This window comes from Moschus berezovskii, chromosome 1 (assembly GCF_049115385.1).
Source record: "Moschus berezovskii isolate FMDL1 chromosome 1, NW_MosBer_1.0, whole genome shotgun sequence".
NCBI classification, from domain to species: Eukaryota; Metazoa; Chordata; class Mammalia; order Artiodactyla; family Moschidae; genus Moschus; species Moschus berezovskii.
The window spans coordinates 50,300,501-50,444,679 of record NC_142460.1 but is presented as its reverse complement, the minus strand read 5'-3'; positions in this window follow the sequence as shown (position 1 = coordinate 50,444,679).

Genomic DNA, 144,179 nt, shown 5'->3' with positions numbered 1-144,179 from the left:
TTTTGAGTATGTGTGTAAGATTATAACCCTTCTTTTCACATGAGCTTTTATAATATTAATCTAGTGTCACTGACTATACATTTAGCACTCAAAATTTGTTTGAGTGAAGTGGGTTTAGGAGCAATCATAAAATGTTTGTTAAATGATTTATGCAATCTGAAATTTGTATTTATGTTATTGAATATGCATTGCAACTGATATCCATAATTATTGATAAAACCCAAGAAGAAAACATGAATGCAAACTGTGTAAAAAACAGTTTGTTTTTGCAAACAAAATCTCCAGAAAGGAAAAAAATCCATGAAAAAATTAAGTATATATTTTTATAGTATATATAAAATCATGGTGCAAAAATATGAAAATCTGTTTGTACTGGTGCCACATTAATTTGATCATCAATATAGTAAAAATGTAGAAAAACAATTGCAATAAACACTGTAAATGAATAGAAAAACTTCAAGTAATTTTGAGTGTTTTTTACACATTTTATAGCATTTATTATGATGATCAGATATTACTTTTAAAAATATCAAAGTTTTCTAAGCATACATAAGTAGAGGGAGAATAGCATCATTAATTTATTTGAACCCATCATGCAACTTCAGCAATATCTATTTTAAAATACTGTATTGTGTTGCTTGAAATGTACTGCTACGCTGCTACGTCACATCAGTCGTGTCCGACTGTGCGACCCCGGAGACGGCAGCCCACCAGGCTCCCGCGTCCCTGGGATTCTCCAGGCAAGAACACTGGGGTGGGTTGCCATTTCCTTCTCCCATGCATGAAAGTGAAAGTGAAGTCGCTCAGTCGTATCCGACTCCTAGCGATCCCATGGACGGCAGCCTACCAGGCTCTTCTGTCCATGGGATTTTCCAGGCAAGAGTACTGGAGTGGGTTGCCATTTCCTTCTCACTTGAAATGTACATCTACATATTATTTAAAGGTAATTAGACACCACTGTGGAGAAGGCAATGGCAAGCCACTCCAGTATTCTTGCCTAGAAAATCCCATGGATGGAGGAGCCTGGTAGGCTGCAGTCCATGGGGTCACTCAGTCGGAGACGACTGAGCGACCTCACTTTCGCTTTTCACTTTCATGCATTGGAGAAGGAAATGGCAACCCACTCCAGTGTTCTTGCCTGGAGAATCCCAGGGACGGGGGAGCCTGGTGGGCTGCCGTCTATGGGGTCGAACAGAGTTGGACACGACTGAAGCGACTTAGTAGCAGCAGCAGCAGCAGCAGCAGCAGACACCACTGAATTGGAGAAGGAAATGGCAACCCACTCCAGTGTTCTTGCCTGGAGAATCCCAGGGACGGGGGAGCCTGGTGGGCTGCCGTCTATGGGGTCACACAGATTCGGACACGACTGAAGCGACTTAGCAGCAGCAGCAGCAGACACCACTGATGAAAAACATTTTTTTTCCATAAAGGTCCCACTATGTAACATGAACACATACAGATCTTTAAATATAATCAATTCTCAAAATAATATCCAATATCTGGTTTCTGTTCAAATTTCTCTGCTTATCTGAAAATATGTTTTAAGTTAATTCATTCAAATTTAATACAAATGGATCTCACCTATTACTATTGGTATATACACACTAATAGTATTGGTTTTGTGTTCCTTAACTTTCTATCTATAATTTGTCTATCATTCCCACCTTGTAACATTTTAATGCTAGATTTTTAAATAAAAAAATGTCAAATATATATATATAACATCTTAACAAATCTGTACTATTACAGATAACCTAGAGGAGTGATCCAAGGGAGGTGGTAGGGAGGCTCAAGAGGGAGGGGATGTATGTATACTTCTAGCTGATGCACATAGTTGTACACTAGAAATCAACAAAATGTTGTAAAGCAGTTATCCTCCAATTAAAAAAAAAAGATAAAAGGTAATACTTCTGCCTAATATGTGCTACTCAAAAGGAATATCATTCTGTATTTTAGTGAGCTTTTTACTCAAATCACCTTCTGGGTTTTTTGTTTGTTTGTTTGTTTTAAGATTTTTCAAGTTGTAATTATACAGTGAAGCAACTAAGAACAAGCTGAAAGAATATTCTTGACCAGTAAGTACATTACATTTTCCATAGGAGAGTAAGTACATATTTATGAGAGTTTGAAGTAGACATGCAAAATTTCACACTATTTTTAGAGTTGACTATATTTAAAATTGTTATACTATTTTTAAAAAGTATAAATAATTTAGAATTTCCCATATGTTCACTTATAAATTAATCTCATATGTTCAAAGACATTTCTAATTTTTCAAAGGCCTGTATGAATAAGAGTAACTGGAGTTTATTTTTGTTTTATAAGCTAGATATTTCAATATAAATTTTATCAGCATAATTCATAGGTTCACAACACTGAACACAAAACAGAGTACAAATTTCAGTACCTTGTTTTTAGAGGACCACATTAGGTTGCATGAATATGAAAGGTTCAGTTCAGCAGATACTTGCATTAGTAATATATTAACATAATCCATTTGTAAATTTCAGGGTGCTCTTCTGCAGTGTTACTGCCTATACACCACAACTTGACATTTCTGTACACAACTGTAAAACTATACAAATAATTTAATGCTGTCTAAAACTACTTCAGAATTTAATATACTTTTGCTACGTACAGAATCATAAGATATTAGAAACTAGAGAAGGAAAGGAATTCTAGGTCATCTCGTCTCTCTCTGTTCCAATATGAGATTATTCCAGACAATATATGCTTAAATATCTGTCTAAGAAAGATTTAAAATGATTCCAGTAAAAGAACGTATGCTATTTCCCGTGATACCATTCTGCAATCTAACATACTTCAATAGAAAACTAATTCACTTTCTCCTTAGGTTTTTATCTCTTCCCTTTTGCTGGACTTTGTTGAGTCTGATGTAGGAATGCTGCTTTGTCATGTGGTCCTTCGGATATCATGAGCATTGCTGCCACCACACACTTTTTAAATGCATGGGAAGGAAAGACATATAGGATGATAAGAAAGCTTACTGCATTATAATGTGTATGATAATACTGTAGAAAAATGTTAAATCACGATTACAATTGTACTTCAGTAGAGAAGTTGAGTGCTTTAGTGACATAGTTCTAATATGCATATCATAATCTATTGTAATATGCTTGATTTAGAAAAGGGACATGAAAAACATGCTGAACCATCTGATTTCTTAAAACAATGGTATTTTGTCCAAAACCAGTTGGAACAAATATTCAATTGCTTTCATACTTCAGCATTCTTAAACCTCTGAAAAGTGATAACATTTGTAGAAATAAACAGGCATTAGTATACTGTCGTGGTGTTTTTAATGAAAGAGGGCTCATTGAACATGAATCCCTTTGTTGAGAAACATCTGGACTAGTCCCCACTGTAGACTAGAAGCACCAAGTTAAATGTTTCATGCACATACACAAACATACCAAATATTAAATTATTCTTTCAATAAAGCCTAAGTAAATATTTTATCCTAAGAGAGCCCATTTTATTCTAGTTTAGCATAGCCAGCATATATACTAGAGCTAATCAGAAGAAAAATGTACTTCCATTATTTTTAAATACTGTGGGCATAATCACATTAGATATATTTTCATTAGAGTTTAGACTTATTGGAGTTTCTCTTTTAAAGATTATCAATTCATTTCAAAAATTTAAATATTCTGATCTTAGATGTCTTGAGAGAAAAATAAATTTTCTCCCAATTTCTTGTTTTTCCTCCATTCCTTTTTTGATGAAAATATTTAAAATCAGCATTCCAAATGTTCTCCCCCACCCCACTCCCGTGGTGCTCAGCTCTATCTAATAAAAATCTGGTAGAGAGAGAGAGAGAGATGTCACAAGAACTTTTCATTACACTACGGTTTTTTTAAAGAAAAAAGTTGCAGTACATTTTCATAATATTGGGTTTCCCTGGTGGCTCAGTAGGTAAAAAATTTGCGTGTAATGAATGAGATCTGGGTTTGGAAGACCTTGGAGAAAAGAATGGCTACCTACTCCAGTATTCTTGCCTGGAGAATTCCATGGACAGAGAATTCGCAATGAGTAGGTCATGGCTGAGTGACTAACACTTTCAAAATATCATTGATATTCTGAAAACACAGAGTGTATAAACTCGAACCCAAAACAATAAAGTAAATGGCAATGGGATCATGCTTATCAATAATTGCGTTAAATGTAAATGGGTTGAATGCCCCAACCAAAAGACAAAGACCGGCTGAATGGTTACACAAACAAGACCCCTATGTATGTTGTATACAAGAGACCCACCTGAAAACAAGGGACACATGCAGACTGAAAGTGGAGGGCTGGGAAAATATATTCCATGCAAAGTGAGACTAAAAGAAAGCAGGAGTAGCAATACTCATATCAGATAAAATAGACTTTAAAACAAAGGCTGTGAAAACAGACAAAGAAGGACACTACATAATGATCAAAGGATCAATCCAAGAAGAAGATATAACAATTATAAATACATATCCACCCAACATAGGAGCACCGCAATATGTAAGGCAAATGCTAACAAGTATGAAAGGGGAAATTAACAATAACACGATAATAGTGGGAGACTTTAATACCCCAATCACACCTATGGATAGATCAACTAAACAGATAATTAACAAGGAAACACAAACGTTAAATGATACGATAGACCAGTTAGACCTAATTGATATCTATAGGACAATTCATCCCGAAACAATGAATTTCACCTTCTTCTCAAGTGCACACGGAACCTTATCCAGGATAGGTCACATCCTGGGCCATAAATCTAGCCTTGGTAAGTTCAAAAAAAATGAAATCATTCCAAGCATCTTTTCTGACCACAATGCAGTAAGACTAGCTCTCAATTACAGGAGAAAAACTATTGAAAATCCCAACATATGGAGGCTGAACAACACACTGCTGAATAAACAACAAATCATAGAAGAAATCAAAAAAGAAAATGTGCATGCAAATGAATGAAAATGAAAACACAACAACCTGTGGGACACTGTAAAAGCAGTCCTAAGGGGAAGGTTCATAGCAACACAGGCATACCTCAAGAAACAAGAAAATAGTCAACTAAATAACCTAACTCTACACTTAAAGCAACTAGAAAAGGAAGAAATGAAGAATCCCAGGGTTAGTAGAAGGAAAGAAATCTTAAAAATTAGTGCAGAAATAAATGCAAAAGAAACAAGAGAGACCATAGCAAAAATCAACAAAGCCAAAAGCTGGTTCTTTGAGAGGGTAAATAAAATTAACAAACCACTAGCCAGGCTCATCAAGACACAAAGGGAGAAAAACCAAATCAATAAAATCAGAAATGAAAATGGAGAGATCACAACAGACAACACAGAAATACAAAGGATCATAGAGACTACTATCAGCAATTATATGCCAATAAAATGGACAACTTGGAAGAAAAGGAAAAATTCTTAGAAAAGTACAACTTTTCAAAACCGAAACAGGAAGAAATAGAAAATCTTAACAGAGCCATCACAAACATGGAAATTGAAACTATAATCAGAATTCTTCCAGCAAACAAAAGCCCAAGTCCAGAAGTCTTCACAGCTGAATTCTACCAAAAATTTAGAGAAGAGCTAACACCTATACTACTCAAACACTTACAGAAAATTGTAGAAAAAGGTAAACTTCCAAACTCATTCTATGAGGCCACAGTCACCCTAATACCGAAACCTGACAAAGATGCCACGAAAAAAGACTGCAGGCCAGAATCACTGATGAACATAGATGCAAAAATCCTTAACAAGATTCTAGCAATCAGAATCCAACAAAACATTAAAAATATCATACATCATGACCAAGTGGGCTTTATCCCAGGAATGCAAGGATTCTTCAATATCCACAAATCAATCAATGTAATACACCACATTAATAAAATGAAAAATAAAAATCATATGATTATATCAATAGATGCAGAGAAAGCCTTTGACAAAATTCAACATCCATTTATGATAAAAACCCTCCAGAAGGCAGGAATAGAAGGAACATTCCTCAACATAATAAAAGCTATATATGACAAACCCACAGCAAACATTATCCTCAATGGTAAAAATTGAAAGCATTTCCTTCCACAAGACAAGGGTGCCCACTCTCACCACTACTATTCAACATAGTTTTGGAAGTTTTAGCCACAGCAAACAGAGCAGAAAAAGACTTAAAAGGAATCCAAATTTGAAAAGAAGAATTAAAACTCTCACTGTTTGCAGATGACATGATCCTCTATACAGAAAACCCTAAAGACTCTACCAGAAAATTACTAGAGCTAATCAATGAAAATAGTAAAGTTGCAGGATATAAAATCAACACACAGAAATCCCTTTCATTCCTATACACTAATAATGAGAAGATAGAGAAATTAAGGAAACAATTCCGTTCACCGTTACAAAGAAAAGAATAAAATACTTAGGAATGTATCTACCTAAAGGAACAAAAGACCTATATATAGAAAACTATAAAACACTGATGAAAGAAATCAGGACACCATTAGATGCAGAAATATACCGTGTTAATGAATTGGAAGAATAAATATTGTGAAAATGAATATATTACCCAAAGTAATTTATAGGTTCAATGCAATCCCTATCAAGCTACCAACAGTATTTTTCACAGAGCTAGATCAAATAATTTCACAATTTGTATGGAAATACAAAAAACCTCGAATAGCCAAAGCAATCTTGAGAAAGAAGAATGGAACTGGGGGAATCAACCTGCCAGACTTCAGGCTCTACTACAAAGTCACAGTCATCAAGACAGTACGGTACTGGCATAAAGACAGAAATATAGATCAATGGAACAAAATAGAAAGCCCAGAGAAAATCCATGCATCTATGGACACCTTATTTTTGACAAAGGAAGCAAGAATATTCAATTGAGAAAAGAAAATCTCTTTAACAAGTGGTGCTGAGGAAACTGGTCAACCACTTGTAAAAGAATGAAACTAGAACACTCCCTAATGCCATACACAAAAATAAACTCGAAATGAATTAAAGATCTAAATGTAAGACCAGAAACTATAAAACTCCTAGAGGGGAAATAGGCAAAACACTCTCCGACATAAATCATAGCAGGATCTGCCATGGCCCACCTCCCAGAATATTGGAAATAAAAGCAAAAATAAACAAATGGGACCTAATTAAAATCAAAACCTTCTGCACAGCAAAGGAAACTATAAGCAAGGTGAAAAGACAGCCTTCAGAATGGGAGAAAATAATAGCAAATGAAGAAACTGATGAAGGGTTAATCTCAAAAATATACAAGCAACTCCTGCAGCTCAATTCCAGAAAAATAAACAACCCAATCAAAAAATGGGCCAAAGAACTAAACAGACATTTCTCCAAAGAAGACATACAGATGGCTAACAAACACATGAAAAGATGCTCCACATCACTCATAAGCAGAGAAATGCAAATCAAAACCGCAATGAGGTACCATTTTACGCGAGTCAGAATGGCTGCTCTCCAAAAGTGTACAAGCAATAAATGCTGGAGAGGGTGTGGAGAAAAGGGAACCCTCTTACACTGTTGGTGGGAATGCAAACTAGTACAACCACTATGGAGAACAGTGTGGAGATTCCTTAAAAAACTTGAAATAGAGCTGCCATACAACCCATCAATCACACTCCTGGGCATACACACCGAGGAAACCGGAATTGAAAGAGACACGTGTACCCCAGTGTTCATTGCAGCACTGTTTATGATAGCCAGGACATGGAAGCAACCTAGATGTCCATCTGCAGATGAATGGATAAGAAAACTGTGGTATATATATACAATGGAGTATTATTCAGCCAATAAAATAATATATTTGAAACATCTAATGAAGTGGATGAAACTGGAGCCTATTATACAGAGTGAAGTAAGCCAGAAAGAAAAACACCAATACAGTATACGAACGCATATATATGGAATTTACAAAGATGATAACGATAAGCCTGTATTCAGTTCAGTTCAGTTCAGTCTCTCAGTTGTGTCCGACTCTTTGTGACCCCATGAATCAAAGCACGCCAGGTCTCCCTGTCCATCACCAACTCCCAGAGTTCACTCAAACTCATGTCCCTCAAGTTGGTGTTGCCATCCAGCCATCTCATTCTCTGTCATCCCCTTCTCCTCCTGCCCCCAACCCCTCCTAGCATCAGAGTCTTTTCCAGTGAGTCAACTCGTCGCATGAGGTGGCCAAAGTATTGGAGTTTCAGCTTTAGCATCAGTCCTTCCAATGAACACCCAGGACTGATTTCCTTTAGAATGGACTGGTTGGATCTCCTTGCAGTCCAAGGACTCTCAAGAGTCTTCCCCAGCACCACAGTTCAAAAGCATCAATTCTTTGGTGATCAGCTTTCCTCACAGTCCAACTCTCACATCCATACATGACCACTGGAAAAACCAAAACCTTGACTAGACGGACCTTTGATGCAAAGTAATGTCTCTGCTTTTTAATATACTATATAAGTTGGTCATAACTTTCCTTCCAAGGAGTAAGCGTCTTTCAATTTCATGGCCTCAATCAGCCCTTTATGCTGCTATTGCTGCTAAGTCACTTCAGTCGTGTTCGACTCGGTGCGACCCCATAGACGGCAGCCCACCAGGCTCTCCCATCCCTGGGATTCTCCAGGCAAGAACACTGGAGTGGGTTGCCATTTCCTTCTCCCATGCATGAAAGTGAAAGTGAAGTCACTCAGTCGTATCCGACTCCTAGCGACCCCATGGACTGCAGCCTACCAGGCTCCTTCGTCCATGGGATTTTCCAGGCAAGAGTACTGGAGTGGGGTGAATGCATATTTAAATGGTTTTAATTTTTTAGTACTTCTGCTATGAACAGAATATATGATAAATTATATAAAAATTTTTTATGATCTTAGAGTAGTTCTGTAACTACAGTAAGCTATCTTTGACCAGACATTTAGAAAATAGTAATGGTTACTTAAATCTATTTCAATTACCATTTTATATTGATATTAATTTTCAAAACATATTGGTAGATTTTTTTTTTCAGTACAGCACAAAAATTCCAGACTTATTACTGTATCGTCCTATATTTTAGGCACGTTTCCATTTTGGGGGTTCAAAAAATACAGCCCAGAATTTATCAGAAGTATTGTGTTGTCCAAAAAGTTCCTTAACTTCTTGTGGAAAAACATGAATAAAATTTTTGTCAGCCCAATATTTTACCTTAAATAAATGGAACACAATAGGAAAAATGAACCTTTGATTACTCAAAGCTTTTTTGTAAGTCTTTAGTAATTATTGCTCTAAGAAAATTTTCACCATTCTCCTTTTACTCTATTTTATTTTACATTTTCCAAGCAAATAATTTGTTTTATAAAAAAAAGTATTATAGGGTTGTATAAATATCATCTAGTTTAAAAATGATTGCAGACAGAAATAACACAAACAAAACCCTTTATATCTTTTTCTTAGATTTCATTTTTCCTTCTCAAAAAAACCTCTCATTTTTATCAAACTTTCCAGATTTTTGTTACTTTTTATTTTTAATGCCTCCTAAAAATGAGAAACTTTGAATGATGATGCTGTGAAAGTGCTGCACTTAATATGCCAGCAAATTTGGAAAACTCAGCAGTGGCCACAGAACTGGAAAAGGTCAGTCTTCATCCCAATCCCAAAGAAAGGCAATGCCAAACAATGCTCAAACTACCGCACAATTGCACTCATCTCACACGCTAGCAAAGTTATGCTCAAAATTCTCCAAGCCAGGCTTCTGCAATATGTGAACCGTGAACTCCCATATGTTCAAGCAGGTTTTAGAAAAGGCAGAGGCACCAGAGATGAAATTGCCAACATCTGCTAGATCATGGAGAAAGCAAGAGAGTTCCAGAAAAATATCTATTTATGCTTCATTGACTATGCCAAATCCTTTGACTGTGTGGATCACAATAAACTGTGGAAAATTCTGAAAGAGATGGGCATACCAGACCACCTGACCTGCCTCTTGAGAAACCTGTATGCAGGTCAGGAAGCAACAGTCAGAACTGTACATGGAACAACAGACTGGTTCCAAATAGGAAAAAGAGTACGTCAAGGCTGTATATTGTCAACTTGCTTATTTAACTTGTATGCAGAGTACATCATGAGGAACGCTGGGCTGGAAGAAGCACAAGCTGGCATCAGGATTGCCGGGAGAAATATCAATAACCTCAGATATGCAGATGACACCACCCTTATGGCAGAAAGTGAAGAGGAACTCAAAGGCCTCTTGATGAAAGTGAAAGAGAAGATGAAAAGGTTGGCTTGAAGCTCAACATTCAGAAAACAAAGATCATGGCATCTGGTCCCATCACTTCATGGGAAATAGACGGGGAAACAGTGGAAATAGTGTCAGACTTTGTTTTTTTGGGCTCCAAAATCACTGCGGATGCTGATTGCAGCCATGAAATTAAAAGACACTTACTCCTTGGAAGGAAAGTTATGACCAGCCTAGATAGTATATTAAAAAGCAGAGACATTACTTTGCCAACAAAGGTCTGTCTAGTCAAGGCTATGGTTTTTCCCGTGGTCATGTATGGATGTGAGAGTTGGACTGTGAAGAAAACTGATTGACGAAGAATTGATGCTTTTGAACTGTGGTGCTGGGGAAGATTCTTGAGAGTCCCTTGGACTGCAAGGAGATCCAACCAGTCCATTCTAAAGGAGATCAATCCTGGGTGTTCATTGGAACGACTGATGCTAAAGCTGAAACTGCAATACTTTGGCCACCTCATGCGACGAGGTGACTCACTGGAAAAGACTCTGATGCTGGGAAAGGTTGCGGGTGGGAGGAGAAGTGGACGACAGAGAATGAGATGGCTGGATGGCATCACCGACTCTATGGACATGAGTTTGAGTGAACTCCGGGAGTTGGTGATGGACAGGGAGGCCTGGCGTGCTGTGATTCATGGGGTCGCAGAGAGTCAGAAACGACTGAGCGACTGAACTGAAAAATGAGAATTTAGATTTCTTAAATAAGAAAGAGATGCTGATTGATTCCCTAATTTCTTATTTTTATTTTAATCTTGTTACCCATAATTTCTTTCTTAGCTGTATGCTATTTTCTTTCTGCTTTATTATTTTACAGAAATTTTTTCATTAATTCTTATAGTTTACAATCAAGAGTTTTCTGACTATAGTTTTGGTTCTAATTGTAACTTTGACTTCAATTGATTTGATTTGATGCATATATTTTCATAATCAGTTTTACATTTGACTGCTATTATGAGTACCACTTTAACTTCATAAATGATAAAGATTTTCTTCCTTCAGAATTTCAGTTTGTTTACTTATTTTCGTCACCACTTTTAATACATTTGCTTTGATTATTTTATTAAAGAGAACATTTTTAATTTTTGGAAACAAATGTGCTTTTTGGGGGCCTACTTGTAATGAAATTTTTGCATAGTATTTGATATGTATTGTCAAAAACTGTAAATATTTATGTAAGTAGGAAATCATTTTGCTCATTTCTTATTTGAGCTGTCTAAGCAATGTGCATTAAAATTTGCAGTTCAAACTGTAAATATAAATTTTCCCTCATATTTCAATTTAAAAAAATATATGTGTTTGCAGTTCAGGAACCAACAGTTAGAACTGGACATGGAACAACAGAGTGATTCCAAATTGAGAAAGGAGTATGTTAAGGCTGTATATTGTCACCCTGTTTGTTTAACTTATATGCAGAGTGCATCATGCAAAATGCCAGGCTAGATGAAACACAAGCTGTAATCAAGATTGCTGGGAGAAATATCAATAACCTCAGATATGTAGATTACACCACCCTTATGGCAGAAAATGAATTAAATAGCCTCTTGACGAAAGTGAAAGAGGAGAGTGAAAAAACCGGCTTAAAACTCAACATTAAAAAAACTAAGATCATGGCATCTGGTCCCATCACTTCATGGCAAATAGATGGGGAAACAATGGAAACAGTGAACGACTTTATTTTGGGGGGCTCCAAAATCACTGCAGATGGTTACTGCAGCCATGAAATTAAAAGATGCTTGCTTCTTGGAAGAAAAGCTATGACCAACCTAGACAGCATATTAAAAAGCAGAGGCATTTCTTTGCCAAAAAGTTCAAAAAACTATGGTTTTTCCAGTACGCACGTGTTTATGTGAGACTTGGACGCTAAAGAAAGCTGAGTGCCAAGGAATTGATGCTTTTGAAATGTGGTGTTGAAGAAGACTCTTGAGAATCCCTTGGATTCCTGTCTAAAGGAAATGAGTCCTGAATAATCATTGGAAGGACTGATGCTGAAACTGATACTCCAATACTTTGGCCACCTGATGTGAAGAACTGACTCAATTGAAAAGACCCTTATGCTAGTAAATATTAAGGTGGGAGGAAAAGAAAATTGACAAAGGAGGAGTTGGTTGGATGGCATCACTTTCTTGATGGACATGAGTTTGAGTAAGCTCTGGGAGTTGGTGATGGGCAGGGAGGACTGGCATGCTTCAGTCCATGGGGTTGCAAAGGGTTGGACACAATTGAGTGACTGAACTGAACTGATTTACAATATGTGAATTCTGTCCATAGAAAGACTTGATCCTTATATTCTGAAATTCTTACTAGTATGAAATCGTCTTTACAATTGTTTAGGTCTTTTTTTGTGTGTTATTAAATTTTCTTTATATTGCCTTTAAAAAAACCTTGTATGTTATCTTCTGATTTGTTGCACTGGGTATTTTGTTAGTAGAAGGAAGTCTATTTATAAAGTTTCTTGTGAAGAAACTCTCTGAATTATGTAGTTTGGATGAGGAGTGTTTTGTAACTAAAAATATATACCTATGTTATATTAAGGAATGATAGACTACTTCTAGAGAGTGAGAAATAAGTTTCCATTACTGTGCGCATTTCTATCCTATTGCTCAAGGATCAAAATAGGACACACATTTTTGAGGTCATAAAAACTTTTATCTGCAGAATTCTTTACTGGAAATGGAAGGAATTTTTTATATCTGAGGAAAAACACAAAACATACTTTTCTACCAGAAGGAATGTCTAAGTGATTGTTTGCTTTCTTAGACTTCAAGTGGCATTTCAAATGGAAAGAGAGAGCTGTCTGAGACACATAAGGAAGAATTTAATAGACTTCACAATTTATGGGCAAAAGAGAAACTAAGAAGGGAAAAGAAAGATGATAATTCATCCAGTGTTTCAAGCTGAAATCCAGAGATGAAGTCCAGGTCAGTTTTCTAAAACTTGAGATATCTTTAAAATAACCTGATTTGATTGGTTAAGGAATGAAGGGTTGTAGGGGCAAATATTTTCTTTCAAATATTATTCAATTAAGACAGATGTCTGAATAGATGCTGAAAGTTACTTTAATCATCAGCTGTTGAATAAACAGAATATAACAAATCCATACAATGGAATACCATTTTGCAATATAGAGAAACAAACTCTTAAAACACTCCTTGTCATGGTAAACCTCAAAAAAAAAAAAAAAAAAACCCTGTCTTCCAGGTATAAAAGCTAGCTGAAAAATATTAAGTATTCTATGACCTTATTTTGTTGAAACGTCTAGAAAAGATACATAGAGAGATACTAATCGGATCATTGTTTGCCTAGGACTAGGAGGGTGTATTTGGGCATTGATTAAAAATGAATTTAAATTATATTTTAGGAAAAATAAAAATGTTCTTAAACTGGATTTCATTTGCACACATCTATAAATTTACTTTATTTTTTTTATAATTTTTTTTCTTTACAGTTAAAAGTATTTTTATTAAAAAAGCACAAATGCAAAGAAATGAACAGAGGAAAATTTATGTGTCGAACCTGGACTGGTCACTTATGATAATATACATGCTACAATTCCATTCTCCCCAATCATTCCACCTTCACCCTCTCCCACAGAGTCCCAAATGCCTATGTTCTAAATGCCTATGTCTCTTTTGCAGTCTCTTATACAGGGTTCAGGTTACCATTTTTCTAAATTCCATATATATGCGTTAATATACAGTATTGATGTTCTTCTTTCTGGCTTACTTCACTCTGTATAATTGGCTCCAATTTCATCCACCTCATTAAAACTGATTCAAATGCATTCTTTTTGATGGCTGAGAAATACTCCATTGTGTATATGTACCAAAGCTTTCTTATCCATTCGTCTGCAGATGGACATCTAGGTTGCTTCCATGTCCTGGCTATTATAAACAGTGCTGCAATGAACATTGGAGTACATGTGTCTCTTTCAATTCTGGTTTCCTCGGTGTGTATGCCCAGGAGTGCGATCGCTGGATCATATGGCAGTTCTATTTCCAGTTTTCTGAGGAATCTCCACACTGTTCTCCATAGTGGCTGTACTAGTTTGCATTCCCACCAACAGTGTAAGAGGGTTCCCTTCTCTCCACACCCTCTCCAGCATTTATTGCATGTAGACTTTTGGATAGCAGCCATTCTGACTGGTGTGAAATGGTATCTCATTGTGGTTTTGATTTGCATTTCTCTGATGATGAGGGATGTTGAGCATTTTTTCATGTGTTTGTTAGCCATCTTTATGTCTTCTTTGGAGAAATGTCTGTTTAGTTCTTTGGCCCATTTTTTGATTGGGTCACTTAGTTTTCTGGAATTAAGCTGCAGGAGCTGCTTGTATAATTTGGAGATTAATCCTTTATCAGTTGCTTCATTTGCTATTATTTTCTCCCATTCTGAAGGCTGTCTTTTCACCTTGCTTAGAGTTTCCTTTGCTGTGCAGAAGCTTTTGATTTTAATTAGGTCCCATTTGTTTATTTTTGCTTTTATTTCCAATATTCTGGGAGGTGGGTCTTGGAGGATCCTGCTGTGATTTATGTCGGAGAGTGTTTTGCCTACGTTCTCCTCTAGGAGTTTTATAGTTTCTGGTCTTACATTTAGATCTTTAATCCATTTTGAGTTTATTTTGGTGTATGGTGTTAGGAAGTGTTCTAGTTTCATTCTTTTACAAGTGGCTGACCAGTTTTCCCAGCACCACTTGTTAAAGAGACTGTCTTTTCTCCATTTTATATTCTTGCCTCCTTTGTCGAAGATAAGGTGTCCATAGGAGCGTGGGTTTATCTCTGGGCTTTCTATTTTGTTCCATTGATCTATATTTCTGTCTTTATGCCAGTACCATACTGTCTTGATGACTGTGGCTTTGTAATAGAGCCTGAAGTCCGGCAGGTTAATTCCCCCAGTTCCATTCTTCTTCCTCAAGATTGCTTTGGCTATTCGAGGTTTTTTGTATTTCCATACAAATTGTGAGATTATTTGTTCTAGTTCTGTGAAAAATATTGTTGGTAGCTTGATAGGGATTGCATTGAATGAATAAATTACTTTGGGTAGTATACTCATTTTTACAATATTTATTCTTCCAATCCACGAACACGGTATATTTCTCCATCTATTAGTGTCCTCTTTGATTACTTTCACTAGTGTTTTATAGTTTTCTATGTACAAGTCTTTTGTTTCCTTAGGTAGATATATTCCTAAGTATTTAATTGTTTTCGTTGCAACAGTGAATGGAATAGTTTCCTTAATTTCTCTTTCTGTTTTCTCATTATTAGTGTATAGGAATGCAAGGGATTTCTGTGTGTTGATTTTATATCCTGCAACTTTACTGTAATCATTGATTAGCTCTAGTAGTTTTCTGGTAGAGTCTTTAGGGTTTTCTGTGTAGAGGATCATGTCATCAGCGAACAGTGAAAGCTTTACTTCTTCTTTTCCAATTTGTATTCCTTTTATGTCTTTTTCTGCTCTGATTGCTGTAGCCAAAACTTCCAGAACTATGTTGAATAGTAGTGGTGAGAGTGGGCACCCTTGTCTTGTTCCTGACTTTAGGGGAAATGCTTTCAGTTTTTCACCATTGAGGATAATGTTTGCTGTGGGTTTGTCATATATAGCTTTTATTATGTTGAGGTATGTCCCTTCAATTCCCACTTTCTGGAGGGTTTTTATCAAAAATGGATGTTGAATTTTGTCGAAGGCTTTCTCTGCATCTATTGAGATAATCATATGATTTTTATTTTTCAGTTTGTTAATGTGGTGTATTACGTTGATTGATTTGCGGATATTGAAGAATCCTTGCATTCCTGGGATAAAGCCCATTTGGTCATGATGTATAATCTTCTTAATGTGTTGTTAGATTCTGATTGCTAGAATTTTGTTAAGGATTTTTGCATCTATGTTCATCAGTGATATTGGCCTATAGTTTTCTTTTTTTGTGGGGTCTTTACCAGGTTTTGGGATTAGGGTGATGGTGGCCTCATAGAATGAGTTTGGAAGTTTCCCTTCCTCAGCTATTTTCTGGAAGAGTTTGAGTAGAATAGGTGTTAGCTCTTCTCTAAATTTTTGGTAGAATTCAGCTGTGAAGCCGTCTGGACCTGGGCTTTTGTTTGCTGGGAGATTTTTGATTACAGTTTCAATTTCCGTGCTTGTGATGGGTCTGTTCAGATTTTCTATTTCTTCCTGGTTCAGTTTTGGAAAGTTGTACTTTTCTAGGAATTTGTCCATTTCTTCCAGGTTATTCATTTTATTGCCATATAATTGCTGATAGTATTCTCTAATAATCCTTTCTATTTCTGTGTTGTCAGTGGTGATCTCTCCATTTTCATTTCTAATTTTATTGATTTGGTTCTTCTCCCTTTGTTTCTTGATGAGTCTGGCTAGTGGTTTGTCAATTTTATTCACCTTCTCAAAGAACCAGCTTTTGGCTTTGTTGATTTTTGCTATAGTCTCTTTTGTTTCTTTTGCATTTATCTCTGCCCTAATTTTTATGATTTCTTTCCTTCTACTGACCCTGGGGTTCTTCATTTCTTCCTTTTCTAGTTGCTTTAGATGTAGAGTTAGGTTATTTAGTTGACTTTTTTCTTGTTTCTTGAGGTGTGCCTGTATTGCTATGAACTTCCCCCTTAGCACTGCTTTTACAGTGTCCCAGAGGTTTTGGGTTGTTGTGTTTTCATTTTCATTCATTTCTATGCATATTTTGAGGTCTCTTTTGATTTCTTCTATGATTTGTTCATTATTCTGCAGCGTGTTGTTCAGTCTCCATATGTTGGCACTTTTAATAGTTATTCTCCTGTAATTGAGATCTAATCTTACTGCATTGTGGTCAGAAAAGATGCTTGGAATGATTTCAATGTTTTTGAATTTACCTAGGCTAGATTTATGTCCCAGGATGTGATCTATCCTGGAAAAGGTTCCGGGTGCGCTTGAGAAAAAGGTGAAATTCATTGTTTTGGGGTGAAATGTCCTATAGATATCTATTAGGTCTAACTGTTCTATTATATCATTTAAAGATTGTGTTTCCTTGTTAATTTTCTGTTTAGTTGATCTATCCATAGATGTAAGTGGGGTGTTAAAATCTCCCACTATTATTGTGTTATTGTTAATTTCCCCTTTCATACTTGTTAGTAATTGTCTTACATATTGCGGTGCTCCTATGTTAGGTGCATAAATATTTATAATTGTTATATCTTCTTCTTGGATTGATCCTTTGATCATTATGTAGTTTCCTTCTTTGTCTCGTTTCACAGCCTTTGTTTTAAAGTCTATTTTATCTGATATGAGTATTGCTACTCCTGCTTTCTTTTGGTCTCTATTTGCATGGACTATCTTTTTCCAGCCCTTCACTTTCAGTCTGTATGCATCCCTCGTTTTGAGGTGGGTCTCTTGCAGACAACATATATGGGGGTCTTGTTTTTGTATCCATTCAGCCAGCCTTTGTCTTTTGGTTGGGGCATTCAACCCATTTACGTTTAAGGTAATTATTGAAAAGTACGATCCCGTAGCCATTTTCTTTATTGCTTTGGGTTCAAGTTTATACACTCTTTCTGTGATTCCTGTCTATAGAAGATCCTTTAGCATTTGTTGGAGAGCTGGTTTGGTGATGCTGAATTCCCTCCGCTTTTGCTTGTCTGTAAAGCTTTTGATTTCTCCTTCATATTTGAATGAGATCCTTGCTGGGTATAGTAATCTGGGCTGTAGGTTATTTTCTTTTATCACTTTAAGTATATCTTGCCACTCCCTTCTGGCCTGAAGAGTTTCTGTTGAAAGATCAGCTGTTATCCTTATGGGAATCCCCTTGAGTGTTATTTGCTGCTTTTCCCTTGCTGCTTTTAATATTTGTTCTTTGTGTTTGATCTTTGTTAATTTGATTAATATGTGTCTTGGAGTATTTCGCCTTGGGTTTATCCTGTTGGGGACTCTCTGGATTTCTTGGACTTGGGTGATTATTTCTTTCCCTATTTTAGGGAAGTTTTCAACTATTATCTCCTCAAGTATTCTCTCATGGTCTTTCTTTTTGTCTTCTTCCTCTGGGACTCCTATGATTCGAATGTTGGAGCGTTTAACATTGTCCCAGAGGTCTCTAATATTGTCCTCATTTCTTTTAATTCGTTTTTCTTTTTTCCTCTCTGTTTCATTTATTTCTACAATTCTATCTTCTAGTTCGCTTATCCTGTCTTCTGCCTCTGTTATTCTACTGTTTGTTCCCTCCAGAGTGTTTCTGATCTCATCTATTGCATTATTCATTGTATATTGACTCTTTTTTATTTCTTCTAAGTCCTTATTAAATCTTTCTTCCATCTTCTCAATCCTTTTCTCCAGGTTATTTATCTGTAACTCCATTTTACTTTCAAGATTTTGAATCATTTTCACCATCAAAATTCGAAATTCTTTATCAGGTAGATTCCCTATATCTTCTTCTTTTGTTTGTGTTGGTGGGCAATTATCTTGTTCCTTTACTTGCTGGGTATTTCTCTGCCTCTCCATCTTGCTTATATTGCTTTGCTTGGGGTGTCCTTTCCCTCTTCTTGCAGTTTGTGGAGTTCTCTTTATTATGTAGTTTCTTCGCTGTGTGTGGGGTTGGACAGGTGACTTGTCCGGGTTCCCTGGTTAGGGAAGCATGTGTCAGTGTTCTGGTAGGTGGAGCTGGATTTCTTCTCTTTCCTTTAGAAGACAATGGGCTGCTTTTCTGGGAGCCTGATGTCCTCTGCCAGTATTCAGAAGTGGTTTTGTGGACTTACTCCACGTTCAAATGTTCTTTTGATGAATTTGTGGGGAAGAAAGTGGTCTCGCCGTCTTGTTCCTTCCTCCCCAGAACACTGGATTCCTATATTCCACCTGGTCATGGAGTATCCCTTCCCAGCCGCTCCAGCAAGGCGCAGCTGCTGTACCCTACCTTGGATGAGGGGTATCTCCTCAAGGCCGCCCCTCCTGCTTTGAATGTGGATCAGCTCCTCTCGGCCCTCCGGTGCCCAAGCAGCCACCACCTCCTGGACGTGGTACAGCTCCTCTCGGCCACCGCCCCAACCCTGGGCGCGGGGCAGCTCCTTTCAGCCACGATTCTGCACGTGGTCGGTTGCGCCGGGAGCCGGGCGTCTCTCGCGTCTGCGCCGCCGGGAGCCGGGCGTCTCTCGCGTCTGCGCCGCCGGGAGCCGGGCGTCTCTCCTATAAATTTACTTTAAAAAACTAAATTGTATACTGCTGCTGCTGCTAAGCCGCTTCAGTTGTGTCTGGCTCTATGTTACCCCATTGACAGCAACCCACCAGGCTCCTCCATACACAGGATTCTCTAGGCAAGAATTTCATACTCACATAGGTAAATAGATTGATCTGTAAATTATAAATTAATGAAGGGATAAAATCTTTTTACATTTTACATTTTTTTTCTCTGACTTATTGGCTAAGTGGTATTGGATTGTCATTCTTTCTTTTAAAAGACAAGGAATATCAATTTGGTATCAATTATCATCCTTTCTCTATATAAGACGTTTACATAGTCTTTTATTTTACTCTTTGAAATGAGAATATTGTAAAAAGAAACCCTTATTTATATCTACTTGACTAGAAGCAGTTGATTTTTGATATATTTAATGGGAGTTTCTTATGGTTTCTGTATAATTATATGCTGATAATTTCAAAAATTATTACTCCTGGTTATTTCTTCTTCTCAAATTCCATGTGCTTTTACGTTCCTCATAGTCAGGAACATTTAGGTAAGTTATAAGTGTTAATTCATCACGTCCAAGACTGAGCTAAGAATCTTTCACCCTAAATGTCTTGATGTTTTGTCCTCCCATTTCTTATTTACTAGCATTATTCACTAAGAACTTAAGGTAGAAGGTTAGATGTTAGGATTCATTCCATCTACTGAATTGCACTGATATCTGATTGATAATTAATGTCAACTAAACTAGCCAATAGATGGAGAGCCCACATCACAACTTCCAGTGATAGGCTTTTTAAACAGCCCAACTAACTGACTTTGTGAATATGAAAATTTTACCAATTTTAGATAAAATTAAAGATCTTTATTCTCAGTACTTGGAGTTCCATATCATTTTTGATATTAAATAACCACTGATAAGTTTTTCCATTTAGTAGAAAGAGTTACACGCAAACACAATCACAAATTATAATTTTCTATGAGTACTTTATTTTTCAGCATACATGGAGAGCGGTTTTCTAAAGTATGATGTTGAACAGAACTACCTCTTTTCTACTTCATTGATATTTTACTTGAAATGTATGAAATTGATGCTTTTGTAGGTCAAAATGATGGCATGTAAGTTTTGACGTGACAGAATACATTATATGTCATTGTCCATAATAATATGCAGTAATTTTGTCCATATATAAATGTTTCATTCCATAAGGTAGGAATTCATGATAAAAATTTGTAAATTAATGAATGCTTTTCAAATACCAAACTCATATGCTTACTTATAATTCACTCAAATGCCCTCTTTAAAAATTTCTCAAAGTATATATAGGTATAAGAAGCATGGAATTTGGTATGGTTTTATTAAAACCCAATTCTACACTTTGTATATTTAAAACAGTTGGATTTAGCTATAGTCCAATGTATCCCTTAAAAATAATTATATTATTTTGTATAATATATGTTGCTGTTATTGTTCAGTCTCTCAGTCATGTCCGACTCTGTGTGACTCCATGGACTACAGCATGCCAGGCTTTCCTGTCCTTCACTATCTCCTGGAGTTTGCTCAAACTCATCTCCATTGAGCCAGTGGTGCCATCCAACCACCTCATCCTCTCTCATCCCCTTCTCCTAATGCCTTCAATCTTTCCTAGTATCAGGGTCTTTTCTAATGAGTCGGCTCTTCAAATCAGGTGGCCAAATTATTGGAGCTTCAGCTTTAACATCAGTCCTTCCAATGAATATTCAGGACTGATTTCCCTTAGTATTGACTGGTTGGATAGCCTTGCAGTCCAAGGGACTTCTTCAACACCACAGTTCGAAAGGATCAATTCTTTGGCACTCAGCCTTCTGTATGGTCCAACTCTCACATCCATGTATGACTACTGGAAAAACCACAGCTTTGACTAGAAGGACTTTGTTGGCAAAATCAATTCATGGCTTTTTAATAGGCTGTCTAGGTTTCCAATAGCTTTTCTTCCAAGGAGAAAGCATCTTTTAATTCCGTGTCTGCAGTCACGTCCAAGAAAATAGAGTCTGTCACTGTTTCCATTGTTTCCGCCTCTATTTGCCATGAAGTGATGATACCAGATGCCATGATTTTCATTTTCTGAATATTGAATTTTAAGCCAGCTTTTTAACTCTCCTCTTTTGCAGTTATGAAGAGACTCTTTAGTTCCTCTTCACTTTCTGCCAGTAAGGTGGTGCCATCTGCATATCTGAGGTTATTGATATTTCTCCCTGCAATCTTGATTCCAGCTTGTGTTTCATTAACCTGGGTATTTCATATGATGTACTCTGCATATAAGTTAAATAAGCAGGGTGACAATATACAGCCTTGACGTACTCCTTTACCAATTTGGAATCAGTCCGTTGTTCCATGTCCGGTTCTGTTGTTTCTTAACCTGCATACAGGTTTTGCAGGAAGCAGATAAGGTGGTCTGGTATTCCCATATCTTTAAGTATTTTCCACAGTTTGTTGTGATCCACAGTCAAACACTTTAGTGTAGTCAGTGAAACAGAAGTAGATATTTTTCTGGAAAATTCTTCCTATTTCTGATAGCAATATCCAACGGAGGTTGACAATTTGATCTCTGGTTCCTCTGCCTTTTCTAAATTCAGCTTGAACATCTGGGAGTTCTTGGTTCACTACTGTTGAAGCCTAGCTTGGAGAATTTTGAGGATTACTTTGCTAGAATGTGAGATGAGTGAAATTGTGCAGTAGTTTGAACGTTCTTTGGCATTTTCCTTCTTTGGGACTGGAAGGCAAACTGATCCTGTGGCCACCGCTGATTTTTCCAAATTTGCTGGTATATTGAGTGTAGCACTTTCAAAGCATCATCTTTTAGGATTTGAAATAGCACAGCTGGAATTCCGTCACCTCTGCTAGCTTTGTTCTTAGTGATGCTTCCTAGAGTCTACTTGACTTCACACTCTATGATGTCTGGCTCTAGGTGAGTGATAACACCATCATGGTTATCTGAGTCATGAAGATCTTTTTGGTATAGTTCTTTTATCCAATCAATGATATAAGCCTGTTTAATGCTAGAAAGTCCAGGAAAGGGGTTTTCAAAACACACATATATTGCCTATAATTACCCATGTATGATTTAAAAAAGAATCGAAAACTATTGTCTAGACTTAAAAGATTACTGACAGATAGTAATCTGAAGAAAGAAATCAATCATTTTCTCACTTTATTTGCTTCTGGAAAGACAAAGTTTCTTGCACAGGACTTAAAACTTTCCAGGATATTTAGTAAATAAATGACCAGTTCATTCTCTTTTACAGAACATTTGTGTTAAACTTTGTTTTTGGTATAAAAGCATATATTCAATATATTTCAAGTTTTATTTTGCTTATTTCAAGTAGAAAATATTCTTGAACTCTTGTTCACTAAAAATTACCTAGTGTATAACATTATCTTTAATTTTTTCTCTGCTTTTGATTAGTGTGAAGCACTTAATAATCTTGGAGCATTCAAAAAAGTTAGATTTACTTTGATATGATTTGATAGCTCAAAAGGGAATATTATCTTATATATGTTACATGATAAATTACCTTTTCTTCACATATTCTTCATAAAACTATTTCATAGCATTTTAAATTTTCTTTAGAAATTGATATCTGAAATATATTTTAGAAATACTGACAAATTAATTTTTTATTTTTTCTTTCTTTTCTATTAATTTCTATTAATTTATTTATTTATTTTATTGGAGGCTAATTACTTTACAATATTATATTGGCTTTGCCTTACATTGATATGAATCCTCCCCGGGTGTACATGTGTTTCCCTTCTTGAACCCCCCTCGCACCTCCCTCCTCTCCTTATCCTCCCTGCAGGTCATCCCCGTGCACCAGCCCCGAGCATCCTGTACCATGTGTCGAACGTGGACTGGTGATTCATTTCACATATGATAATATGCACGTTTCAATGTCATTCTCCCAAAAGATCCCACCCTCACCCTCTCCCACAGAGTCCAAAAGACTGTTCTATACACCTGTGTCTATTTTGCTGTCTTGTATATAGGGTTATCATTACCATATTTCTAAATTCCATATATATGCATTACTATACTGTATTGGTGTTTTTCTTTCTGGCTTACTTCACTCTGTATAATAGGCTCCAGCTTCATCCATCTCATCAGAACTGATTCAAATGTATCCTTTTTAATGGCTGAGTAATACTCCATTGTGTAAATGTACCACAGCTTTCTTTTCCATTCGTCTGCAGATGGACATCTAGGTTGCTTCCACGTCCTGACTATTATAAACAGTGCTGTGATAGACATTGGAGTACATGTGTCTCTTTCAATTCTGGTTTCCTCGATGTGTATGCCCAGGAATGTGATTGCTGGGTCGTATGGCAGTTCTATTTCAAGTTTTTTAAGGAATCTCCACACTGTTCTCCATAGTGGCTGTACTAGTTTGCATTCCCACCAACAGTGTAAGAGGGTTCCCTTTTCTCCACACCCTCTCCAGCATTTATTGCTTGTACACTTTTGGAGAGCAGCCATTCTGACTGGCGTGAAATGGTACCTCATTGTGGTTTTGATTTGCATTTCTCTGATTATGAGTGATGTGGAGCATCTTTTCATGTGTTTGTTAGCCATCTGTATGTCTTCTTTGGAGAAATGTCTGTTTAGTTCTTTGGCTCATTTTTTGATTGGGTCGTTTATTTTTCTGGAATTGAGCTGCAGGAGTTGCTTGTATATTTTTCAGATTAATCCTTTGTCCGTTGCTTCATTTGCTATTATTTTCTCCCATTCTGAAGGCTGTCTTTTCACCTTGCTTATAGTTTCCTTTGCTCTGCAGAAGCTTTTAATTAGGTCCCACTTGTTTATTTTTGCTTTTATTTCCAATATTCTGGGAGGTGGGCCATGGAGGATCCTGCTGTGATTTATGTCGGAGAGTGTTTTGCCTATGTTCTTCTCTAGGATTTTAAAGTTTCTGGTCTTACATTTAGTTCTTTAATTCATTTCGAGTTTATTTTTGTCTATGGTGTTAGGGAGTGCTCTAGTTTCATTCTTTTACAAGTGGTTGACCAGTTTTCCCAATACAACTTGTTAAAGAGATTGTCTTTTCTCCATTGAATATTCTTGCTTCCTTTGTCAAAAATAGTTGTCCATAGGTGCATGGATTTATCTCTGGGCTTTCTATTTTGTTCCATTGATCTATATTTCTGTCTTTATGCAGTACCATACTGTCTTGTTGACTGTGGTTTTGTAGTAGAGCCTGAAGTCCGGCAGGTTGATTCCCCCATTTCCATTCTTCCTCAAGATTGCTTTTGCTATTCAAGTTTTTTTTGTATTTCCATACAAATTGTGAGATTATTTGTTATAGTTCTGTGAAAAATATCGTTGGTAGCTGCATAGGGATTGCATTGAATGTATAAATTACTTTGGGTACTATACTCATTTTTACAATATTTATTCTTCCAATCCACGAACACGGTATACTTCTCCATCTATTAGTGTCCTCTTTGATTACTTTCACCAGTGTTTTATAGTTTTCTATGTACAGGTCTTTTGTTTCCTTAGGTAGATATATTCCTAAGTATTTTATTCATTTCTTTGCAAGAGTAAATGGAATAGTATCCTTAATTTCTCTATTTTCTTATTATTACTGTATAGGAATGCAAGGGTTTTCTGTGTGTTGATTTTATATCCTGCAACTTTACTGTATTCATTGATTAGCTCTAGTAGTTTTCTGGTAGCGTCTTTAGGGTTTTCTGTGTAGAGGAACATTTATTTCTTCTTTTCCAATTTGTATTTCTTTTATGTCTTCTTTCTGCTCTGATTGCTGTGGCCAAAACTTCCAGAACTATGTTGAATAGTAGTGGGGAGAGTGGGCATCCTTGTCTTGTTCTTGACTTTAGGGGAAATTCTTTCAGCTTTTCACCATTGAGGATAATGTTTGATGTGGGTTTCTCATATATAGCTTTTATTATGGTGAGGTATGTTCCTTCTATTCCCATTTTCTGGAGGGTTTTTATCATAAAGGGATGTTGAATTTTGTTGAAGGATTTCTCTGCATCAATTGAAATAATCATATATTTTTATTTTTCATTTTGTTAATGTGGTGTATTACATAGATTGATTTGCAGATATTGAAGATTCCTTGCATTCCTGGGATAAAGCCCTCTTGGCCATGATGTGTAATCATCTTAATGTGTTGTTGGATTCTGATTGCTAGAATTTTGTTAAGGATATTTGCAACTATGTTCATCAGTGATATTGGCCTGTAGTTTTCTTTTTTTGTGGGATCGTTACAAGGTTTTGGATTTATGGTGATGGTGGCCTCATAGAATGAGTTTGGAAGTTTATGTTCCTCAGCAATTTTCTGGAAGAGTTTGAGTAAAATAGGTGTTAGCTCTTCTCTAAATTTTTGGTAGAATTCAGCTGTGTAGCCGTCTGGACCTGGGCTTTTGTTTACAGGAAGATTTCTGATTACAGCTTCTATTTCCATGCTTGGGATGGGACTATTAAGATTTTCTATTTCTACCTGGTTCGGTTTTGGAAAGTTGTACTTTTCTAAGAATTTGTCCATTTCTTCCAAGTTGTCCATTTTATTGCCATAGAAACACTGATTAATTATTAATATTATCATCACAGCTAAAGCATATCAGAGATCCAGAGAAACATTTGCTATAAAATGTTATATCAATCAAAGAAATAAATATTACTCAGGGTTAATAAAATGAATTTGTGTCCTACTATTAACATATTTAGACATGTTGATATGATCAAATTTTTTATATATTACTTTAAGTAGTCTATAAAAAGCAGAGACATTACTTTTCCAACAAAGGTCCGTCTAGTCAAGGCTAAGGTTATTCCCGTGGTCATGTAATCGATGTGAGAGTTGGACTGTGAAGAAAGTTGATCACCGAAGAATTAATGCTTTTGAACTGTGGTGCTGGAGAAGACTCTTGAGAGTCCCTTGGACTGCAAGGAGATCCAACCAGTCCATTCTAAAGGAGATCAATCCTCAGTGTTCACTGGAAGGACTGATGCTAAAGCTGAAACTCCAATACTTTGGCCACCTCATGCGTCGAGTTGACTCACTGGAAAAGACTCTGATGCTGGAAAGGATTGGGGTCGGGAGGAGAAGGGGACGACAGAGAATGAGATGGCTGGATGTCATCACCGACTCGAGGGATGTGAGTTTGAGTGAACTCCGGGAGTTGGTGATGGAGGGAGGCCTGGCGTGCTGTGATTCCTGGGTCGCAAAGAGTTGGACACGACTGAGCGACTGAACTGAACTGATAGCCAGTGGAGGTGGAGGAATTCCAGTTGAGTTATTTCAAATCCTGAAAGATGATGCTATGAAATTGCTGGACTCAACATGCCAGCAAATATGGAAAACTCAGGAGTGGACACAGGACAGGAGAAGTCAGTCTTCATCCCAATCCCAAAGAAAGGCAATGCCAAAGAATGCTCAAACTACCGCACAATTGCACTTATGTCACACACTAGTAAAGTCATGCTCAAATTCTCCAAGCCAGGCTTAAGCAATACATGAACCATGAAATTCCAGTCTCAAGCTGGTTTTAGAAAGGCAGAAGAACCAGAGATCAAATTGCCAACATCCGCTGGATCATGGAAAAATCAAAAGACTTCCACAAAAACATTTATTTCTGCTTCATTAACTATGCCAAAGCCTTTGACTGTGTGGATCACAATAATCTGTGCAAAATTCTGAAAGAGATGGGAATACCAGACCACTTGACCTGCCTCTTGAGAAACCTATATGCAGGTCAGGAAGCAACAGTTAGAAATGGACATGGAAAAACAGACTGGTTCCAAATAGGAAAAAGAATACGTCAAGGTTGTATATTGTCACTCTGCTTATTTAACTTATATGCAGAGTACATCATGAGGAACGCTGGGATGGAAAAAGCACAGGCTGGAATCATGATGACAGGAGAAATATCAGTAATATCAGATATGCACATGACACCACCCTTATGGCAGAAAGTGAAGAGGAACTCAATAGCCTCTTGATGAAAGTAAAGTGGCGAGTGAAAAAGCTGACTTGAAGCTCAACATTCAGAAGACAAAGATCATGGCAACTGGTCCCATCACTTCATGGGAAATAGATGTGGAAACAGTGGAAACAGTGTCAGACTTTATTTTTTTGGGCTCCAAAATCACTGCAGATGCTGACTGCAGCCATGAAATTAAAAGCCACTTACTCCTTGGAAGGAAAGTTGTGACCAATCTCAGTTTAGTTCAGTTGAGTTCAGTCGCTCAGTCGTGTCCAATTCTCTGCGACCCCATGAATCACAGCACGCCAGGCCTCCCTATCCATCACCAGCACCTGGAGTTCAATCAAATTCATGTCCATTGAGTCAGTGATGATATCCAGCCATCTCATTCTCTGTTGTCCCCTTCTCTCCTCCCGCCCCCAATCCCTCCCAGCATCAGAGTCTTTTCCAGTGAGTTAACTCATTGCAGGAGGTGGCCAAAGTATTGGAATTTCAGCTTTAGCATCAGTCCTTTCAATGAACACCCAGGATTGATCTCCTCTATAATGGACTGGTTGGATCTCCTTGAAGTCCAAGGGACTCTCAAGAGTCTTCTCCAGCACCACAGTTCAACAGCATCAATTCTTCGGCGATCAGCTTTCTTCACAGTCCAAATCTCACATCCGTACATGACCACAGGAAAAACCATAGCCTTGACTAGACGGACCTTGGTTGGCAAAGTAATATCTCTGCTTTTTAATATGCTATCTAGGTTGGTCATAACTTTCCTTTTAATGCGTCTTTTAATTTCATGGCTGCAATCAGCATCTGCAGTGATTTTGGAGCCCCCAAAAAATAAAGTCTGACACTGTTTCCAGCGTTTCCCCATCTATTTCCCATGAAGTGATGGGACCAGATGCCATGATCTTTGTTTTCTGAATGTTGAGCTTCAAGCCAACCTTTTCATCTTCTCTTTCACTTTCATCAGAGGCTTTTGAGTTCCTCTTCACTTTCTGCCATAAGCGTGGTTTCATCTGCATATCTGGGGTTATTGATATTTCTCCCAGCAATCTTGATTCCAGCTTGTGCTTCTTCCAGCCCAGCGTTCCTCATGATGTACTCTGCATATAAGTTAAATAAGCAGGGTGACAATATACAACCTTAACCCACTCCTTTTCCTATTTGGAACCAGTCTGTTGTTCCATGTCCAGTTCTAACTGTTGCTTCCTGACCTGCATACAGGTTTCTCAAGAGGCAGGTCAGATGGTCTGGTAGTCCCATCTACTTCAGAATTTTCCACAGTTTATTGTGATCCACACAGTCAAAAACTTTGGCGTAGTCAATGACGCATAAATAGATATTTTTCTGGAACTCTCTTGCTTTCTCCATGATCCAGCGGATATTGGCAATTTGATCTCTGGTGCCTCTGCCTTTTCTGAAACCTCTTGAACATCTAGAAGTTCACAGTTCACATATTGCTGAAGCCTGGCTTGGAGAATTTTGAGCATGACTTGACTAGTGTGTGACATGAGTGCAATTGTGCGGTAGTTTGAGCATTCTTTGGCATTGCCTTTCTTTGGGATTGGAATGAAGATTGACTTCTTCCAGTCCTGTGATCACTGCTTAGTTTTCCAAATTTGCTGGCACATTGAGTGTAGCACTTTCACAGCATCATCTTTTAGTATTTGAAATAGTTCAATTGGAATTCCATCACCTCCACTAGCTTTATTCGTAGTGATGCTCTCTAAGGCCCACTTGACTTCACATTCCATAATGTCTGGCTCAAGGTGAGTGATCACACCATCGTGATTATCTTCGTCATGAAGATTTTTTTTTTGTACAGTTCTTCTGTGTAATCTTGCCACCTCTTCTTAATATCTTCTGCTTATGTTAGGGCTATACCATTTCTGTCCTTTATCGAGCCTATATTTGGAGGAAATGTTCCCTTGATATCTCTAGTTTTCTTGAAGAGATCTCTTGTTTTTCCTATTCTGTTGTTTTCCTCTATTTCTTTGCGTTGATCACTGAGGAAGGCTTTCTTATCTCTCCTTGCTATTCTTTGGAACTCTGCATTCAGTTGCTTATATCTTTCCTTTTCACATCTCTTCTTTTCATAGCTATTTGTGAGGCCTCCTCCGACAGCCATTTTGCTTTTTTGCATTTCTTTCCATGGGGATGGTCTTGGGCCCTGTCTCCTGTACAATGTCACGAACCTCCGTCCATAGTTCATCAGGCACTCTATCTAGCAGATCTAGTTCCTTAAATCTATTGTTTACTTCCACTGTATAATCATAAGGGATTTGATTTAGGTCATATCGGAATGGTCTAGTGGTTTTCCCTACTTTCTTCAATTTAAGTCTGAATTTGGCAATAAGGTGTTCATGATCTGAGCTACAGTCAGCTCCTGGTCTTGTTGTTGCTATCTGTATATAGCTTCTCCATCTTTGGCTGCAAAGAATATAATCAATCTGATTTCAGTGTTTACCATCTGGTGATGTCCATATGTAGAGTCTTCCTTTGTGTTGTTGGAAGAGGGTGTTTACTATGACCCGTGTGTTCTCTTGGCAAAACTCTATTAGCCTTTGCCCTGCTTCATTTCATGCTCCAAGGCCAAATTTGCCTGTTACTCCAGGTATTTCTTGACTTTCTACTTTTGCATTCCAGTCCCCTATAATGAAAAGGACATCTCTTTTGGTTGTTAATTCTAAAAGGTCTTGTAGGTCGTGATAGAACCGTTCAACTTCGGCTTCTTCAGCATTACTGGTTGGAGCATAGACTTGGATTACTGTAATATTGAATGGTTTGCCTTGGAAATGAACAGAAATCATTCTGTCATTTTAAGATTGCATCCAAGTACTGCCTTTCAGACTCTTTTGTCCATCATGGTGGCTACTCCATTTCTTCTAAGGGATTCCTGCCCACAGTAGTAGATATAATGGTCATCTGAGTTAAATTCACCCATTCCAGTCCATTTTAATTTCACTGATTCCTAGAATGTCTATGTTCACTCTTGCCATCTCCTGTTTGACCACTTCCAATTTGCCTTGATTCATGGACCTGACATTCCAGGTTCTGTGCTGTGATTCTGTGCTGTGATTCATGGGGTCGCAGATAGTCGGACTTGGCTGAGCTGAACTGACCTGAACTGAATAATATTAGAGTTTAAATGTTTTAGATGTTTTTCTAGGTTTTTTTAAGTTTTATTTTTTCCAGGTTTAGTAAGATTCAGTTAACACATAACATCCTGTAGCTTTAAGATGCACAATATAATGACTTGATATATGTTTACATTGTAAATTACTAATTAAATATAGTTAACACATCCAATCATCTCATATAATGACATTTTTTTGTATGTGTGTGTTAAGAACTTTAAATTCTGTCTTCTCTTATTGACATATGTAATACAGTATTATAAACTGTAGTTATCTTTCTGTCCATTCAGTTCAGTTCAGTTCAGTTCAGTTGCTCAGTCGTGTCTGACTCTCCGTGACCCCATGAATCACAGCACGCCAGGCCTCCCTGTCCATCACCAACTCCCGGAGTTCACTCAAACTCATGTCCATAGAGTCGATAATTACATCCTCACAAAACACTTCCCTTGTAACTGGTAGGTTTCTACCTTCTTTCACATTCAACCATTTCCCTCAAGTTCCCATTTTCTACCTCTGGAAACAACCAATCTGTTGTTTTGTTTTTTTTTTCTTTTTAAATTTTACATAATACATAAAAGTGAGATCATACAATATTTGTCTTTCTCTGACTTATTTAACATAATGCCCTCAAGATTGATGCATGTTTTTTTTGCAAATAGCAGATTTCCTTTTTTTCTATGACTGAATAATATTCTGTTACATGTATATCTCACAATTTATTTTTCATAAACACACTGATGAACACATGGTTGCTTCCATGTCTTGGTTATGACAAATAATGTTACAGTAGACTTGGAAATGCAGATATCTTTTTGAGATCAAAATTTAAGTTCCTTCAGATATGTATCTAGAAGTATAATTGCTGGATCATATATTTGGTCTAGTTTTTGTGGTTTCTTTTTTCTAAGAAGTGCATATTTTTTTTCATAGATTCTGTATCAATTTACTTTAAACAACAATGCAGAAGAATTTCCTTCTTCCTTTACTTAACATTCTCTCCAGACTTTATAGGTGTGAGGAGATTTGTCAACATGGTTTTGATTTGCATCTCCTTGGTGATTAGCGATGTTGACCATTTATCATGTACAGATTGCCTACTTGAATACCTACTTTAGAATAATGTCTATTTAGATACTGTGCTTATTTTTAATCAGTTTATTTATTTGTTGCTGACTTGTATGTGCTATGCTGTTTGCTCGGAAACTTGAGTTCAGTTCAGTCGCTCAGTCGTGTCCAATTCTTTGCGACCTCATGAATCGCAGCACGCCAGGCCTCCCTGTCCATCAGCAATTCCCAGAGTTCACTCAAACTCATATGCATCGAGTCGGTGATGCCATCCAGCCATCTCATTCTCTGTTGTCCCCATCTCCTCTTGCCCCCAATCCCTCCCAGCATCATGAGAGTCTTTTCCAATGAGTCAACTCGTCGCATGAGGTGGCCAAAGTATTGCAGTTTCAGCTTTAGCATCAGTCTTTCCAATGATCATTCAGGACTGATCTCCTCTAGGATGGACTGGTTGGATCTCCTTGCGGTCCAAGGGCCTCTCAAGAGTCTTCTCCAACACCACAGTTCAAAAGCATCAATTCTTCGACGATCAGCTTTCTTCACAGTCCAACTCTCACATCCATACATGACCACTGGTAAAACCATAGCCTTGACTAGACGGACCTTTGTTGGCAAAGTAATGTCTCTGCTTTTTAATATGCTATCTAGGTTGGTCATAACTTTCCTTCCAAGCAGTAAGCGTCTTTTAATTTCACGGCTGCAATCAAGCATCTGCTGTGATTCTGCAGCCCCCCAAAATAAAGTCTGACACTGTTTCCACTGTTTCCCCATCTATTTTTCATGAAGTAATGGGACCAAATGCCATGCCCTTAGTTTTCTGAATGTTGAGCTTCAAGTCAACCTTTTCACTCTCCTCTTTCACTTTCATCAAAAGGCTTTTGAGTTCCTCTTCACTTTCTGCCATAAGGGTGGTGTCATCTGCATATCTGAGGTTCTTGATATTTCTCCCAGCAATCTTGATTCCAGCTTGTGCTTCTTCCAGCCCAGCGTTCCTCATGATGTACTCTGCATATAAGTTACATAAGCGGGGTGACAATATACAACCTTGACGTACTCCTTTTCCTATTTGGAACCAGTCTGTTGTTCCATGTCCAGTTCTAACTGTTGCTTCCTGACCTGCATACAGGTTTCTCACGAGGCAGGTCAGGTGGTCTGGTCATTTCCAACTCTTTGTATCCTATGGACTGTAGCCCGCCAGGCTCCTCTATCCAAGGGATTCTCCAGGCAGGAATACTGGAGTGGGTTGCTGTGCCCTTCTCCAGAGTATCTTCCCAATCATAGGATCGAACTCAGGTCTCCCTCATTGCAGGCAGATTCTTTACCAATTGAGCCACCATGGAAGCGGGAGTTTCTTATATATTTTGGATATTAACCCCTTATAGAAATACGGTTGGCATATGTTTTCTCCTAGTCTCTGTGTTGTCTTTTCATTGTTGATATTTCTTTTACTGTGCAGAAGCGTTTAAGTTTGATAAAGCCCTTCTTATATTATTTTGCTTTTGTTGCTTAGTGTTATGATCATAAAATCATTGTCACTTGCCTTCTTGGTCTCTACATGGTTCCCTGTTTTCAAGCCCTCCATTTTCCCCCAGTAATATCCAAGAGGCAAGACCTGAGTGTAATTTGGAACATATCGGGCAATACTGGGGATTCTGGATGCTCATCTTTGGGTTTCTTTTTCCCACTGGACAAACCTGAGGCCAAAGGAAACCCCCTTGGTGCAACATTGTGCCTCCTAGAGGAGGGGTGATACAGTCAGAGCCATTGTGCCTCCTAGAGGAGGGGTGATACAGTCAGAGCCACTTCTCTTTCCCTTCTAACATGGTCTTTCTGGGCCACTGTGGTCCATGAGAGTGCTTGAGCCCATTCCACCAGGTTCTAGGACTTTGCACAATGGCATCTTGTCTGTGGATAGTTGCTAGTTGGTCTTCTTATGAGGGGGGCTGAAGTTAGGGATGACTTGTATCACCATCTTAACAGACTTTTTTCAATACAGAATGAAGTCTACCTCTCTTAATGAATATATAGTATATATAACTTGTACTCTTTTGTTTAAATGTTTACTCTTATTGTAAAAATACAGGCTGTTAGTATTCATTTGGGTTCAAGTCATCAGCATTCTAACAGGAGTGAGGTGACTTTTCATTGAGGTTTTGATTATGTTTGCCTGATGTGAGTGATTTGGGGCATCTTCAGTCTTATGTTTAATGAAACATATGTTTAATGAAGTGTTTTCTATATAAATTCTATAGATTTAAACTAATTTATCCTTACCTTCTTTTTTTAAGTGACTAGAAGACCTTAGGGAGATACTATGAAACTTCTTGGTCTTGATTTTTTGTTATTAATATAACATATTGATTAGTCTTCAACTGTAATATAGGTGTTCTGTGATCTTGATTCAGTTTTGTTATTCATAAAATATAAATTGAATCTATTAAATCCAATTTGTGAGATATATATTTGTTTGAATATTCACATGTATAATTAAACTCCCTTTCTTCTGTAAATAAGAGTAACTTGAAATTCATATTTTTAAATTTTTCCATAAAGAAAATATCTCTGAGTTTTAAGTAATTCAGTTTGTTAATTTGTGGTTTTTCCATGTGAAAATTTCCCCTCTGTATCCCTGTGATATTTTTTCCTTATATTTTTATAGTTTTTCTTGCTTCTTAAGCTAATTATTCATAGGGTATTTTCATTCTTATTTAGTGAATAATTCAGTCCATTAGTTTCTCCTTGGGTATTTATTTAGCAATATATAGTGTATAATTCTGATTCTTTTTGTAATCATGGGGTATACAATTTTTCTATCCATGTTGTTTGTTTTTCCTCCCACAGTACGACTCTTCTCTCATTAGGATGAAAAAGACTAAGGTGACCTAATTTTAGTTAGTTTCTCTTTCTATTTTACTTCTGTTGCCCAATGAGGGCCATAGTATCCCTTCAGAATATTATGGAAACTATCACACCAAGAATGAGAGCCATTTACTACAAATGAATTGCCCATTTCAGACATCTTCTACATGATTCCAGTGATGGTATGCAGATAAGGAGAGAGTCATGAAGGTGAATAGTTCCACTAGCAATCTGATTTTGCTAAAGCAATTCCATGTGCTTTAATTAATCATGTTAGAAATTATATTCTTTAATTCCTTGCCTACTAAAGAATGTCCTGGTTGCTTTCAGGCTTTGGCAGTTATGAATGAAGCTGCTATAAATATCAGATTTTCATGTGGACATAAGTTTTCAACTCCTTTGAGTAAATACCAAGGATTGAAATTTCTGGATTGTACGGTAAAAGTGAAAGTGCTCATTGCTCAGTTGTATCCAACTCTTTGCAACTCCATGGACTGTAGCCCATCAGGCTTCACTGTCCATGGAATTCTCCAGACAAGAATACTGGAGTGGATTGCCATTTCCTTCTCCAGGGTATCATCCCAATCCAGGGATTAAACCTGGGTCTCCCACATTACAGGCAGATACTTTACTAACTGATCCATCAGGGAAGACCTTTGTATGGTAGGAGTATGTTTAATTTTTTTAGAGACCACAAAACTGTCTTCCAAAGAGAGTACTCCAATTTGCATTCCTGGCAGCAATGCATGAAAGTTTCTATTGCCACATGTTCTCACCAGCATTCATTTTTACTCTTCTGTATTTTGGCCACTCCAATAACTATATAATGGTATCTCATTTTTGTTTTTATTTGCATTTCTCTGGTGACAACTGATGTGAAGCAACTTTTCACATGCTATTTGCCAATCTGCATATATCTTCTTTGGTGTGGTATCTGTTAAAATATTTGACCTATTTTGTCATGGTGCTATTTATCTTTTTCTTATTGTTTTTAAAGCCCTTTGTTTTGGATAATTTTTTTTTTAATCTGATTGGCTTTTACAAACATATTCTCCAAGTTTTTGTCTTGCCTTCTCATTCTGATATTGTCTTTCACAGAGCAGAAATTTTAATTTTAATAGAGTTCATTTTATCAGTTATTCCTTTTGTGGATTGTGCCTTTGGTGTTGTATATAAAGGTACCACCATTCCCAAGGTTGTCTAAGTTTTCTCTTATGCTAGCTTCCAGGAATTTCATAACTATGCATTTCACATTTAGTTTTATGATTCATTTTGAGTTATTTTTGTGATGAGTAAACATGTGAGTAGTGGTTTATTTATTTTTTCATGTGGATGTTCTGTTATTCCAGTACAATTTGTTGAAAAGACTACCTTTGCTTCATTTTATTGTCTTTGCTCCTTTGTCAAAAGTCCCTTGACAATATTTGTGGAGGGCTATTTCTGGGCTTTCTATTTTTTCCCATTGGTCTGTTTGTCAATTATTTTGCCAACATTACACTGTCTTGATTACTGTAGGTTAAAGTAAGTGTTGAAGTTGGTATTTTCAGTCCTCCATCTTTGTTTTTCTCCTTCACTATTTTGTTATTCTATAAAGTATATATTTTCAGTTAAAATTTCATTTCAGTTTAGTAATTAAAATCACATTCTTTATCTTGTTCAATGCATTTGCTTTGTCTTCAACTCTTAATATGATATCATCAGATTTTATTTCCTGTTAATTTAAAGGGCTTTTTTGTTTGTGACCTAAACAATGAAACATTTATATTCATAAGGAGATCTTTAAATTTATTGCAAAATCATATGTATATTTTATGTCATCATCCATTTGTCACAATATAGTTTTGTAATGCTTCCTTTTATTTCCTTATTAGTGTGACTTTAGGTCATATTGGTGTTATTGGGGTGAATATACTTAGAATCTGTATATCTACTTTGAAGTCTTATGGATTTAGGTGTTTTTATAAATTTTAATTAATAATTAATCTACTCATTCTCTAAATGCAAGGTCCATTGACTCTTGATAAAGAAAGTGTACTTTCACTTTCATACCTATTTATAACATCCACTTTTATATATTTTAGCTGTATCATGGATTTTATACAATGAACAATCATAAAATTTGCAATACACAAACATAACTTGTTTGATTGCACTTTGTTTTATTGTGCTTTGCAAATACTACGTTTTTTATAAGTTGAAAGTTTGTAGCAACCCCTTATCAAGCAAGTCTATTGCATCAATTTTCCAATAGCAATTGCTGAATCCCTCCTTATTTCTGTGTCACATTTTGGTAATTCTCTCACTATTATTATTGCATTTGCTATGGTGATCTGTGACTGATGACTTTTGATATCAATTTTGTAATTTTGGGGGGTTACTACAAACTGCACCGTTATGAGATGGCAAACAACTGATGAATGTTGTTTGTGTTCTGACTGTTCCACCAGCTTACCATTATCCCATTTTTCACCCTCTCCTCAGGCTCCCTACTCCCTGAGGCATAACAAAATTGAAATCAAGCCAAATAATAACCCTACAATGGACTCTTGAGTCTTCAAGTGAAAGCAGGAAGCCCATGTTTCTCACTTTAAATAAAAAATTAGAAATTATTATTCTTAGTAAGGAAAGCATGTTGTAAGTCAAAACAGGCAGAAAGCTCGGCTCTTGAGCCAGTTAGTCAAGTTGTGAAAACAAAGGAAAAGAACTTGAAGAAAATTAAAAGTGCTAGTTCAGTGAACATTAATAAGATTGATAAAAAGTGAATGATAGAAAGTGATACAGGTTTACTGATGCTATGAAGACAGTTTTAGTGGTCTGGATATAAGATCACTCCAGACACAATATTTCTTTAGGCCAAAACCTAATCCACAGCAAGGCTGTAACACCATTAGTTCTATGAAAACTGAGGCAAGAAAGCTGCAGAGAAAACGTCTGAAGCTACAAGAGTATGGCTCATAAGGTTCATAAAGTTTCAGGAAAGAAGCCATCTCCATAGCGGAAGTGAAAAGTGAAACAGCAAGTACTGATGTAGAAGCTGCAACAAGTTATTCAGAAGGGATAATTAATGAAGATAGCTGCACTAAACAACAGATTTTTAATGTCACCAGAACAGTCTTATTTTCGAAAAAGATAACCATTAGGTTTTTCATAGCCAGAGAAAAAAGTCAGTGCCCTTCTTAAAAATCTCAAAGGGTAGTCTTATTAGGGGAAAATCCAGCTGGTAAATTTAAGTGAAGGATAGGGAAGCCTGGTGTCCTGCAGTCCATGGGATCACAAAGAGTCAGACATGGCTGAACGACTGAACAACAACTTTAAATTGAAGTCAATGCTCCTTTGTGTTAAGTCATTCAGCTGTGTCTGGCTTTTTGTGTACCCATGGACTATAGCCCATCTGTCTCCTTCTGTCCATGGAATTTTCCAGGCAAAAATACTAGAGCAGTTTGCTATGTCCTCCTCCAGGAGATCTTCCCAACCCAGGGATCAAACTCTTGTGTCTTGTGTCTCCTGCATTGCAAGAAGATTCTTTATCACTGTGCCACTTGGGAGGCCCCAATGCTCCTTTTACCATTCTGAAAATCCTAGGGTCCTTAAGAATTATGATAAATCAATGCTGCTGCTTCTATAGATGGAGCAACACAATCCAGATGATATGACAAATGGGTATAACATGGTTCACTGGATACCTTAAGCCCATTGTTGAGACCTACTGCTCAGTGATCGCTCACCTAGACTAGACATCCTGGAGTATGAATTCAAGTGTACCTTAGGAAGCATTACTATGAACAAAGCTGGTGGAGGTGATGGTATTCCAGCCAAGTTATTTCAAATCCTAAAAGATGATATTGTTAAAGTGCTGTGCTCAATATATCAGCAAATTTGGAAAACTCATCAGTGGTCACAGGATTGGAAAAGATCAGTTATCATTCCAATCCCAAAGAAAAGTAATGCCAAAAATGTTCAAGGTATATAATGTGGCTTATTTAACATGCTACCAAGGTAACGTTCACACTCCTTCAAGCTAGGCTTCAATGGTATGTGAACCAACAACTTCCAGATGTACAAGCTGGATTTAGAAAAGGCAGAGGAGCCTGAGATAAAATTGTCAGTATTTGTTGGGTCATAACAAAAAGCAAGGGAATTCCAGAAAAATGTCTTTTCTGCTTCGTTGACTACACTAAAGCCTTTGACTGTGTGGATCACAACAAACTATGGAAAATTCTTAAAGAGATGGGACTACCAGCCACACCTTACCTGTCTCCTGAAAAAATCTATATGCAGGTCAAGAAGCAACAGTTAGAATCAGGCATAGAATGACAGACTGGTTCAAAGTTGGGAAAGGAATATGTCGAGGCTGTATATTGTCACCCTGCTTATTTAACTTACATACAGAGTATATCATTAGAAATGCCAGGCTGTATGACTCACAATCTTGAATCAAGATTCCTGAGAGAAAGAGCAACAACCTGATATGTAGATGATATCATTCTAATGGCAGGAACTGAAGAGGAACTGAAGAATCTCTTGATGAATGTGAAAGAGGAGAGTGAAAAGTTGGCTTTAAACTCAACATTCAAAAAACTAAGATCATGGCATTTGGTCCCATCACTTCATGACAAATCGATGGGGCAAAAGTGAAAACAGTGAAAGATCTTATTTTCTTGGGTTCCAAAATCACTGTGGATTGTGACATCAGCCATGAAATTAAAAGACACTTGCTCCTTGAAAGAAAAGCTATGACAAAGCTTGACAGCACATTAAAATAACAGAGCCATCACTTTGCCGCCAAATGCCCATATACTTCAAGCTATGCTTTTTCTAGTAGTCATGTACAGATATGAGACCTGGACCATAAGGAAGGCTGAGTGCTGAAGAATTAATGCTTTCAAATTGTTGGGCTAGAGAAGACTTTTTGAGAGTCCCTTGAATAGGAAGGAGTCAAACCAGTCAATCCTAAAGGGAATCAACACTGAATATTCATTGGAAAGACTGATGCTGAGGCTGAAGCTCCATTATTTTGGCCAAGTATTGCTGTGAACATCTGATTTATTGGAAAAGAACCTGATGCTGGGAAAGACTGAGTACATGAGAAAAGTGTGACAGAGGATGACATGGTTGGATGGCATCGCCGATTCAATGGACATGAGTTTGAGGAAGCTCCATGAGATAATGAAGTACAGAGAAGCACAGCATGCTATAGTCCATGGATTCACAAAGAGTTGCCTGGATGGTAAGAACAACTACTCAGAAAAAAAAAAGAAGAAGAATTCCTTTCAAAACATGATTACCTATTGACAATACATGTGATCACCCAAGGTTTCTGATGGGGAGGTACAGTGAGGTAAATGTTGTTTCTATACCTGTTATCACAACATTAATTCAGGATAGACCAAAGACAAATTTTGACCTTTGAGTTTTATTATTTAAGAAATAGATATCTTAAGGCTAAATTTGCCAAAGAAATTTATTCCTCTGATGGATCTGGGGAAAGTAAATTAAAAACCTTCTGAAAGGAATTCACCATTCTAGATGCCATTAAAACATTCCTGATTCATTGGAAGAGGTCAAAATATTAGCATTAACAAAAATTTGGAATAATTTGATTCCAACCCTCATCAATGCCTTTAAAGAGTTTATTTATTTATTTTATTTTACAATATTATATTGGTTGGTTTTGCCATACATTGACATGAATTCGCCCCGGGTTTACATAAGTTCCCCCTCCTGAACCGCCCTCCCACCTCCCTCCTCCCTTTATCCTCCCTCTGGGTCACCCCCGCATGCCAGCCCTGAGCATCCTATAACATGCATTGACCCTGAACTAGTGATTCATTTCACATATGACAACATACGTGTTTCAATACCATTCTCCCAAATCATCCCACCCTCACCCTCTCCCACAGAGTCCCAAAGACTGATCTATACATCTGTGTCTCTTTTGCTGTCTCGTATACAGGGTTATCATTTGCATCTTTCTAAATTCCATATATATGCGTTAGTATGCTGTATTGGTGTTTTTCTTTCTGGCTTACTTCACTCTGTATAATAGGCTCCAGTTTCATCCACCTCATTAGAACTGATTCAAATGTATTCTTTTAAATGGCTGAATAATACTCCATTGTGTATATGTACCAAAGCTTTCTTATCCATTCGTCTGCAGATGGACATCTAGGTTGCTTCCATGTCCTGACTATTATAAACAGTGCTGCAATGAACATTGGAGTACATGTGTCTCTTTCAAGTCTGGTTTCCTCGGTGTGTATGCCCAGGAGTGCGATTGCTGGATCATATGGCAGTTCTATTTCCAGGTTTTTGAGGAATCTCCACACTGTTCTCCATAGTGGCTGTACTAGTTTGCATTCCCACCAACAGTGTAAGAGGGTTCCTTTCTCTCCACATCCTCTCCAGCATTTATTGCATGTAGACTTTTGGATAGCAGCCATTCTGACAGGTGTGAAATGGTATCTCATTGTGGTTTTGATTTGAATCTCTCTGATTATGAGGGATGTTGAATTTAAAACTTCAGTGTAGGAAACTATAGATGTCACTGGTGGGGTACTGTAAATAGTGTTGCAAATAGCCAGGCACTACTGAAGCAACTTAGCAAACAGGCAGGCAGAAATATCACAACTAGGCTTAGAAGTGGATCTTGAGGACATTTGAAAGTTTTATTGTAGGTAAAGTGCTATTAAAGCATTACACGTGACAGAAAATCGTCCATGAAAGGAAAACTCAGTTGACATAACAAATTGTATTAGTGTTTTGTTTTAAGAAATTAACCCAGCCACCCCAAAATTCACCTCTGAACCAGTCAGCACCCATAAACATAGATATAAAACCTTCCACCAACAAACAGTTCATGACTGACTCATTGAAGGCTCATAGTTATTTTTTAGCAAGTATTTTTGAATTAAGGTATACACATTTTTGTAAGAAAATGCTAGCGTGCCATTAATATACTATCCTTTCAGTTCAGTCGCCAGTCGCTCAGTCATGTCCAAATCGTTTTGACCCCATGGACTGTAGCATGCCAGGTTTCCCTATACATCACCAACTACCGGAGTTTCAGTTCAGTTCAGGTCAGTCACTCAGTCGTGTCTGATTCTTTGCGACCCCATGAATCAAAGCACGCCAGGCCTCCCTGTCCATCACCAACTCCCAGAGTTCACTCAAACCCACCTCCATCGAGTCGGTGATGCCATCCAGCCATCTCATTCTCTGTTGTCCCCTTCTCCTCCTGCTCCCAATCCTTCCCAGCATCAGAGTCTTTTCCAGTGAGTCGACTCTTCGCATGAGGTGGCCAAAGTATTGGAGCTTCAACTTTAGCATCAGACCTTCCAATGAACACCAAGGATCAATCTCCTTTAGAATGGACTGAGTTTACTCAAACTCATATCCATTGATGGCATCCAACCATCTCATCCTCTGTTGTCTCCTTCTCCTCCCACCTTCAATCTTTCCCAGCATCAGGGTCTTTTCCAATGAGTCAGCCCTTGCATCAGGTGACCAAAGTATTGGAGTTTAAGCTTCAGGTCCATCTAGTCAAGGCTATGGTTTTTCCCATGGTCATGTATGGATGTGAGAGTTGGACTGTGAAGAAAGCTGATCGCCAAAGAATTGATGCTTTTGAACTGTGGTGCTGGAGAAGACTCTTGAGGGTCCCTTGGACTGCAAGGAGATCCAACTAGTCCATTCTAAAGGAGATCAATCCTGGATGTTCATTGGAAGGACTGATGCTGAAGCTGAAACTCCAATACTTTGGCCACCTCATGCGACGAGTTGATTCACTGGAAAAGACTCTGATGCTGGGAGGGATTGGGGACAGGAGGAGAAGGGGCCGACAGAGAATGATATGGCTGGATGGCATCACCGACTCGATGGACATGAGTTTGAGTGAACTCTGGGAGTTGGTGATGGACAGGGAGGCCTGGCGTGCTGTGATTCATGGGGTTGCAAAGAGTCGGACACGATTGAGCGACTGAACTGAACTGAACTGATCAGTCCTTCCAATGAATATTCAGGACTGATTTCCTTTAGGATAGATTTGTTGGATCTCCTTGCTGTCCAAGGGACTCTCAAGAGTCTTCTCCAACACCACAATTCAAAAGCATCAATTCTTCTGTGCTCAGCTTTCTTTAGAGTCCAACTCTCACATTGATACATGACTACTGGAAAAACCACAGCCTTGACTAGATGACCTTTGTTGGCAAAGTAATGTCTCTGCTTTGTAATATGCTGTCTTGGTTGGTCATAATTTTTCTTCCAAGGAGCAAGCAGCTTTTAATTTCATGGCTGCAGTCACCATGAGAAGTGATTATGGAGCACTCAAAAAATAGTCTTTCATTGTTTCCACTCCTTTCCCATCTATTTGCCATTAAGTGATGGGACCAGATGCCATGATCTTAGATTTCTGAATGTTGAGTTTTAAGCCAATTTTTTCACTCATCTCTTTCACTTTCATCATGAAGCTCTTTAGTTCTCCGCTTTCTGCCATAAAGGTGATGTCATCTGCATATCTGAGGTTACTGATATTTCTCCTGGCAATCTTGATTCCAGCTTCTGCTTCATCCAGGCCATAATATAGTGTAAACGTTAATTTTTATCCACTGGGAAACCAAACAGTTCATGTGACTGGTTTTGTTGGGATATTTGTTTTATTTCAATGGCCTGCAACCCAACCCACAATATCTCTGAGGTATACCTATATTCTCAATGAGAAATTTTCAAAATTTATTTTATATTTTATTTTAATTCTTATATTTAGAAATTTAAAACTGGTTTTTGCTTAATTCAATTACTGAAAGTTTTGAGAGATGCTATATTTCATATCTGATCACACTTTCAAACATTACTAAGAAGAATAAAAGATTCTTGGGTTAGCCTTGTCTTGCCTCTGTTGACCCACACCTCCACCAGAGACTCCTGGACATTCACAGGCAAGTCTGGCTCAGTCTCTTGTGGAAACACTGCTCTTTTCTCCTGGGTACTGGTGCACACAAGGTTTTGCTTCCAGACAGAACTTCTTAAGTGAATTTCTTTCCCATCTTAGCTTTGCAGGTTGCAATATACTGAAAAGTTGGCAAACTTCAGTGGATAGTGCTTACAATTCCCATTTAAAAGGAGCAAGATCACTTCTGTTGGGGAGCAGACACTCCTTCAAATTTCTCCTCTCTATGATCTCCTTTACTAGTGGGAAGCCTGCTTCTATTCCATTCTTTTAATGGTAGTCAAGGATTTCCTTTAGTAGGGGTCAGTTGATTCTTGCCTCTTGCATATTCAAGGCCTTGTCTTTTATCTGGCATGTTGCAAAAGACTCCTGAAACCTTGTCTCATCCTTGTCTCACCCTCATCACTTCAAATTAATTGTTATAGTCAGCAATAAAAGGTGTTACTCTTTTGCACACATTTCTCTAATGGTTACCTTTCTCTCTCTCTCTCCCTCCACATTCTCTCTTCACCATGTGAGGCCACAGTGAGACAGCAGAACCTGAAATACATAATTGGGTCTGGAGATGTTTATTTAGATGTTCTCTCTCTTCTGGAGTTTTACCTTTTTATTTCTTTCTTTCCTTCTTTCACTCCTTATTTCCTTCTTTCACTTCTTTCCTTTTCCCTCCCTCCCATGTATCTTTCTCAGACACACAGGCAAGGATCACTTTTCTTTCTTCCTTCTTTCTTTCTTGCTTGCTTTTTTAAGAAGATAACAAATCTTCTGCTCAACTTTAAAATAGTGACTCAGCAACTGTAATTGGGCAGAGTAGGCCTGCAGCCGTTTTAGTGCTTTCTTTTATACAATTTGAAAAATAAAAGCCAGATTAAAAAACTGGTTTCTAATCTTTGCATATGGACAGAAAGGAAAATAAAGTTAAATGTTTTAATGCACATATGTTCCTAGTGAAAATATTTAAGACTTAAGTCTGTGCAAATATTCTTAGTTTGAAAATATTGAAAATATGATTTGCTGTTCTGCAGGTTTTAATTTCACAAAATCTCTACGTTAACTTATTCTCAACTGAGATAATTAAAACATTAAGATGTACAAATCTATAATGTAATTGTTAAAAATTTAAAAATGTACAATATAGGGAGATTTTTCTGAAAAAAAGACAAAAAGAAGTCTGCACAATTAAATCTCTATATTTATAAGGATTTTAGGGTAAATAGTCCAAGAATTAATGAAAGAAAATTAACTCCTGGGGAAACTTCAAGTTTTTATTGTTCAGCTATGCAAACTGTCTATTCAACAATGATTCAGATCACAGTATAATTACTTCTATATTTCTCTGAGTTTACCTAAGAAGAAATAGTTTGTTTTTTTTCCTGTGTAGTCAACTGAATTCCTACCTAAGCAAGCAAGAATAAGCCAAAAGAAAAAGAGATATTTTAAAAGGTAGTGTCATGAACTATTCATTTGAAGACACACCCAACTGAGAACACAACATTTTTTATTTGAAGTTTCAAATATATGCTGTCTTTAAGAAGGACATGTATATAGATTTTTCTTCTCTTAAAATTTCAGTTCCTTTTTGATTTTATAACAGTCTCAGACTTTTTTAAGAACAATGTTTTTACCACTTTAGATTACTGTGAAAGTGAAAGTCATTCAGTGGGTTGGACTCTTTGCGACCCCATACTATACAGTCCATGAGATTCTCCAGGCCAAAATACTGCAGTGGGCAGCTTTTCCCTTCTCCAGGGGATCTTCCCAACCCAAGGATCGATCCCAGGTCTCCCACATTGCAGGCAGATTCTTTACCAGCTGAGCTACTAGGGAATTAATTTTGCATTAGATTACCATAATGCAAAACAAATTTTCACTCAGTGTGACAAATAATACCCACCACTAGGGACTAGAAGACTATATGTTATTTGTAAGAACAAAATAATATGAAGACGTGTTTCTTCAGTTTCTTTCAGAACAGGAAACATTTTTCAGCCTAATATTATTTCTTTGTCTTTTGCAGTCCTTTGCACTCATCTCACAAACCAGAAAAGAAATGCTCAAAATTCTCCAGGCCAGGCTTCAACAGTACCATGAACTTCCAGATGTTCAAGATGGATTTGGAAACGGTAGAGGAACCAGAGATCAAATTGCCAACATCCATTGGACCATCAAGAAAGCAAGAGAGTTTCAGATGTAATCTACTTCTTTATTGACTATGCCAAAGCCTTTGATTGTGTGGATCAAAACAAACTGTGGAAAATTTTTTAAGAGATTGGAATAACAGACCACATTCCCTACCTCCTGAGAAATCTATGTGCAGGTCAATAAACAACAGTTAGAACAGGACATGGAACAACAGACTGGTTCCAAATCAGGAAAGGAGTATGTCAAGGCTGTATATTGTCATCCTGCTTATTTAACTTATATGCAGAGTACATCATGAGAAATGCTGGACTGGATGAAGCAGAAGCTGGAATCAAGATTGCCAGGAGAAATATCAATAACCTCAAATATGCAGATGACACAACCCTTGCAGCAGAAAGTGAAGAACTAAAGAGCTTCTTGATGAAAGTGAAAGAGGAGAGTGAAAAGTTTGGCTTAAAATTCAACATTCAGAAAACTAAGATCATGGCATCTGGTCCCATCACTTCATGGCAAATAGATGGGGAAACAGTGTCAGACTTTATTTTTTGGGGCTCCAAAATCACTGCAGATGGTGACTGCAGCCATTAAATTAAAAGACAGTTACTCCTTGGAAGGAAAGTTATGACCAATCTAGACAGCATATTAAAAAGCAGAGACATTACTTTGCTAACAAAGGTCCGTCTAATCAAGGCTATGGTTTTTCCAGTAGTCATGTATGTATGTGAGAGATGGACGGTAAAAAAAGCTGAGCACAGAAGAATTGATGCTTTTCAACTGTGGTGTTGGGAAAGATTCTTGAGAGTCCCTTGGATTGCAAGGAGATCCAACCAGTCCATTCTAAAGGAAATCAGTCCTGGGTGTTCCTTGGAAAGACTGATGTTGAACTGAAATTCCAATACTTTGGCCATCTGATGCAAAGAACTGACTCATTGGAAAATACCCTGATGCTGGGAAAGATTGAAGGTGGGAGGAGAAGGGGATGACAGAGGATGAGATTGTTGGATGGCATCACCGACTCGATAGACATGAGTTTGAGTGAACTCCGGGAGTTGGTGATGGACAGGGAGGCCTGGCATGCTGCAGTCCATGGGGTCACAAAGAACTGGACAAGACTGAGGGACTGAACTGAATTGAACTGAATTTTAATAATCTCATTAATCATTTGGCATTTAAAAACTTATCTCTGTAATACGATCACAGTAGAACTAAACCTATCAGCTAATTGTGTATTGTGGCCTTGTATTAACCAGTAAACTTCAATATGCTGCCTAATACAATTATCAGAAGCTTACAACAAGAACAACAATACTTAATTTGTCTTTACTTTCAATATTTACAAACTTTTAGCTAAATTCTGTGTACATTTTAGATTGGTTTGTTTGCTTTTTTTTTTTCTTTAACACACCAGGATATTTCTTTGGTTTTTTTGTTTTGTTTTGTTTTCCTTTCTTTCATCTTTGGGTATTTTTTTTTCCCCATTCCTGAGGAATGATGCTTCAATTGAGTAAGACATTTATGGTCCTTACTGAAATATTCTAGGTTGAGATGAAATGAGCTAAAAGAGGTAAGGTAAGATTTTTAACAGTTCTATTCTGCCAATTCAGGACTATAAAAACCTGGCAGTATTAAGGACACAGAAATTGATAGTAGAAGCTATTATTCTTTTATTCTGAAGAATTTCATCCTTAGTGCATTTGCTCTTTTTGAAAGATGTTTATATGTAAGGAATACAACATAATGCTTTTATATATGCATTGTGAAATGATGATCAAGACAAGCTAATAAACATATCCAAATTGTAATATAGTTATATTTTTGTGTATAGGTGAAGAGAAAACTTATTGAGCAAATTTCATGTATACAGTATAAAGTTGTTTGTTAGCTAATAGTAACATTTGTTGTTCAGCGCTCAGCTGTGTCCGACTCTTTCGATCACATGGACTAGAGCATGCCAGGCTTCCCTGTCCATCACCAACTCCCAGAGTTTACTTAGAGACCAAGAAAATGAAGTCGATCACTGTTTCTTTTGTTTTCCTGTTTATTTGCTATGAAGTGATGGGACCAGATGGCACGATCTTCATTTATTTGAATATTGAGTTTCAAGCCACCTTCTTCAATTTCCTCTTTCACCTTCAACAAGAGTCCAAAATGCAGTACTTGGATGCAATCTCAAAAACGACAGAATGATCTCTGTTCATTTCCATGGCAAACCTTTCAATATCACGGTAATCCAAGTCTATGCCCTGACCAGTAACACTGAAGAAACTGAAGTTGAACAGTTCTATGAAGACCTACAAGACCTTCTAGAACAAGCCCCCCCCCCAAAAAAAAAGATGTCCTTTTCATTATAGGGGACTAGAATGCAAAAGAAGGAAGTCAAGAAACACCTGGAGTAACAGGCAAATTTGGCCTTGGAGTACAGAATGAAGCAGAGCAAAGGCTAATAGAGTTTTGCCAAGAGAACGCAATGGTCATAGCAAACAGCCTCTTCCAGCAACACAAGAGAAGACTCTACACATGGACATCACCAGATGGTCAATACCGAGATCAGATTGATTATATTTTTTGCAGCCAAAGATGGAGACGCTCTATACAGTTAGCAAAAACAAGACCAGGAGCTGACTGTGGCTCAGATCATGAACTCCTTATTGCCAAATTCAGACTTAAATTGAAGAAAGTAGGGAAAGACCACTAGACCATTCAGGTATGACCTAAATCAAATCCCTTACAATTATACAGTGGAAGTGAGAAATAGATTTAAGGGACTAGATCTGATAGACAGAGTCCCTGATGAACTGTGGACAGAGGATCATGACATTGTACAGGAGACAGGAATCAAGACCATCCCCATGGAAAACAAATGCCAGAAAGCAAAATGTCTCTCTGAGGAGGCCTTACAAATAGCTGTGAAAAGAAGAGAAGTGAAAAGCAAAGGAGAAAAGGAAAGATATACCCATTTGAATGCAGAGTTCCAAAGAATAGCAAGGAGAGATAAGAAAGCCTTCCTTAGCAATCAATGCAAAGAAATAGAGGAAAACAATAGAATGGGAAAGACTAGAGATCTCGTCAAGAAAATTAGAAATACCAAGGGAACATTTCATGCAAAGATGGGCTCGATAAAGGGCAGAAATGGTAGGGACCTAACAGAAGCAGAAGATATTAAGAAGTGATGGCAAGAATACACAGAAGAACTGTACAAAGAAGATCTTCACAACCCAGATTAGCACGATGGTGTGATCATTCACCTAGAGCCAGACATCCTGGAATGTGAAGTCAAGTGGGCCTTAGAAAGCATCACTATGAACAAAGCTAGTGGAGGTGATGGAATTCCAGTTGAGCTATTTCAAAGATGATGCTGTGAAAGTGCTGCACTCAATATGTCAGCAAATTTGGAATACTCAGCAGTGGCCACAGGACTGGAAAAGGTCAGTTTTCATTCCAATCCCAAAGAAAGGTAATGCCAAAGAATGCTCAAACTACCACACAATTGCATTCATCTCACATGCTAGTAAAGTGATGCTTAAAATTCTTCAAGCCAGGCTTCAGCAATATGTGAATTGTGAACTTCTAGAAGTTCAAGCTGGTTTTAGAAAAGGCAGAGGAGCCAGAGATCAAATTGCCAACATCCGCTGGATCATCGAAAAAGCAAGAGAGTTCCAGAAAAATATCTATTTCTACTTTATTGACTATGCCAAAGTTTTTGACTGTGTGGATCACAATAAACTTTCGAGAATTCTGAAAGAGATGGGAATACCAGACCACCTGACCTGCCTCTTGAGAAACCTGTATACACGTTAGGAAGCAACAGTTAGAACTGGACATGGAACAACAGACTGGTTTCAAATAGGAAAAAGAGGACTTCAAGGCTGTACTCATTGTTTAATCTTTAAACTGATATTTTGTTTGACAGTGAGGGCTGGATTTTCATTGTCTACTGTCTTGCTGACAGGACTTCTCTTACTGCAGTCACTCTTCACTCACATCATTCCAGCTATGTTGAAATAAATAATAATTTTATCACAGACTCGAGTTGGAGGTAGTCTTCACCATCTGAGTCTTACATAATTGCTGGTATCCTTCAGCTGGTTTTCAGGTTTGACTCTAAAAACTATTCACAAGGTATGATCTGGTTTTAGTCTCCCTTTTATTACTTATTACCTGACATCTGAATGAACCAACAATTTTCTGTGTTCTGGTACTATTTAAGGTTTCATTTTTTTTTCCCTTCTCTTTTGTTTTCCCTTTCAAGGGTAATATTGGTGTTTTGGCAGTTTATAGATGTGCACAGAAGTCTTCATTTTATTTCAAAAATTCAGGTGGCATCAATAAGAATGAGGAAATATTATCTGACATTCTTAATAACATTTTTTAAGGAGATTATTAGGAAGTTGGTTGTTCTTTTTAAAATATTTTTTAAATCTTTGAGACATTTCTTTTCTCAAGCTTTGTTTTTAGCATCTCTAATTTACTGATTTTCTTCTAGGGAGACACTAACCCCACATAAAATACATTTAAAGGACTCTGTTAACCTTCTTGGACTGAGCATTAAGTCAGCTTACTATTTCTTGGTCTGTCACATTTAACTGTCACATCTGGCCTGCCTCCTTCTAAAGTAAATATGACTTATTTTCAGTGGTCACAACTGGCTCCAAGTCTCCTAGTCTACAATGAAACAGACTCTACTTAGGAAACTGAGAGAAAATATTATCAACCTATGTGTAAGTCACAATCATTCTAAGAAACTGAAGTAGCACATTATAGCTATTATTCTAATAGTATCTTTATTGATATTCAAATCATACCACCACTATCACCACTAGAAAAGAAGCTGTCAATTACGTTCCTTACAAAAGATTTTTAAAATAGTTTTATACTGTTTATGGCACTTTGAAGCTTGAAAATATAATTTCATTGACTATTGATTTTATCTTGTGCTATTTAACAAGCAGTGATATGCATGGAGATTTATAGAACTAACTTCTCATGGAGTAAGATGAGAAAATAAAAAAAATCTTGCCATTCTTTTGTTTATCATCCAAAAGTAAAAATTAAGTTGGTTCCTTGTGTTTGTTTCCTAAATTGCTTATTGGACTTCTTCATATTAGTGTTGATCATTTTATAGATTGAGGTTTTAATTACGAGTGGCAATAAGCAGTGGTAATAATCATAACCAAACATTGATTCTTAAACCCATCTAAATTAGTAAGCATAAAATATAGATTGAGTCTAAGTTACAGAAAAGAAGGCACATAAATATATACTCATAAAAACAATGTACTCCAGCCACCAGTGGTTTTCAGTTCAGTTGCTCAGTCATGTCTAACTCTTTGAGACCCCATGGACTGCAGCATGCCAGGTCTCCCTGTCCATCACTAACTCCTGGAGTTTACTCAAGCTCATGTCCATTGAGTCAGTGATGCCATCCAATCATCTCATCCTCTGTCATCCCCTTCTCCTTCCACCTTCAGTCTTTCCAAGCATCAGGGTCTTTTCCAGTGAGTCAGTTCTTCTCATCAGGTGGCCAAAGTATTGGAGCTTCAGCATCAGTCCTTCCAATGAATATTCTGGACTGATTTCCTTTAGGATGGACTGGTTTGATCTCCTTGCAATACAAGGATTTTGAGAACACATTATTCTTTTCTTTTTTCTAACTTCATGTATTTCTGGAGATTTTTACAGTATGTAAATATATACAACAAATGCCAATGCCGGGGCGCTTCCTTAATCTGAGTAAGTAATTATGTTTCTTCTCTTTGAATGGCAATACTTCCTGCAGCAAACAATTTAGAATATATTTATGCCCTCCATAACTGAATAAAGTTATACAGAAATAAAGTACCTATAATCAGCATGTAACTTCACTGCAACAATAAAAGAAATATCAGAAGTGAGTCTTAACGTATACGTCTCTGTTCTTTTATAAATGAACAGGATTATCTAAAGCCTATATGTACCCTTGAAATTTCCTCAGTTCAGTTCAGTTCAATCACTCAGTCATGTCCGACTCTTTGCGACCCCATGAATCACAGCACGCCAGGCCTCCCTGTCCATCACCAACTCCCTGAGTTCAGTATCCTATCATTTTGCCTTTTGATACTGTTCATGGGGTTCTCAAAGCAAGTATAATAAAGTAGTTTGCCATTCCCTTCTCCAGTGGACCACATTCTGTCAGACCTCTCCACCATGACCCGTCCGTTTTGGGTGGCCCCACACAGCATGGCTTAGTTTCATTGAATTAGACAGGGCTGTGGTCCATGTGATCAGATCAACTAGTTTTCTGTGATTATGATTTCAGTGTGTCTGCCCTCTGATGCCCCCTTGTAATACCTACTGTCTTATTTGGATTTCTCTTACCTTGGTCATGGAATATCTCTTCACAGCTGCTCCAGCAAAGCACAGCCACTGTACCTTACCTTGGACATGGGTAGCTCCTCTCAGCCACGCTTCTGCGCGTGGTTGCTTGCGCAGGAGCCGGCAGAAAAACATTTGTCCCAGCAAAGCCTCAGCAAGTGCTGGAGCATTCATTTATTCCTGAATGAACACAGTGGAGATGGATTGGAGTTTTCTTCACTGTCAATCTATGGTACAACAATGAAGATAAAAAGGTTAATATTATAACTTTTATCAAGCCTAAAAAATCAAAGTATATTCACTCATTAATAGATTATAGAAAAAAGTTATGCATGTCAATGAATTATATAGTTGTTATGATGCTGTATGATGTAGAAAGGGTGAAAAGTGAGTTGTATATGGTTAAATAAAATTTTATTTAAAATTTTGTCATGCCAGTAACTGTTAATTAATTTGTTGACAGATTTAAGGCTTGGAGATATTTTGTTGCCAAATATAAACCAAACAAAACCCACCATGTTGTTATTAACCAGGGAGCATTTGTGAAATGAGGAAAATAAATGAAAAGGAAGTCAAGTATAAGAGATCATAATCTGGAGGAAGGTAAACTTTTCAAATAACAGACTTAAAACACTTTCGGGAAAAACAAATATTGCCTTATTTCATAATGTTCTAAAAATTAAAATCAGGAAGAACTGTCATATTTCATATGGTGTTATGGGTTGAGGTATATCTTTTAAAATTCAAATGTTGAAATCATAACACCCAGTACCTCAACTTGTGACTTTATTTTTACTGTATTCATTCTTGTCTGGAATCACAATCCAGGTGATGATTTTGAAATAAAATTGCAGATGTAATTAGTTACTTTGAAATAATTACAGAGGGATATAATCCGATATGACAATTGACTGCTTGAGGTCCACACATATCTTTGAGAACAAATCCTCTTTATTTAAAGTCTATTGATTATAAAAAAAAAAAAAATAAAGTCTATTGATTATAAATGTTAATTGCATTTACAAAATATCTTGGTACCACCTTCTGCACTAGTGTTTGACAAACAATTAGGCAGAGTAGCCAAGTCAAGTAAACATATACAATTTACTATCATATAGATCTGTTGTGTCCTCCTTTTGGGAAGCAATCTCAATAGGGGTCATTACTCAAAGTTACTCCCAGATAATAAAAAAATTAGGTTATCTTTCTACAAACAATCTTAATTATTAAAATGTCTATAAATAAAAATTTCAAAACTCATCTAATGTTAATGAGTGTAAACATCCATTTACAGATTAAAGAACTGTTATCCTTTATGTCTTTCCCTCTTGAGGCCACTTGAATAACAGCAAATATATTTTAGGATATATATAGTCTAAAAACAAATCCACAGATGTTGTCTATTTAAAACATAGGTGAGGAAAAATGCAAATTTAAGAACAGTACAATTAAACTTAAAATTCAGATAGAAAAAATTATCACCATCCCCTATCTTATACAAAAATATAAATGTTATTAAAGTGTATTGTTCATATAATCATGGATGATAGCTTAAAAGAGTTTCTAGAAGAATATATGCCTGGATTTACATGTGCAGTCAAGAAAAATTGCATTCATGATATTGAAGTAGGTAAATATATCTTAAACAGGGCACAAAAAGAATGCCATGAGAGAAAATATTGATAATTAGACTGGAATGAAATCAAGAAATTTTTTTCTTCAAAAGACATTGTATGAACATAAAAAGGGAAACATTGTATTTTAATATGTATGAGTGACAAAGAACTAATATATACAGCATATAACTTCAGCAAGTAATTTTAAAAGACAACCTAATAGATTAATCTGACAAATACTTGAACTGAAACATCACAAAGAGGAGGTTCACATAGCTATTAAACATGTGAAAATGTACTACTAAAGTTCGGATATCATGGAAAAATGGAAATTAAACCATGATATGAAGCTTCTAAGGGCTTCCCAGGAGGTGATACTGGTAAAGAACCCACTTGCCAATGCACAAGGCATAAGAGACGTAGGTTTGATCCCTCGGTCAGGAAGCTCTTCTGGAAGAGGGCATGCAACCCACTCCAGTATTCTTGCTTGGAGAAGCCCATGGACAGGAGAGCCTGATGGGCTAGAGTTGATAGGGTCACAAAGAGGCGGACATAACAGGAGCAACTTAACAAGTATGCATGAAGCTTCCAAACATACCCCAGGTTGAGAAGGAATCTGACACCATCAGTTCAGTTCAGTTCAGTTAAGTCGCTCAGTCGTGTCCGACTCTTTGCGACCCCAAGAATCACAGCACACCAGGCCTCCCTGTCCATCACCAATTCCCAGAGTTCTCTCAAACTCATGTCCATTGAGTCGGTGATGCCATCCAGCCATCTCATTCTCTGTCATGCCCTTCTCCTCCTGCCCCCAATCCCTCCCAGCATCAGAGTCTATTCCAGTGAGTCAACTCGTCCCATGAGGTGGCCAAAGGATTGGAGTTTCAGCTTTAGCATCAGTCCTTCCAATGAACACCCCAGAATTCCCAAAGAATAAGAAATTGATACATATGTATGAAAGTGAGGATGAAAGAATAATTTGTTTCAAGTCAGTTTTGATACTCTTTCATTCCCTATGTATTCAGAGTATTTGCCATTGGATGTATTTTGGTTTTATTGTCTATAATTACTGTGTCAGTTGCTTTGCACTATATGTGCATTACAGAGTAACCCAGAGAAACCGCTTAGTTTGGGATCTATCCATTTTACATATGACTAACCACAAAATTCTTCTAGTAAATGTACTATAGAAAAACAAAAATTAAGAGAATATGAGTACAGTTTCCTTAATTTTTCTTCCTATTTTCTCATTATTAGTGTATAAGAATGCAAGTAATTTCTGTGTGTTGATTTTATATCCTGCAACTTTACTGTATTCATGATTAGCTCTAGTAGTTTTCTGGCAGAGTTTTAAGGGTTTTCTGTGTAGAGGATCATGTCATCAGTGAACAGTGAAAGTTTTACTTCTTCTTTTCCAATTTGTATTCCTTTTATGTCTTTTTCTGCTCTGATTGCTGTAGCCAAAACTTCCAGAACTATGTTGAATAGTACTGGTGAGAGTGGGCACCCTTGTCTTGTTCCTGACTTTAGGGGAAACACTTTCAATTTTTCACCATTGAGGATAATGTTTGCTGTGGGTTTGTCATATATTGCTTTTATTATGTTGAGATATGTCCCTTCTATTCCCACTTTCTGGAGTCTTTTTATCATAAATGGATGTGGAATTTTGTTGAAGGCTTTCTCTGCATCTATTGAGATAATCATATGATTTTTATTTTTCAGTTTGTTAATGTGGTGTATTATATTGATTGATTTGTGGATATTGAAGAATCCTTGCATTCCTGGGATAAAGACCACTTGGTCATGATGTGTGATCTTCTTAATGTGTTGTTGGATTCTGATTGCTAGAATTTTGTTAAGCATTTTTGCATCTATGTTCATCAGTGATATTGGCCTGTAGTTTTCTTTTTTTGTGGGGTCTTTACCAGGTTTTGGGATTAGGGTGATGGTGGCCTCATAGCATGAGTTTGGAAGTTTCCCTTCCTCAGCAATTTTCTGGAAGAGTTTGAGTAGAATAGGTGTTAGCTCTTCTCTAAATTTTTGGTAGAATTCAGCTGTGAAGCCGTCTGGACCTGGGCTTTTGTTTGCTGGGAGATTTTTGATTACAGTTTCAATTTCCGTGCTTGTGATGGGTCTGTTCAGATTTTCTATTTCTTCCTGGTTCAGTTTTGGAAAATTGTACTTCTCTAGGAATTTGACCATTTCTTCCAGGTTATTCATTTTATTGCCATATAATTGCTGATAGCATTCTCTAATAATCCTTTGTATTTCTGTGTTGTTGGTTATGATCTCTCCATTTTCATTTCTAATTTTATTGATTTGGTTCTTCTCCCTTTGTTTCTTGATAACTCTGGCTAGTGGTTTGTCAATTTTATTTACCTTCTCAAAGAACCAGCTTTTGGCTTTGTTGATTTTTGCTATGGTCTCTTTTGTTTCTTTTGCATTTATCTCTGCCCTAATTTTTATGATTTCTTTCCTTCTACTAACCCTGGGGTTCTTCATTTATTCCTTTCCTAGTTTCTTTAGATGTAGAGTTAGGTTATTTAGTTGACTTTTTTCTTGTTTCTTGAGGTGTGCCTGTATTGCTATGAACTTCCCCCTTAGCACTGCTTTTACAGTGTCCCAGAGGTTTGGGTTGTTGTGCTTTCATTATCATTCATTTCTATGCATATTTTGATTTCTCTTTTGATTTCTTCTATGATTGGTTCATTACTCAGCAGCGTGTTGTTCAGCCTCCATATGTTGGCATTTTTAATGGTTTTCCTCCCGTAATTGAGATATAATCTTACTGCATTGTGGCCAGAAAAGATGCTTGGAATGATTTCAATTTTTTTGAATTTACCAAGGCTAGATTTATGGCCCAGGATGTGAACTATCCTGGAAAAGGTTCCGTCCATTCACTGTTGCAACGAAAAGAATTAAATACTTGGGAATATATCTACCTAACGAAACAAAAGACTTATACACAAAAAACTATAAAACACTAGTGAAAGTAATCAGTTCACTTCAGTTCAGTTCAGTCACTCAGTCGTGTCCGACTCTCCGCGAACCCATGAATCATAAAATGCCAGGCTTCCTTGTCCATCACCACTCCCGGAGTACACTCAAACTCATGTCCACAGAGTCGGTGATGCCATCCAGCCATCTCATTCTCTGTCGTCCCTTTCTCCTCCCGCCCCCAACATTTCCCAGCATCAGAATCTTTTCCAGTGGGTCAACTCGTCTCATGAGGTGGCCAAAGTATTGCAGTTTCAGTTTTAGCATCAGTCCTTCCAATGATCACCCAGGACTGATCTCCTTTAAAATGGACTGATTGGATCTCCTTCCAGTATAAGGGACTCTCAAGAGTCTTCTCCAACACCACAGTTCAAAAGCATCAATTCTGTGGCGATCAACCTTCTTCACAGTCCAACTCTCACATCCATACATGACCAAGGGAAAAACCATAGCCTTGACTAGACGGACCTTTGTTGGCAAAGTAATGTCTCTGCTTTTTAATATACTATCAAGGTTGGTCATAAGTTTCCTTGCAAGGAGTAAGCGTCTTTTTATTTCATGGCTGCAATCAGCATCCGCAGTGATTTTGGAGCCCAAAAAAATAAAGTCTGACACTGTTTCCACCTATTTCCCATAAAGTGATGGGACCAGATGCCATGATCTTTGTTTTCTGAATGTTGAGCTTCAAGCCAACTTTTCACTCTCCTCTTTCACTTTCATCAAGAGGCTTTTGAGTTCCTCTTCACTTTCTGCCATAAGGGTAGTGTCATCTGCATATCTGAGGTTATTGATATTTCTCCCAGCAATCTTGATTCCAGCTTGTACTTCTTCCAGCCCAGCGTTCCTCATGATGTACTCTGCATATAAGTTAAATAAGCAGGGTGACAATATACAGCCTTGATGTACTCCTTTTCCTATTTAGAACCAGTTTGTTGTTCCATGTACATTTCTGACTGTTGCTTCCTGACCTGCATACAGGTTTCTCAAGAGGCAGGTCAAAGAGGACACTAATAGATGGAGAAATATACCGTGTTTGTGGATTGGAAGAATAAATATTATAAAAATGAGTATACTACCCAAAGTAATTTATACATTCAATGCAATCCCTATCAAGCTACCAACGATATTTTTCACAGAACTAGAACAAATAATCTCACAATTTGTATGGAAATACAAAAAACCTCGAATAGACAAAGCAATCTTGAGGAAGAAAAATGGAACTGGCGGAATTAACCTGCCGGAGTTCAGGCTCTACTACAAAGCCACAGTCAACAAGACAGTATGGTACTGGTATAAAGACAGAAATATAGATCAATGGAACAAAATAGAAAGCCCAGAGATAAATCCACGCACCTATGGATACCTTATCTTTGACAAAGGAGGCAAGAATATAAAATGGAGAAAAGACAGTCTCTTTAACAAGTGGTGCTGGGAAAACTGGTCAGCCACTTGTAAAAGAATGAAACTAGAACACTTCCTAATACCATACAACAAAATAAACCTAAAATGGATTAGAGAGCTAAATGTAAGACCAGAAACTATAAAACTCCTAGAGGAGAACGTAGGCAAAACACTCTCTGATATAAATCACAGCACGATCCTCCAAGACCAACCTCCGAGAATATTGGAAATAAAAGCAAAAATAAACAAATGGGACCTAATTAAAATCAAAAGCTTCTGCACAGCAAAGGAAACTATGAGCAAGGTGAAAAGACAGCCTTCAGAATGGGAGAAAATAATAGCAAATGAAGCAACTGATAAAGGATTAATCTCCAAAATATACAAGCAGCTCAAGCAGCTCAATTTCAGAAAAATAAATTAACCAATCAAAAAATGGGCCAACGAACTAAACAGAAATTTCTTCAAAGAAGACATAAAGATGGCTAACAAACACATGAAAAAATGCTCAATATCCCTCATAATCAGAGAAATGCAAATCAAAACCACAATGAGATACCATTTCACACCAATCACAATGGCTGCTATCCAAAAGTCTACATGCAATAAATGCTGGAGAGGGTGTGGAGAGAAGGGAACCCTCTTACACTGTTGGTGGGAATGCAAACTAGTACAGCCACAATGGAGAACACTGTGGAGATTCCTCAAAAACCTGGAAATAGAACTGCCATATGATCCAGCAATCGCACTCCTGGGCATACACACCGAGGAAACCAGAATTGAAAGAGACACATGTACTCCAGTGTTCATTGCAGCACTGTTTATAATAACCAGGATATGGAAGCAACCTAGATGTCCATCTGCAGACAAATGGATAAGAAATCTTTAGTACATATACACAATGGAGTATTACTCAGCCATTATAAAGAATGCATTTGAACCAGTTCTAATGAGGTGGATGAAACTAGAGCCTATTATACAGTGTGAAGTAAGCCAGAAAGAAAAACACCAATACAGTATACTAATGCATATATATGGAATTTAGAAAGATGGAAATGATAACCCTGTATACGAGACAGCAAAAGAGACACAGAAATATAAAACAGTCTTTGGGACTCTGTGGGAGAGGGTGAGGGTGGGATGGTTTGGGAGAATGGCATTGAAACATGTATATTATCATACATGAAACGAATCGCCAGTTCAGGGTCGATGCATGTTACAGGATGCTCGGCGCTGGTATGCGGGGATGACCCAGTGGTAGGATAAGGGGAGGAGGGAGGTGGGAGGGGGGTTTGGGAGTGTAGATCTCATGTACACCCGGGGCGGATTCATGTCAATGTATGGCAAAACCAACCAATATAATATTGTAAAATAATTAGCCTCCAATAAAAATTAAAATTAAAAAAATAAAAGAGAATATGGGTATATCCTGTTAAAATTGGTTCTTTAGATAAGCTGCCCGATACACAGGACCCTGATTTACTGTTCATCCATCTGACTTCCAGGTTCTAAAATTACTATTGTGTTTCCTCCCATTTTCTTTGTCCTTGTGGATTTGTGACTTTTACAATTGTTTGTGAAGCATAATTTGTCCAGAAAATTTCACAAACCATAAATTTATAGCTGGATTAACTAGCAAAATTTAAAATCAGAGGCTAATGAATTTAACACCACCAGTACGTTAATCCCTTTCAATCACTATCCCTAGTCTTCCTATCACAGTTAACCTTACTCATTTTTATTATTCCAAAAATAAAATTGAATTGTAAATACTTTAAGTGTCTAGATATCTACTTTTGTTCATGTTTCAGTATGTTTTGTAATCATTTAAGGTTAATAAAGAGTAAGCCAATTTTATGTATTCTCTGATGACAGTGAAAGAGGAGAGTGAAAAAGTTGGCTTCAAGCTCAACAATCAGAAAACAAACATCATGGAGTCCGGTCCCATCACTTCATTGCAAATAGACGGGGGAACAGTGGAAACAGTGGCTGACTTTATTTTGGGGGCTCCAAAATCACTGCAGATGGTGATAGCAGCCATGAAATTAAAAGACGCTTACTCCTTGGAAGGAAAGTTATGACCAACCTAGACAGCATATTACAAAGCAGAGACATTACTTTGCTAACAAAGGTCTGTCTAGTCAAAACTATAGTTTTTCCAATAGTCAGGTATGGATGTGAGAGTTGGACTATAAAGAAAGCTGAGTGCCGAAGAATAGATGGTTTTGAACTGTCGTGTTGGAGAAGACTCTTGAGAGTCCCTTGGACTGCAAGGAGATCCAACCAGCCCATCCTAAAGGAGACCAGTCCTGGGTGTTCATTGGAAGGACTGATGTTGAAGTTGAAACTCCAATACTTTGGCCACCTGATGCGAAGAACCCACTCATTTGAAAAGCCCCTGATGCTGGGAAAGATTGAGGGCAGGAGGAGAAGGGGACAACAGAGGATGAGATGGCATCACCGACTCGATGGACATGGGTTTGGGTGAACTCCGGGAGTTGGTGATGCACAGGAACTCCTGGTGTGGTTCATGGGGTTGCAAAGAGTCGGACTTGACTGAGTGAACTGAACTGACTTGAATGATGAAAAATTTTTAACTTGATTGTTATCAAGAAAGCCAATGTTCAAAGAAAGTGTGATAATTTTTGTCACGTGTTGGTAGAATAATTACTCTTGGATGTTAAATTTGAGTTACAGAAAATGTTTAAGTACAGCTGTATCTGATTGACAAGAAACTTTTCAAAAGTATTTGTATTAATTTGTGGTTTGAATAGAAAAAATATTGATGTTCCAGTTGCTCCACAATCATTTATTTACTATGATCAGTATTTTTACATTGGGGGCAGACTGAGATATATTTAGAGGCTTCATGTGTGTGTGCTCGACATTCTTGCCAACACTTGTGATTTCATTTTTCCTAATAATCATTCTAACAGGTTTGAGGTGATCTATCATTGTGGTTTTGGTTTGCATGTTCTTTATGATTACTGAAGTTGAGCACTTATTCATGTACTTATTGGTCATCTGTATGTCTTTGGAAAAGTTTCTCTCAGATCTTCTGCCCATTTTTAATCAACTTGTTTTCTTGCTATTGAGTTGTATGAGTTCTTTATATATTTTGGATATTAACCCATTAATTGATAATATCATTTGCAAATACTTTCTCTCATTCTATAAATAATCTTTTCATTTTGATGGTGATGTCCTTTGTTGTGCAGGATATTTTTAGTTTGATATAGTCCCATTTTTTCTTTACTTTTTTTTCCATTGCCTTGGTAGGCATATCCACAAAAATATCAATAAGACTCATGTCAATGAGGTTACTGTCTGCGTTTTCTTCTAGGAGTTTTATGGTTTCAGGCCTTACATCTAGGTCTTTAGTCTTTGTTGTTCAGTTGCAACTGACTCCTTGAGACCTCATAGACAGCACAACATGACAGACTTCTCTGTCCTTCACCATCTCCCGGAACTATCTCAAACTCATATCTGTTGAGTCACTGATAACATCCACCCATATCATCTTCTGTCATCCCCTTCTCCTCCTGCCTTCATCTTTCTCAGCATCAGGATCTTTTCTAATGAGTCAGTTCTTCACATCAGGTGGCCAGAGTATTAGAGCTTCAGCCTCGGTCCTGCCAATGAATATTCAGGATGATTCCTTTAGGATTGACTGGTTTTATCTACTTGCAGTTCTAGGGATTCTCAAAAGTCTTCTCCAAAACCACTGTTCAAAAGCATCAATACTTCAGCACTCAGCCTTCTTTATGGTCCAACTCTCACATCCATACATGACTACTGGAAAAACAATAGCTTAGACCAGATGGAACTTTGTCAGCAAAGTAATGGTTCTGCTTTCTAATATGCTGTCTAGGTTTATGAGAGCTTTACTTCCAAGAAGCAAGCATCTTTTAATTTCTTGACTACACTCACAATCTGCAAGATTTTGGAGCCCCCCAAAATAGAATATGTCACTGTTTCCATGGTTCAGTTCAGTTTAGTCACTCAGCCATGTCTGACTCATTGCAACCCCATGAACCACAGAATGACAGGCCTCGGTGTCCATCACGAACTCCCAGAGTTCACCCAAACCCGTGTCCATCAAGTCAATGATGCAATCCAACCATCTCATCCTCTGTCTTCCCCTTCTCCTCCTGCCCTCAATATTTCCCAGCATCAAGGTCTTTTCAGGTTTTTTTCAATTTTTTAGAAATTTATTTTAATTGGAGGATAATTACTTTACATTTGAAACAGTTCTAATGAGGTGGATGAAATTAGAGCCTATTATATAGAGTGAAGTAAGCCAGAAAGAAAAGCACCAATACAGTATACATATATATGGAATTTAGAAAGAGGATAATGATAACCCTGTATATGAGACAGCAAAAGAGACACAGATGTATAGAACAGTCTTTTGGACTCTGTGGGAGAGGGCAAGAGTGGCATGATTTGGGAGAATGGCATTGAAACATATATAATATCAGGGTCTTTTCAATGAGTCAGCTCTTCGCATCAGGTGACCAAAGGATTGGAGTTTCAGCTTCAACATCAGCCTTTCCAATGAACACCCAGGGCTTATCTCCTTTAGGATGAACTGGTTGGATCTCCTTGCAGTCCAAGGGACTCTTAAGAGTCTTCTCCAATATGACAGTTTAAAAGCATCTATTCTTCGGCGCTCAGCTTTCTTTATAGTCCAACTCTCATATCCATACATGACTACTGAAAAAACCATAGCCTTGACTAAACGGACTTTTGTTGACAAAGTAATGTCTCTGCTTTTTAATATGCTGTCTAAGTTGGTCATAACTTTCCTTCCAAGGAGTAAGCATCTTTTAATTTCATGGCTGCAATCACCATCTGCAGTGATTTAGGAGTCCCCCAAAATAAAGTCAGCCACTGTTTCCCCATCTATTTGCCATGAAGTGATGGGACTGGATGCCATGATCTTAGTTTTCTGAATGTTGAACTTTAAGCCAACTTTTCCACTCTCCTCTTTCACTTTCATCAAGAGGTTCTTTAGTTCTCCTTCACTTTCTGCCATAAGGATGGTGTCATCTGTATATCTGAGGTTATTGATATTTCTCCTGGCAATCTTGATTCCAGCTTGTGCTTCCTCCAGCCCAGGGTTTCTCATGATGTACTCTGCATAGAAGTTAAATAAGCAGGGTGACAATATACAGCCTTGATGTACTCCTCTACCTATTTAGAACCAATCTGTTGTTCCATGTCCAGTTCTGAATTCCATTGTATTTCCATCTATTTGCCATGAAATCATGGGACCAGATTCCATGATCTTCATTTTATGAAGAGTTTTGAGCCAGCTTTTTCCCTATGCTCTTTCACTTTCATCAAGAGGTTCTTCAGTTCTTCTTCACTTTCTGCCATAAAGGTGGTTTCAACTGCATAACTGAGATATTGACATTTCTCCCCATAATCTTGATTCCCGTTTGTACTTTATCCAGCCCAGCATTTTCCATGAGGTACTCTTCATATAAGTTAAATAAGCAGGGTGACAATACACAGCCTTGACATACCCTTTTCCAGTTTGGAACCAGTCTGTTTTTCCATGTCCAGTTCTAACTGCTGCTTGTTCACCTGCATGCAAGTTGCTCAGGAGGCAGGTGAGGTGTTCTAGTATTCTCATCTCTTGAAGAATTTTCTACAGTTTGTTGCGATCTACACAGTCAAAGTCTTTAGTGTAGTCATTGAAACAGAAGTAGATTTTTTTTTGTGTGTGTGTGTGTGTGTGGAATTATCTTGCTTTTTCTATGATGCAGTGGATGTTGGCAATTTTATCTTTAATTCCTCTGCCAGCTTGTACATGTGGAAGTTCTCAGTTTACTTAATGTTGAAGCATAACTTGGAGAATGTTGAGCATTACTTTGCTAGCATGTGAAATGGGTGCCGTTGTATAGTAGTTTGAACAATCTTTGCACTGCCTTTCTTTGGGGATTGGTGTGAAAGCTTATTTTTTCCAGTCCTATGACCACTGCTGAGTTTCCAAATTTGCTGGCATACTGAGTGCAACACTTCCACAACATCATCTTTTAGACTTTGAAATAGCTCAGCTGATATTCCATCACCTCCGCTAGCTTTGTTCACAGTTATACTTCCTAAGGCCCACTTGACTCATACTCCAAAATGTCTGACTCTAGGTAAGTGGTCATACCATCATAGTTATCTGGATCATTAAGATCTTTTCTGTATAGTTCTTCCGTGTATTCTTGCCACCTCTTCTTAATATCTTCTGCTTCTGTTAGCTTCATTTCTGTCCTTTATTGTGCCAATCTTGGCATGAAATGTTCCCTTGGCACCTCTAATTTTCTTGAAGAAATCTCTAGTCTTTCCCATTCTATTGTTTTCCTCTATTTTCTTTGCATTGTTCACATAGAAGTCTTTCTTATCTCTCCTTGCTCTTCCTTGAAACTCTGTATTCAGCTGGGTATATCTCTCCTTTTCTACTTTACCTTTTGTTTTTTTCTTTTTTTAGCTATTTATAAGGCTTCCTCAGACAATCATTTTGCCTTTTTGTATTTATTTTTTTGGGGGATGACTTTGATCACCACCTCCTGTTCAATGTTACAAACCTCTCCATAGTGCTTCATGCACCCTTTCTGTCGGATCTAATATCTTGAATCTATTTGTCATTTCCATTTGTATAATTAATTGTAAGGGATTTGATTTAGGTCATACCTGAATGGCCCAGTGGTTTTCCCTCCTTTCTTCAATGTAAGTCTGAATTTGGCAATAAGGAGTTCATGATTTGAGCCTCAGTCAGTTCCCAGTCTTGTTTTTGCTGACTGTGTAGAGCTTCTCCAACTTTGGCTGCTCAGAATATAAGCAATCTGATTTTGGTATTGACCATCTGGTGATGTCCATGTGTACAGTTGTCTATTGTGTTGTTGGAAGGCAGTGTTTGCTATGAGCAGTTCTTTCTCTTGGCAAAGCTCTGTTAGCCTTTGATCTGCTTCATTTACTACTTTAGTCTTTATTCTACTTTGTGTTAAATTTTGTGTAGGGTATAAGACAGCAGTCTAGTTGCATCATTTTGCATGTGACTGTCCAGTTCTCCCAACACTATTTATTGAAGAGTTTACCCTTTACTCTTTATATATTACTGGCTTCTTTTTCCTAATTAAATAACCATATGTGTGTGGGTTTATTTCTCAGCTCTTTGACCTGTTCCATTGATCTCTGTATATGAACTGTCCCAATACCATACTGTTTTGCTTAGTGTGGTTCTGTAACAATTTAGACATAATCACTGCAGATGCTGATTGCAGCCATGAAATTAAAAGACGCTTGCTCCTTGGAAGGAAAGTTATGACCAACCTTGATAGTATATTAAAAAGCAGAGACATTACTTTGCCAACCAATGTCCGTCTAGTCAAGACTATGGTTTTTCCCGTGGTCGTGTATGGGTGTGAAAGCTCGACTGTGAAGAAAGCTGATCGCTGAAGAATTGATGCTTTTGAACTGTGGTGCTGGAGAAGACTCTTGAGAGTCCCTTATACTGGAAGGAGATCCAACCAGTCCATTCTAAAGGAGATCAATCCTGGGTGTTCAGTGGAAGGACTGACGCTAAAACTGAAACTGCAATACTTTGGCCACCTCATGCGGCGAGTTGACTCACTGGAAAAGACTCTGATGCTGGGAAATGTTGGGGGCAGGAGGAGAAGGGGACAACCGAGAATGAGACGGCTGGATGGCATCACCGACTCTGTGGACATGAGTTTGAGTGAACTCCGGGAGTTGGTGATGGACAGGGAGGCCTGGCGTGCTGTGATTCATGGGGTCGCAGACAGTCGGACACGACTGAGCGACTGAAGTGAACTGAACTGAACTGAAGGGTGAGTATATTACCTTTGTTATTTTGAGGCATCTTCCCTCTGTACCCACTCTGTTGTGAGGTTTAGTTAGAAATATATCTTGAATTTTGCCAAGTGCTTTCTCTGTATCTACTAAAGCCAGTGTTTACTTACTGATTTTATATCTGAATAATCTATTCATTGATGAAAGTAGAGTATTAAAATCCCCTACTATTATTATATTATTAGGATCTTTTTAATTCTGTTACTGCTTGCTTTATATATTTAGGTGTTTATATGTTTAGTGCATAAGTTTCTACAAATGTTATAGCTAGCGTCCTGTTGGATTGATTATCACTATGTAATGCTCTTGTCTCTTATTACTGTCTTTGTTCTATAGTTTATATCTAAAACAAATGTAAGTCTATTTTTACATATATTTTTGTCTGATATATGCTACAGACTCTCAGGTTGAATCTTTTAGACAAGCAAATAGGGTTGTTTCACATAAAAATGGAGAGTGTATCAGTCTACTATCTGCGTAATGGCTTTGCATGGTAGCTTGTTGAGAACTTTCTCTCCAGTTGTTAAATTCTCATGGGATCCGAATCACAAGATTCCCTGGTCACCAGAGCCGGGAAATCAAGGGGCACCCCTTATTGGGGAAGCATCAAAATCCTTGCCATCATGCATAAAATCAGGGGCACAAGACATGTAAAACCTCCTCTCTAGAAGATACTGGCACTCCAGAGTGCAGCAACAGGAGAGCATGAAGTTAGTGTCCACCCTCCAAGGTCTCTGGAAAGATTGCAGTCATCTGTTAGATATGTAATTAATTAGAACCCTGCCCCTGAGATCACAGCTATGAAGGTAAGCTAATAGGCCTCTTTCATGGAAGGACTTGGATTCTGGAAGATTTTCTTCACTCTGCCCTGAAGGTGTGGCTGTTTAAGAACTGTATCTCTAAGCTTGATTATAGTCCAATGTGACTGTTGAATATTAGCCTTGGTGATCACAAGAGCGAGGTAATCTAGAGGTGTCCCTGAATGGCAGCAACAAAAATTACTGGACCAGAGGAGGGAAGAGCATCTGTCTGAGAGATGTAAGTGAGCTGGAGTGTGGCAGAGAAGACCACAAAGTGGTACCTACCAGCTGAACTGAGGCAGAGGGAGAACACACCAAAGATGGTGACCACCAGCCTCCATTTGCAGAAAATACGCAAGGAGGCCCCTGCTGCTGCTGCTGCTGCTGTTGCTAAGTCACTTCAGTCGTGTCCGACTCTGTGTGACCCCATAGACGGAAGCCCACCAGGCTCCCCCATCCCTGGGATTCTTCAGGCAAGAACACTGGAGTGGGTTGCCATTTCCTTCTCCAATGTGTGAAAGTGAAAGTGAAGTCGCTCAGTCGTGTCCAACCCTTAGCGACCCCACGGACTGCAGCCTACCAGACTCCTCCATCCATGGGATTTTCCAGGCAAGAGTACTGGAGTGGCTTGCCATTGCCTTCTCCAGGAGACCCCTAGAGGTGTATTAAATTTGATGTCCATTCCTAGGCTGACACCTTAAGACAAAAAATAACCTCTTTCACCTAATGTCTGGGTGCCTGGCAATCTATTGTCTCAGTTCTGGTCCCAGGGCTAAGCGAATACTGGCATGCAAGAACTATAAGAACTGTTTCTTAGTTTACTATGGCCTTATCAACGTGAACCCCATTGGCTTTCAAAGATACATGATTTGGAGACTCATCTCTCAAGTGCACGTCTTAAAAGTTGAGGAGCCAGAGCTATAGTTCAAACTCTTCACTCCTCAGGGAGAAGCTCCAGATTTTGAGTTCTTTTCTAATTGTGGGTATACATCAAAGCTGTATATTGTCACCCTGATTATTTAACTTATATGCAGAGTACATCATGAGAAACACTAGGCTAGAAAAGACACAAGCTGGAATCAAGATTGCCAGGAGAAATATCAATAACTTCAGAGACGCAGATGACACCACCTTATGGCAGAAAGTGAAGAGGAACTAAAGAATCTCTTGATGAAAGTGAAAGAGGAGAGTGGAAAAGTTGGCTTAAAGTTCAACATTCAGAAAACTAAGATCATGGCATCCAGTCCCATCACTTCATGGCAAATAGATGGGGAAACAGTGGCTGAATTTATTTTGGGGGACTCCTAAATCACTGCAGATGGTGATTGCAGCCATGAAATTAAAAGATGCTTGCTTCCTCCTTGGAAAAAAATTTATGACCAACCTAGACAGCATATTAAAAAGCAGAGATATTACTTTGTCAACAAAGGTTCATCTAGTCAAGGCTATGGTTTTTCCAGTGGTCATGTATGGAAGTGAGAGTTGGACTATAAAGCAAGCTGAGCACCAAAGAATTGATGTTTTTGAACTGTGGTGTTGGAGAAGACTCTTGAGAGTCTCTTGGACTGCAAGGAGATCCAACGAGTCCATCCTAAAGGAAATCAGTCCTGAATATGCATTGGAAGGACTGATGTTGAAGCTGAAGCTCCAATCGTTTGGCCACCTGATGTGAAGAACTGACTCATTTGAAAAGACCCTGATGCTGGGAAAGATTGAGGGCAGGAGGAGAAGTGGACGACAGAGGATGAGATGGTTGGATGGCATCACTGACTCAATGGACATGGGTTTGGGTGGAATCCGGGAGTTGGTGATGGACAGGGAGGCCTGGCTTGCTGCAGTTCTTGGGGTCGCAAAGAGTCGGACACAACTGAGTGACTGAATTGAACTGAACTAATTGTGGGTCACTTCACCAAGGGTAGGGCTTATGATAAAATTGTATCTCAGCCTTTCCTACCTGACTTTTTTTTTTTTTCCTCATTTGCCCAATGTGAAGGAGTTGCTAAGCTAGTTATTTTTATTCTTTTTAGAAGAAATGTTTCCATATGTAGCTGAAGGTAGGTTCAGGATTTCATTCATTACCGGATTGAACCAGAAACCTGGAGGTTTTTATTTTTGAAGGCTGAGCAAAGCTTTAGTACATTGCTGAAACATAGAAACAGGCACTGGGCTCTACTAAGGGTCTGTAAAACCCAAAACTAATTATATTTACAGTGTTTCAATGGATTGAATATTTTTGTCACATTTGAATTCAAATGGTGAAAACTAATCCCCAATGTCATATTTGGAAATGGGACTTTGGGTAGATAATTAGATCATGAGACCTTGATGATGGAATTAGAATTAGTGCAATTATAGGTGTACTTTGGATGTACTGCATATGTGATTCCAGACCACTGCAGCAAAGCAAATATCACAATAAAGTGAGTCACAAAAATTTTTGACTTCTCAAATTTTTTGGCATATAAAAGTTATGTCCATATTAGACTCTAGTCTATTAAGTGTGCAGTATCATTATAATTTTAAAAATGTATATACCTCAGAAATACTTTATTGCTAAACAAAATACTAACCTCAAAAATTATTGCTAAAAAAAAAAGCACTAACCATTTTCTGAGACATCAGGAAGTCATAATTTTGTTATAATAGTAATATCAAAGATCACTGATCACAGAAGTGAAATTCACTCAGTGGTGTCTGACTCTTTGCAACCCCGTGGACTTTAGCCTGCCATACTCTTCTGTCCATGGGATTCTCCAGGCAAGAATACTGGAGTAGATTACCATTTCCTACTCCAGGATATCTTCCCAACCCAGGAATCAAACCTGGGTTTTCTGCATTGCTGGCAGATTCTTTATCATCTGAGCCACCAGGGGAGCCCCTTGAAATTTTCTGAGAATTAACAAAATTTGACACAGACACAGACATGAAGTGAACAAATGCTTTGGAAAAATGGCACAATTTTATAAGCATAAGTGCACATTTTTCTTATAAAATTTAAAGTAGAATTACTGCATTATAGGGAAAGTATATGGTTATCATCAAATATTACCAAATAATTTCCAACTTAATTGTACAACTTTGCAATTACTCTATAATAAATGAAAATCCAGTTACTGCATATTCTCAATAAACATGTATTTCTTTAGTTTAGACTGTTTGGTCAATGTGTGTGTATATCCTATTGTGATTTTAATTTGAACTGAGTAATACTGCAGAACAACTTTTCCTACATTGGTCACTAGATATCATTTCTTTTGAAGTAACTGCTCAAATATTTTGTCCATCATAAATTGAGTTTTTTCTTATATATCTGTAAAAGTTTAAATACTGTTAGAATCAGTTTTCAGATTTATGAAGTGTAAGTACCTTATTTTAGTATCTGACATCACTTGCATAATTTTTTTTTGGATTAAGATAAATTTTGAAATTTTTGAGTTCTATTTCTCATGTAATCCAATTTTGTCTTTTGTTATAATCTGTTACTGATATGAAAAAAGTTCTTTCCCTAATACCATGAAGATATCTAATCTTTTTTATACATCTATGTAATCCATCTCATATATTTTTTGTGTATGGTGTGAGGTGTTGAAAAAAATTTACTTTTTCATTTGTAATCTAGTCATTTCAGCACCATATATTGAAAACACATTCTTTTACACAAAGTACTTCCTCTCAGTTTGCTAGTGACTTATTTTTCTTTGTTGTTTATTTAAGTAACATTCATTTTAGCATTCTTTTAATATTTAGTCTCTTAATGTGGTGAATTGCATTGATTACCTTTAACTTTGTATTCTTTGCATATATTTGCCATGTCACAAAGTGAAAACATTTTATAATTTTTATTCAATTTATTAAAATATTAAAAACATTGTGTTTAGGAGGAATGCTAATTACAAGACTCATGTATTTTAATATCCATATTAGGATCTGTTACTTTAATTGTGTTGGCTTCATTACAAAAATGGGATGTATTGTGTTCTCTTCTGTTCCCCACAAAACATGTTCAGGATAGATAGTATACTTTTCTCATATGTGTTTTGTAGGCTTTAAAAGTAAAGTCATCTAAGCTTGGAAATTCCTTCTTGGTAAGATTGTTAAAGTTTTGACAGATATTGAACTTTTTGGATCACCTGTTTCTTCTTGTTTCTATTTCAATAATTGCATGTTTTAAGAATATTTCAGCTTACTCAACATGTCTAATTTATTTGTATGAATTTTTTTGTAACATTGTCTTATTTTATTGTCTATACACTACCTGGTGATTTTTATGTATTTTGATCTTGATAATTTTTTTCTAGTTCAGTTTTTCTTGGGAATAATCAGATCTGTTTTCTCTTTTTTTAATAAAAGATGACTATATCTATTTTTCTTAGCACTTGTGGTATCTAAAATGAAGAAAGAGAAACATGCAGTAGTTCAGTTCAGTTCAGTCGCTCAGTCGTGTCCGACTCTCCGCGACCCCATGAATCACAGCACGCCAGGCCTCCCTGTCTTATCACCAACTCCCGGAGTTCACTCAAACTCATGTCCACAGAGTCGGTGATGCCATCCAGCCATCTCATTCTCGGTCGTCTCCTTCTCCTCCCGCCCTCAACCTTTCCCAGCATCAGAGTCTTTTCCAGTGAGTCAACTCGCCGCATGAGGTGGCCAAAGTATTGCAGTTTCAGTTTTAGCGTCAGTCCTTCCAATGAACACCCAGGATCGATCTCCCTTAGAATGGACTGTTTGGATCTCCTTGCGGTACAAGGGACACTCAAGAGTCTTCTCCAACACCACAGTTCAAAAGCATCAATTCTTCAGCGATCAGCTTTCTTCATAGTCCAGCTCTCACATCCATACATGACCACGGGAAAAACCATAGCCTTGACTAGTCGGACCTTTGTTGGCAAAGTAATGTCTCTGCTTTTTAATATACTATCAAGGTTGGTCATAACTTTCCTTCCAAGGAGCAAGCGTCTTTTAATTTCATGGCTGCAATCAGCATCTGCAGTGATCTTGGAGCCCAAAAAAATAAAATCTGACACTGTTTCCACTGTTTTTCCATCTATTTCCCATGAAGTGATGGGACCAGATGCCATGATCTTTGTTTTCTGAATGTTGAGCTTCAAGCCAACCTTTTCACTCTCCTCTTTCACTTTAATTTCTTTTTAAACATGAGTTTAACTAGAGCCTACAAGCTTTTCCGTTTATGTTTGCCATATATAAAATTTTCTTTTTGATAGTTTGTCTTGTTAGTTATTTTGAAGTATGTGTTTAAATTATTTTGGTATGTTTATTATCCTTGTTTTAATCATTTCTAGATTTACTTCATTGTGGGAGGTAGCATGCTCTATGATTTCAGGTTTTTTTAGTCTGTTGAAATTGGTTCTAAGGAACTACATATGGCTTATTTAGGTGTATTTTGCATCTGGATTTGAAAATAACTTCTATTATTTGGTGGTTTCAGTATTCTATAACAGAATTTGAATACACTTGAGGATTGTTAATAATGCAGTTAGTTGTAACATAGAACACATATAGGGGAGAAACAGAAGATCACATCATGAGCCCTAATCATGCCACAGGGATTGAAGAGGATTGGTTAATTTTAGAAATGCAAAACTTCATGTCTTTTTAAAATAACCTTCAACGTGTAGTTTTCTCAGTCAGGATCCTGCTATTTGAACTGTTCTCATTCACATGGAGATGAATTTTATATACACGACTTAACATTACTCAAACAGTTACTATGTAAGACATATTCAGTCTTGCTTATCTTATATTGGTTGCATCCCATATTCTACATCTCATTCTCTTCTAGGCCTCCTTGCTGTTTTGCACCCATTGCTTATTACCACAATCATCTCATGATAACATCCATATGGTTTCTGCAATTTGATGACTTTTAAGTAGGGCAGTTTACACTGCAATATCTATCTGCAGTGTCATTGCAACACACAATATCTTTCTTTTATATTCAAAGCAAGAAACCAATGACAACTGTTGTTTCTCAAAGAAATGAAAAAGCAATGATTAGTATTTTCCCCAGACAATAAAAGAAAATTTAAAATGTAGACAAATTAAAATTGTTTTAGCATACTAATATAGTTTAAAATATTGTGTTGGATCCTATCAAATGTTCAATATTTTTTGTGAGTTTAGCAAAATTGACTGGTATTTTGACTATATACTATGTTTCATACTTAGATTTTCCTTTATTCGTTGAAATAATCATCATTGTAATTCTTATATGATGGTTCAAATGCACTAATTCATTTACTCATTCAGTGCTTATTATATGCAGTGTATCCTAATCACATTTATTGCTGGATGGCATCACCGACTTGATGGAAATGAGTTTGAATGAACTCCAGGAGTTGGTGAAGGACAGGGAGGCCTGGCGTGCTGTGATTCATGGGGTTGCAAAGAGTCGGACACGACTGAGCAACTGAAATGAACTGAACTTGAGTTATAACCAGGAAAGGTAAATTATATTCTAAAACAATGCTCACTGCTCTGGTAAATGAGTGAAAACATACACATCAGTGAAAATTTCTTGAACATTTTCTTTAATTAACTCATACTATGTTACAAAGTATCTGAAACAGTGAATGTTATTTCATTTCTTTACAGTAAGAACTTGAAAACAGCTTAGATTACTGGCTCTCGCTATGGGATTGCTCTTAAGTTATCAGCCAGTGCTGTAGCTGTCTGATAGTCTGAATAAAGCTGAAGAAGTATCTCTTCCCAAGATGGCTTACTAACATGGATGTGGGTTTCTTATTTCCATTTCTAATTAGTTGTTGGCAGGAACCCAGTGAACTCTTCTTATGCATGCTCTGGTTTCCTTTTCAAATGGAAGCTTGCATCAGCCAGGATAAGGATTCTAAGAGACCACAATACCTTTTAGGACTTAAACTTAGAAGTCACATATCATCATTTGTGCCACTATCTTTTACTCATGGAAATCAATTCTGATATAATGGAGAGAGGAGATAAAATAAGAACACAAAAACCTGAAAATAGAATCATTGAGGACTATCTTGGTGGTTATCTTTTACAGACTTATCTTTCTTACTTGAAAATATGATCCTCCACTTCCTTGTCCCAAAGAATTCCATAACTTTCCAAGGTTCAATGATAAAATCCAAATTACTTTGTAAGATGCAAAAGACCATTTTTGATCCGGATACCTTATAATGGGTCTCCTTTCCTGCCTTATCAAATCTACCTAAATTCACTGATGTAATCACTTTTTCTATATTAACTCATTTAGTCCTCAGAAAATCTATGATATTTGAACTATTATTACTTCCATTTTAAAGATGAAAAAAATAACACAATGGTTCGATTCACCTAGCTAGTAAGTACAAGAAGATAATTAAGGAAGTCAAATAAATCACATGTAGTTGTAGTTTTATTCAACTAATCTTATCAAATATTCTCTACCCTTTTCATAAGCCATTCTTTATTTCTGGAATGATCATGTGAGTTTCTCTCCACTTGGAATGCTCTAATAACTTGGACATATTCAAGTCATTTACTCATCAAAGTTCAACTCAAACATTCTTTTCTGTGATTCCCAAATACAGGCTAATGTTTTCTTTCTATTATGTCCTTTTGAATATCATGCATATCTATTTAATTAACTGAATATTGTTTTTAGTTGTGAGGTTTACTGCAAGGTTGTAAATACCTCTCATTTATTTATAAGGGATGAAACATACTCCATCATAAATATTTATTGAATACTTGGAATTATTATTGGAGGAATTGACATTGAATTGGTCTTGCAAGATTGATAGTACTAGGAAAGATTGAGATATAAAACAGTAATGTGTGATATATTTTTAATGCTTATAAAGTAGGAAGCATAGTTCCAAGAAATTTTCAAATATATTATTTATTTTCCCTATCATCCTATGGAATATATAATGCTACTCTCACTATTTTGTTGTTATTGTTGTTTAGTTGTAAATTAATGTTCTATTCTTTGTGACCCCATGGACCATAGCCTGACAGTCTCCTCTGTCCTTGTTGAGCTATATATCTAGTCAGTGTTAAAAAAGATTCAAAATCAGAACTCTCAATTATATCTGTATCCTTAGATCTGTGATTTGGTAGTTAAATGCCTTTCTGATTCTTACACACATTACTGTTTTATATCTCAACCTTTCCTAGTACTATCAATCTTACAAGACCAATTCAATGTCAATTCCTCCAATAATAATTCCAAGTATTCAATAAATATTTATGATCACTGAAAAAAACCATAGCCTTGACTAGATGGACCTTGGTTGGCAAAGTAATGTCTCTGCTTTTTAATATACTATCTAGGTTGGTCATAACTTTCCTTCCAAGGAGTAAGCGTCTTTTAATTTCATGGCTGCAATCAGCATCTGCAGTGATTTTGGAGCCCCAAAAAAACACAAAGTCTGACACTGTTTCCACTGTTTCCCCATCTATTTCCCATGAAGTGATGGGACCAGATGCCATGATCTTTGTTTTCTGAATGTTGAGCTTCAAGCCAACTTTTTCACTCTCCTCTTTCACTTTCTTCAAGAGGCTTTTGAGTTCCTCTTCACTTTCTGCCATAAGGGTGGTGTCATCTGCATGTCTGAGGTTATTGATATTTCTCCCAGCAATCTTGATTCCAGCTTGTACTTCTTCCAGCCCAGCGTTCCTCATGATGTACTCTTCATATAAGTAAAACAAGCAGGGTGATAATATACAACCTTGACGTACTCCTTTTCCTATTTGTCATCTCCCTTAAATTCAACTGACTGTGAAGGTTAATCACATCAGCAGAGTATCTTCACATCAAAACCTAGATTACTTTTTGATTGAATAGCAAGAGATTATAACTTAGCCAAGATGATACATTGCATAAGTTACACTGACCATTACATTGGTTGATGAAAGCAATAGTGTTCATGTCAAATACTACATACTAATTAGAAAATGTAAACCAGTTATTTGACCAACATGAGTAACCAAAATGCCAACTCATATAGAGATCCATCAGATTTCTCTTCCACTTAAGATATTATCTAGGGTTATCCAAACTCTTACGTTTTCAGTTCTCCAGATACTAAGTCTGCCCAAGATTTTGCATACCAGCTGTAAGATGGAAAGTCCATAGGATTATCCCCACTTTGGAGCAACATACTGTTAAGATATGTTTTATCATAAGCATGTATGCATGACTTTAATCCATTTCCCAGTTGATTTCCCTACCTTTAACATCCAGCTGCTGCTGCTGCAAAGTCGCTTCAGTCGTGTCTGACTCTGTGCGACCCCATAGACAGCAGCGTACCAGGCTCCTCCGTCCATGGGGTTTTCCAGGCAAGAGTACTGGAGTGGGTTGCCATTGCCTTCTCCAACATCCAGCTAGAAGCTCCTAATCATGTCCTGAGACTACTTGGGCATGTGATGAGTAAAATTTTACCCAATGCCCCAGGGTATTTCCAAGTTTCTTTTTGAAATTTACACTGACAGATTTCTAACCAAGCAATACTGAACATTCCTTTTTATCAATAAGAAGGTCTTTGAATTAACTTTTTTGTTTTTGAAAACTTTGTAAACTGTCTTCCTCAAATATGGACATATCATTATTACTATCCTTAAACTTTTCGATTTCTTTAGCCTTCATGAGCTTTCACTTCAGTTCACTTCAGTCTCTATAAGTCATGTGTGACTCTGTGACCCATGGACTGCAGCACACCAGGCATCCCTGTCCATCACCAGTCCCCAAGCCTGCTGAAAGTCATGTCCATCTGAGTCAGTGATGCCATCCAACAATCTCATCCACTGTCATCCCCTTCTTCTCCCATCTTCAATCTTTCCCAGCATCAGGGTCTTTTCTAATGAGTCAGCTTTGCATCCGGTGGTCAAAATATCTGAACTTCAGCTCTAAACAGGACAAAATGACTTCAAATCTTGTAATTATTTTCTACTAGGAATTGACTAGACCATTTTTTATAGCAATAAGTTGTAATAGAATTTGAGCAAGAGTGTTATTCCTTTGTCTACCATTATTGTCTGCACAATAATGAGAAGAGTATGCCAGCAAATAAGCACTACAATGATCATTAATACTGTACTGTCCCAACAGAACTTTCACATCTTGTCACTGAACCTCATGCAGAAGATGAAAAGTATTCAATACCAAAGACTGTGAAAAGCTTATGCACTTAGAAGATGATGGACCTATGAATAATTATTTTCTATGCTCCATTCTGAAACTCCAATAGTTTGGCCACCTGATGCAAAGACCTGACTCATTTGAGAAGATCCTGATGTTGGGAAAGATTGAAGGCAAGAGGAGAAAGGGACAACAGAGGATGAGATGGTTAGATGGCATCACCTACTCAATGGACATGTGTTTGGGTAAACTCCGGGAGTTGGTGATGGACAGGGAGGCCTGGTCTGCTGTGGTTCATGGGGTCGCAAAGAGTCGGACACGACTGAGACACTGAACTGAACTGATGCTCCTTTCTGTACAAATTCACAGATATTACATAATATACTACTTTGATTTTATTGTAAGAATTTGAAAAAACTTTAAAAAATCCAGAGGTTAGGTCTGCTTTCACATACCACACAACATTATGATCTTAGGTGAAAGATCATAGCATGTGAGTATCTTTCTAAATATTCTGGGTATTGTTTTCATTTAATCTTTCATAATTGACATTTTTCTGTTTGACCTCAGTGGGAAATTATGGTTTCTGTCTTTATACATTGATATACCGGAATTAATGTTCTTTGTCAATGATGGAACTGTGTAGCTGGTGGTCAGTGTTTGTAAACATAGGCAGAATTAAGAATGTAATTTTTTTCAAAGTATAATATCATTTTATTTCTGGGTGAAGGAGTATAATACAGAAGCAAAGTGATTCTGCTCACAGAATATATTTTCATCTTATAGGAGATAGTGATTATATTTAACAAAATTACACAGTACATAATTGAGGCTACAGGGAGAAAGAAAAAGAATATGTTCATATTCACATAGTACATTGTTAGAGATGATGAAATAATTTTAAGACAAAAAAAATCTGATATTCAGTTTTTAAGGAAGATAAATAAAAACTTTTCAGCTTTATGTTTTCATAGTGCTAATTTTAAAATCTGTTGTCTTGCTTGACCCTTACCAAGAGGACGCCAGTGCTTGAAGTCCATAATTCTATCCCCTGTATTAACAACAGGTAGTAAAATAAACTCAAAAGAATGAAAGTGTAGAAAGTGATCCATATTATGCTTCTGCTACTGTTGCAAAAAGACAGGCAAAGTTTTTCATAACAATACTTGTTCTGATGTAATGACAAATGGTAGCTTTCATAAAAATATCAATCTTCTCAATGTTAACGTGAACGTATATAATCCACTGTTTTCTGTTCTTATAATTGCTGTTATATTGTTCTCTATGACTTGGATTTTCATCTTATTAATTTCCCTTTCAATGACTAGAAGACTAATGGGTTATTTCTCTTCTATTGTTGTTCATGCTTCTTGCATTCCATCCCAAGTTTACCCACTTAATGCCCACCCCAAGTTTACCAAGATTTTTGCCTCGGTACTTAAAGTTTAGGCTATTACATAGAGATATTTTATTGAGGTTCAGATAATTTACATGTATAGCTTCATTTAAAGATCAAGGTATTGCAGTCACCATCTGCAGTGATTTTGGAGCCCAAGAAAATTGTCTCACTGTTTCCATTGTTTCCCCATCTATTTGTCATGAAGTGATGGGAACAGATGCCATGATCTTCATTTTCTGAATGTTGAGTTTTAAGCCAGCTTTTTCACTCTCCTCTTTCACCTTCATCAACAGGCTTTTTAGTTCTTCTTTGCTTTCTGCCCTAAGGGTGGTGTCATTTGCATATCTGAGGTTATTGATATTTCTCCTGGCAATCTTGGTTCCAGCTTGTGCTTCATCCAGCCCAGCATTTTGCATTATGGTATTATTTGCATATCTGAGGCTGTTGATATTTCTCCCAACAATCTTGATTACACCTCATGATTCATCCAACCTTGCATTTTGCATGATGTACCCTGCATAGAAGTTAAGTAAGCAGGGTGACAATATACAGCCTTCATGTACTCCTTTTCCAGTTTTGAACCACGTCTTGTCCTAACTGTTGCTTCTTGACCTGCCTACAGGTTTCTTAGGAGACAGATTGTTGGTCTGGTATTCCCTTCTCTTTAAGAATTTTCTACATTTGTTGTGATCCACACAATCAAAGGATTTAGCATAGTCAATGAAACTGAAGGAGATGTTTTTCTGGAATTCCCTTGCTTTGTCTTTGATCCAGTGGATGTTGGCAATTTGATCTCTGGTTCCTCTGCTTTTTTTAGGCTTCCCTGGTGGCTCAGATGGTAAAGAATCTGTTGCTGTGTTGGAGACCCTGGTGCAGCCTCTGGGTTGGGAAGATCACATGGAGAAGGGAATGGCAACCCTCTTCAGTATTCTTGCCTGGTGAATCCCATGGACAGAAGAGCCTGCTGGGCTATAGTCTCTGGGGTTGCAAAGAGTCAGACATGACTAAGTGACTACACTTTCTTTACTTTTTCTTTCCTTTGCCTTTTTAAATGCCTTTTTAAATATAAATTTAACTTTTTTATAAATCTGGAAGTTCTCAGTTCACATACTGGTGAAGCCTAGCCTGAATGATTGTGAGCATTGCCTTGCTAGCATGTGAAATGAGCGGAATAGTATGGTAATTTGAACAGTCTTTGGCATTGTTCTTTGGGATTAGTTTGAAAACTGACCTTTTCTATTCCTGTGGCCATTGCTGAGTATTCCAAATTTGCTAACATATTGAGTGTAGCACTTTAACATAAACATCTTTTAAAATTTTAAATAATTCAGTTGGAATTCCTTTACCTCCACTAGCTTTGTTCCTAGTAATGCTTCCTAAGGCCCACTTGATTTCACACTCCAGGTTGCCTGGTTCTGGATGAGTGATCACACCATTATAGTTATCTGGGTCACAAAGATCTTTTTTGTATAGTTCTGTGTATTCTTGCCACGTCTTCTTAATATCTTCTAATTCTGTTAGATTCTTGCCATTTCTGTCTTTTATTGTGCCCATATTTGTATGAAATTTTCCCTCAGTATCTCCAATTTTCTTGAAGAAAAGTATTTTTTTCATTCTATTGTTTTCCTCTTTCTTTGCATTGTTTACTTAAGAAGGATTTCTTTTCTCTTATTTCTGTTCTCTGGACCTATGTATTTGGTTGGGCTTTCCTGTTGGCTCAAACAGTAAAGAATCAGCTTGCAATGCAGTGGAATTAGGTTTGAACCCTGGATAGGGAAGATACCCTGGAGAAGGGAATGGCAACCCACTCCAGTATTCTTGCCTGGAGAATTCCATGGACCCAGGATCCTGGCAGGCTACAGTCCTTTGGATTACTAGGGTCGGCCATAACTGAGCTACTAACACTTCCATTTTCAGTGCATTCAGTTGGGTATATCATATCCTTCCCTTTATCCTTATGCCTTTTGCTTCTTTTTCTCTCAGTTATTTGTAACTCCTCCTTAGACAACCACTTTGCCTTCTTGCACTTCTTTTTCTTTGAGATGGTTTTGGTCACTGACTCCTGTACAATCTTCTGAAACTCTGTCCATAGTTCTTCAGGCATTCTGTCTACCAAATTTATTCCCATGAATCTATTCATCACCTCCACTGTATAATCATAAGGGATTTGATTTAAGTCATATCTGAATGCCTAGTGGTTTTCCCTGCGTGCATGCTAAATCACCAGTTGTGTCCGATTATTTGTTACCCTATGGAGTGTAGCCCATCAGTCTCCTCTGTCCATGTGATTTTCCAGTCAAGAATCCCTCAGTGGGTTGCCATGCCCTCATCCAGGGTATCTCCCCATCCCAGGGATCGTATCCATATCTAATACTTTCTTGCATTGGCAAATTGGTGCTTTACCAGTAATGCAACCTCAGAATCTTGGTGGTTTTCCCTACTTTCTTCAATTTAAGCATGGATTTTGCAATAAGGAGCTCATGATCTGAGCCACAGTCAGATCCAGGTCTTATTTTTTACTGACTATATAGAGCTTCTCCATCTTCAGCTGCAAAGAATACACTCAATATGATTTCAGTATTGACCATCTGTTGATGTCCATGTGTAGAGCCATCTTTTGTATTGTTGGACAAGAGTGTTTGCTATGACCAGCATGTTCTCTTGACAAAACTGTTAACCTTTGCTGTGCTTCATTTTGTCCTCCAAGGCCAAACTTGCCTGCTATTCCAGGTATTTCTTGACTTCCTCCTTTTACATTCCAGTATCCTATGATGAAAAGGATTTTTTTTTTTTATGTTAGTTCTAGAAGGTCTTGTAAGTCTCCAAAGAACCATTCAACTTCATCTTCCTTGGCCTTAGTGGTTGGGGCAAAGACTTGAATTACTGTGATATTCAATGGTTTGCCTTGGAAACAAACCGAGACCATTCTTTTGTTTTTGAGATTGCACACAAGTACTGCATTTCAGATTTTTTATTGACTATGAGGGCTAATCCATTTCTTCTAAGGGATTCGTGACCACAGTCATACTTTGTCCAAAATCAGTTGATTATATTCTAAGGATTTATTTCTGGCTTCTCAATTCTGTTGCGTATATCTATGTCTATTGTTATACCAGCATCACACAGTGTTGATTATTGTAATTTTACATTTCATCATTAAGTTATGAAATTGGGCAGTGTAAGTCTACCAGTTTTGTCTTAAAAAGAAGTTGCTGATATTTTGGTAGAGATTTCATTGAACATATATAGTCAACTGGGAGAATTTTATATTAACAATATTGAGTTTTCTATTTCATGAACATGGAATATGTCTCTACTTATCTAGATCTTTAATTTCTCTTAGTAATATTTTACTAAGTGATGGAAGTAGGATCCAATGCTGTAAAGAACAATGTTGCATAAGAACCTGGAATGTTAGGTCCATGAATCATTCTATTTGGAAGTGGTCCAACAGGAGATGGCAAGAGTGAATATAGACATTTTAGGAATCAGTGAACTAAAATGGATGGGAATGGGCAAATTTATTTCAGATGACCATTACATCTACTACTATGGGCAAGAACCCCTTAGAAGAAATGGAATAGCCCTCATAGTCAACAAAAAAGTCCAAAATGCATTTCAGTTCAGTTCAGTTGCTCAGTTGTGTCCAACTCTTTGCGACCCTATGGACTGCAGCACGCCAGGCTTCCCTGTTCATCTTTTGTCCATCAAGTAGGTGATGCCATCCAACCACCTCATCCTCTGTTGTTCCCTTCTCCTCCTGCCTCCAATCTTTCCCAGCATCAGGTTCTTTTCCAATGAGTCAGTTCTTCGCATCAGGTGGCCAAAGTATTGGAGTTTCAGCTTCAATATCAGTCCTTCCAATGAATATTCAGGACTGATTTCCTTTAGGATTGACTGACTGTATTCACTTACTCATTGATTGAAATGCAGTATTTGGGTGCAATCTCAAAAACGATAGAATGATTTCTGTTCATTTCCAAGGAAAAGCATTCAGTATCACAGAAATCCAAGTCTGTGCCCCCACTAGCAATGCTGAAGATGCTGAAGTTGAACAGTTCTAAGTCTGAAGGTAAACCAATCAACAGTGGATTCATTTCTATGAATCACCTTCTGAAACTGGTAAATCAATAAAAGTCTCATCAAATAACTCTCCCTAGAGAGTTGGACTATGAAGAAAGCTGATCGCCGAAGAATTGATGCTTTTGAACTGTGGTGTTGGAGAAGACTCTTGAGAGTCCCTTGGACTGCAAGGAGATCCAACTAATCCATTCTAAAGGAGATCAATCCTGGGTGTTCATTGGAAGGACTGATGCTAAAGCTGAAACTCCAAATCTTTGGTCACCTCATGCGACGAGTTGACTCACTGGAAAAGAGTCTGACGCTGGGAGGGATTGGGGGTTGGAGGAGACAGGGACGACAGAGAATGAGATGGCTGGATGGCATCACCGACTTGAAGGACATGAGTTTGAGTGAACTCCGGGAGTTGATGATAGACAGGGACACCTGGCGTGCTGTGATTCATGGGGTCGTAAAGAGTCGGACACGACTCAGTGACTGAACTGAACTGAACTGAGGCTAACATCAGTTTCCTCCTGCCGCAGTACAACCAGCCTCAGAACAGAATATTTTGTTCAACCAAAATATTCATAAAAAATTAAGTCTACTCTGTTTTTAAAGGCTGTGCTTTTTTTCCCCTTCATTTTAAATAATATATTAATCTTATTGCTTCAAATACTGTGTGGTAATCTCTATCTATAGCTATGTCTATTTAAATAATCACAAGATTGTCTTTATTAATTGATTTTCAAGTGTTAATTATCCATTCATTTGTAATCCCTGTAACCAGAAAGTTATACAATTTTTTCTTAACATTGCTTCTACTAGTAGACATGACACAGTCTATTCTTTACTTAGGAAACCATGTATCTTTCTCTTCACTTTGTCTTCCCTCATTTTACCTCTCCCTTTCCCTTTCTCTCAGTAACCTATGACAAACTGAGCTATTATAGTGTAATTCAGATGTGGATTTCCATAATACCCTAAGAAGATGATAAATATATAGATATAGCTTAATGCCTACATATTGTATAACAAATTTACATTCACAAATCTGAAACAATTAGGAAGTAACCTATTGTTTCAAAGAAAATGCTCCAGCTATTTCTCAAAGAGTAAAATCTTTTATGGATCAACTTTATAAATATATAAGAAGTGCAGAAAATTATTATAAATCAAAAGAGCTTTAAGAATCTTGAATTATTGTACAAATATTTAGCAGTTTGTAAAATTTTAGCAGATGATGTGCATCTCATTTCAATGTGCTTATTTTAGATTTTATGAGGGTGTTTTGAATATTTTTGAGATGATAAAACAGCTCTTCAGCATATATTCTTATCAAACAATTCTTGTTAGGCTGAAATATTTCTTAATTCATTGACATACTTGGTTTTTTCATAACAGAGAGTCCATGCCCACTGAATGTGTGTGCTGCTCTAAAACTTTATTTTTTCTCACTTTTCATTATGATTTATCAAATTTAGGAAAGAAGTATGCTTTAGCAATTTATATTAGCATGCTCCCTTTAAAGGATATGAAAGAAAGCATGTATAATGATTGTATCAACTCAGCAAACAAAATTACCTTGTAGACCATGGCATTATGTACAGAAAAACATTTAATATTTACCATGTATAGTAAGTGAACTTACAATTAACATACCTGATAACTGGATATTAAAGTACAACATAGCCAAAGAAAAATAAATAAAGTGGTTACAAAAGACAATTGATAGCATCACTTTATAACAAATTATGAGAATGTGCTTTTCTAATGGTCATGAGAAAAGTTCCTACATTAGATTATTGATCAAATAAACACATTGTAGGTTTCATTAAAAAGGAAGGCAGAATAAATAAACTATGATATATTTTGGGACAATATCGGTTTTAAAAAAGATTTCTGGATAAGTTTGATTAATTTACACATGGTGTATTTTAATTATTCTTGTATAAATGTTATCAGCATAAAGTGTTTTTTTAATCTAAAAATATTCTAAGAATCTTGTTATATTATGTGATTTGTTAAGGAATATCCACCTATCATTTCTCTAAACCAAGGGCCCACATAATTCACTCTTATTGTCAACTTTTCTTTCTCACAGAGTAAGTTATAAATTATAGTGGGGATACCACTAAAAGCTCCAACTTGCCACTGCTTTTTGAGTCCCCTTGATTATTTACTTGATAAATATGGAGGAGTTGAAATCACCCCTCTCATTCAAAAGGAGTGGCTCTAATATAAAATTAATCTTTAAAATTAATTAGCACATGACTTAAGTACACCCAGGGCAGATTCATGTCAATGTATGGCAAAACCAATACAATAATGTAAAGTAATTAGCCTCCAATTAAAATAAATAAATTAAAAAAAATAATAAAAAGATCAGATTATTTATAGCATACCTCCTGACCATAAGAGAAGAGCTTCATCTTCATGGATACTATACTTAAGGCTACAACATAGGAAATGAAGTATATTTCCACAATTTTGGATCCCTTCTAAATATGTTGTAGTTTAAGTCTTGTGATTTTTAGCCTATAACAGCATATATAAGACTTAATATGATTAACTTTATATTAACCAACTTCTGGTATCTGTAAGCATTACTTGGATAAAGTACGTCTACATCTCAAAGCGATTTTTAAAAGAATAAAGAATTTACACAACATCCTCTATACAATATAGGGCATTAAGTAAAGGAATAGAATCACATACATATTCTATGTTGGGGTAATAATAAATAGTGTTCCTCAAAGTATTGTGACATCCACATATTTCAAAGTAGAGATGTGTTGCCACTGTGAATGCTAAGACACAGAAGTCTCTTCCCCAAAAGAATTATGATCATGCACAATCTATATTGCTTTGAAGATGAGGAAAGAATATGCCTTAATGAGGACCAGAGATCTTCCCTAGGTGATACTAGCCAAAAATCATTGAATTCTTAGCTAAAATAATTGCAAATTGGTATAACAATTATACACTATATTGGAGGATTGGTTTCAGTTAAGGCTATGTTATCTATATATTATGTCTTACATAATATGGATCTTAAAAAATCAACAGTAATCTTTTGCTGTCTTATATATAGTCCTAAGTTAAAGAATTTTTTCAAATAGAATCCTAGATGGAGACCAGAAGAGTTAAACCTTTAACTAGTACTCATGTCAGAATTTTGTTGCTTAAACTGGGAAACAGTAGATTTTATAAGTGATAAAAACATATAACATTTAAATGTTATACAGCATTTATTGTTCAAAACATGGAATGGATATTATTATTTCACTGACCATTTTAGAGTGAAAGATTCTAAACACAAATCATAAAAGTTAATTGCCCAAAGTCACTGAGTTTATAAAGTAGCAGAGCTAGAAGTTGAATCCAAGCATTCTACCTCAGAACACATGATCATAATCATTACATGAGGCAAGTGGCATGGTATTTCAGTGAATTTTTATGCTTTAGACATGATATAGGTAGAGAGGGGCTGAAGCTCCTCTGAAAGGTAATGAAGATCTATAGGTATAAAAATTGACCTATGGAAAGGAATAACATTTTCCTGTGGAGCCACAGGCTTATCTCTTATGGGGGAAGAAAGCTATACAGTTGGGCAAGAAAAGTCAATGCCTTTTGAGGGAAGATACAGTCTGTAAGAGTACAGAGAACTCTAAGATCTAGTTTATAATTTTTATAAGAATAATAGATAAATCTTGGCCATATAGAGTTTGAGGCATTAAACAGAAATATAGGTATCAAATAAAAAGGCAATGAAATTATAGATGATACTCTAGCTACTTCCCTGTATGTTCCTGAACAATAGAATTAATTCTTATTTGTTGAAAATGTAAATTTTCAAGTCCATTTTATACCCGCTGAATTTAAATATTAGGGGTATGAGCATGGAATCTTTGAGTTTCAGAAGCTTTCTAAGTGATTCTATAAAGTCTTAGGCAAAAGTGTTGCTTTTAAGTAAAGTAAGGTCTTCTTCAAATAGAAAGCCCTTTATATATTTCTCTGAGGTGAAAAACAGAAACTGCCTTACATGAGATTTCTTGATAGGTGTTATAATCAAGAATTTGTCCATTAACTTGTGAAATATCTAAACACATGTACAGACACACACATACATGAATGCCAATAGCCTTAGATATAAAAGTATAAAAGGGGAATGTTCATAACAACTGTTAGACATTAAGAGAGTTCTTATGAAACCTCATATTGTCTCCAAACTATACAAAAAAACCCTGTAGTTTATAGCTTGCTTATTTCAAGTTTTTATTCACTAAATAGGATCCTCTGATAAAATCATATTCTGCATGTAAGCATAATTTTAAAAACTAAAAAGCAGAATACCATTGAAATCTGATTGCTGTTGTTTTTATAGTATACATGAATGATACTACATAAACATCTACGAGAAGCAATGAAGGTTTTAATGAAGATCAAATGTTTCTCTGAAGTAAACTAACTCAGGACCTAAAAGAAACTTTAATATGCTTTAAACTTTCTTTTGCTTTACCATTTTGTTTATGAAAAGATCTATATCACTACACGTGTACTCAATATATTTGTTTTAGGCAATAGTTTGTGTACTTTAAAATACTGATGTACAAAGCCAATATAGGTGATAGTGAAAACTATATGAGGGTTTATCAGATATGATTGAGACAAAATTAGAGTAATTCTTCATATCAAAGAATCTTAGCTGCCCAAATAGGAATAAGGACACTTACTCAGTGTTAAATATTAACACCCTGACCAATATCTTGAGCTTCCAAGGTGCCTCAGTGGTAAAGAATTCACCTGCCAATGCAGGAGATGCAGGTTTGATCCCTGGGTCGGGAAGATCCCCTGAAGAAAGAAAGAGAAACTCACTCCAGTAGTCTTGCCTGGGAAATCCCATAGACAGAGGAGCCTGGTGGGCTACAGTCCATGGGGTCAGAAAAGAGTTGGACATGGCTTAATGACTAGAACAACAACCAACATCTTAAGTGCTCCAGTAGATACACAAAGAATATGTAAAATGGAATAAATATCACCTAAATGTATAACTAAACCAGATGGATTATCAGGTTGAATCTAATTTGAAATAAATTATCAGTTTAATTATATGTAGTAAAAACATTTTCAAATTAGATTTAGCTTTAGAGTCTAGTCAAATTTAAGTATAAAAAATTTGAGAAGCATATTGTGAAATTGTCTACGTATGTGCCTTTAAATATTAACCTGCCTAAAATTAAGAAAATACACGAGTAGTAAATAGTTTTCTAGAAAATCAGTTCAGTTCAGTTGCTCAGTCATGTCAGACTCCCTGCGACCCCATGAATCACAGCAAGCCAGGCCTCCCTGTCCATCACCAACTCCCGGAGTTCACTCAAACTCATGTCCATGGAGTCAGTGATGCCATTCAGCCATCTCATTCTCTGTCGTCCCCTTCTCCTCCCGCCCCCAACCTTCCCAGCATCAGAGTCTTTTCCAGTGAGTCAACTCGTCGCATGAGGTGGCCAAAGTATTGGAGTTTCAGCTTTAGCATCAGTCCTTCCAATGAACACCCAGGATTGATCTCCTTTAGAATGGACTGGTTGGATCTCCTTGCAGTCCAAGGGACTCTCAGGAGTCTTCTCCAGCACCACAGTTCAAAAGCATCAATTCTTCGGTGATCAGCTTTCTTCACAGTCCAACTCTCACATCCATACATGACCATGGGAAAAACCATAGCCTTGACTAGACGGACCTTGGTTGGCAAAGTAATGTCTCTGCTTTTTAATATGCTATGTAGGCTGGTCATAAGTTTCCTTCCAAGGAGTAAGCGTCTTTTAATTTCATGGCTGCAATCAGCATCTGCAGTGATTTTGGAACACAAAAAATAAAGTCTGAAACTGTTTCCACTGTTTCCCCATCTATTTACCATGAAGTGATGGGACCAGATGCTATGATCTTTGTTTTCTGAATGTTGAGCTTCAAGCCAACCTTTTCCCTCTCCTCTTTCACTTTTATCAAGAGGCTTTTTAGTTCCTCTTCTCTTTCTGCCATAAGGGTGGTGTCATCTGCATATCTGAGGTTATCGAGATTTCTCCCGGCAATCTTGATTCCAGCTTGTGCTTCTTCCAGCCCAGTGTTCCTCATAACGTACTCTGCATATCAGTTAAATAAGCAGGGTGACAATACACAACCTTGACGTACTCCTTTTCCTATTTGGAACCAGTCTATTGTTCCATGTCCAGTTCTAATAGCTTACAATTTATTAAAAGGCAGAAATTACTTTGAAAACATCAAATTTGTTCATAGTTCTAACACTTCTAATAAATTGTTTCCATTTTTTATTTGCTCTATATAGTGTCTTTCATAATATATTTTTCCATATTAAGTGAAATATTTTATGAAAAATTATTTGGTAATATTTAATAAGATAAACTATGATAACATCATCGATATTCTTTGCTCATGAATAGTAGAGATGGCAAAGTTCTTTCTTGAAAAAATAGTTTGATACTTTTTGAAGATATGTGCCCCAAAACTTCTTAAATTTATTTCTTGGATAGTGCTAAATGGAATGGAAAGTAGACATTTGAGTAGTTTTCTTTCTGAAAACTTACCTAATGATTATTTGTCACCTAATTTCAAAAACTATCTGAAAATAGTTACTAATGATACTGTATTATTTTCACCTCTTGCCTTAAGAAGGCCCTAAAAAAATGTGAAAATTACACAGATTTGATGGATTTTCTGAAATCAGAAATATATATATCAAACATGTCTGAGACATTCATGTGCAGTGTCAGGTTTTATATTATTCTCATTGTTCAGACTCTGATTTATTGTACACCTATACACAAGTTTTCTCAGCATTAATAATATGTCAGTGCCATCAAAGCATCTATATTATTAGGTTGGAATTTGTTTAAAGAATAGCTTCTTGGCATATTTTAACATTTTACTTATGTAATGATTTCTTTTGATACTCTATATGTAATAGGCATTTTTAAAATGTCAAATTTACAAAAATCTCTAATAATCCATCTATCAACTGGCCACCAAAAAATCCTGGAGTCTCTCCATATTCCAAAAGTATAATGGTTATTTCTTTCTAATAATGTATGTTTTGGATGTGAGTAGGTGCGCTGGTCTGGACTTCAGCAAAAAGAAGAAATGCTACAGAGTGTAACTCGTTTGGGATCACCTTAGAGTAGCAGCCATTCAGCACACTGTAAGTGTTCACTGAAGCACAACATCTGACAATATGGGACAGTCACCCACTGCTGAGAATCAACAAAAGCAGCAATGTCAGAACTCACCAGTGCAACTGGCAAATCTTTCAAATTGTCATACTCCTTTCCCCTCAGGGAGGGCCCTTAGAGATGGTACATGTTGTCACTTGCAAAATTAGAATTGTCTTATAGATGCCATGCTTTTAAGTCAGTTTATTATTTTAAAAAAGAAAGAAAAAGAAACCAGAAAAAAAAGAAGAACATATGATTTTCCAAGAGAACAGACAGAAATAAATTATGAAAGACAAAAAGTAAACAAACATAATAATATTGTAATCTTCTATGGAAAGACCTGAGTATGCATTGAAAGGCTCACTAAGTTTCAAGATAGATTAATAAGAAAAGATATACCTGGGCATTTTGTGAAAATTTTTTGAACTTTAAGCATGAAGCATAAATCATGTGTTTCCAGAGAGAATGTAGAAATTTTCAGCAAAGTAAAAGGTTTCTTTTATCATTAGACTTCCACCTGCAATACTGGGAAGTGAAGTTGAAGGAAATCACTTTTATAACTAAGATATAGTGAAAAGTGAAGTGGCTCAGTCGTGGCCAACTCTGTGACCCCGTGGACTGCAGCCCACCAGGCTCCCCCATCCATGGAATTTAGCAGGATTTTACTGGAGTGGGTTGCCATTTCCTTCTCCAGGGGATCTTCCTCATCCAGGGATCAAACCTGGGTCTCCTGCATTGCAGGCAGATGCTTTTACCGTCTGAACCACCAGGGAAGCCAAGATATTGTCATTCTATTAGAGAGAAATACAGAAAATTATTATAGGCAAATATTCAGATCTTCTGTCACCCAAGAATCTGATCTGAAGCATATATTTCTGAAATATATGAAACAATAAATGACATCAAAAGAAATGAAGAGAACAAAGCATTGTGATAAATGAATCTTAATATACATATCTATCTCTATAGCTTACAAGATAAAAACAGATATAGATGAACTTAAAGATATGTCAGAATTATGTAATATAAGGGACATAGTAAAAGTAAGATTTTAATAAGGGTACAACTAACAGCAAAATTTAGGAGTTGAGAAGGGAATTTCAGGAAACTTTTCAAGAAACTCATTGAGGAAACAATAAAGAACGGAAACAGGAAGGAAGGTAAATGTCACCTAATATTTTAATGTGTAAGTTGTATGTGGGAGCTTGAATAAGTACATTTTGTGAAGCAAGGTGCCCAAATGGAAGAAACAGTCCTGTCTTGTATACAAAGAATATTAGAATCATCTGTGTCTGCTCAGAACTGCAGAGAAAGTCATGAATTCATGAGGAAACAAGGTATAAGAATGGAGACCAGCAAGAAAATACATCTGAGATTTCAGTTATTCTAAACATAACCATGATATTCTGCTAGATAAATAAGAACATGCCTAAGGGTACTGGTCATGAATTTAAAGGTAGGATACCCAGCAGGCTGCCTTTCTCTAGTTAAAGTCAGTTGTGGAGGCACAGATATGAAATAGACAAGGTTTGGAATTTACCAAAAGCTAAATTTTCACAAAAAAAAAAAAAATCAAAAGAGCTGAAGATATATACATGGGAAAGATTATAATAAGTTGACTATAAAATAGGAGATGTACAAGGGGAAAGAAAGAATGAAAAAGTGGCAGAATAACTGAATTTTAAGTCTTGGTAAAGTACAAATATTAGTGGAGTTGAGGTACTGAAGGATGTTACCGGGAAAAAACTAGAATATGATCATTAGAGATAGGAGAATGAGAGACATCCTGATTTATGCTGCTGTTGATATAAACACAGATTTCAGGATGACAATATGATGAAGCTAGGATGGAAAGATAATTTTAGGTTATTTAAAGAGGTTCGGTATTCCATTTTACTGATCGGTTCGGTAAATTGAAAATGTATGCTAAGGTAACTAGACTATGAGAAAATAAATATGCACTTAAAATTCATTGCAGACATTAATATATTAGACTCAACATTCAAGAAACTAAGGTCATGGCATCCAGTCCTATCACTTCATGGCAAATGTATGTGCTCAGTTGCTCAGTCATGTCCAACTCTTTGCAAACCTATGGACTGTTGCTTGCCAGGATCCTCTGTTCATGGGGATTCTCCATGCAAGAATACTGGAGTGGGTTCCCATGCCCTCCTCCAGGGGCTCTTCCCAATCCAGGGATCAAACCCAGGTCTCCCACATTCTTTATTGTCTGTGCTACTAGGGAGGCCCTCATGGCAAATAAATGGGGAAACAATGGAAACAGTGACAGAGTTTATTGGGTTCCAAAATCACTGCGGATGGTGACTGCAGCCACAAAATTAAAAGATGCTTGCTCCTTGGAAGAAAAGCTATGACTAACCTAGAAAGCATATTTAAAAAGAGACATCACTTTGCCAAAATAGGTCTGTATAGTCAAAGATATGATTTTTTCAGTAGCCATGCTGGAGAAGGGATTGGCACCCACTCCAGTATTCTTGGGCTTTCCTCTTGCAAGGAGGGAGACCTGACTTTGATCCCTGGGTTAGGAAGATACCCTGAAGAAGGGAAAGGCTACCAACACCAGTATTCTGGCCTAGAGAATTCCAAGGGCAGTATAGTCCATGGGGTTGCAAAGAGTCAGACACAAGCAACTTTCACTTTCCTAGTAATTGCTTTCATGTATGGATGAAAGCAATTACTTGTAGCTCACTCGGTAAAGAATCTGCCTGCAGTGCCGAAGACCTGGGTTCGATTCCTGGGTTGGGAAGATCCCCTGGAAAAGAAAATGGCAACCCACTCCAGTATCCTTGCCTGGAGAATCTCATGGACAGAGTAGACTGCAGTGGGCTGCAGTCCATGGGGTCACAAATAGTCAGGCACAACTGAGTGACTAACACACACACACACGGATGTGAGAGTTGGACCATAAAGAAGGCTGGGTACCAAAGAATTGATACTTTTGAACTGTAGTGCTGGAGAAGACTCTTGAGAGTCCCTTGGACTGCAAGGAGATCAAACCAGTCAATCCTAAAGGAAAATAGCCCTGAATTTTCATTCAAAGGACTGATGCTGAAGCTCCAGTACTTTGGCCACCTGATACGAAGGGCTGATGCTTTGGAAAAGACCCTGATGCTGGGAAAGGTTGAAGGCAGGAAGAGAAGGGTGCAACAGAGCATGAAATGGTTGGATGGCATCACTGACTCAATGGACCTAAATTTGAGCAAACTTTGGGAGACAGTGGAAGACAACATGGAGTGCTGCAGTCCATGGGGTCGCAAAGAGTTGGACACGACTGAGTGAACAACAACAAATACTATAGTTTTAAAAAGGCAAAAGAAATATGACATAAAACCCTAACTAGAAATTTATATATAGCTATTTAAACCAGATAAAAATATCCAAAGTATAACCAAGTAACCAGAGGAATTAGATAACAGTATATTTAATTTTTACATAAATTAGCATACTTGTATACCCCATGCTGCTGCTGCTGCTGCTAAGTAACTTCAGTCGTGTCCGAGTCTCTGTGACCACATAGACGGAAGCCCACCAGGCTCCCCGGTCCCTGGGATTTTCCAGGCAAGAACACTGGAGTGGGTTGCCATTTCCTTCTCCAATGTATAAAAGTGAAAAGTGAAAGTGAAGTCGCTCAGTCGTGTCTGACCCTTAGCGACCCCACGGACTGCAGCCTACCAGGCTCCTCCATCCATGGGATTTTCTAGGCAAGAGTATACCCCATAGCATATATTAATAATTTTTCATGTTAATACACTATTAGAAAATGATTATAGAAAAATGACTATTGAATGTTTTGTAAAAAATTGTTTATTTATTTTTAATATTGAGAATTTCAAAAGAAAATAACATGTTCTAGGGAAAATTTTAAATTGCTGCATGTTAATATATATATTATATATTTTTTCTTACCTGTTTTTATTGTGTGCCTCTTTATTTTTTTTTTAATAAATGGTACAAAGCACTATGCCAAAAACATTAACAGTTAAAATTTCACCAAATGAAAAAAATACTATAGAATACACAGTTGTGCAAAGCTATATTAAGTTATTTTACAACTGTCTCAAGCTGCAAAAAGAAAAAAACCCAATGCCATACCTAAGTTATCCCTCTCTCAAAATAATGCCATTTATGTTATAAACCATGAGCTCCCCATCAAAAGATGGGAACTGCTTTTGTTAATTCATATATATATATATATGACTGTATCACTTTGCTATACACCTGAAACAAACACAACACTGCCTCTTTTAAATCAAAGCCAAATTTAAAAAGTATCCAAATTGAAAAAGAGGTAGCATTGTCACCGTTTGTAGATGATATGATACTTTACATAGAAAATCCTATGGATGGTATCAGGAAACTACTAGAGCTCATCACTGAATTTGGTTAAGTGGCAGGATACAACATTAACACACAGAAATCTCTTGCATTTTTATACACTAACAACAAAAAGTAAGAAAGAGAAATTAAATAATCCCATTTTCCATTACATCAAAAAAGTGTAAAATGCCTAGAAATAAACTTACTTAAGTAGGCAAAAGACCTGTATTCAGAAAACTATAACATTCTGATAAAAGATCAAAGATGAAACAAATATATACTATGTTGTTGGATTAGAAGAATCAATACTGTAAAAATTACTACCTAAAATCCTCTACAGATTCAATGCAATCCTTAACAAATTCAATGACATGTTTCACAGAACTAGAATTTTTTTTTAAATTTATATGTAAACACAAAAGACCTTGAGTAGCAAAAGCAATCCTTAGACAGAAAATGGAGCTGGAGGAATCAGGCTCCCTTACTTCAAACTGTACTACAAAGAATACAGTCATCAAAACAGTATGATACTGGCACAAAAACAGAAATGTTTAAAGATGGAACAATAGAACAAGATAGAAAGTCCAGAAATAAACCCACACATCTATGGTCAACTAATCTATGATAAGGAAGCAAAAATATACAATGGAAAAAAGACAGCCTCTTCAATAAGTGGTGCTGGGAAAATTGGACAGCTACATGTAAAAGAAAAAATTTAGACCATTATCTAACATCATACACAAAAATTATCTCAAAATGGGTTAAAGGGCTAAATGTAAGACCACACACTATAAAACTCTTAAATGCAAACATAGGTAGAAGACTTTTTGGATTCACCTCCTAGAATAATAAAAATAAAAATGAAGACAAATATAAACTTGGCCAAAACAAAGAACTAAAACTATTTGCAGCAACATGAATGGACCTAGAGATTATCATACTACATAAATCAAACTGAGAAAGACAAATATCATATGGTATCACTTACATGTGAAATCTGAAAAGAAAAAAATAGATACAGATGAGGTAGGTTTTAGTCTCTAAATCATGTCTGATTCTTGTGACCCTATGGACTATAACCTGCCAGGCACCTCTGCCCATGGGATTTCCTAGGCAGGAATATTGGAGTGGGTTGCCATTTCCTTCTCCCAGTGACCCAGAGATCAAACCTGGGTCTCCTGCATTAGAGGCAGACTCTTGACCAACTGAGTTGAGAAAACAGACTTCAAAAACAAACTGATGGTTAGCAAAGATGGGAGAAAGGATAAATTAGGAGTTTGAGATGAAAACATACACAGTACTATATATAAAATAGATAATTAGGAGGGACCTACTGTACACCACAGGGAATACTATGCATTATTCTTTAATAACCTATGTGGTATAGAATCTGAAAAAGAGTGGACGGGACCTACTGTACACCACAGGGAATACTATGCATTATTCTTTAATAACCTATGTGGTATAGAATCTGAAAAAGAGTGGACATATGTTTATTTATAACTGAGTTACTTTGCTATACATCTGAAACTAACATAATATTGTCAATCAACTTTACTCCAACAATAAATAAAAATTAAACTGAAGCCAAAAACCTGCAGATATAAAATTCTTTTTGTATCTACATTTCTTGTATTGTCTGTATTTCACTTTTCCATGCTTTTTCTTTCATCCCAGAGTAATTTGTCGCTAGTCACCTAGGTTCTTGTTTTTCTTTAGTATCAGTACAGTTCATTAAGTCACACAGTAGTGACTGACTCTCTGCGATCCCACGGACTGCAGCGCACCAGTCTTCCCTGTCCATCACCAACTCCCCAAGCTTGCTCAAACTCGTGTCCATCGAATCGGTGATGCCATCCAATCATCTCATCTTTCATCATCCCCTTCAATCTTTCCCAGCATCAGGGTCATTTCCAGTGAGTCAGTCCGTTATATTAAGTGACCAAAGTGTTGGAGTTTCAGCTTCAGCAGCAGTCCTTCCAATGAATACTCAGGACTGATATCCTTTAAGATTGACTGGTTTGATTTCCCTGAAGTTCAAGGGTTCAAGAGTTTTCTCCAACAACACAGTTCAAAGTATCAATTCTTTGGTGCTCAGCTTTCTTTACAGTACAACTCCTACACCCATAAATGACTACTGGAAAAACCATAGCTTTGACTCGAGGGACCTTTGTCAGCAAACAGTAATGTCTCTGCTTTTTAATGTGCTGTCTAGGTTTGTCATAGCTCTTTTTCCAAGGAGCAAGTACTTTTTAATTTAATGGATGCAGTCACCAACTTCAGTGATTATGGAGCCCAAGAAAATATAATCTGTCACTGATTCCATTGTTTCCCCATCTGTTGCCATGAAGTGATGGGACTGGAAGCCATGATCTTGGTTTTCTGAATGTTGAGTTTTAAGCCAGCTTTTTCACTCTCCGCTTTCAATTTCATCAAGATGCTCTTTAGTTCCTCTTCACATTCTGCCATAAGAGTGGTGTCCTCTGCATATCTGAGGTTATTGATATTTCTCCTGGCAGTCTTGATTCCAACTTATGCTTCATCCAGTCAGGCATTTTTCATAATATACTCTGCATATAAATTAAATACACATAGTGAAAATACAGCCTTGTTCTAATCCTTTCACAATTTTGAACCAGTCCATTGTTCCAAGTTTGGTTCTGTTGCTTCTTGGCCTGTATACAGATTTCTCAGGAGGCAGGTCAGGTGGTCTGGTATGCCCATCTCTTGAAGAATTTTCCACAGTTTGTTGTGATCTACACAGTCAAAGGCTTTGACATAGTCAATAATGCAGAAATAGATGTTTTTCTGGAATTCTCTTGCTTTTTCTATGATCCAACGGATGTTGGTAATTTGATCTCTGGTTCCCCTGCCTTTTCTAAATCCAGCTTGAACATCTGGAAGTTCACAGTTCACATACTGTTGAAGCCTGACTTGGAAAAATTTGAGTTTACTTTGCTAGTGTGTGAGATGAGTGCAATTGTGAGGTATTTTGAATATTCTTTGGCTTTGTCCTTCTTTGGGACTGGAATGAAAACTGACTTTTTCCAGTCCTGTGGCCACAGCTGAGACTTCCAAATTTGCTGGTATATTATGTGTAGCACTTTCACACTATCATCTTTTAGAATTTGAAATAATTAAATTGGAATTTCGTCACCTCCACTAGCTTTGTTTGTAATGATCCTTCCTAAGGCCCTCTTGATTTTGCATTCCAGGATATCTGGCTCTAGGTGAGTGATCACACCATCGTGACTATCTGGATCATGAAGATCTTTTTTGTATACTTCTGTGTATTCTTGCCACTTCTTCTTAATATCTTCTACTTCAGTTAGGTCCATACCATTTCTGTCTTTATTGTGCCCATCTTTACATAAAAAGTTTCCTTGGTATCTCTAATTTCCTTGAAGAGACCTCTAGTCTTTCCCATTCTGTTGTTTTCCTCTATTTATTTGCACTGATCTTTGAGAATGTCTTATATCTCCTTGCTATTCTTTGGAACTCTGCATTCAAATAGGTGTATCTTTCCTTTTCTCTTTTGCCTTTCACTTCTATTCTTTGCTCAGCTATTCGTAAGGCCTCCTCAGACAAACATTTTGCCTTTTTGTGTTTCTTTTTCTTGGGGATGGTCTTGATCATCCACAAACCTCCATCCATAGTTTTTCAAGCACTTTGTCTATCAGATCTAATCCCTTGAAACTGTTATTCACTTCCACTGTATTATCATAAGGGATTTGATTGAGGTCATACCTGAATGGTCTAGTGGTTTCCCTACTTTCTTAAATTTAAGTCTTAATTTGGCAATAAGGAGTTCACGATCTGGGCCACAGTCAGCTCCTGGTCTTCTTTTTGTTGACTGTATAGATCTTCTCTATCTTTGACTGCAAAGAATATAATTTAATTAATCCTATTTTGGTATCAGCCATCTGGTGATGTCCATGCGTAGAGTCTTCTCTTGTGTTTTTGAAAGAGGGTGCTTGCTATGACCAGTGTGTTCTCTTGGCAAAACTCTGTAAGCCTTTGCCCTGCTTCATTTTGTACTCCAAGGTCAAATTTACCTGTTACTCCAGGTATCTCTTGATTTCCTACTTTTACATTCCAGTCCCTTACGATGAAAAGGACATTTTTTGGGGGTGTTAGTTCTAGAAGGTCTTGTAGGTCTTCATAGAACTGTTCAACTTCAGCTTCTTCAGCATTACTGATTGGGGCATACACTTGGATTACTGTGATATTGAGTGGTTTGGAAATGAACAGAGATCATGCTATCATTTTTGAGACTGCATCCAAGTACTGCATTTTGGACTCTTTTGTTGACTATGAGGGCTACTCCATTTCTTCTAAAGGAATCGTGCCCACAGTAGTAGATATAATGGTCATCTGAATTAAATTCTCCCATTCCAGTCCATTTTAGTTCACTTATTCCTAAAATGTCAATGTTCACTCTTGCCTTCTCCTGTTTGACCACTTTCAATTTACCTTGATTCATGGACCTAACATTCCAGGTTCCTATGCAGTAATCTTTACAGCATCAGACTTTATTTTATCACCAGTCACATCCACATCTGGGAGTTGTTTTCAGTTTGGCTCCATCTCTTCATTTTTCTGGAGTTATTTCTCCATTGTTTTCCAGTAGCATACTGGGCACTCCCGATCTGGGAAGTTCATCTTTCAGTGTCATATCTTTTTGCCTTTTCATACTGTTCATGGTGTTCTCAAGGCAAGAATACCGACGTGATTTACCATCCCCCTTATTTGTATTCTTTAGTATACAAATTATCAAAGCCTTTATAGTAAGTAATTTACTTGCTAATATCATATGTCTCAGGATTTTGTCTGTCCTTTTATCTTGTAGTTCTTGATAACTCTTTCAAATTTAAGATTAAGAATTCACCCTATAAGTGGCTGCCTGTACTCATTATGATTTTTTTTTTTCTTGAAGGAAATAACAGTGCAGCTCTAGATTACAGTCTCCTCTAGCTACGGCTGCTTTAACTCTTAAGGAGCAGTATCTCGGAAATAGACATACTCTTGAAGGTGAGAAATATAAATTACAAATTTATCATTTTCAATTATGACATACATAAAATTTTTCTTGCAATTTCCTCCCCCATTTCTCCTGATTTTCTAAAAATCAGGCATGGTTTTTCCTGTTTGTTCTCTTTCTTCTTAGTAAATGATGTGTTAGTTTATAATTTCCTATGCTATATCCTTTTCTTCTAGAACACCTAGTGTATTTTCTGTTTTAGTCACAAATCTTACTAATACAGTATTAACAAATCTCATTTTAGCTTATATCCATCTAATCACCTTCTTTTATCTGAGGTACATGTCAGTTAAAGCTCACATTCTCCTTTGACATTTAAAAGTGTGAAATAGTAAGGGATACTGATACATGTTTGCTCTTAGAATGAAAGGTAGAAAAAGTTAATCCACATAGACATGAAACAGTCTAAAACGCTTAAAGACAAAAAGTTTCCCAGGTTATAAAATCACAAAATACATTATTTATAAACTTATTATTTGTACTGATGGGTAAAAAATACCTTTGATGACCTAGTGTAATTATGTGCTTAATAAATATATTCCTTGCTCCTTAATTATAATCATTTCTAAGGCACTAACTAAAAACACTATCCTGGATAATGTAAATTATAATAAACAAACATTAATCCAAGCTGGGCATGATGCCCAGAGAACCAGCTTAGTGAAAATAGTCAGCTCCATAAAAAGAAGGCTATTGAAAAAGGTTGCTAAATATTAAATAACTACAGGTATATACACAATCTATCCATTTGAATAATAATCTTTGAGAAGTATTTTTGTGTACTATGGAGCTCAGCAATTACTTGTTTAAAGCTGGGGTTGTCCTTGACTCAGTTTATAAACCCTTTTTAAGAATGAAACCTAAAATTTAAATTACTATAAATCTGGGGAGATAAAAGTGCAATTTTACAAGAACTGCAGTTTCTATTGAAAGCTTATAACAGTGGGAACACAGGTCTTTATGGGGAACCATAGCTAGGCACTGTTAGCAACCAGTAGCAAAGAATATCATAGAGAAATTTAATTTCCCTCCAGAATCTTAAGGTATCAGGGCAATCTTGTCATTGCTTTTCTTTCCTCACACACTTCGAATGATAGTAGCCTTATTATCAGTGAAATATCTTACAGAAACCATTTGGGAGCAAAAGTTAATCTGAAATGTAATATAAAAGCGGAAATTACAAGAGAGGAACATTAAGTTACTATTATTTGTTCTACATGGAGCTGAATACATTCATATCAAAAACAATGTTTTTAACCTTAGCTACATTGTTACAATTATAATAAATCTTATGTAATGCACAAATGAAGACTTTTGATATAAGCCTTGACTCTAATATAGTTGCAATATGTGGGGAAAAAAAGGAGGAGAGAAAAATGAATGAGGAGGAGAAAGGGGAGGAAGAATGGTAAAGTACAAAAAAAGGAAAAAGGAGGAGGAAGGAAGACGTGAATAGGAGAGAGATGTGAATTAAAACACTTAAAAGCACCAAAGATCTAACTATAGGATGTAACTCGGAGAAGGCAATGGCACCCCACTCCACTACTCTTGCCTGGAAAGTCCCATGGACGGAGGAGCCTGGTAGGCTACAGTCCATGGGGTCACAAAGAGTTGGACACGACTGAGCGACTTCACTTTCACGCATTGGAGAAGGAAATGGCAACCCATTCCAGTGTTCTTGCCTGGAGAATCCCAGGGATGGGGGAGCCTGGTGGGCTACTGTCTATGGGGTCACACTGAGTCGGACACGACTGAAGCAACTGAGCAGGATGTAACTCTAATAAAAGACAAAAACTAGGAAAGGACTATAGAAATCAAAATTGCCACCAATAACCCCACTGGCTACTAATGAAAAAAAAAAATAGCATGAATTATGATACCACAATTTATAAACCAAAAAAGTTAATACTATGCAAAATAAAATTATATCCATATGCCTGAAGCTGCTTCAGATTCTTCAGACTGAGGGAAACTGGTGCAAGTTAGTATGTCATGTATAGAGTTCAGTTCAGTTCATTTCAGTCGCTCAGTCGTGTCCGACTCTTTGCAACCCCATGAATCACAGCAGCCAGGCCTCCCTGTCCATCATCAACTCCCGGAGGTCACTCAAACTCATGTCCATCGAGTCGGTGATGACATCCAGCCTTCTCATTCTCTGTCATCCCCTTCTCCTCCTGCCCCCAATCCCTCCCAGCATCAGAGTCTTTTCCAGTGAGTCAACTCGTTGCATGAGGTGGCCAAAGTATTGGAGTTCCAGCTTTAGCATCAGTCCTTCCAATGAACACCCGGGACTGATCTCCTTTAGAATAGACTGGTTGGATCTCCTTGCAGTCCAAGGGACTCTCAAGAGTCTTCTCCAGCACCACAGTTCAAAAGCATCAATTCTTTGGCAATCAGCTTTCTTCACAGTCCAACTCTCACATCCATACATGACCCCTGGAAAAACCCTTAACTTAAGTTACCTTTGAAAGACTTCATAGCAAATTCCATGTGAATAATTTTAAATATGTTACTCATTTTTATGTAGTATTCATGTAGTAAATACAATCATTTTCTTATTAAATTATATTCATTTTTACTATATTTTCACTGAAATAAAGCAAGCCACAATAAGTGAAAGTTTCCAAAATAAAAGCATACCCACCAAGTTGTGAAGTGTTTGTATGCAAGACTTTTAATGAGGTATTACATATCTCATAATGATGTAGCAAACTGTGCTATGATTGAATATCTCATAAAATTATTGTGGCTACTGAATAGGAAAAATAACCAGTTCTTATCACACTATGGGACATGTAGAAGCATTCTTCTACTGTTAGCCATTTCATAGTCCATATTTAGTAACATTAGTTTACTAGTAATAAAGTATTATTTTCTGAAAACTCGACATTTTAAAAACAAAAAGTTCCAATTTAAAAATTAATGTGGACAAAACCATTTGAATCCTTGACTGTCAGTGATTCTGAGTAATCATTTGAAAGAATTTTCAATCTTAAAATAACCTTCAGGAGCTTACCTATCATCACTAACAGTGCCCACTGATGTACTGACCAACACTTTTAAAATTAACTACATAGTTTTCATATTAATATTTCTTTCTGAGTTTAATGATATTTCTAAAATATTCCACCCAATCTAAAATGCATGAACAATGTGTTAACAATAGAAGGAAAAACTACTTCAGAAATATTTTACTTCCTCACAAAATAATTGAATCCCCCAAAAGACATGTCCTGCATCACCCCAAATTTTACTGCAGTTACATCAAATGTTCCATGAGTTTCAGCTTCATCTTTAATACAAATCAAAGGAGATTCTATGCAGGGAATGTTTCTGTTAAATGCTGGTTAAATTAAACTTAGTTCCACTTTAAATATCAAAGAAAACCAAGAATCTATTTTAAATTGAGACAACTGTCAAAGTTATCTGTTCTTTAATTGCCTTCACAAATGCAAAGTTTCCCACTGCCAGTGTGACAAATTACCGCAAATTTAGTAGCTTAAACATAAATTTCTTACCATAGTGTGAGTTTACAAGTCAGAAATTGTCTCACTGCCCTTCAAAATCAGGGTTTCATCAAGATGTGCTCCACCTCAATATTCTGCAGAAAAAACCCTTTTCCTTTGCCACTTTTACGTTTTAGAGGCAGCCTACACTCCTTGGCTTATGTCTCCCTTCCACCTTCCAAGCTAGCAATTGCATTGTTCCATTCTCTACTTCCATGTCACATCTCCCCTAACTCTGATCCTCTTGCCTTCCCCTTCCAACTATAAGGACCCTTGAGACTATACAAGGCCCATTTAAGTCATCCAGAATAATCTTACCAATTCAAATTTCTTAATTTAACTACATCTGTAAATTTCCTTTTTCCATGTCAATTAAAAGATTCATATATTCCAGTGTTAGAATATGGACACTTTTTTAGGGGGGCATTCTGCCTAACAGGATTGTTTTCCAGCTAGTTAATTTAAACTTTGTAACTACTGATGCAAATTAATTTATAATATTAATTTCTGAAATATATATTATTTATTTTATTTCAAATTATTTTTATAAGTAAAAGTGATTAACCCTATCTTATTAACATAAAATAGTGCTTTGAAAGACTTAACATTTTATTTGGTATTACTTATGAATTTAATATTTTCAAATCACTTATATAAGCAAATTTATCATCAGTTCACTGGAAAATCAATATTTATACCATATTTTCAACTATTTAAAGTGCAGGTTTTTCTTTCTGAATTTTATCAGAGCTGTTTTGCAAATAGGAATTTTAGAGCTATTGAAGAGTCTTTTCAATAATGAAACTTTGATTTATATACCTTCCACATGACTTCAAGTATTTCATCATTTATACTAGTATAATATAGTCATGTATTTAATGTACTTAGAAGATTGATATTGTTTTATATTCAGACACTCATATTCATAAATTTAAAAGAGGTCAAATTCTGGCTTTTTAACTCTATCATACACTATATCTAAATTGGGAATAAAACAATACTGATTAATTTTTGATAATAATGAAAACATTCAGCTTCTAGATTCAAATACCATAATGTTTAGGAAACTCATTGACATCTAAGACAAGATATTATGATACAGACATTTATTATAATATAATTTTCAATAGCTTTTGTTATCAGTGCAATGGAAACATTAATTCAGACTTGAAGAAAGTAGGGAAAACCACTAGAACATTCAGGTATGAATAAATCAAATCCCTTATGATTATACAGAGGAAGTGACAAATAGATTTAAGGGATTAGATTTGAAAGACAGAGTTCCTGAAGAACTGTGGACTATGGGTCCTAACACTGTACGGGAGGCCATGAGCAAAACCATCCCTAACAATAAGAACTGCAAAAAGGCAAAATGGCTGTCTGAGGAAGCCTTACAATTTGGTGAGAAGAGAAGGGAAGCGAAAGGCAAAGGAGAAAAGCAAAGATATATCCTTCTGAAGGCAGAGTTCCAAAGAACAGCAAGGAGAGATAAGAAAGCCTTTCTCAGTGATCAGTGCAATAGAGGAAAACAATAGAACAGGAAAGACTAGAGATCTCTTCAAGAAAATGAGAGCTGCCAGGGGAATATTTCATGCAAAGATAGGCACAATAAAGGACAGAAATGGTATGGGCCTAACAGAAGCAGAAGATATTAAGAAGAGGTGACAAGCATACACAGAAGAACTATACAAAAAAGGTCTTAATGACCCAGATAAACAGGGTGGTGTGATCACTCGCCTAGAGCCAGACATCTCAGTTCAAAGTCAAGTGGGCCTTAGAAAGCATCTCTGTGGAAAAAGCTAGTGGAGTTGATGGAATTCCAGTTGAGCTATTTCAAATCCCAGAAGATAATGCTGTTAAAGTGCTGCACATAATATGCCAACAAATTTGGAAAACTCAGCAGTGGCCACAGGACTGGAAAATGTCAGTTTTCATTTCAATCTGAGAAGGGCAATGCCAAAGAATATTCAAACTACCACACAATTGCACTGATCTCACACACTAGCAAAACAATGCTCAAAATTCTCCAATTAAGCTTCAACAGTATGTGAACTGAGAACTTTCAGATGTTCAAGCTAGATTTAGAAAAGGCAGACAAACCAGAGATCAAATTGCCAATATCCACTGGGTCATGGAAAAAGCAAAAGAATTCCAGAAACACATCTACTTCTGCTTCATTGACTATGCTAAAGCCTTTGATTGTGTGTATCACAACAAACTGTGGAAAATTCTTAAAGAAATAGAAATACCAGACCACCTTACCTGCCTCCAGAGAAGTCTGTATGCAGGTCAAGAAGCAATAGTTAGAACCAGACATGGAACAATAGATTTTTTCAAAATTGGGAAAGAGTATGTCAGACTGTATGTTGTCACCCTGCTTATTTAACTTTTATGCAGACTAAATCATGGGAAATGCAGAGCTGGGTGAAGCACAAGCTGGAATCAAGACTGTCGGGAGAAATATCAATAACCTGAGATATGCAGATGACACTACCCTTATGGCAGAAAGTGAAGAAGAACTAAAGAGCCTCTTGATGAAGGTGAAAGAGAAGAGTGAAAAACCTGACTTTAAACATCCAGAACTAAGACCATGGCACCCAGTCCCATCACTTCATGGCAAATAGAGAAACAATGGAAACAGTGACAGCCTTTATTTTCTTGTGCTCCAAAATCACTGCAGATGGTGACTGCAGCCATGGAATTAAAAGATGCTATATACATGGAAGAAAAACTGTGGCAAATCTAGACAGCATATTAAAAGGCAGAGACATTACTTTGAAAACAATGGTCCATTTGGCCAAAGCTATGATCTTTCCAGTAGTCACAAATGGATGTGAGAGTTGGACCATCAAGAAGGCTGAGCACTAAAGAACTGACACTTTTTAACTGTGGTGTTTAAAGAAAACTGAGCACTGAAGAACTTATGCTTTTGAACTGTGGTGTTGGAGAAGAATCTTGAGAGTCCCTTGGACTGCAAGGAGATCCAACCAGTCCATCCTAAAGCAAATCGGTCCTGGGTGCTCATTGGAAGGATTGATGTTGAACCTGAAACTCCAATACTTTGGCCACCTGATGCAGAGAGCTGACTCATTTCAAAACACCCTGATGCTGGGAAAGATTGAGGGCAGGAGGAGAATGGGACAACAGAGGATGAAATGATTGGATGGCATCACCAACTCGATGGACATGAGTTTGGGTGGACTTCGGGAGTTGGTGATGGACAAGGAGACCTGGTGTGCTGTGGTTCATGGGGTCGCAGAGTCAGACACGACTGAGCAACTGAACTGAACTGAAGTGAACTGTGATGTTGCAGAAGACTCTTTAGAGTCCCTTGGACAGTAAGGAGATAAAACCAGTCAATCCTAAGTGAAATCAACCCTGAATATTCATTTGAAGGACTGATGCTGAAGCTCCTATACTTTGGCTACCTAAGGCGAAGAACTGACTCATTGGAAAAGACTCTGATGCTGGGAAAGATTGAAGGCAGAAAACGAAGGAATAACAGAGGATGAGATGTTTGGATGGCATAACTGACTCATTGGACTTGATTTTGAGCAAGCTCTGGGAGTTGGTGATTGACAGAGAGGCCTGGTATGCTGCAGTCGATGGGATCACAAAGAGTCGGACATGACTGAGCAACTGAACTGACTGAATTTTAGCATCAAATTATAGAGAGATTTTTATTGTCAATGTTTGTGTCCCCTCAAATTCATATGTTGGAATTCTAACACCCAATGTGATGCTGTTATTTGGTGGGTACTTCGTGGGGTTGGTTAGGTCATGAGGATGGAGCCTTCTTGAATGATGTTAGTTCTTTTGTGAATGAGTCCCCACAAAGCTCCCTAGACCCTTCTGTTATGTGAATATACAATGAGAAATCTGCAACCTGGAGGAGGGCCTTCATTCAACCATGCTGTCACTCTGATCTCAGACTTCCAGTCTTCCAAACTATGAGAAATAAATATCTGCTGTATATAAACTACCCTGTATGTGGTATTTTGTTATAGCAGGCAGAACTAAGACAGACATACTTACATGGGCAAACAAGACAGAAGAGGAGACAGAGCAATATCAAGCAAATATATCATAAATGAACTGTCATGTTCAAATAAGTTATACCAATGAATTCAGGGTTTATTTTAATAGTTTGAAGTTTCATATTTGAAAGCTTGCTCTATTTATCTTGCTACATAATCAAGAATTATGGCTTATATTTTCCAATTTACATAAATGATTTCATACATTCTTTGACAGCTTTACTGTATTACGTTTCTTGGCACATTTCCTGCTATTTGGGAATTGAGGGACACATTGCCTTCTGTTTCCTCACTAAGACAATAGTCATGAAGATGGATTATGTAAATTTTAAATCCCAAAGCACCAGACACTTGTCAGAACCTGAAGGATATGGTCCTTACAAGACTATGTAATGATACATATAAAATCAGCACATTGCCCCCGATAGTAAGAGGCATTTAGCTGATTTAAGGGTGTCCCCGGTGCAGAATTGCCCATAAACATAAACAGGAAAATCCTGGAGGGAAAGCATATTTCTGGCCAGAGTACTTTGGAAAGCAGCCCATGCAAGGAAGAAAGTGTAAGATGAAATATCCTCCGCCTCCAATTTTTTTTTCTCTTTTTCCCACACAGGCTAAAAGTCTTCTTTACAAAAATGTCACAGTGACATACCAAAATTACTTTACTTTTAAAACTCTAATAATTATAATAAACTTTCCCAAGTGTCCAACCCTGAAATTGATATGCTTGTACTATTCCAGACTATGAGATTGGCTGAAGTAACGAGTAGCTTATCTAATGTAATCCTTCAGGGTGTTAGCCCACCAAACAACTGGAAGATGGTGACTAGCTTAAAGCAACACTTTGTTTTACTTACTCAAAATCTGTGCTTTGTTTGAGGAACAGCTGGAGTGACTGGCTGGGCTTCTATGATGTTTCAGTCTGTGGACTTGACTAGATCTGGTTCCTCACTGCGGTGTGGTCTCAGCTCTGTTCCATATGTGTCCTTTTGTGGCTAGGTCAAGGGAGCAGCAGGCAAACAGGGAAAGCACTTGTCATGGAGATAGCAGAGGGAAAAGAGAAGGAGCAAAACATGCAAGGCCTCTTAGGGCTGACAATCTGTAAAGGCAAACCTACTCATTCAGTTGGCCAGAGTAAGCTAGAGGGCCAAATGCAAGTTTCAAAAGTCAGGGTACATGCCCTGTCTTCAACGGGAAGGCACTGCAAAGTTAAATATTAGACATGTGTAAAGTCATTCTCTTCTGACTTTCTACTCACTGTGCTACATTTCTGTAGGAACCATGCTTGATTTAAAAATGGTTCTTCTATTTAAAAAATAGTGTTTCTCCTTTATAATACTTGGAATTTAAAAACATATTGAGTTTAGATGGCTAATCTCTTTTGATATCAAAATGAAATAATATGAAAAATAAGTCAACCAAGTAAACGAAGATGTTTGTCTTTTGATGCTATTTATCATTCACTTGTTTGTATTTAATTTTAATGTTCAAAATATGCATCTGTCATATACAGTTTTAGTGAATTCTTACAATTTGAAGTTATCTAAATAGGATTCAAAGAGACATAAGGAATAAAAAAACGGACTACATGGAAAGAATATTTTTTTTTTTTTTGGTATGATCAACTGCTATTGAGCAACATCCATTCTTACCATTCTTCCCTTCTGTCTAGGCACTTGGTCAGACAATATTGCTCAGCCTCCCTTTAAATTAGGTATGATCATGTGTACGCATTCTTACAGGAAAGAATTTTAAGGGGAGGGGCAATAAAACTAGGACTGTGGTGGTGGATGTGTAACTGTATGCATTTGTCAAAACTATATACCAAAAAAAGAGTAAATGTTTTAATGCAGATTTAAAAGATTAACCAGAATATCAAGGGATTCCAGAATGGAATGCAAACTCTGACTGATGAAACTAACTGCAAATCCCTGACTGAATACAGTTTGGGAAAAATGTGCTAATGACTGTAGAAAATAGTTTTTTTAGAGTATATTTTAAACTAGAGATAAAAAAGAATTGTATACACATTGAACTTGGGAAAAATTTGTTTCCTACAGGTTTGCAATTCTGAAATTACTTCTCTTTTATTTTAAAGTTGAATAAATAAGAATGTTGCAGGTAATAAAAACCAGGCCTCATTGCCAGAGAAAAATGTTACAAAGAAGCAGGGGAGTAGGAGGAAACTATCATGAAATATTTTTGTGGTGAGATTTAAGTGGGAGATATCCTGAGTTTATATAAATACAAACATAATATACGACTATATACACAGAGAGATACATAAAAACATATCGGTATACATGTGTAAAGATATTAAGATAAAGTTATATATTTTCTAACTGTGCATATTGAAAGGACCTAGAGGCAGTGATAAACCAGGAGCAATGAGCACACTCAGTATGCAAATTTTATCTTCTAATGCCATTTTCCAACAAAAGGAATCAAAGTGACTTGGAGACATTGCTATTTCTAGAGGTGAACATGAAAATTAAAAGTCTGGTATACGAGACAGCAAAAGAGACACATGTATAGAGCAGTCTTTTGGACTCTGTGGGAGAGAGCAAGGGTGGGGTGATTTGGGAGAATGGCATTGAAACATGTATATTATCATATGTGAAACGAATCGCCAGTCCAAGTTCGATGCATGATACAGGATGCTCGGGGCTGGTGTACTATGATGAACCAGAGGGATGGGATGGGGAGGGAGGTGGGAGCGGGGTTCAAGATGGGGAACATATGTACACCCGGGGCAGATTCATGTCAATGTATGGCAAAACGAATACAATAATGTAAAGTAATTAGCCTCCAATTAAAATAAATAAATTTTAAAAAATTTAAGCATTAAGCAAAACAGCATATCAAAAGGATACAGGGTGCTCAGGGCTGGTGCACTGGGATGACCTAGAGGGATGGGATGGGGAGGGAGGCGGGAGGGTGTTTCAGGATGGGGAACACATATACACCCATGGCAGATTCAAGTCAATGTATGGCAAAGCCAATACAATATTGTAAAGTAAAATAAATAAATAAACAGAGGGAAAATAAAAAAAGGACATTGTCAACATGAAAGAGTTGCAAGTTGCCACAACTATTATTAGAATAATTTCAACAAGAACAAAATGATAATGGTATTAGAATTTAATTCAAAAAGTAAAATAAGAATCTGTGACCCCTATGCTGATAATATCATGGTTATTTTAAGTGTAGACAGTCTCAGTCTTTAAGCAATACCAAGGGGGGAGCATTTTATGTAATTTTGCTTTTCTTCTTGTTATATTTTATTTATTTTGAGAAAATGTACACTAAGAGAGAGAACAGCTGCTATAAATAATTAAAGTGTGATTATTCTGGGCCAAGATGGCAAAAGTTGTTAAAGCTAATGTGACATCTGTGCACAATGATTTTAATAGAAAACATTGTTCTCAAGTAAAGCTTTTTAAGATACTGTTCAAATCAGGACAACCCCAAAATCACAGTTAGAACTTTTGCAAATAGACTTAAAAGTAAGAATTTATGAAACGTACTCTGGCTTCTCTCTTTTCTCACTATGTCAAGCATTACACACTAGTGGCTGTCACACATATACTTGTATAGATATCATGAGAAAAAAAATCCTCTGTTTCTGGATTTCCTGCCCACACTGATTCATGTCAAGGGAGAGAATTTGAAAGTCAGTTTCTAAATGAATTACTTCAAGTTGCAGGGAAAATTGATTTACAATGAGGCTCATAACCAGAGAAATTTAACAGAACTATGTTATACATGCTGAGAAGTCTGCACTCTGAATGCAAGGGGCAATACAACCAACACAATTTCCTCCTGATCCATGTCCAAAATGCCCCCAGGTATAAATGACACTGGGTTTCTTTTTATCTTACATTTTTCTCCAAGAAATTATATATATATATATATACATATATATGTGCAAAAGATCATTTTTATCTTTATTTTATACTTTTCTCAGAGTAAGGAAAAAATACTAAAGCTATTCTTTTTTATTCTCTAGCAGTTCCCCCTAAATATAACTCTGAAAACAGATATTGTTAGATTCTTCCTGAAATATGTATACACAGATACACGTGTGTGTGCCTAATTAAATATAAACATACTTTAAATATGGTTCTTCATATTCATACTTTTTTTTCACTTTTTAATGTATCTTGGAAATTTTTCCATATGAACACATACATAGTCATTGATTGAGTGTGATTTTTAGCATCTAAAACTAAATGAAACCTCACAGATTTCTTGGTATAGTTTTGTGATCACATCTCCATAAATAGAACCTTGGCAGTTCAGTTGCAATATCAAAGGGCAAGCATGGAGTGCCACTGTAGAGATGGTAGTATAAACCTGCAATCTGAACTTGTAAATCATATGAGGGTAGCAAAGAGTATGAGAAACAAAAATAAAAACATTATAGGTGAGAAATGTGGCAGAAACTATTTTAAATGACAAAATAAGCAGAGGAATTTCTGAAGGGAATGCAGATTGAGCAATTGTGTTTGGAGGTAGCTTCAGGTAGAAGCTGATGTGCCTCTGGATCTGGAAAGAGCCTACAAAGTCCATCATTTTTAGCTAAAATCCTGTGCACCACAAATTGGCACTTGCCATGGGGGTGCTTGCCATTTACCTCTATAAGGATTAAATCATGTGCTGCTGTAGCTGCTGATCTCCAACACCTCCTGAAGGAGCTCAGGATGGAGAGCAGAAATGCGACACTCTGTGCCCTGGGAAAACTGGCAGAACAGGTCTTTAGATAGTTAGATATTCTCAGGAGCTGATTTTATGAGCCCAATTCTTATATCTCCTCACATCTAGAAAAGCACTAAAATCCTTCATGGTGATGACCGTTTTTTGTGATTAGCAGAGGATTCATGAGACCAGAAGAAACTATCTAAAAAATAAACAAGCTTGATTGCATGTACTCCCCCTTTACCAAAATCACATATATATTGTCCTTTCCCCCTCACCTCTTTGGAAGAGTTTCTCAGCGCTATCTGAGGTGCTGTCTCCTAGGCTGCAGTTCTCATATTGCCTCAAATGAAACTTAACTCACAACTCATATCATGCATTTTTTTAAGCCAACAAGTCATATCTAAACGTTCAACACCTAGATCCCATGTTAGCAACAGTGGGAATCAGACACACGTGCAGCCAGTGGAGCTTCTCTACATATGCTTTGGGCCTGACAATCAGAAGAGGAGTTAAATGATGAATCATAAAAACAATAAACATATTTAAAAGCAATATTTCTCTGTAGTGGTAGGATAAAAGATTTTTTATGGTAAACCTCTCAACAACTTGTCTTAATTTACTAGGAAGAAGTGAAAGCAAATGAGTTCAAATATTAAGTTCTGGCTTATAAGAAAAATTACTTAACCATCTTGATCCTCTCTTTTGATAAACTTTGAGTCAGACAAAATAAAAAATAGCCATCCAAAAATATCCACACCTTAAACCCTATGACCTGTGAATATATCACTTTACATGGTATAGCAGGAACATTGTAGATATGATTAGCATTATAGATGTTGAGATGGGATGATACGAGATAACTAAAGTGGTCCCAATTTAGTCACATGACCTTTTTAGAGAATATTTTTTTCAGGGAGAGGTGTGACAGCAGAATAATACAAAAAAAAAGTGGGGTGGGGGGCACTCAACCAGCCATTTCTGGCTTTGAAGATGGCAGAAGGGACACAAGCCAAAAAATGTGGTGACCTCTAATAACAAGAAAAAGCAAGGAAGAAGATTTCCGCTTTAAACATCTAGAAAAGAGTGCACTCCTGCTGACTTTATGGTTTCAATTCAATGAGATCTGACTTATACTTGTAAGTCTATACAATAAGAAACAAATTTGTATTGTTTTAAGCCTGTAAGTTTGTGGTCATTTGTGGTCATTTTTTATATCCACTACAGAAAACTAAATAATCTGCAAGAGCTGAATAATATTGAACCTATATTGGTTCCCACAAATCACTTCTTCCTTTTCTAATAGTTCACAATTAATTCCATAGGCCTTTAAGATTTTAGAACAAAATTATGCCAGCTTCTACAGGTGATTAGTCCACTTCTGAGAAATAGTTTTAAGCTAGTAATTGAGGTTAGTAGTCTGTGATCATAAACTGTCAAGTTACTGTACAACATTAGTTGTCCATCATGAACTGGGTGTGCTTGGACCTACTAAGCCACAAAGATAGACATGCAAAGCAACTGTGCAGAACAAACTTCCATGAAATAGAAGCAGAGTATACAAGGTTAGGTTTAAACAGGTGCTGACATCATGAATAAATTACTTGAACAAGTGGTGCTAATGTCTACAACACTTATTCCTGAAATGTTGCATTTTCTAGGTCAACATGAATGTATTGTTTTAAGGGGAATTGACTATATGGAATAAGAAATAATTTAAACCTAATTTCTTGATGGCCCTGAACAACATGCAACACTACCAAAAATATCCATGGTAGCATTGCAGTCTTACTCCATTGGGAACCTTAAAGACAGTACTGAAGGAAATTTCACTTCATAGGCAGATGTTTTCCATTTAACCTGAAGCTTCAGATCTATAGTTGTTCATCTAGTGTGTGCATGCTCCATCGTGTCTGACTCCGTGTGACCCCATGGACTATAGCCCATCAGCCTCCTCTGTCCATGGAATTTCTAGGCAAGAATATTGGAGTGGGTTGCCATTTCCTTCTCCAGGGGATCTCCCCTACCCAGGGATTGAACCCGAGCCTCGCTGCATTGCAGGCAGCTTCTTTACCACTGACCTACCTGGGAAGCTCGAATACAGGTAGGGATCATGTCTTATAGAGCTAATTCATTACACATTCACTAGAAAGACAACTTAGGTCTGATGGGGCCTTGAGGAGCAGGATTTTCTAATAAGCATAATCAATGCTGGTATTTTTACATTCAAAAATCTTGAAAAATGGTTGACCCAAGTGTAGAATCAGAAAATATCTGACACTAGCATACCTAAAATTTTTGTAATTTTATATCCATTCATTAGGAATTACATTCTGGCTACTATCACTTTTGACTATCCCTTACTATTATCTGATACGCACTATTCTCTAATGAGATCAACCAACCAACTGGAAACAGATCTATTACATTAAGATTATATTTGAAATGAGCTAAGCTTTTTATAAAGATTGGTTTAACATTAGTGAAAAATGAAGGATTTTCAAAGATGAGATTTATACTACATGTTTACTATCATTTGTTCATAACCAGATTCTATAACCACCACTTCCACCCCTTGTTCACTCACAAAGTTAAATTTTCCAACTAAAATTAAAATATGTGTTTCCATTTAACTAACACAGTTATTCGCATGTGTGACACAACTCAATTAGTTATTTACTATTGACAGTTTAAAATAATTCATATCAATCATTTAGTCAACAATATTTCTAAAGAATCACTCATTTCTCACTCAATTTACTTTCCTTCAGTTCAGTTCAGTTCAGTCGCTCAGTCGTGTCCAACTCTCTGCGACCGCAGGAATCACAGCACACCAGGACTCCCTGTCCATCACCAACTCCCAGAGTTCACTCAAACTCACGTCCATTGAGTCGGTGATGCCATCCAGCCATCTCATTCTCTGTCGTCCCCTTCTCCTCCTGCCCCCAATCCCTCCCAGCATCAGAGTCTTTTCCAGTGAGTCAACTGGTCGCATGAGGTGGCCAAAGTATTGCAGTTTTAACTTTAGCATCAGTACTTTCCTTTCCTTAATCCTCTTCTATTCTGCCTTCTGTGAATATTTTAACATGAAAAAGGATTACTGTTAAAATGAAGGACTGAATGATAGCCATCATCTGGGAAGACCATGTAAAACAGATACATCAAAATGAAAGACTAGATAAGTGGGAATGGTAAGGCGGGTTAATAAAATATAACTAGTAGCATAAAAAAAAAAATCAGATACTTAATTTGAACAGAAAATAAGGACACAGTTTAATAGTAGTCATGAGAAAGATCTGCTTAGACTTGGATTGAAGGCAGAGAACACTGAAGAAAAACAATGCAGGGGAGTGACATGCATAGCAATAGTGTAGAAAGACTAGGTTTATTTATTGTGATCTAAAAACTATGTATTATATAAGGAAATAAGTGAGATGCTGATGAAATTAGTTTCTAAGCAGAGAGTAAATAACAACAGTGGCAACAAAGAACTAAAATGAAAGTATGGACAACTTTAATTTATGCCCATGGAATTTTTCAGGCAAGAATACTGGAGTGGGTTGCCATTTCCTCCTCCAGAGGATCTTTCCAACTCAGGAACTGAACCCCTGTCTCCTGTGTCTCATGTATGGGCAGGTAGATTCTTTACTATTGTACCACCTGGGAAGCCCAATTTATAATATAGTTTCTTGATATCTGAATTTCAGAATTTCACTTTCATTTGAGCAACAATAACAAAGATGTGGCAGACATTTGTCCTTGTAAATCAGGAGAAATCATCAAAATTATCAAGCTCAGCATTTCCTGCGTTTGGTAATTTATATGTGGTTTCCTTGTGTTTTATTTTCCATTATTTTCTTCCACTATTTTGCATTATTTGGGAAGGAAGATGGATCCATTTCTCTTAATTAGATTTGGACTTGAGTAGATATTAGTGAACAATTTTTTTACCACAGTTAACTGATCAACAGATGGCCAATAGGTACATGAAAAGATAGTCATCAGAGCTAATTATTTACAGAAGTGCAAAACACTTCACACCAGTCAGAATGGCCACTATTAAAATGTCTACTGTTCTTGCCTGCAGAATCCCAGGGATGGGGGAGCCTGGTGGGCTTCCGTCTGTGGGGTCGCACAGAGTCGGACACGACTGAAGCGACTTAGCAGCAGCAGCAGCAGCATAAGTAATTATTACTAGAGACAGTGTGGGAAAAAGAAAACTCTCTTACACTGTTGTAGGAATGTAAATTTGAACAGCCACTACAGAAAATAGCATGTTCAGTTCAGTTCAGTTGCTCAGCCGTGTCCAACTCTTTAAGACCCCGTGAACCGCAGCACGCCAGGCTTCCCTGTCCATAACCAACCGCCGAGTCTACCCAAACCAATGTGCATTGAGTCAGTGATGCCATTCATCCATCTCATCCTCTTTTCATCCTGCCCTCAATCTTTCCCAGCATCAGGGTCTTTTCACATGAGTCAGTTCTTCACATGAGGTGGCCAAACAATTGGAATTTCAACTTCAACATCAGTCCTTCCAATGAACACCCAGGACTGATCTGCTTTAGGATGGACTGGTTGGATTTCCTTGCAGTCCAAGGGACTCTCAAGAGTCTTCTCCAACACCACAGTTCAAAAGCATCAATTCTTCGGTGATCATCTTTCTTCACAGTCCAACTCTCACATCCATACATAACCACTGGAAAAACCATAGCCTTGAATAGACGGACCTTTGTTGACAAAGTAATGTCTCTGCTTTTTAACATGTTGGTCATAACTTTCCTTCCAAGGAGTAAGCATCTTTTAATTTAGTGGCTGTAATCACCATCTGCAGTGATTTTGGAGCAAAATAAATAAAGTCAGTCACTGTTTCCCCACCTATTTCCTATGAAGTGATGGGACCAGATGCCATGATCTTAGTTTTCTGAATGTTGAATTTTAAGCCAATTTTTTAACTCTCCTCTTTCACTTTCATCAAGAGACTCTTTAGTTCTTCTTCACTTTCTGCCATAAGGGTGGTGTCATCTGCATATCTGAGGTTATTGATACTTCTCCCGACAATCTTGATTCCAGCTTGTGTTTCTTCCAGCCCAGTGTTCCTCATGAGGTACTCTGCATATAAGTTAAATAAGCAGGGTGACAATATACAGCCTTGATGTACTCCTTTTCCTATTTAGAACCAGTCTGTTGTTCCATGTCCTGTTCTAACTGTTGCTTGCTAACCTGTATACAGGTGTCTCAAGAGGTCAAGAGAATGCACTGGTCATAGAAAACACCCTCTTCCAACAACACAAGAGAAGACTCTACACATGGACATCACCAGATGGTTATAACACCCAAATCAGATTGATCATATTCTTTGCAGCCAAAGATGGAGAAGCTCTATACAGTCAGCAAAAACAAGATCAGGAGCCAACTGATCATGAACTCCTTATTGCCAAATTCAGACGTAAATTGAAGAAAGTGGGGAAAACCACTAGACTATTCAGGTATGACATAAATCAAATCCCTTATGACTATTCTGTGGAAGCGAGAAATAGATTTAAGGGACGAGATCTGATAGACAGAGTGTCTGATGAACTATAGACGGAGATTTGTGACATGGTACAGGAGACAGGAATCAAGAACATCCCCAAGAAAAAGAAATACAAAAAAGCAAAATGGCTGTCTGAGGAGGCCTTAGAAATTACTGCGAAAAGAAGAAAAGCAAAAAACAAAGGAAAAAAGGAAAGCTATACCCATGTGAATGCAGAGTTCCAAAGAATAGCAAGGAGAGATAAGAAAGCCTTCCTCAGAGATCAATGCAAAGAAATAGAGGAAAACAATAGAATGGGAAAGACTATAGATCTCTTCAAGAACATTTGAGATATCAAGGGAACATTTCATGCAAGGATGGGCTCAATAAAGGACAGAAATGGTAGGGATCTAACAAGAAGCATAAGATATTAAGAAGAGGTGGCAAGAATACACAGAAGAACTGTACAAAAATAGATCTTCACTACCCAGATAATCATGATGGTGTGATCACTCACACTCACCTAGAGCCAGACATCCTGGAATGTGAAGTCAAGAGGGCCTTTGGAAGCATCACTGCAGAAAAAGCTAGTGGAGGTGATGGAATTCCAGTTGAGCTATTTCAAATCCTAAAAGATGATGCTGTGAAAGTGCTGCACTCAATATGCCAGCAAATTTGGAAAACTCAGCAGTGGCCATAGGACTAGAAAAGGTCAATTTTCATTCCAATCCCAAAGGAAGGCAATGCCAAAGAATGCTCAAATTACTGTACAATTGTACTCATCTCTCACGCCAGTAAATTAATGCTCAAAATTCTCCAAGCCAGGCTTCAGCAGCAATATGTGAACCGTTAACTTCCAGATATTCAAGCTGGTTTTCAAAAGGCAGAGGAACCAGAGATCAAATTGCCAATATCCACTGGATCATCGAAAAAGCAAGAATTCCAGAAAAGCATCTATTTCTGCTTCATTGACTATGCCAAAGACTTTGACTGTGTGGATCACAATAAACTGTGGAAAACTGTGAAAGAGATGGGAATACCAGACTACCTGACCTGCCTCTTAAGAAAATAGCATGGTAGTTCCTTAAAAAAATAGAAATAGAATTACCATGTGACTCAGCAATCTGCTCTTGGGCATATAGCCAGAATAAAACTATAGTTTGAGAAGAATCATGCACCCCTATACTAGTTACAGAAGCCAAAACATGGAAACAATCTAAATATCCATTGACAGAACAATGGACAAAGAAGATAGACACAGACACACAATGCAATGTTAAGTCATAAACAAGAATGGCATAATGCCAACTGCAAAAACATGGCTGAACCTAGATAGTGTCATACTAATTGAAGTAAGTGAGAAAGAAAAGGATAGATACATACTATATCACTTATATGTGGCATCTAAAATGTGACACAAATCAACATATCTATGAAACAAAAATACTCACAAATATAAAGAACAAGTTTGTGGTTGGCAAAGAGGAGGTAAAGTCTTTAAGCTTGGGTTTGGCAGATTAAACTATTATATATAGAATGCATAAACAACAAGGTCGTACTGTATAGAACAGGTAAATACATTCAATATCCAATGGTAAATCGTAATAGAAAAGTATGAAAATGTATATATATGAATACATATATATATATATGAATCTATTTTCTATTTAGCCAAAATTAAGACACCATTGTAAATCAACTTCAAAAAAATAAAATTAAAAAAAAAAAATACTGATCTGAGGGATCATTGCTTTGTGCTTCTGTTTATATTACAATATAAATGATTATCCTAGTAGGACTGTGTGGCCTGCTGTGAGAACCTAGATATTTTTCTTAGACGAATTTACAGTTCTTTAAATCAAGTTTTCAGGCTTCTTACAGGGAAAACAAGAACTTGTAAAAGTATGTTGTTTGAAATTTATATAATTTCTCATGTGATTTTTTAGCTACAATATTTCAAAGATTGTTTAGAAGATAAATTAAACTCAGCTATCATAAAAAGACTGTGTTTTGCATGTATTTTTATGAAAAAATCATTAGTCTCAAAAGCTAAATTATAAGTCAATATTCTATTTTTTGACCTGGGTAATGGTTGTAAGGGGGTTCAATTCAAAATAATGCATTAAGCCATTCATCAATTTTTAGAAAAATTCTGTATGTTTGTTATATGGTAATTTAAAATATGTTACATTATTATTTGCTTAACATAGTAACATTTAAATACAGAAATTACTTAAACTTTTTCACTGTTAGTGAAGTTTTCAACTTAGATATAGAAATACATTCTAAAATCACTTTATGATCATGGCTAAATGCAGGCAAAAATCTTTTTGAAGGAACATAAAATATATAAATATATTAAAAGTATATTGATATTAAAATATTTTAGTAACATTCTTCTTTTGAAGTATTGCATTTTGTTTATTAAATGAGAAGAATTCACATAAGCATTTGATTGACCATGATCTTTTAAAACAAATAAGAAAGTAGATTTTATATATTAAATAAACAAATATACACAAATAAGTGAAAGCGCATAAGATAACTTAATTCCTGATTTTTATTGAATCCAAGTCTTTAAAAAATATACACATTTACAAGTTTTAACATCTCCCTTTTGAACTTCCATTTCTAAAAAGTGAAGTAAAGACATTTATTAAAATAGGAATCAATTTTTAAAGATATATGAGAGGCCATGCTCAGGAGTATCTATGAATTGTAAGAATAATTTGGAGATGCTGATTATGTAATGAAATAAATTTTTCAAAACATCAGATCAAATATTGGCAATGTACCTTCAAGTTTCTTCAATTTTTTTGTTCTTTGCTTTATGGGTTGATGGTTTAATTAAATAGTGACATTCAAGATATTTCTCATTTGCATTTTGAAACTTTGTGAACATATAACCTTCCCTCCCTCATTTTTTAACTGAAATTTTCAAGTTTCTCATTCTTCTAAGTTTATCCTTTAGCATAAAATGTTTTTAGAGAAGTTTGGAACACATAACTGAAAAAGGCATTGTTGACTTGCCATCACCATACATTTTCTCAGTTTCTATAAAGAGTTAACTAAGAAGCTTCTGCACAGCAAAGAAATTCATCAACAAAATGTAAAGGCAACTCATCAAACGGGAGAAAAGATTTCAGAATCACATATATAAGTAGTTAGAATAAAAAAATATATTAACACACGCAACTCAATAGCAACAAAAGAATCTTAGAAAGATGTTCTGAATAGACGCTTTTTCAAAGAAGACACACAGATGGCCAACAGGTACATAAAAACATGCTCAACATCATTAACCATATGGGAAATGCAAATCAAAACCACAACAAAATATCATCACATTCTCGTTAAAAATGGCTATTATCAAAATGACAAAAAATAGCAAGTCTTGGAAAAGATATAGAGAAAAGGAAACCCTGTATGTTTTGGTGTAGCCACCATGGTAAATAGTATGGAGGTTACTTAAAACATTAAAAATGCAATTGTCAAGTTGCCCAGCAATTCCACTTGTGCGTATTTATCCAAAGAAAACAAAAACACTAGATCAAAAGGATAAATGATCACTCTAGCACTATTTACAATAGACAAGATGTGAAAGCAACTTATCCATCCATCAATGGAGGAATGATAAAAAATTTGTGAAATATGTTAATTATTAGAGAAAAGCACATCAAAACCACAATGAAACATCATCTCTCTTCAGAGAGAATGACCATCATTAAAAAGTCTACAAATAGTAAATGCAGAAGATAGTGTGGGAGAAAGGGAAACCTCCTACACTGTTGGTAGGAACACAAATTGGGGCAGCCACTACAGAAAACAGTATGGAAGATCCTTTAAAAAACTAAACATAGAGCTACTGTATTATTCTTCAATCACACTCCTGGGAATATATTCAGGGAAAACTATAAATTGGAAACACACATGAACCCCAATATTCATAGCAGTACTATTCACAATAGCCAAGACACTGAAGCAACCTAAATGTCCATTGACAGATGAATGGATAAAGAAGATATGGTGCATGTATACAATGGAATACTACTCAACCACAGGGAATGAAAAATTACCATTTGCAGCAATATAGTACTCTTGCCTGGAAAATCCCATAGATGGAGGAGCCTGGTAGGCTGCAATCCGTGGGGTCGCTAACAGTCGGACACGACTGAGCGACTTCACTTTCACACATTGGAGAAGGAAATGGCAACCCACTCCAATGTTCTTGCCTGGAGAATCCCAGGGATGGGGGAGCCTGGTGGGCTTCCGTCTATGGGGTCACACAGAGTCGGACACGACTGAAGTGACAGAGAGAGAGAGAGAGAGGGACCTAGGGTGCTGTGATTCTTGGGGTCACAAAGAGTTGGACATGACTGAGCGACTGAAAGAAAAAAAGAGATTATTATACTAAGTAAATGTATACTTAGTATACAGAGAAAGACAAATATAGTATCACTTTATGTAGAATCTTTAAAAAATGATACAAATGAATGTATTTACAGAATAGAAATAGACTCACAGACATAGAAAATGAACATGATTACCAATGGGGATAGCAGTAGGGGGAGATAAATTAGGAATTAGGGGTTAACAGATGTACACATTATAGAATAGATGAACAATAAGGACCTACTGTATAGCACAGGGAACTATATTCAATATCTTGTATGACCTATAATGGAAAAGAATCTGGAAAGGAATATGTATATATATATAGGTATAGATATACGTATATATGCAATGTAAAACTGAATCACTTTGCTGTACATACATTTGAAAATAATACAACATTGCAATTAAATATGCTTTAATTAAAAAGGTTGAAAAAGAAATTGTGAGTATATGAATCAAACATACATACTTACATGCAATGTAATATTAATCAACCAATCTTGCCATTTGTGAACACGGTTAGACCTTGATATTACATTAAGTAAAGTAAGTCAAAAGCAAATGCCTTATGATCTCACTTATATGTGAAATCCAGAAAAACAAAAAACAGAATGAACAAACTCATAAACACAAAGGAAAGGTTGGTGGTTGCCAGAAGTGATGGTGATGGTTAAAATTTGAGCAAAAGATGTCAAAAGAAACTTCCAGTTTACAACTTGCAGTTAGTCGTGGGAATATAAAGTATGGCATGTTGACGATAGTTAATAATATTGTATTGCATATTTGAAAGTGGCTAAGAGAGTTTCATTCCAATCTCAAAGAAGGGCAATGCTAAAGAATGTTCAGACTATCAAACAATTGCACTCATTTCACATGCTAGCAAAATAACATTCAAAATTCTTCAAGTTAGGCTTCAATAGTATCTGTGAGAAGAGAACTTCCAGATGTTTAAGCTGGATTTAGAAAAGGCAGAGGAATGAGAGATCAAATTGTCAGCATCCATTGGATCAGAGAAAAAAACAAGATAATTTCAGAAAAACTTCTACTTCTCTTTCATTGACTACACTAAAGCCTTTGATTGTGTGGATCACAACAAACTGGGAAACTCTTCAAGAGACAAGAATACCAAACTACCTTATCTGCCCGAGACATTACTTTGCCGACAAAGTTTGGTATTGTCAAAGCTGTGGTTTTTCCAGTAGTCATGTATGGATGTAAGAGTTGGACCATAAAGAAAGCTGAGCACCAAAGAACTGACACTTTTGAACTGTGGTGTTGCAGAAGACTCTTGAGAGTTCCATGTACTAAAAGGATATCAAACCAGTCAATCCTAAAGGAAATCAACCCTGAATATTCATTGGAAGGATTGATGCTGAAACTCCAATAATTTTGCCCTGATGGAAAGAGCCAACTCATTAGAAAAGACTGTGGTGCTAGGAAAGATTGAAGGCAGGAGGAGAAGGGGATGAAAGAGAATGAGATGGTTAGTTGGCATTCAATAGACATGAGTTTGAGCAATCTCTGGGAGTTGGTGATAGACAGGGAAGCCTGATATTCTGCAGTCCTTAGGGTCACAAAGAGTCGGACATGACTAAGGGACTGAACAACAAAAGATAGTACCCATCACAAGAAAATAAAATTTCAAAACATAAAAAATGAGTCATTCTCCCTTTAGCATTCTTTTAAAATGGAACATGAGGGCTATTAAAAGTTGGTAACTCATTCTTGTTTATTTACAGAATCAAAAATGTCAAGCAGTTGAGTTTCTGCTTGAGAAAAAAAAAATCTCAAAATGTCCTATAACTTTCTTTCTACCTGCCATGCCTATTTTTTTCCAAAATCAAAATATGATAAAATAAATGCATATATGGGATTTAAATCATCTGTTACTTTTTAGGATCAGGAATGCAACCTAATGAACACATAAACCCTTGTTCTCTCTGGATGTGTTTGACACCACACAACATAAAGTACTGGATTCAGGCAGGCTGAACACATTGTAGGAAATTTTATCTAGAAGAATGGAGTATAAACCTTCAGAACATAACACCGAATGTTCTCTAGAATTAAAATTATTACACCAAATGATTTACACATGTTTTAATTATGAGCAGCATTCTTTAGAGACAAAATTATAAATAAAAAATCAATGTATGATGTGGAGTCTTTTGTTGCAACATTATTTTTACTTTAAAGCCATCCTAAATAAGTGAATTCACAAACTGAGTAAATCAAGTACAAACGAAAATATTTTTCACATACTTTCCTCCCACTCATGCACTGCTGCTGCTAAATCACTTCAGTCGTGTCCGACTCTGTGCGACCCCATAGACTCCAGCCCACCAGGCTCCGGCGTCCCTGGGATTCTCCAGGCAAGAACACTGGAGTGGGTTGCCATTTCCTTCTCCAGTGCATGAAAGTGAAAAGTGAAAGTGAATTCGCTCAGTCATATCCTACTCTTAGCGACCCCATGGACCACAGCCTACCAAGCTCCTCCGTCCATGGGATTTTCTAGGCAAGAGTACTGGAGTGGCGTGCCATTGCCTTCTCCTCCCACTCATGCACAACCACTAACAATATGTTGTACAATAACATCAGAACTTGTGAACTAGTTATGAATAAGCAAGCGTTTTTCAACTTTGACTAAAAATGCAATGGTTAAATTGATAAAAATGAATTTTGAGCTATGATTTATATACGTCAATAGAATAGTGTTTATTATTGATTTATTATTTTATATTATTTATTATTCTTTGATTTATTTTTCTCCTCAGCTTCTATAGGCCCAAGAAATTAAAGTTTCTGTATGGAAATGTTGGGGAGTAGGCCTACCTAGAGTTGTTTTCCAAAATCGTATACACACCAATAAAAACAGTTTAAGAAGAAGTCTAATGCTTTAGAGGAAGATTGAATTTGCATAAAAGACATTTCCCTTAAATTGGAAATCTGTATTTCCCTGGGTTTGGGGTCAGACAAGTAATCCCTGGGACCTACAGGTGGGGACCCTGAGTCCTGCCCTCAGGCAGGGTTATGATGATAGGGCATGAGCCCAGAATCTCCCTACTTTGTATCAAATATGCTGGATTTAACTACGAAAGATTCTTGTGACTCATGCATGGCTCCAAATAAAGAGAAACTAGTATTAAAAGAGTCGGACATGACTGAGCGACTTCATTTTCACTTTTCACTTTCATGCATTGGAGAAGGAAATGGTAACCCACTCCAGTATTCTTGCCTGGAGAATCCCAGGGATGGGGGAGCCTGGTGGGCTGCCATCTATGGGGCCACACAGAGTCCGACACAACTGAAGCGACTTAGCAGCAGCAGCCGTATTAAAAGAACTCAGGCAATGATGAGAAACCTGTTAACAGGGCCAAATTCTAGGGCACTTGAAAGAAACCCTGGTTACACAGCTTGGAGCTGAATTTCTCAGATGAGTGGTATGAAAGAAACTCAAAACGAACGTTACAATAGACTAATGTGAGAAATAAGGACAAAATCTTTCATTCACTCCTAACTTTCTAGACTGAGATTCAAACACACATAGTTGGTACTTCAAAAAAAAAAAACTTGTCAAGCAGCTATATTTGATTATCTAATGTTCCACTAATATTAAAAACACAATATAGTGATGATTAAGCTAGAAAATGCATGAGAAGTATTTATCAAAGTGTGAGAATTGCTTGTCAGCCTCCTTTTCTTTTCTCTTGCCTTGGTCACACAGGTAGGCAAGATCAGAAAACCCACCTCCACCATCAACCCTGAGACTTCCTCTTCTTAAACCTCACAACCTTATATACAATGAAATGTCACCCCTTGATTATGCTATATTCATGTGAAAATGGGCTTGGGGGGAAGAAATTAAGATTACTAATTGGTTCACCTTAAAATGAGAAGATAATCAGGGTGGGCCCAATTCAATAACATAAACTCATAAACAAAGAGTTTTCTCAGGCTGATAACAGGAGAATTCAGAGAGATTTCAAGCAGGAGATTAGAGTACCACTGGCTTGAATTTGGAAAGAGCCATATTGAAGAACTGAAAAGCAGCCTATGGGAGCTGAGAAAGGACTCCAGATAACAGCCAACAAGGAAACTGGGACCTTTGTCTTACAGCAGCAGAAAACTGTATTATGCCAACAACCTAAACAAGACTGAAAGTGAATTCTCAGCCAAAATCTCCAGATAGGAGGTCAGTTCAGTTGACACAATTTTAGGTTTTTGAGACCATGGGTAGTAGACTCATTCAGTCAAATCCCTCCATGACTTCCGACATGTAGAACAATGAGATAATAAATGGGTGTTGTTTCAGATTGCCAAAACTGTGATAATTTGTTACACACTAATAGAAAGCTGACACAAGTATTGCCAGATATTTCACATACCACCTGCTTTTTCCATTCTGGTGAAATTAGCTTCTGAGTGAAGTGCTGGTAAATGTGATTGAACACAATATTGATGAACTACCTAACTTGCATTTTCAGTGATGTAGCATAATCCTAGTATTCATACACACTAACTTTTTGTTCCATTTATGGTGGCTAGTTTTTTAAAAAGTTGTTAAAACACACAATATAAAATTTTGTATCTGAACCATTTTACGTATTCATTTCAGTGTTGCTAAGTATATTCACATTGTTGTGTGACAAATCTCCATAATTTTTTCATCTTGCAAAACTGAAACTCAATATCCATTAAACGACAAATCCCCATTTTCCCTCCCAGAGTCCCTGGCAACCACTATTCTACTTTCTATCTCTATGGCTACTGTAAATACCTCTAAATACTTCCTATGACTAGTCTAAATGAAATCATGCAGTATCTGTCCTTCTGTGACTGGTTTACTATACTAAATATGATGCCCTCAAGATTCATCCATGTTATAGCATATGTCAGACTTTCCTTCGTAATAAACGATTAATTATATTCTATGGTATTAATAGGTATATAATACATTTATTCATCCATTGACGGACATGTGTAGTGCTTTTATGCTTTCACCTCTTGGCTATTGTGAATAAAGCTGGCTGCAGATTATATCTGGACTAGTCATTATTATGAGTCATTATTATGGTCATACCTTAATTATTATTATGTTGGGTTATTTTTCCCCAAAGAAATATCTACTTTTTCAAGTGAAAGAAGTCCTGTCTTCATCTGGGTCAGTTCAGTTCAGTTCAGTCGCTCAGTCGTGTCCGACTCTCCGCGACCCCATGAATCACAGCACGCCAGGCCTCCCTGTCCATCACCAACTCCCGGAGTACACTCAAACTCATGTCCACAGAGTCGGTGATGCCATCCAGCCATCTCATTCTCCGTCGTCCCCGTCTCCTCCCGCCCCCAACCTTTCCCAGCATCAGAGTCTTTTCCAGTGAGTCAACTCGTCTCATGAGGTGGCCAAAGTATTGGAGTTTCAGCTTTAGCATCAGTCCCTCCAATGAACATCCAGGACTGATCTCCTTTAGAATGGACTGGTTGGATCTCCTTGCAGTATAAGGGACTCTCAAGAGTCTTCTCCAACACCACAGTTCAAAAGCATCGATTCTTCGGCGATCAGCTTTCTTCACAGTCCAACTCTCACATACATACATGACCACGGGAAAAACCATTGCCTTGACTAGACGGACCTTGGTCGGCAAAGTAATGTCTCTGCTTTTTAATATACTATCAAGGTTGGTCATAACTTTCCTTCCAAGGAGCAAGCGTCTTTTAATTTCATGGCTGCAATCAGCATCTGCAGTGATTTTGGAGCCCAAAAAAACAAAGTCTGACACTGTTTCCACTGTTTTTCCATCTATTTCCCATGAAGTGATGGGACCAGATGCCATGATCTTTGTTTTCTGAATGTTGAGCTTCAAGCCAACCTTTTCACTCTCCTCTTTCACTTTCATCAAGAGGTTTTTGAGTTCCTCTTCACTTTCTGCCATAAGGGTAGTGTCATCTGCATATCTGAGGTTATTGATATTTCTCCCAGCAATCTTGATTCCAGCTTGTGCTTCTTCCAGCCCAGCGTTCCTCATGATGTACTCTGCATATAAGTTAAATAAGCAAGGTGACAATATACAACCTTGACGCACTCCTTTTCCTATTTGGAACCAGTCTGTTGTTCCATGACCGGTTCTAACTGTTGCTTCCTGACCTGCATACAGGTTTCTCAAGAGGCAGGTCAGGTGGTCTGGGATTCCCATCTCTTTCAGAATGTTCCACAGTTTATTGTGATCGACACAGTCAAAGGCTTTGGCATAGTCAATGAAGCAGAAATAGATGTTTTTCTGGAACTCTCTTGCTTTCTCCATGATCCAGCGGATGTTGGCAATTTGATCTCTGGTGCCTCTGCCTTTTCTAAAACCTGCTTGAACATCTGGGAGTTCACGGTTTACATACTGCTGAAGCCTGGCTTGGAGAATTTTGAGCATGACTTTACTAGCGTGTGAGATGAGTGCAATTGTGCGGTAGTTTGAGCATTCTTTGGCATTGCCTTTCTTTGGGATTGGAATGAAGACTGACCTCTTCCAGTCCTGTGGCCACTGCTGAGTTTTCCAAATCTGCTGGCATATTGAGTGCAGCACTTTCACAGCATCATCTTTCAAGACTTGAAATAGCTCAACGGGAATTCCATCACCACCACTAGCTTTGTTCGTAGTGATGCTTTCTAAGGCCCACTTGACTTCACATTCCAAGATGTCTGGCTCTAGGTCAGTGATCACATTATCGTGACTATCTTGGTCGTGAAGATCTTTTTTGTACAGTTCTTCTGTGTATTCCTGCCACCTCTTCTTAATATCTTCTGCTTCTGTTAGGTCCATACCATTTCTGTCCTTTATCGAGCCCATCTTTGCATGAAAAGTTCCCTTGGAATCTCTAATTTTCTTGAAGAGGTCTCTTGTTTTTCCTATTCTGTTGTTTTCCTCTATTTCTTTGCATTGATCACTGAGGAAGGCTTTCTTATCTCTCCTTGCTATTCTTTGGAACTCTGCATTCAGATGCTTATATCTTTCCTTTTCTCCTTTGCTTTTCGCCTCTCTTCTTTTTACAGCTATTTGTAAGGCCTCCTCAGACAGCCATTTCGCTCTTTTGCATTTCTTTTCCATGGGGATGGTCTTGGTCCCTGTCTCCTGTACAATGTCACGAACCTCCGTCCAGAGTTCATCAGGCACTCTATCAATCAGATCTAGTCCCTTAAATCTATTTCTCACTTCCACTGCATAATCATAAGGGATTTGATTGAGGTCATATCTGAATGGTCTAGTGGTTTTCCCTACTTTCTTCAATTTAAGTCTGAACTTCGCAATAAGGAGTTCATGATCTGAGCCACAGTCAGCTCCTGGTCTTGTTTTCGCTAACTGTATACAGCTTCTCCATCTTTGGTTGCAAAGAATATAATCAATCTGATTTCGGTGTTGACCATCTGGTGATGTCCATGTGTAGAGTCTTCTCTTGTGTTGTTGGAAGAGGGTGTTTGCTATGACCAGTGCATTCTCTTGACAAAACTCTATTAGCCTTTGCCCTGCTTCATTCCGTGCTCCAAGGCCAAATTTGCCAGTTACTCCAGGTGTTTCTTGACTTCCTACTTTTGCATTCCAGTCCCCTATAATGAAAAGGACATCTTTTTTGGGTGTTAGTTCTAAAAGGTCTTGTAGGTCTTCATAGAACCGATTAACTTCGGCTTCTTCAGCATTACTGGTTGGGGCATAGGCCTGGATTACTGTAATATTGAATGGTTTGCCTTGGAAACGAACAGAAATCATCCTGTCATTTTTAAGATTGCATCCAAGTACTGCATTTCGGACTCTTTTGTTGACCATGATGGCTACTCCATTTCTTCTAAGGGATTCCTGCCCACAGTAGTAGATATAATGGTCATCCGAGTTAAATTCACCCATTCCAGTCCATTTTAGTTCACTGATTCCTAGAATGTCGACATTCACTCTTGCCATCTCCTGTTTGACCACTTCCAATTTGCCTTGATTCATGGACCTAACATTCCAGGTTCCTATGCAATATTGCTCTTTACAGCACCGGACCTTGTTTCTATCATTGGTCACATCCACAACTGGGTATTGGTTTTGCTTTTGCTCCATCCCTTTATTCCTTCTATAGTTATTTCTCCACTGAGCTCCAGTAGCATACTGGGCACCTACCGACCTGGGGAATTCCTCATTCAGTATCCTATCATTTTGCCCTTTGTTACTGTTCACGGGGTTCTCAAGGCAAGTATACTGAAGTGGTTTGCCATTCCCTTCTCCAGGGGACCACATTCGGCTGTGGTCCATGTGATTAGATCAGCTAGTTTCCTGTGATTATGATTTCAGTTTGTCTGCCCTCTGGTGCCCCCTAGCAATACCTACCGTCTTATTTCGGTTTCCCTTACCTTGGTCGTGGATAATCTCTTCACAGCCGCTCCAGCAAAGTGCAGCTGCTGTACCTTACCTTGGACGAGGGGTATCTCCTCAAGGCCCCCGCTCCTGACCTTGAACGCGGAGTAGCTCCTCTCGGCCCTCCTGCGCCCGCGCAGCCACCGCCTGTTGGACGTGGGGTAGCTCCTCTCGGCCGCCGGCCCTGGCCTCAGGCGTGGGGTAGCTCCTCACGGCCGCACCTCTTTGCGTGGCTCGTTGCGCCCGGGCCGGCGTCTCTCGCGTCGCGTCTGCGCCGCCGGGGCCGGCGTCTCTCGCGTCGCGTCTGCGCCGCCGGGGCCGGCGTCTCTCGCGTCGCGTCTAAGGTAAAATTCCAACAATATACTCAAGTTCTAAATTCAACAACCTACTAGTAATAAATCACCATTATCAATAATAATATTATCAGTATCACTTACTGACTGCCTAATTTGTGAAACTTAGGTATAAGTAATGTAAATCAGAGCCATGACTTGAAAGCACTTACAATCTAATAAGAGGACCCAGAAGAAATAAAAAACAGAAAAGATCAATTATAGCACATAGTTCAGTTCAGTTCAGTTCAGTTCAGTTCAGTCGCTCAGTCGTGTCTGACTCTCCGCGACCCCATGAATCACAGCACGCCAGGCCTCCCTGTCCATCACCAACTCCCGGAGTACACTCAAACTCATGTCCACAGAGTCGGTGATGCCATCCAGCCATCTCATTCTCCGTCGTCCCCTTCTCCTCCTGCCCCCAACCTTTCCCAGCATCAGAGTCTTTTACATATTATAATACATAATAAAATACAATTATGTATCTTTATTTTATAATTCATTTATATTCATATTTTAATTATCTAAATGTATTTTTCACAACTTAAATTCATAAATTACGACTTTACTTATCTGCTTTTAATTATAATTAAAAAACATGTTATTCATGATACAGAGAAATATTGATTATTTCTCCAAATCAGCAAATAACTATCACCTTAGATCCAGAATGAGTAATAATTATCTTAATTAGAAAAGTATATCAATAACCTCAGATATGCAGATGACACCACCCTTATGGCAGAAAGTGAAGAGGAATTAAAAAGCCTCTTGATGAAAGTGAAAGAGGAGAGTGAAAAGGTTGGTTTGAAGCTCAACATTCAGAAAACAAAGATCATGGCACCTGGTCCCATCACTTCATGGCAAATAGATGGGGAAACAGTGGAAATAGTGTCAGACTTTATTTTTTCTGGGCTCCAAAATCACTGCAGATGCTGATTGCAGCCATGAAAATAAAAGATGCTTACTCCTTGGAAGGAAAGTTATGACCAACCTTGATAGTATATTAAAAAGCAGAGACATTACTTTGCCAACCAAGGTCTGTCTAGTCAAGGCTATGGTTTTTCCCGTGGTCATGTATGGATGTGAGAGTTGGACTGTGAAGAAAGCTGATCGTCGAAGAATTGATGCTTTTGAACTGTGGTGCTGGAGAAGACTCTTGAGAGTCCCTTGGACTGCAAGGAGATCCAACTAGTCCATTCTAAAGGAGATCAATCCTGGGTGTTCATTGGAAGGACTGATGCTAAAGCTGAAACTCCAATACTTTGGCCACCTCATGCAACGAGTTGACTCACTCTGAAAGACTCTGATCCTGGGAGGGATTGGGGGCGGGAGGAGAAGGGGACGACAGAAAATGAGATGGCTGGATGGCATCACCAACTCTGTGGACATGAGTTTGAGTGAACTCCGGGAGTTGGTGATGGACAGGGAGGCCTGGCGTGCTGTGATTCATGGGGTCACGGTGAGTCGAACACGACTGAGCGACTGAACTGAACTGATAGATTGTATGAATTACCTTTTGTTAACCCAAAACTATCAGACAAATCTGAAAACAGTTTACCTTATACCTCAAACAACAACTGTAGATAATATAATCCGTTTCCCTTATGAAGGCATTTATAATAGCTATAAAGTCAAAATTCAAATAATGAGAATCTTGCCCTGTACTTGGCAATTCTTCAAGGCTGTGAATCAGAATATATTATGTGTCTTTATTTCCATTACATTAAGCCACTAAAACTGCACATGCACAGTAGTTATGGCTGGCTGTATCACATAGGTAGAACAGCTGGTTGCCTGGGGCAGCAAAATATTAGAGGAGTAAAGTGTTTTGTGACTGTTTATTATGTGAGTGATTACTTGCTAGAAGGAGGAGACATTTTTCATATTGCCTGGGGCAGTAAAAATCCTCAAGTTGACATTAGCTTTGTTCCTCTAGTAGGAGACACAAGGCATAAAATACATAAACGAACATCTCTACTTGACATTAACTGTTAGTAAAGATGTTAACTTTATGTATCTTGGGTGTGATAAATGGCCTCTGATTAGCTTAAGTTTTTAATTTATCTAAATACCACATGATGGGTTCACATGAATATAAGAAGTGTTACTCTAAAATCTGGAACTTCCGTGACGTCTTTCACTTTGAAACTCTGCTGTAATATGCTATAAAACCCATAGAATAGCAAGAATTTTAAGTTTGTCCATAAAAACACTGCAAAGGAAATATTCTTAAGATTGATTTTTAAGCATCTTCTATGCAAAATTACTCTTCATTTTTATAATTTCCTGAATAGTGCCCAGATTTACTTCTTAGATTGAAATATGCTGACTCATGAGTAAACAAAGGAAAAAAATCACTGTCATCAAAGCCTGCTTCAAAAGGTAGAAATAACGGTAAGTAAATGTGTTTTGATTACAACTTTGGAGCTAAAAGATCACTTTCCTACAAAAACAAGATGATTGGACAAGAAACATTTTCTGAGAATAGCTTACAGTAAGAAAAAGATAACTTTGTCTACAAAGTGAAATGCAAGAGGAATACCTAGTTCAGGCCATGACTCTCTTAACATAGAATGAATTTAAATCTCCAGAGGAAAGGTATTATGTAAGTGTACAGTGTTCACATCAACTTTATAACTATGGAAAGTGTTGAGAAATTGTATTTAAAAAGGAAAATTGCTACTTTAATAAATTTAACTCTTTATCTTATGTATATGAGATAAATTTATCTATGGATATAATTATCAAAATGCCCCTATTATTGTCTAAACAGCAACAACCAAAAAAGTTAGATTTTATTTTGAAAAATATATTTTGGCACCCACCAAAAATAAAAGAATAGCCAAAGTGCTACACATGTGATAAATAGATGAGTGAGTGAGTGAGTGAAGTCGCTCAGTCGTGTCCGACTCTTTGCAATCCCATGGACTGTAGTCTACCAGGCTTCTCTGTCCATGGGATTTTCCAAGCAAGAGTACTGGAGTGGGTTGCCATTTCCTTCTCCAGGGAAGTAGGCATTAAATAATATAAAGATACATAATCCTAATTATTTTACTGAGCACCATCTATGAAACAGTTTACCTATCTTTCTGCTGCTGCTGCTGCTGCTAAGTCGCTTCAGTCATGTCCGACTCTGTGCAACCCATAGATGGCAGCCCACCAGGCTCTGCCATCCCTGGAATTCTCCAGGCAAGAACACTGGAGTGGGTTGTCATTTCCTTCTCCAATGCATGAAAGTGAAAAGTGAAAGTGAAGTCGCTCAGTCGTGTCTGACTCTTAGCGACCCCATGGACTGTAGCCTACCAGGCTCCTCCATCTATGGGATTCTCCAGACAAGAATCCTGGAGTGGGTTGCCATTTCCTTCTCCTACCTATCTTGCAGGGTGTGTAATTAATAAGAACAAATTAAAACTTGCTTTTAAAATATGTATTTTGAAAATGTAGATTGATGAAAAAGACTGCCAAGAGTTCATATAAATAGGTCAACAAAAACTGAAGGAACAACCACTGAAAAATTCCTACCATGACAGATGCTGGCCTGACTGTACATTCTATTTTAGATGAGTACCATGATGATGGTGATAGACAATCAATTCAGTCAGTCATCATGGAAGTGATTGCTGATGGATTTTATTGTCTTGGACTCAGGGACATCATCTTGAAAAAAACTTCTTTCCAGACTGAAATTCTTGACATGCAATCAAAGTTGTGGGAGCACTGAAGACTACTGAAAGAACTGTCACTAAAGAACAATTGCTACAGAACGATCTATAGGATCAGGTCAGGGATTTGTGAAATGTTTACACGAGATGATATGTCAGGGTTCTTTAAGTACTTATGTGCAGCTGAGAAATTTTATCTCTCATAAAAGTACCATTTCTCATAAAATTGCCATTTATATTTGTGTTAAGATAAAAATTAAAATTCTGAATTTTGTTTGTCAATATTTATCATTTAAATGAAACACTATCATAATTGATTCAAAGTTCAGCAATGCTGTGGCATACTAATTATTATTTGCTTAACAAATATTATAGACATTTGAAAGCAAAATAAGTTTGGTATAATTTATACATTTTAAATTGGCTAATATTAGAGAATTTATACACACACACATGTAGCCCCATCATGGATCACTACCTTGTCATAATGAAGAGGCTTGTGTAACTCAGTAATGCTATGAACCATGCTGTGTAGGACCACCCAAGATGGTCGGGTCATAGGCAAGAGTTCTGACAAAATGTGATTCACTGGAAGAGGGAATGGTAAACCACTCCAGTATATTTGCTGCAAGAACCTCATGATGGTAATGGGCTAATTTAATTCAGATGCCCACTATGTCTACCACTGTGGGCAAGAATCCCATAGAAGAAATGGAGTAGCCCTCAGACTCAAGAAAAGAGTTTGAAATGCAGTACTTGGCTGCAACCACAAAAATGACAGAATGATCTCTGTTCATTTCCAAGGCAAGCCATTCCACATTACAGTAATTTAAGCATATGCCCATACCACCGATGCTGAAGAAACTAAAGTTGGTCAATTCTCTGAAGACATAGAAGACCTCTTAGAACTAACACCAGAAAAAAAAAAGATGTTTTAGTCATCATTGGAGATTAGAGTGCTAAAATAGGAAGTCAAGAGATACCTGGAATAACAGGTAAGTTTGGCCTTAAGTACAACATGAAGTAGGGCAAAGGCTAAATTAATTCTGCCAAGAGAATGCCTTGGTCATAGCAAATGTCATTTTTCAACAATATAAGAGATGACTTTACACATGGATATCACCAAATGGTCAATACCAAAATCATATATATTACATTTTTTGTAGCTGAAGATGGAGAAGCTGTACACAGACAGTAAAAACAAGACCTGGAGCTGACAGTGGCACAGATCACCAGTTTCTCATAACAAAATTCAGGCTTAAAATAAAGAGAGTAGGAAAAAACCACTAGGCCAGCCAGGTTTGATTTAAATTAAGTCCTCTATGAATATGCAGTGGAGGTGAAAAATAGATTCAAGGGATTAGGTCTATTAAGAGGTGTGTCTGAAGAACCATGGATGGAGGTCTGTAATATTGTACAGGTGGCAGTGAACAAAATCATTCCAAAGAAAAAGAAAAGCAAGAAGGCAAAGTGTTTATCTGAGGAGGCTTTACAAATAGCTGAGGAAAGAAGAGAAATGAAGAACATGGGATAAAGAGAAAGGTACATCCACCTAAACTCAGAGTTCCAAAGAAGAGCAAGGAGAGAAAAGAAGGCCTTCTTCAATAAACAGTGCAAAAACATAGAGGGAAATAATAAAAGGAGAAAAACTAGAGATCTCTTTAGGAAAATTGGAAATATCAAGGAAATATTTTGCCCAAAGATGGGCACAAAAAAGGACAGAAATGGTACATATCTAATAGATGCTGAAAACATCAAGAAGAGATGGAAAAAATACATGGAAGAACTGTACAAAAAAGATTTTAATGAACCTAATAACTATGATGGTGTGGTCAGTCACCCAGAGCCAGACATTCTGGAGTGTGAAGTCAAGTGGGCCCTAGGAAGCACTGTTATGAATACAGCTGGTGAATGCAATGAAATTCCAGGAGAGCTATTCAAAACCCTACAGGGAGGTTCTATTAAAGTGTTACACTCAGTATGTCAGCAAATCTGGAAGAACCAGCAGTGGCCTAAGGACTGCAAAAGGGCAATCCTCATCCCAATTCCAAAGAAGGGTCATACTAAAAAATGTCCTAACCATTGGACAATTACACTTAAATCTCCCATGCCAGTAAGGTCATGCTTAAAATCTTGCATGCTAGTTTTCAGCATTACACGAACCAAGAACTTCCAGACATCCCCTGGGTTTAGAAAAGGCAGGGGAACCAGAGATCAAATTGCCAACATCCTTTGGATCACAGGAAAAGCAAGATAATTTCAGAAAAACATCTGCTTCACTGACTACTCTAAAGCCGTTGACTGTGTGAATCATGACAAACTGTGGAAAATTCTTCAAGAGATGGGAATACCAGACCACCTGACTTCCCTCCTGAGAAACCTGTATGCGGGTCTAGGAACAACAGTTAGAACCCTGTATGGAACAGGTGATTGGTTCAAGATTGCGACAGGAGTATGACAGGGTTGTCTGCTGTCACCATGTTTATTTAACCTATGTACTTAAATTCATCAAAAAATCATTTGAAAGCTGAGCAACTTCCAGAAAACAACTTCTGAACACCAGCGGAGGACACCAGACACCGAGAAAGGCAGCCCATTCTCTTCGAAAGGAGGTAGGACAAATTATAAAAGACAAAAGAGTTAGGGATGGAGACCTGTCCTGGGGAGGGAGTCGTGAAGGAGAAGTTTTCACACAGTAGGAAACCCTCTCACAGGCGGGTCTGGGGGGATTTTGGAAAATCAGAAGGCAACATAACTGGGAGAACAACAACAACAAATCAGAATACAGACCTAACTGCAACTGTGGAAAAAAGAACTTTCCCGTGAAAGGCTCCTGCAGCCTACTTTAAAGCATGGCTGGCTCAAAGAACAAAGGATTGAGCAAATACCAAAGGAGAGTTAGCCTGCTGCTACTGGCTCCTCACTGCCCAGAGGCAGAGAGGTAGGCTTGTGAGAGCCAGAGCTGCTACTGAAATATCAGCCCCAGAGATGGCATCTTCCACCAAACTGTGAGCAGGCTCCCAGCTGCTAACCATGTTTTCCTGAGATCCTGGATGGTTGACATCTGCCAGGAGGGTCGCAGCCTAAGATCAGCTCTCCAGAGGAGACATACAGCACACTTGAGACGGTGCTCTCCTGGCACACCCAGGAAACTGACCATCCAGGTCCAGGGAGGTGATTAAGATGCACAGCCACCTGGAACAGTATGCTCGTCAAGCCCCTGGTTACCTGACAGCTCAGACCTGGGAAGGGCACAAAACGCAGGTCCAACCCCAGAGACTGAGCCAGAACTGTGTCTGAGTGTCGCCTGTGGAGGTCCGTGTCATCAATGGCCTGCTACAGGGGCTTGGGGGCAGCAGACTTGGGTATGGCATAAGGCCTCTTGGAGGAGGTCACCATTAACCCCACCACAGAACCACCAGAACTTACATAGGACTGGGGAAACAGACTCTTGGATGGCACAAACAGAACCTTGTCTGCACCAGGACCCAGGAGAAAGGAGCAGTGACCCCACAAGAAACTGATCCAGACATGCCCATGAGTGTCCAGAAGACTCTAGCGGAGGCATGTGTCGGTGGTGGCCTGCTTCAGGATTGGAGGCTCTGAGTGCAACAATGAGTGCATGGGACCTTTTGAAGGAGGTCTGTTAGTCTGGCCTGTACCATAGTATGTTCTCAGGTCAAGCAACAGGGAGGGAACACAGCTCCGCCCAATAACAGAAAACTGGATTAAAGATTTATTGAACATGGCCACACCCATCAGAACAAGACCCAGTTTCCCCTCAGTCACTCTTTCCAATCAGGATGCTTCCATAAGCCTCTTATCATCAGAGGGCAGACAGAATGAAACCTCAATCACAGAAAACTAACCAAACTGATCACATGGACCACAGCCTTTTCTAGCTCAATGAAACTAAGAACCATGCTGTGTAGAGCAAACCAAGATGGATGGGTCATGGCAGGGAGTTCTGACAAATCATGGTTCACTGGAGAAGGGAATGGCAAACCACTTCAGTATTCTTTCCTTGAGAACCCCATGAACAGTATGAAAAGGCAAAAAGGTATGGCACTGAAACATGAACTTCCCAGATCGGGAGGTGCCCAATATGCTACTGGAGAAGAGTGGAGAAATAACTCCAGAAAGAATCAAGAGACAGAGCCAAAGCAAAAACAACACCCAGTTGTGGATGTCACAGGGGATGGAAGTAAAGTCCAATGATGTAAAGAGCAATATTGCATAAGAACCTGGAATGTTAGGTTCATGAATCAAGGCAAATTGGAAGTGGTCAAACAGGAGACAGCAAGAGTGAACATTGACATCTTAGGAATCAGTGAACTAAACTGGACTGGAAAGGGTGAATTTAACTCAGATGACCATTGTATCTACTACTATGGGCAAGAATCCCTTAGAAGAAATGGAGTAGCCATCAGAGTAAACAAGAGGATCCAAAATGCAGTACATGGATGCAATCTCAAAAACGACAGAATAATCTCTGTTTGTTTTCAAGGCAAACCATTCAGTATCACAGAACTCCAAGTCTATGCACCAACCAGTAATGCTGAAGAAACTGAAGTTGAAAGGTTATATAAAGACCAAGACCTTCTAGAAGAAACACCCCCAAAAGATATCCTTTTCACCATAGGGGACTGGAATACAGAAGTAGGAAGTTAAGAGCTACCTGGAGTAACAGGCAAATTTGGCCTTGGAGTAGAAAACAAAGCAGGTCAAAAGCTAAGAGAGCTTTGCCAAGAGAACACACTGGTCATAGCAAATACCCTCTTCCAACAACACAGAAGAATACTCTACAAGTGGACATCACCAAATGGTCAATACCGAAATCAGACTGATTTTATTCTTTGCAGCCAAAGATGGAGTTCTATACAGTTAGAAAAAACAAGACCGGGAGCTATCTGAGGCTCAGATCGTGAACTCCTTATTGCCAAGTTCAGACTTAAATTGAATAAAGCTGGGTAAACCACTAGACCATGCAGGTATGACCTAAATCAAATCCTTTATGGTTATACAGTTGGAAGTGAGAAATAGATTCAAGGGATGAGATCTGATAGAGTTCTTGAAGAGCTATGGATGGAGGTCCGTGACATTGAACAGGAGGCAGTGATCAACACCATCCCAAGGAAAAGAAATGCAAAAAGGCAAAATGGTTGTCTGACAAGGCCTTACAAAGAGCTGAGAAAAGAAGAAAAGCTAAAGGCAAAGGAGAAATGGAAAGATATACCTGTATGAATGCAGAATTTCAAAGAGCAAGAAGGAGACATAAGAAAGCCTTCCTCAGCAATCAATGCAAAGAAATAGAGGAAAACAACAGAATGTGAAAAATTAGAGATACCAAGGGAATATTTCATGCAAATATGGACAGAATAAAGGAGAGATATCATATGAACTTAACAGAAGCAGAAGATATTAAGAAGAGGTGGCAAGAAGATGCAGAAGTATATGAAAAATCTTCAAACCCAGGTAATCATGATTGTGTGATCACTCTCCTAGAGCCAGACATCCTAGAATGCGAAATCAAGTGGGCCTTAGCAAGCATCACTACAAACAAAGCTAGTGGAGGTGCTGTAATTACAGTTGAGCTATTTCAAATTATAAAAGATGATGCTGTGAAAGTGCTGCACTCAATATGCCTGCAAACTTGAAAATTCAGCAGTGGTAACAGGACTGGAAAGGGTCAGTTTTCATTCCAATCCCAAAGGAACCAAAGAATGTTCAAAATAACACACAATTGCAATCATCTCACACGCTACCAAAGTAATACTCAAAATTCGCCAAGTGAGACTTCAACAGTATGTGAACTATGAAATTTCAGATATACAAGCTGGATTTAGAAAAGGCAGAGGAACCGGAGATCAAATTGCCAACATCCGTTGGATCATCAAAAAAGAAAGCCAGTTCCAGAAAAACATCTACTTTTGCTTTATTGACTATGCCAAAGCCTTTGACTATGTGGATCACAACAAACTGTGAAAACGTCTTCAAGAGATGGGAACACCAGAACACCTGACCTGCCTCCTGAGAAATCTGTACGCAGGTAAAGAAGCAACAGTTATCTCTTTTTTTTTTTTTTTTAATTTTAATGGGAAGCTAATTACCTTACAATATTGTATTGGTTTTGCCATACATTGACATGAATCTGCCCCAGGTGTGCATGTGTTCCCTATCTTGAACCCCCCTCCCACCTCCCTCCTCATCCCATCCCTCTGGTTCATCCCAATACACCAGCCCCGAGCATCCTGTATCATGCATCGAACCTGGACTGGCAATTCCTTTCACATATGATAATATACATGTTTCAATGCCATTCTCCCAAATCATCCTTCCCTCACCTTCTCCCACAGAGTCCAAAAGACTGTTCTATACATCTGTGTCTCTTTTGCTGTCTCGTATACAGGTTTATTGTTATCATCTTTCTAAGTTCCATATATATGCGTTACTATACTGTATTGGTATTTTTCTTTCTGGCTTACTACACTCTGTATAATAGGCTCCAGTTTCATCCACCTCATTAGAACTGATTCAAATGTATTATTTTTAATGGCTGAGTAATATTCCATTGTGTATATGTACCACAGCTTTCTTATCCATTCATCTGCAGATGGACATCTAGGTTGCTTCCATATCCTGTCTATTATAAACAGTGCTGCAATGAACATTGGAGTACATGTGTCTCTTTCAATTCTGGTTTCCTTGGTATGTATGCCCAGGTGCGCAATTTCTGGGTCATATGGCAGTTCTATTTCCAGTTTTTTAATGAATCTCCATGCTGTTCTCCATACTGGTTGTACTAGTTTGCATTCCCACCAACAGTGTAAGAGGGTTCCCTTTTCTCCACAACCTCTCCAGCATTTATTGCTTGTAGACGTTTGGATAGCAGCCATTCTGACTGGCAAGAAATGGTACCTCATTGTGGTTTTGATTTGCATTTATCTGATTATAAGTGATGTGGAGCATCTTTTCATGTATTTATTAGCCATCTGCATGTCTTCTTTGGAGAAATGTCTGTTTAGTTCTTTGGCCCATTTTTTGACTGGGTCATTTATTTTTCTGAAATTGAGCTGCAGGAGTTGCTTTTATAATTTTGGGATTAACCCTTTATCAGTTGCTTCATTTGCTATTATTTTCTCCCATTCTGAAGGCTGTCTTTTCACCTTGCTTATAGTTTCCTTTGCTGTGCAGAAGCTTTTAATTTTAATTAGGTCCCATTTGTTTATTTTTGCTTTTATTTCCAATATTCTGGGAGGTGGGTCATGGAGGATCCTGCTGTGATTTATGTCAGAGAGTATTTTGCCTACATTCTTCTCTAGGAGTTTTATAGTTTCTGGTTTTAACACTTAGATCTTTAATCCATTTTGAGTTTATTTTGTGTATGGCATTAGAGAGTATTCTAGTTTCATTCTTTTACAAGTGGTTGACCAGTTTTCCAAGCACCACTTGTTAAAGAGATTGTCTTTTTCCATTGAATATTCTTGCCTCCATTGTCAAATATAAGGTGTGCATAGAACTGGACATGGAACAACAGACTGGTTCCAAATTGGGAAAGGAGTACATCAATGTTGTATATTCTTACCCTGCTTATTTAATTTATATGCTGATTACATCATGTGAAATATCAGACTGGATGAAGCACAAGCTAAAATCAAGGTTCTGGGAGAAATATCAATAACCTCAGATATGCAGATGATACCAAGCTTATGACCAAAAGCAAAGAACTAAAGAACCTCTTGATGAAAGTGAAAGAGGAGAGTGAAAAAGTTGGCTTAAAGCTCCACATTCAGAAAACTAAGATCATGGCATCTGGTCCCATCACTTCATGGCAAATAAATTGGGAAACAGTGGAAACAGTGTCCGACTTTATTTTTGGGGACTCCAAAATCTCTGCAGATGCTGACTGCAGCCATGAAATTAAAAGGCGTTTACCCCTTGGCAGGAAAGTTATGACTAGAGACATTACTTTGCCAACAAAGGTCTGTCTAGTCAAGGCTATGGTTTTTCCCGTGGTCATGTATGGATGTGAGATTTGGACTGTGAAGAAAGCTGATTGCCAAAGTATTGATGCTTTTGGAATGTGGTGTTGGAGAAGACTCTGGAGAGTCATTTGGACTCCAAGGGCATCCAACCAGTCCATCCTAAAGATCAGTCCTGGGTGTTCATTAGAAGGACTGATTTTAAAGCTGAAACTTCAATACTTTGGCCACCTCATACAAAGAGTTGACTCATTGGAAAAGACCCTAATTATGAGAGGTATGGTAGGCAGGAGAAGATGGGGATGACAGAGGATGTAATGGCCTGATGGCATCACCGACTCGATGGACATGAGTTTGGGTAAACTCAGGGAGTTGGTGATGGACAGGGAGGTCTGGCGTGCTGTGATTCATGGTGTTGCAAAGAGTCAGACATGACTGAGCGACTGAACTGAACTTAAAAATCACTGCATATTAAAATTGCTTGCTCCTTGGAAAAGAAAGTTATGACCAACATAGACAGCATATCAGAAAACAGAGACATTACTTTGACAACAAAGTCCATCTACTCAAAGCTATGGTTTTCCAGTAGTCATGTATGGATGTGAGAGTTGGACTACAGAGAAAGCTGATTGCCAAAGAATTGATGCTTTTAAACTGTGATGTTGGAGAAGACTCTTGAGGGTCCCTTGGACTGCAAGGAGATTCAACCAGTCAATCCTAAAAGAAATCAGTCCTGAATATTCATTGGAAATTCCAATACTTTGGCTTCCTGATGCAAAGAACCTACTCATTGGAAGTAACCCTGATGCAGGGAAGGATTGAAGGTGGGAGAAGAAGTGGACAACAAGGGTGAGCTGGTTGGATGGCATCACCGATGTGATGCACATGAGTTTGAAAAGGTTTCTGGAGTTGGTGATGGACAGGGGAATGTGCCATGCTACATTTCATGGGGTCACAAAGAGTTGGACACAACTGAATGGCTGAACTGACTGAACTGAACACTGAATATATTATTAGTGATGCTGGTCTGGATGAGTTAGAAGCTAGAATCAAGATAGGGAGAAGAAAGAGCTACTTCAGTTATGCAGATGATACTACTGTAATGGCAGAAAGCCAAGAGTAACTAAAGAGCCTGTTATTGAGAGTGAAGGAGGAGAGTGAAAGAACCAGCTGAAAACTAAATGTTAAAAATACTAAGATCATGTCATCTGTCCCCATTACTTCATTGCAGAAAGGAAAAGGTGGAAGTAGTGACAGATTTCCTCTTCTTGTCTCTAAAATCACTGCAGATGTTGACTGCAGCCATGAAATCAGAAGATGATTCCTTCTCAGCAGGAAAGCTGTGACAAAAGTAGATAGCGTATTGAAAAGCAGAGACACTACTCTGCTGACAAAGGTCCATACAGTCAAGGCTATGGTCTTCCCAGTGATCTCATACATTTGTGAGAGCCGGACCATAAAGAAGGCATAGTGCCAAAGACTTAAAACTGAAGCTCCAGTATTTTGGTCATCTGATGTGAATGGACAACTCATTGGAAAAGTCTCTGATACTGGAAAAGATTTTGAAGGCACAAGAAGGGGACAACAGAAGATGAGATGGCTGGATGGCATCACTGATTTAATGGACATGAATTTGGGCCACAAAAGGTCAGTTACGACTGGACAACTGAACAACAACAATACATATAAAAAACAGATAAATACAAAATATAAATAGATATTTCTAAATAGATATTTGCAAAGCCCTTGGCAATGTGCTGGACACACTACCAGATAATTGGGTTATGGATATGCATAAGACATATTCCTTGTCATTAAAACTACCGATGTTACAGATTATAGATATTTATAAAATACATTTACTATATTGTTAGAAGTATTTGATAATTAACTAGAGGTAAGCACTGGGACAATTGATCTCATACATTAGAGGCTTGACGGATCATGGTTAACTTAATGATTTTTGAATCATATCCAGGTAATCATGATTTAGCATACATGTGGAAATAGGAATTGTAATTTTTTTTCAAATATCCCACGTTAATCTGATGGAATTGGTTCCTATAATGAATCTGCCAAACTTAAGTTTAAAGGCAGAGTCTTCCACAAGACTGCCCTCACTTCAAATACCAGCCACAGTTTTGAGTGTGCCTAGAGCCACTCTCACTTCTGATGAGCTAGCTACAAATCTAATGAGCCTCATGAACTATCTCAAGTTCAGTAATTAACTAGACGAACGCAAGAACTCAGGAAAGTGTATGTAATTATGACTATAGTTATAACAATGGATACAAATCAAATTCCATCCAAGTCATACAGCTGAGGTCGGTTTCTAAATGTGAAATCTTCATCCTCTGAAGAGGTGTATTATCCCACCAGTACATTGATATGTGACAATACACAAAGACTGCCAACCAAGGAACTTCATCAAGATTTCAGTGCCCAGAATTTTTATCGGGGCTTCAAAACTAGGCATGATTGATTGAATCATAACCATGTGGTTTAACTCAGTCCCAAGCTAGTGCCCCCACATGGCTTAAAGTTCCAACCCACTATTAACACAATGGTCTTTCTACTATGGCCTACTCTATCCTGAGTCATCTCTTTAGTATAAACTATGTTAGTCCATTCTAAAGGAGATCAGCCCTGGGTGTTCATTGGAAGGACTGATGCTAAAGCTGAAACTCCAATACTTTGGCCACCTCATGCGATGAGTTGACTCACTGGAAAAGTCTCTGATTCTGGGAGGGATTGGAGGCGGGAGGAGAAGGGGCCGACAGAGAATGAGATGGCTGGATGGCATTACCGACTTGATGGACATGAGTTTGAGTGAACTCTGGGAGTTGGTGATGGACAGGGAGGCCTGGTGTGCTGTGATTCATGGGGTCGCAAAGAGTCGGACACGACTGAGTGACTGAACTGAACTGATGT